The following is a 142,482-nucleotide window of genomic DNA, read 5'->3' as shown; positions in this document are numbered from 1 at the left end:
GTTTCTGAGACAAATTCTTATTTTGACTCAGGTGTCCCTGGTATCCTACACTTTCAAAATTCCCCTAAAAAATGATTGTAAAACCTCACAGTTTTGGACTTAAGCATTTGAGTCATGTAGTTGACTATCCAGTGGAGTCACAGTAAAGGATTTGCATATGGAGCATTCCTTCTGTCTTCCAGACCATAATAGGAGGAATAGTTTATTGTGTACACTGCAGGGGAAACAGTGGAGGCAATCAACTATTGAAGCCACCATTATAAAAAAGGGTGTGATTGTTGTAGGTTCAGTGAATTTGTAATTTCCCAGCATGTGTTATTAAATTAATGCCATGTGAATGAATGCAGATCATTTGTGTGGGTGTACAGATTGGGAAGGTCATCTGAGCCAATGAACATTGAATTTACAATTAGGCCACTGTCCTCTGCAGATGTGATTGATTTTGCTTGACACAGTTATGTCAACTCAGAGATTTGAGAAACAGGCCATTGACTAACTCTTATGCGTCAGGTTACAGATCTCAGCAGCCAGCATATGTATATGGGCATCATCAATCTATCTCTTATTAACGACATCTCCTTTCTTATAGAAAGAGAAGACTCTTTCAAAGTCAATATAGAAAGTTTTTATTTAATCTTAAAAGTGCAGTATTTTTTGTCATTTAAAAAATCACTTATTGGTGTCATTTTCAGATGTTTTCTTTGAGTGTATTGCTGCTCTTGTTTATGTTTCTGTTCTCCAAACATTTCAAAGTCAATAATAGTGGGATTTTATTCTTTCAAGTGATGTTGACTATTGATTTCTGTGTAGAACAATGTACCCTATAGTTTAGGCTTGCCTCATGCTGTGTAATTGAGAATCATGTTGAACTCCCTAATCAATCTTCCTCTGCTTCCTAGTGCTGGGAAAACAGTCCTGTAACTCCTTACAGGTTGGACCTTGATTTGTCAATGAGAAAGAAAAATAGAGTAGTTAATGATTCTGCTAATCATTCTGGCTTTTATTGGGGGACTTAGACGCAGAGGAACCTGTGCAAGTTGAGCTCACTGACAACTTGAAGCTGGTGGAGACACAGGGCAGAAACAAAAAGGTTGGACTGAGGGTGAGAGTTTTGGTCCTTCAATAGAAGTTGAGATTAGCTATGTAGAATCAGGGAGTCAATTGTAGTTGCTCTATGATTGTCCTGATTGACCACTGTTTGCAGTCCACAGGACCAGAGCAGTGAAGAATCTTGGAAAGGGACTGACCATATCTTTAAACCTAATTGCTCCATTTATAGAAGTTCATCTAAAATAGAAGATCTAGGTAAAAATGTTGTGCCCCTGCTTAAAAGCACTGCTACATTCGTGCATTAAGCATTCATCTTTAGATAAAATATATGAGAAATATTTAATGTGCATGAATACAAAACCCTAGTCTCTAAAGCACATGGCCATAAAGTGTGTTTCAAGTTTTCAAAATAATTTTTGAGATGAAAACTATGTCATATTTACATTCTCTTTGCTGCCTTCAAGTCCTAATATGCCTGGATTGTTTTCTAATTCATGGTCTGTCATTTTGACAACAGTTACAAAGTAACCACAGTTACACAGTAACAGTAATTACTTTATGAATGTGACCTGAATTTCTCCAAAATTTCACATCTCTCAGACAAGGTGATGGCTGCACTGGAAAGTGAGTGTGTAATGGAATGAGCACCCAAAAACCCTGCACTTTTTTTTTCAAGACAGAGGTTTCTCTGTGGCTTTGGAGCCTGTCCTGTAACTAGCTCTGTAGACCAGGCTGGTCTCGAACTCACAGAGATCCGCCTGCCTCTGCTTCCCTAGTGCTGGAATTAAAGGCATGCGTCACCATCACCCGGCAGCCCTACACTTTGATTGGAGGAACAGGATGTGTGTGCTCTAGGAGAGTGGAATAATGTGTGCTAAACATAAAGTTTTTAAACTGGGGCCGTGTCTGCTGGTCTTGGAGGGCAGAAATGGAAGGGCTGTGCTGACTGAGTCATTTGATCTCTGATCCTCCAGTAGAGGAGCTGCTAATATTGTGAGTCCCAGCTGGGAGGTCCGTAGCCAATGAGGGAATTCTGGGAAGCCTTGGCAACTAAGAGTACTAGGGCCATGATGGAGGAAGGTCATTGGCTAATAAAGGAACTGCCCTGGCCCATTTTATTGGTTAGAGGATAGGTGGGAGGAGTAAACAGAACAGAAAGCTGGGAGGAAGAGGAAGTGAGCTCAGAGACTCCACAGCTCTCTCGGGAGCAGACCCTCAGAGAGAGACGCCATGCCCCGCTCCCGGTATGAAGCTCCGACCCAGGATGGACTAGGCTAGAATCTCCCCGGTAAGCGCACCTTGGGGTGCTACACACAGATGATTAGAAATGGGCTAAATTAATATGTGAGAATTAGCCTAGAAGAGAATGGGCCAAGCAGTGTTTAAATGAATACAGTTTGTGTGTTGTTATTTCGGGGCATAAGCTAGCCGAGCAGGCAGCCGGGGTGCTGGGGACGCAGCCCCGCCACCCTTTATTACTACAGGGCCAGATAGTTTGTGAGTTCTTTCCCTGACTCTCCTCTGCCTCTGTAGTAGGTAGCCTTAAGGAAGACCACAAGCTATCCCATACTGAGTGGGGGTGGTGTATAGAGCAGGTAGGTTGAACTGTTATTTCTGCTGTGACTTGGAAGGACCATGAGCCAGACTGTAGTTATGTTGGTTTATGTGGTTCATGCTGGCAGTGGCCCTTGTTCTCTGAGCTTCCTTGTGTGTAGGTTTAGTGGGGAAGGGGAGACTCTGCAGCCCTGGAATGGAAAGATATGGTGCTGGTTATATCTATGTCCAGAGTATACACATGGGCACTACTTTTGTTGTGTAGTGGGAAGAGAGATTAGAAAACTGAAGTTCTAATTTCTAGAATATTGACTATCTGAATACTGCTTTCCAATTTCAGGTTTCTGTTCTAAAGATTACAAACTGTTTAGGAACTGGTTGAGCAATACTTGAGTAGAATTCTGTTAATGTGATTCTACCACTTGCCACAATGGTGTGATCCAGTGAAGCTTAAAAGGGGGACCAAAAGGAGTTTCTGATGTGCAGAGATTTCTCAGGTGTGCATTGTGATAGTCAGGTAGATAGGGCACAATCCACCAATTCTGCCATAATACATGTAGCAGGAAGCAGATTTTAAATATCTTTTAGGTTATTTTGGGATTGGACATCGGTAGGACTGTGTTTACCTTCACCCAGAAGATAGCACAAGGATCTGGAGAGCTGTAACAAGAGATCTTCTCTATTTGCAAAGAGAACATCTATATCATGTGGTTGCATCTCAGAAGACAGATCAGTAACTGGGGGTCAGAAACAACAGTTTAAGGGTCACTTTGAGATATCTTTGTGAAAGTTGTACAGTTTATGCTTATTTAATTTCTGTACACATATAATCAAAGATAGCTGGGTAGCAATACCCAAGATCACACTTTTCCTTGCGTAAGTTTACTTTGGTCTTTGGATTCAAAATTGACTACTTATTCCTGCTTTTGTTCACAGCTCTTCCTCTTTAACACCTTTATTCTTTCACAAACATTGTTCACATTCTTGATTGATGGATCTTTGTGAAAAACGCAGAAAGCATATTATGTGAATCTGTAAACTTACAACTGATATCTAATTTATTATTCACTTTCTTGAAAATGGTGGACCTTCACCAATTTTATTCAGAAAATTTGTTACATCATCAGTTCCTTAAGTTTGAGGTTTAGGGGATGTTTCTGTGCAGATTGTTTTTTCATCTTAGATGCCTACCTCGTTCCATTTCCTAGCTTATCTGTGTGTTCCAGTTGTTGCTATCTTCACATTTGAGTCTTTGCTACTTAAATGTTGATGTGATTAACACACAAACCCAATGAGCATTCTGAGTGTTTCCACTGTGAATGTTACTTTATGATTAGCTTTCCTCTTATAGATTGTTAGATGAAGATATTGAGTTGTATTCATTTAATGCTACAGATTTACCTTACATATCATCTTAATTCTGATGCCACATATTCCCAAAAATCATTTCTTTACTTTTTTTTTTTGTTTTGGTATTTCAGACAGGGTTTCTCTGTGGTTTTGGAGCCTGTCCTGGAACTAGCTCTTGTAGACCAGGCTGGTCTCAAATTTACTGAGATCTGCCTGCCTCTGACTCCTGAGTGCTGGGATTAAAGGCGTGTGCCACCACCGCCTGGCTTTACTTCTTTCTTTATGTTTTGTTTTTCCTGTTTTTTATTAATCTGAGAAAGACTTGGATTATTTGATAAAATTTATTATGCATCTTGGCAGGTGATTCAGCACATATTTTTTTCCCTGTGGATGACCCGAGTTTAAACCTACATTCAAGTTTGCAGGTTAACAAATCTCTACTATTCCCAATCCAAGAGATCTGACAATCATTTTTTTGTATATCACAGGCATTTTGTCTCATGCACAAACATTCTCAAAAAATAAAAATAACCTTGTTTTCAAAATTGTGATTTATAAAGCAGTCAGAGTAAAGCAAGTTACTTCATATGTACAGTGATTCTTTAAAAATCTGTTCTCTTGAAATTTCATTTTAAAAGTTTATACTTCCTCATTCTGATACAGACTTAGAGGCAATAACCAATTGTAGGAAATAAAATGGTGTCTAAGTGATCCTAACAGACATCATTTTCTTTATCATAATTGAATGAAATCCTTTTAATAATCAAAACTATTGCCACAAAGCAAAAATATCAGATGGCGTCAAGTGAATCTTTTTTTTGTTTTTGTTTTTATTTCGAGACTGGGTTTCTCTGGAGCTTTTTTATTTTTTTTCTTTTTCTTTTTTTTTTTTTTTTGTGTTTTTTGAGACAGGGTTTCTCCGTAGCTTCTCGGTTCCTGTCCTGGAACTAGCTCTTGTAGACCAGGTTGGCCTCGAACTCACAGAGATCTGCCTGCCTCTGCCTCCTGAGTGCTGGGATTAAAGGCATGCACCACCACCGCCCAGCCTCTGTAGCTTTTTTAGTTCCTGTCCTGGAACTAGCTCTTCTAAATCTTTCTGGCCTCGAACTCGCAGAGATCCGCTTGCCTCCCCCTCCGAGTGCTGGGATTAAAGGTGTGTGCCACCACTGCCCAGCTGTCAAGTGAATCTTGTGAATTTTGGAGGAAGAGCCCATCTTACCAACCCTTTTTCCGTTATCGGTAAAGGGAGAACTGGAGTGTACGGGATGAATGATGGCCAGTGATTTTTTGGAATTTGATTTTGACTAAAACCTTGTAGTTCTTGTTTAAGGGACCATAATATATATTCATAGATCTGTCTTTGAGTCTTGTTTTGGAAATTGCCTTATTTTCTGTTTCTGATAAAGATATAATAATTCTGATTGCTCTCATAACCTCATATTGTTCTGGTCCCTCCAGCCCAAGCCTGGCTTTATTCCTTGTGGCCCTATTGGTTTATTTTGGCCTGGTAAGTAAGTACAGGAGCTTAGAAAACTTCATAAAAAGTTGGCTGGATATCAGTTGTGTGACACTTTGGCCCCCAATCTATGTCCCAAGAAAGTGACTAAGGCAGGATTAAAAATTAATGGACTGATATCTTAGACAAAATATTACTTCTGCTGAATGGTTATTACCTCTGACTCCTTCAAATCTACAGTGCAAAAGAAACACATAAAACGAAAGAAAAAAATCTATGTTTTTGTTTGGAAACAAGCACTAGGTTGTTTCAGATGGCTGTCCAGTAGTGAAAGCAAGAGGGATTTTCAAGGATTTTACACAGCTAAAGAGAAGGCCCTTGCTTTACATTTAAATCTTAACAAGGTGCCCTAAAGTGTAAGGCTGTATCCAGCTAAGCTCTTAATTTATGGACCGAATATGCAAAGTAGTGGGCTGGAGAGATGGCTCAGAGGTTAAGAGCATTGCCTGCTCTTCCAAAGGTCCTGAGTTCAATTCCCAGCAACCAAATGTGGCTCACAACCATCTGGAATGGGGTCTGGTGCCCTCTTCTGGCCTGCAGGCATAGACACAGACAGAGTATTGTATACATAATAAATAAATAAATATTAAAAAAATAATATGCAAAGTAATTCTTTGTATCAAAAGCAGCATCATACAGAAACTGCAGTAAATTTTTTTCAAGCATAGTTGGATACCCCATCTGGTCTGTCCAACAGAATTCAGCTGGGGGATCTCTGGGAGGGGATGCCAATACTGAGGAAATGTTAGATTAAAAGAAATGAAGACAGAACCATAAAACAGACTGAGAGGACTGAAAGTCAATATGAAAGAGCCCCAAGTTATTTCTCAGCCAGTATAAATAGTGGATATTTTATGAGTTATTCTATTTTATTTTATATGTGTTGGTATGTAGGTATCAGATCTTGGGAAACTGGATTTACAGATATTTAGGAGCTGTCACGTGGGTACTGGGAATTGAATCTAGGTCCTCTCAAAGAGCAGTCAATACTGTTAACCGCTGAGCCATCTCTCCAGCCCAAATCTATTCTTCTTAGGAAATTTACTTGACATGAGACATAGCTTGTGCAAGACTTCCCTAACCTGTTTTTATCTTTTCTGCCTTATACTTTTCCTATTCTTCACATCCCCTGGAATCTCCATCTTGTAACTCTGCATAGAAATGTGCCAAAATCGAGGTCATCAACTCATTTAAGAGGCTAATGAAAAGCTTGTAAAAATGGAAGAAAAGTCTGACATCTCATGATCCTGTCACTGAAGATGGTCTTACTGTTTAAAGTCACTGGTTTATGTAAGAAATAATGCTGGGAAGACTTTACTGTGTAAGTCTTCCATCTGTCCAGGTGTGTAGACTTGTAGCCTTCCACCCCTATTTAAATTGTTCAGAGTGTGGAGCCTGAACCTGAAAGACATAAGGATAAGAAAATATGTGAAATGCAAAAAATTATTCTGGCCTGGGTCCTCTTTGAGCATTAGTCAGAAATGTATGTGAATATTATTAAATGATTTTTCTTTATTAATCTCGCAAACATGTGGAGTGATTTCTCTCTAGGGAGTCATATTAATTCTAGAACTGCTGTACTTCTAGTATTTCAGAATTTTTTTAAATTTATTTATTTATTATATTATGTGTATAGCATTCCTTCCACGTGTGCCTGCAAGCCAGAAGGGGGCACCAGGTCTCATTATATATGGCTGTAAGTCACCATGTGGTTGCTGGGAATTGAACTCAGGACATCTGGAAGAGCAGTCAGTGCTCTTAACCTCTGAGCCATCTCTCCAGCCCCCTTCAGAAAATTTTTTTGACACTATCTATCTTATCTTGACATAAAAGGATTTGGTTCCTCTCTTCTCCTCTCCTGAGCAATGACCTTGTCCTACATTACAGCTTTAAAATTTTAAATTAAATGATTCTATCACCAGTTTCAAAGTAATAAATTTGAGTTATGAGACTGTATATCCATTGCAGGTAAAGGAAAAGGATTTGCATGTGGAGAGTGTTTTCTACCTCAGTCCAGAATAGAAGCAACAGTTTTGAGTGTACACTACACAGGAAAATAGGACTGCTGGAGTCACAATTATGAAAAAGGACCTGATTGTAGTTGGAGAGCAATTTCATTACTTTCCAGCATTCATTACTTGGGTTTTTTTTTTTTTAAATGAAGACAGACGAGACTGGTAGGTGCACTATTTGGGAAGATCAAAGAGATGCCATGTATTCACTGAAGGTGAAATATCCCAAAACATTATGTGGTGATACACTGATTAATAGAGATGGATGAATTGAACATGTAAAATCTAACTAGGAATATGCCTGAGGCATTTTTAAAATGCTGATGTAATTATATAGTTCGTGTGATGGAGGAAGGTCATTGGCTAATAAAGGAACTACCTTGGCCCATTTTATTGGTTAGAAGATAGGTGGGAGGAGCAAACAGAACAGAACGCTGGGAGGAAGAGGAAGTGGGCTCAGACTCCACAACTCTCCTCTCGGGAGCAGACGCCTCAGAGAGATGCCATGCCCCGCTCCCAGGCAAACGCATGCTATGAAGCTCTGACCCAGGATGGACATAGGCTAGAATCTTCCCAGTAAGACTGGTGCTACAGTTTATTAGAAATGGGTTGTTCAGAATATCAGAATTAGCCAGTAAGGGCTAGATAGAAATGGGCCATGCAGTGATTAAATGAATACAGTTTGTGTGTTGTTATTTCAGGCATAAGCTAGCCAGGAAGCCGGGGTGCTGGGGATGCAGCCCCGCCGCCCTTATTACTACATTTGTGTGTGATTATTTGGGTCTAGGCAGCCAGAAGATGAAAGTGTAGTCCCCATTTACATGAGGACACCAAATGTTAAGCAACCAAGTCTACATAAACCCTAAGAAAGTTAAAAATGAGGGGTTGTAAAAGCACAAAAATGGAAGTCAAATGCATCTTTCAATTACAAAAACACTCCTCATCAAAAAAGGATTACAGATACACAGTAAAAAACTTCCCGATAAAAAGGCCTCTGAGTGTGTGTGATAGTTTATTTGATAAATGTCCATGGGCTTAAGACAGAGAGGATAAATATAGACAGAGTCATAGATTAGAAATAGATTTTTAAGGAATTTACACTGAGGTACTTAAAGAAAAAGTGAGTAAAACAATTAATGGGATTCAAAAGATAGAAAATACACAGAGAGTCTGGGTTACACATTGTGCTTTCTTTGAATTTTGGACTGCAGAGAAAGACACTTGATTTGGGGGCTGCAATGGTAACACCACACATACTTTAAAGGTATCTTGACTTCAAAATTTGTTACTTTGGAAAAGAGGCTCTGCTTTTGCTGCCACAGACCTTCCAGGCTAATGTTATGCCCTGGGTTTTATGATTGAGTTGAAAATGATTATATCGTTAACATTTTCCTTAGTTATGGTGTGTGTAAATTATATATAAAAGTTTAGACTCACAAAGATAGGATAGACTTCATGTTAATTTCCCAGTTTTTCCTTTTCATTTATCTAGTTTTTTATCTCCAGAATCCTTCAGCTTGCATTTTTTACATGCTTCTATTTCAATTTTCAATTCTTGAAATGATATATTCATTTCTGTTTACTGTTTGCTTGTTTGACTTTCTTTAAGGGGTTTATTATTATTCTCCAAGATTTCATTTATCTTTCCCCTGCTTTTTTAAAGAATTCATTCACTTCCTTCTTAAGTACATAAAACATCTTCATAGTTGATCTAACTTAATTGTACTTTGACTGTGTTTGAATATTCAGGGTGTACTGTAGTAGGAGAGTTTGAATATGGTAGTGACACATTGTTCTGTCTGTTGTTGATCATATTATTGTGCTGTTGTCAGGTATCTGTCTGGGTCTGAGGTGACTGCAGGTTTAGGTGCCAGTATCTCTGTTTGTCTTTGTTGGATGCACGTTTATTCCTTGGTTTCTACCTGCTCTTTGGTATTCTGGTCTGTGCTGCCTATGATAGAAGTAGATTTTTCCCCCATTTTGGGGTCTGGAAGTCATTCATTAGGCATGACATTAGTACTTCCTAAGCATTTGGAGTCATTGAATTGTAGGTGCATGAACTTCTTCCTGCTTGTTATGCTTTCTTTACATTTTTAAAATTAATAACACTATTTGATGCATCGGCATGGCTATGGATGACATGGGTACCTGGTTCTCAACATGATCAAAGGATCTCAGAGTTTGTGAACTTGGAATATATGATCCACAAATAAGTACTGGCAATTCTGCCACATCTATTCAAGACCATCAAAAGCTAGGTACTACTCAGTCATCTCTCTCCCAGCTTGTGTTTATTACTTATGCCCAAGATTTATATTGCTAATTTTTTCATCTGTCCATTTGTAACTGTTTAAACATAAAGGTCCGTTTGTAAAATGTTATTGGTATTACAGTTTAAATAGGGCACTTGGGATGTTTGGAAGATAAATAGAGAAGTGGAGTGAATGCATACTTCTTTGTAGGCAATTCAGTAAAAACTTCTGAGTTCTTCTATTCTTCTTGCTTGATTCACTGATCTTTGCAATGGAGACAGTGCCTTTTTGTTTTTTTTGTTGTTTTTTTATTGGATTTTTGAGACAAGGTTTCTCTGTAGCTTTGAAGCCTGTCCTGGAACTAGCTCTCATAGAACAGGCTGGCCTCAAACTCACAGAGACCCACCTGACTCTGCTTCCTGATTGCTGGGATTAAAGGCATGCATCACCCCTTTTTGGATGATAGAGTCTTACTATCCTGTCCTGGACCTGGTTGCATAGACATGTCTGGCATTTAACTCAGAGAAAAATATACCTGCCTCTGCTTTTGAAGGTCTGAGCTTAAAGGCATGAGTCAATACACCCAGTTTGTCCAACTTATTTTTTTTAAATATTTATTTATTTATCATGTATACAATATTCTGTTTTGAGTGTATGCCTGCAGGCCAGAAGAGGGCACCAGACCTCATTACAGATGGCTGTGAGCCACCATGTGGTTGCTGGGAATTGAACTCAGGACCTTTGGAAGAGCAGGCAATGCTCTTAACCACTGAGCCATCTCTCCAGCCCTCCAACTCATTTTTCTATTTGTAGTTAGTTAATCTTCATAAAAGTTTCTCATTTGTACTATGAACTGTTGATCTCTTTCGCTGTTTCTCTCTGTTACGGGAGGTCCTGGCTAGCTCAGTTGGTAGAGCATGAGACTCTTAATCTCAGGGTCGTGGGTTCAAACCCCAAGTGGGGCAACAGATGAAGGCATAAGTCACAAACAATGCCACACCAGTTTGGAATTATGATTAATAAGGTGGTATTTATTTAAAGGGGAAAAAATTTACAGATCACCATCCCAGACAACAGCCCTCTGTGCAATCAGGAAGGGAGTCTAGTCGCTGGCAGAGCAGGAAGTGAAGAGAGAGAGGAGAGGGAAGTGGCTGCTTTTTTAAAGGGAGAGAGTCCACACCCCAATGGGCTGGTATCTCAGAGGCTGTAGGCTGGAGGAGAAGGACCTCCCGCAACACCTCTCTGCTAATAGATATTTCTCTTGTAAGGTGATATCTCATTCAAAGGGTACAGAAATGACAGAGAAGACTCTCCTTTTCAATTTCCTTCTAAAATGATTGCCTATGTCTTGGAATATTATTAGGGAACACCAGAATTATATGACTATACTATCAAAGAAGTGTACATTTACAATGTTTTCACTACATGTCACTATTATTTATGGCATATTTTAGAGGGCAGTGACCTATGATGATGTGCATATCAACTTTACTCGGGAAGAGTGGAATTTGCTGGATCCTTCCCAGAAGAATCTCTACAAAGATGTGATGCTGGAGACCTACAGGAACCTCACTACTATAGGTAAAAATGAATTTCCTTCATGTTTCAAAATAAAGGGACAACTTTTCCTTGGATAATGATGTTCTTCAATAATTTGATTTAGAAAATATAAGAAGAATGAGGTGAATAACGCAGGCATGGTTCTAAGGTTTACTTAAAATAGCTACTTAAATGTTGCACAGTATTCAATTTTATAACATACATTTCTGGTACTGCATTTTAGGATACATTTGGGAAGAACATAATAGTAAAGGACATTGTCAACGTTCTAGAAGACAGGAAAGGTAATTTTCTTGTGTATGCTGAAAACAATGAACCTCTGATGAAATGATAATGTGTCCTAGAAGATTTAAATAAAGACAACAGTGTGAATAAGCACAGGTTTAAGTGCATTTATGATTATTAACTTTTGAAAAATCCTTATAAAACTTCATGTAAGTGAATTGCATTTTCAAGGCATTCTTTTAATTAAAAAGACAAGTTAGACATGGCTAAACAGAAATCACCATTTGAATCATAGCACCAGGAGAGCTATGCTGTAGAACTGCCAATCCATTAATTTTTTTGCTACTCATAATACAAAATGTGTACACATTGAAGTGATGATAAGTATATCTGTAAGACTTTTTACAAAACCAAGAGCACATCATAAATCTTGTATTACTCATATACATCTTATTACTATGTTAAGATTGGTGACAGAAGCAGTCAGAGTTAAGTGGCAGTTGTTGTGAAGAAACTTTATTACCTCTATCACACATCTACAAGGAACAGAAAGTAACACTGTGATAATTCAGTGTGGAAATTGTTTGTTTGTGATTTTTCCCTTACTGTGTATACCACATATTCCTCTCAATATAAGCCTATGAGCATAGGAATATGGGAAAATGCATCATACCTCTCTCTGTAAACAATTAGAAGAAAGCATTAGTCCCCATGTTGAGTACCCTTGCTGAAATTGATTCAACTATATAAATAATTGGTTTTCACATGTCACTTTTAGTACATAAGCAAACTCACAGTGCAGAGAAGCCACATGAGTTCTAGAATTGTGCAAATACTTCTGATTGTCCTAGTTCAGTTAGCAAATGTAGTATAATTCATAGTATAGGACAGTTTGTGATTGTAATAAAGTTGTTCTGAGGTTATCCAGTTCTCTTCAAATATGAGAAATATGACAAATAGAAAAATGTTTCTTGGGGGCCGGGGAGATGGCTCAGTGGTTAAGAGCATTGCCTGCTCTTCCAAAGTTCCTGAGTTCAATTCCCAGCAACCACATGGTGGCTTACAACCATCTGTAATAAGGTCTGGTGCCAATTTCTGGCCTGGAGACATACACACAGACAGAACACTGTATACATAATACATCAATAAATGTTAAAAAAATATTTCTGTCAATGTGAAAAGTTAAACCACATAATAAAGGGAATTACCATGACAGGTGTCTTAAAAATGCAAAACAACACTTAATAAGAGAAGAAAGCATGAGTTTAAACAGTTGTAAAACCTTAATATCTGATTTCTATTTACAATTGGACTAAATTATAAAAGTAATGCATAGAAATATGTAGGTTCAAGAGTGTATTGAATGTGGTAACATTCTTATATGTTCCAATTATGCTTGCAGGATTGAAAGAAATAATTCTGGAAAAAAACTTTCCGTGCATCCTCAATGTGTTAAAGCCTTGGCATATGACAGTCAGCTTCAGAGGAATAAAAGAACACATGATATTGAGAATGAATCTAATCTGTGTCATAAAACCTTTGTTCATCACAATGCTCTTCAAATGCACAAAAGAACACATACTGAAGAGAAACCCTGTGAATGTAATCAGTGTGGTAAACCCTTTGCACAGCCCTGTAATATTCAATTGCATAAAAGAACACATACTGGAGAGAAACCCTTTGAATGTAATCAGTGTGGAAAGGCCTTTGCTCAACACGGTGCTCTTCAATTGCATAAAAGAACACATTCTGGAGAGAAACCTTATGAATGTAATCAGTGTGGTAAGGCCTTTACTCAACACGGTCATCTTCAAAAGCATAAAAAAACACATACTGGAGAGAAACCCTATGCATGTAGTCAGTGTGGTAAGGCCTTTGCTAAAAACAGTACTCTTCAAAACCATAAAAGAACACATACTGGAGAGAAACCCTTTGAATGTAATCAGTGTGGGAACGCCTTTGCTCAACAGGGTGCTCTTCAATTGCATAAAAGAACATATTCTGGAGAGAAACCCTATGAATGTAGTCAGTGTGGTAAGGCCTTTGCTGAACACGGTCATCTTCAAAGGCATAAAAAAAACACATACTGGAGAGAAACCCTATGAATGTAATCAGTGTGGTAAAACCTTTGCTCAATACAGTACTCTTCAAAATCATAAAAGAACACATACTGGAGAGAAACCCTATGAGTGTAATCAGTGTGGTAAGGCCTTTGCATATTATACTCAAGTTCAAAGGCATAAAAGGACACATACTGGAAAGAAACTCTATGAATGTAATCAGTGTGGTAAGGCCTTTGCTCAACATGGCCATCTTCAAAAGCATGAAAAAACACATACTGGAGAGAAACCCTATGCATGTAGTCAGTGTGGTAAGGCCTTTGCTGAAAACAGTACTCTTCAAAACCATAAAAGAGCACATACTGGAGAGAAACCCTGTGAATGTAATCAGTGTGGGAAGGCCTTTGCTCAACAGGGTGCTCTTCAATTACATAAAAGAACACATTCTGGATTGAAACCCTATGAATGTAAACAGTGTTGTAAGGCCTTTGCTTATCACAGTCATCTGCAGTTGCATAAAAGAACACACACGGGTGTGAAACAGTATGCATGAAATGAGTTTGGAAAAGTCTTTTCATGTCTTATTCATCTTCAAAAGCAGAAAAGAACACAGATTGGAGAGAAACTTGTGAATGGAATTTATTTGGCAAATCCTTTGGCACAATAATTTCTAAATACATGAAACAAATCATCCTGAAGAGAAACTGTAAACTTAAGGAGTGTACTCTTTAAAAACATGAGAATAATCATACTGTAGTGAAAAAATAAACTTAATGCGGTATATGTTTTGCAGTTTTTACAGGAGTAAAACTTTTTGTGTTTAATCAATCTGATAATTTTAGGTACCTGAAGCCATCACACTTAGAGTCTATTAACCAACAGTATTCATTCTGTAAAAAATGATAGTGTCAACAATCTGTTCAGGCATTATGGTACCAGCTTTTACTTTATTAGCACCAGGAAACTGATGGACAAACCTTATTTGTGATTTTATGAAGTCTTATGGGAAGGAGGTAGAGCCAGGATAAGAATCGCAACCTGGTACTGAAATGAGATACAAAGGAAAACACTTTGCCCCTAAATCCAGAACTACTGAAAGATACAATATCACTGAGAAAACACAGACAAACATCAAAACAGACAGCGAAAGAAATCTGCTTTGGCTTTCAAACCAGAGCCAAAGAAATACAATCTACCCTTGTCTTTCTGAGCTCAAAACCAAACATCCCAGAGCACAAAATCCAGCTCATCTCTGATCTTGTTCAAAGCCAGGCATTTAAATCTGAGCAATTCCCACCTTCTAAATCTCCTTAGAAGCTCTCTGGCTCCAAGAAGCCCTATATGAGTCATATGCTCCTTCAGTTGGCAGCTGCCCCTTTCCAGCCTTGCAGAAGAAGTCACACTATGGATTCTTCCCTCCCAAATAAATCTCTTGACTGAGATTTATATGAACACCTTCTTTCACTGGAATGGATCAGGAAATCCCTAGTGGAGTTGACATCACTGTTTGGAAACTCACTTTGCCCAGAAGAGCACAGAAGCAATGGACACCTCTTATGGGAGACTCCCTTAGGAGAGTGGAGCAGATCAGCAACAGACATTACTGCTGGGAAGCTTTCACAGAAGAATGGAGCAGAGCCCAGCTGTAATGACTGTCTCAGAGAGGAACAGAACTGCTACATCTAGTGGGACAAACTTCTTTTCACAGCTGTTGGTATTGCATAATTTTTGGGAGTGAGTATATCCTTCCTTTCAGAGTTTTAAGACTTGCAGGATGAATTTGAACAAGAATGTAACCTTTAGATTTTATACTTCTCTTCAACTGCATGGAATATGTAACAAGTGTAAATATTTATGGATGTGTACTGCCTCCTTTTTGTTTGTGATATGATGTCTATTTCACATATAAAAGCATCTTAGGGGCGGTGGTGGTGCACGCCTTTAATCCCAGCACTCGGGAGGCAGAGGCAGGCAGATCTCTGTGAGTTTGAGACCAGCCTGGTCTACAGAGCTAGTTCCAGGACAGGCTCCAAAGCAACAGAGAAACCCTGTCTCAAAAAAGAAAAAAAAAGCATCTTATTCAGGCCATGGTTCTAGAGGATAACAGGATCACCATGAAAGAGCCATGACAAAAAGTGTCAGACATGGCACTAAAGTTGGAACTTAAGAATTCACAGCTGTACTCTTCCACATAAAGCAGAGTATTGGAACTGGAAGTGTGTATGGATGTAAATTCTCATAGCCTAAATCTTCCCAAATGATACCATCAACTTACAAGGATTAGTTTCTCTTACTTCTAGTTTTAATTTGCTTTCTCTTTACATGAACCAATACTTCATGAAGAAAAAATCTGTAAGTGAACTGAAGATGCCTGGTTTCCTATTTTACATTAATAAATGCTTACAGAAGAAAAATTTTCATTAGTGAAAAATTGTTTAAAAATTTGTTTTTATTGTAATGATGTGATGTGTGGGTGGTGGGGATTGTAAATGTTCATTCTGCATCCTGGAAAAGTTAAACACCTTAGATCTTCTTGTAGCAGAAATTACAGATAGCTGTCAAAAATCTGACCTGAGTTCTTGGAATGAAGATTTCTTAGTCACCTAGCCATGATCGATCTAGTGCTATAAATATTTTAATGTCTATTTATATCTCATTGAATTTTGGAAATAGGAACAAACTCAAAGCAAAAAGCCCTATTCATGAAAACAATTTTTAATGACTTTAGCCATCAAAGTTGTCTTCAGCTTGAAGAAAAATTACTTTTCATCATAATCTTGGAGGAAGTAAATTATGTAACAAGTTCATTCAGGATTGATTCTGGAAATCATTGCATTTTGGTTTCTATTTTGAAACATTTGAGGTAGGTACTAATGTTTTATATTGCGGCAACTTCATTTAGTAAAATTTATTTTGTAGTCATTTTATTCCTTCTTTGGCTTTTGTTCAGCTTCTATTGTGCCTTTACCTAGTAATAGGCATTTTTCTGATGTAATATATAAAATGCCCTTCCCATCATTTAAGTGTCCCATTGGTTATTAAAATATTAGAACATGTTTGATCATACTTTTCAAGTAAGGGTGTCAGTGAAAGGGTGGTCAGTTTTGTTCATGGTTTTGATTTTCATCGTTTCACAAAATCCCTTGTTGTTTTGTTGTTTGTTATTCATCCTGGCTTGGATGTCAGTAATGATTCAGAGATACATTTGAACTCATGATGCTCATATGTCTGCCACCTGAGCACAAGTTCAGGGTAGATGATGAACTCCCAATGTGTTCTGTTTTCTCAACACAATTTAACAATGTTAATGTTAAAATGACTGAAAATGTAATTATAAGAAACATTAAATACCTCATGTGTGTATTCAAAAAATATTTTCATTTATGTGATATTAATATAATAAAGTAAGATAATCAGCAATCAGTTGTGTGTTTCATGCCATAACTTGATGTTTTACCCTGATTAAGGTTAGGTTTCTTGCCTAGTATACAACAGTTTCTTCCCACAGAACTACATCAATGGTGACCAAATTTGATTTAATGAAATAGTACATCAGTAAATTATAGTCTTTTTCAGATTGTAAACATAATTTTTTTTCAAAGTATAAGGACCCAGGACATCTTGAATAATAAATCTTCTTTGCATAGAAAAATATTTACACCATCATACATAACTAATTAGTTTTTTCTGTGGGCTAAATATTTATTTCTAACACTTTCTTAAAATATAAGAATTGTGGGCTGGAGAGATGGGTCAGTGGTTAAGAGCATTGCCTGCTCTTCCAGAGGTCCTGAGTTCAATTCCTGGCAACCACTTTGTGGCTCACAACCATCTGTAATCAGGTCTGGTGCCCTCTTCTTGCCTGCAGACATACACACAGACAGAATATTGTATCCATAATAAATATATATTTTTAAAAAACCATAAGAATTGGATTCTTCAGGGAATTGTCTCATTAGTAATGTTCATGGCTGTTAATTCTGAGAACCTGAGTTCTATCTCTGGGTTACCGATAAGACTTCTACAGGTGTTTCTCATATTTTCACTTGGGTGGTTCCATGTGCACGCTTCTATGTGAGCTCATTGGTGAATAATTTAGAAATACAAAAAAGTGCCATTGAGGTCACTTGCAGCCAAATGGTTCCCCAGGTATCATCACTAGAACTCACAAAGTGGAAGTAGATCATAGACCCCTGCTAGTTTTCCTGTCAGTGCTACATACACATCTTGGCACAGGTGTATTCACACAGTCACGCTTTATTTTTAAATGGATGGAATTAACAATGCAAAGAAAATAACCCATTATTGAGAACATATGAAATGATTTGGCTGTTCATATTATGGAATATCAAGAAACCTTGCTATTCATGAAAACAATGGTGCTCCCTCTAAATCTTATTTTATTTCTTTCTCTGATTCAATGATAAGTCCTTTTAAAACACCTATTTCAGCTGGACTTAGAGGTGCATGACTTTATCATAGCACATAGGAGTATGCGTGGGGCCCACCTCAGTAAGTTTGAGGTCAACTTGTTCCCCATCATGAATTCTTGAAATCCCTCACCATGTGGACTTTTCCTAATAAAATCCCCATTGTGACATGGGGATACTGTGATTGGTGGAGGACAATGTCCATAGTTGTCTCTGAGGCTGCACAACTTCAAGGGCATGACACCAGGAAGTGTTGGCTCTTCCAAGTTTCCTATTCTTACTAATGTTTTCTGTCAAAGGCAGTCTAGATAACATAAAGCTCAAACTCATGTTGCTCAATAAAGATAAGAATTCTACGGCAAGTGGATGATTTAGCCACATGCATGGATGACCTCTCTTTTTGTGTATTCAAAACAGGCTCTTTAGTCTTGAAACTATAACACACAGCCAACAGAAATGGTCCCAGCAGATTTTACTCACTTTTTTAAACCTACTATTCACTCACACGTAACAAGGAAGAAATTGAAAGAAGAATTTGGAAAGGCATGTAGATAGGACAAGGAAGGGGTAAAGAAATTGAATATATTTTACTTAAAATGTATAAGAATAATTTTTTTAATAAAAATGTGGTTTGAGATAGCTTAGCAATTATGAGCAATGGGTGTTTTTTGAAGAAGACAGAGGTTGTAATTGTATAACTTTAGAAACTTTGTCAAAAATCCAGTGTCCATTCTCTTTGGATGGATGCCTAGCTCAGCCTTGATATAGTAGGGAGAACCTTAGATCTTCTACAACAAAGCAATGTGCCTACTCTCTCTGTGGAATGAATATGGGATTGGGTGGGAGGCTAACTGGAGAAAATGAGAGGAGGGGATGGAGTGGAAACTTTTATTGATATGTATAATGGATAAAGATAGTTTTTCTTTTTAAAAAATAAAAATAAAGAAATCATTATTCAAATAAAATGATGATTGTTTGGAGTGTGATTTTAATTAATATTACTAATAAAATTCCAGAGTCAGAATTTGGGGTAAACATGAGAGAACAGATAAGCCACACAGCAGCCACATTTACTTCTTACCTCCCCAAATCCTCTAACCAAATGGGGGATTAGATTCTTTTTTTCATCTCCCAAATGCTGGGATTAAAGTCATGATTCACTTCTTGCCAGATCCTGTGGTCCACTAGTGATTGTTAGCTCTGCCCTGTAATATCCAGGCAAGATTTATTTGTCCGAACAAGAACAAAATGTCATATTAAAAATTGGTAAGCCTAGTGAGTGAACATTTGTAGCATCAACAGACTAGGGACTCAAGAACTGGGAAAAAAAAGAACTTATTATGGAACCAAAATAAGACTGTGGAGACCATGTTAGAGATATAGCCCTTTGTGATCATGGGTTTCATGTACATGAACATGAAGATGCTACTAAAAAAAATAGGACCACAGCAAGGTGCTCCAAGCAGGTGAAAAAGCATTTGCAGGGCCTGCTACCTGAGGGCATCTTTAGGAATGTGACCAGGATTGGCATGTTGGAAAGGCAAATGAGGTACTTGAGTAGAGGCAGCAGAAGCATGGCACAAAAAAGGACAAAGTCATTGCTGACTGATGTGTCACCACAGGCCAGCTTCAGCACATCCAGGACCTTACAGGTGAACTGTCTGAATACTTTTTGGCCATACAAGGGCAGTCTCATGGCAATGACTGTTTCTGTCAACAACCCAAAGAGGTAGAGTACCCAGAAGGCTCTTGGAGGCATGAAGAAAAAGCTGTGGCTCATGTGCACGGGTACCTGAGTTGCTGACAAATAGCAAGGTAGTGATCACAGGCCATGATGACAAGCAGCAGGCATTCTGTGGAGCCTGTGGAATGTCTCAGATGCATCTGGATGTCACAGCCATTAGAGAAGATGGTCTTCTGGGATTAGAGAAGGTGGAATAGCATCAGAGGCAAAAAAAGTAGATGTGTAGCAGATTTTCTAAATGGAAATATTACTCAGAAATTGTAAATGAGTGTGTGTAGGCAGGGATTCAACTTGCACATGGCCGTGAAGGCAGAGTTCCAAGCAGGGTCACCAGGTACATAACTGAGCACAGAAGGAAGAGTAGGTGTTCCAGGGATGAGTAGTCAGAAAATTCCTTCAAGATAAATGCAGAGACTTTTGTACTGCTTCTGAGCTACATAACACAGAGCTATGCCTGGATACACAGTAGAGTAAAGAGACAGAGGATGCAGGATATTGAAATCAGAAAAATTGTTAAGGTCTTTTCCAACATAAAAACATGTTCTATGACTTGGAACAATCTCCGAATTTTCTGTAGGTTACAGCGCATCCATGTGAATAGTGAGGATGATATCCCTAAGAGGGTATATAGGGAAGTATGAATAGGCAGACGGAAGAATCAGAGAGCCAATGCTGAATGAGTAATAAAGGTCTTTACTGTAGGACTTCTTGAAACCTTCAAATGGCTAATGTTTATTGGTGGCTTTCCAAAAGCAATGTACATTATGCACTTCCAATCTTATCTGAACTTACATCCACTTCACCTCTGGTCCTACCCCCAAGAAGAGCCCTGCAAACAGCATCTGAGAGTTGATAGCCTGGATCAGAGGTCCTAAAACTTACACACATACTGGAATTATTTGGAAGACTGTCAAAACACAGTGTGTTTATCTTCCAGAGATTCTGGCTTAGTTCAGGTGTGTGCTGTTGCTGCTCTCTTAGCACAGGGATGAATCTCTAAAGGTCCTGCTGACTCTGCTGCAGCCTCTAAGCCATGGCTTGCCCTGTTCTCACTGTCTGGAATATTTTTCATTTTCCCCTCACCTGTAGTAGCTGATCTGTCTCTTGGTTCTGTTTGTCACACTGTGTACTTTGTATCTCGGAAGTGGACAGCTACTGACCTGTAAACCCATGAGTAGACAAACCCCAGTGAGATAATCTGTTAGGTGCTTTGTATGGGCTACAGCTTTAGAAGATGTCTCTTTGTGTTTACATCTCTATTTCAGAATCAGAAATGATTTTAGATTTAGATAATGACTATCCTTCTCTAAATCCAAGCATGATGTTAAAGGAAAAATTTCGAGTTTCTGTCTCTTAACAGCTTTCTGTTTTGGGACAGAAAGAAGATCAATTTTAAAGGAATATTTTACATTCCTTCATGCCCATTTTCTCTATAACTTATCTTTCAATGAATATATATTTACATGAACAATGTTTAGATTTTCAACAAAGAACAGCTTCCAAGAGGAAGATATAGGGGCCCCACAATGTCTCTACCTGGTTGATATGACGGCATGATGCTGATAGCTCTGAGACTGAGTTATGGGTACAAGCTGCAGATATGGTGCACCTTCTTACAACGTTATGACCAGAACTCCAAATAAGAAATTCAGAACAACCCTATCAATACTCAGAAATCATTTGCAATTATTCAAAATAGCAATCTTGAAATTTAACCATCATTTTACTTTTATAAAATCCTGTAGAAAGGACATCGCCCCCATGACATCTGGAAGCAATTCTAGAAGATGCCATCCTCTCTCCCAACGTTTGTCTTCACAGTCAGGGACAACATTTAAGAGTTGATTATTACTCATATAGGGTGGTTGGTTGGTTGAAGTTATGTATACCCAGAGATCTCAAAAAAGAGGACAAATTGAATGGGATAATAGGTAGATCACTTATTCACACTCATAGTAGTGAGTAAAGAATAATTGTGAGCTATTATTTATGAATAATTTACATTGGTATAGATTTTGTATATTGATACAAATTCAAATTAAACTTTTATAGAATATATGGCGATTTTTGTTTAGAATATTTGTAATACCTATGCAGTTATTTTGTCAGACTTCACAACCCATCTACTCAAGTAATATTGTTCTTCTCAGGCCTTTGATGGGGTTGAAGATCAGATAAGCATAGTGACCATCCTCTTATGGTCTAATCAAGCCATTCCTACTACAAGTCTTAGACGCCTTAGGATAGAATGTTTATCAAAACATTAGAATGTATTCTTTGTGTAATATGGTTTATGCTGGTTGTCATTCTAACTTTATACTTGATATCTGTTTCTTGTATACATAGTTTTGTATTGAGTTTGGAATTTCTTATTTAAGCAAAAGGGGTAGGTGCTGTGAGAGCTCCTTCAGGCACAAACCTTAAGATACCAATTCATTTGGACATGGTCTCTTACATTATAAATGAATCTGTAAAGTGTGCGGTCACTTTCTTGATTGCAACTCTTGATTCTGGCTGCTAGATTTATTGTATACATGATCCATTCTCTTGTAGGTACTCATTGGACCTCTAAATGGCCCGAGATATTCTTACACTCTAACTTGGTATTTTCAAAAGTTAAAGATTCAATTAGTACTCACATCGTTCAGGATTTGTCACTCTGACTTGTACAGCCTTCAAAATACAACATATAAACATTAACTCAGTGTTTAATGCTGAATTTAGAATGAATGCAGCTACATTAAGTAAAATCAAACACGTCTCTCTCATGCGTTTGTGTGTATGTATGATTATAGATTTAGGAACATGGGGAGATATGGTACAAATCTTTAATTTTCTTTTGGAAAATATGTGTGGGTTGTTTTTAATTAAATCAGTTTGGCTTAGCAAGAGGAATTATTTTATTCAGGTACAAAATTAAGCAAAGTTCCAAATTTCAGCTATTCATTTCTTACTATCGCCTTGTTTATTTCACCCAATAACTACTATGTTTAACAGTAGTTAAACTGTTTTTTTATTCAACTACACATTTATCCCCTCCTCTCCCTTTCTCTCCCCTCCCCTTCTCTCATGATACACATGCTCCAAATTTACTAAGATCTTGTCTTTCTCTATGTCCTATATAGAACAGATTTATGTATGTCTGTCTTTGTTTCCTCTTTGTTGTCTATGTTCTCTGGCATTGTGAATTGTAGGCTGGCTGTCCTCTATTACATCTAAAAGTCACTTAGGAGTGAGTACATATTATATTTTTCTTTTTGGGTCTGACTTTACTCACTCTTTTATGATGCGTTAGATCCATATATTTGCACAAAAATTTCATAATGTAATTGATTTTATCCACTGTGTAGTACTCCATTGTGTAAATATACCAACATTTCTTTGTCCATTCTTCAGTGGAGGGGATGTTTTCAGGTCCTGGTTCTGAACAAGGAACGGTGCTGTGAATACAGTTGAGCACTTGTCCTTGTGGTATGATTGAGCATCCATTGGGTAAATATGCAAAGTATTGTTGCTGGGTTTTAAGATAAAATGTTTCCTAATTTTCTTTCATTCTTTTTTTTTTTAATTTTTGACTTTCCAAGACATGGTTTCTCTTTAGCTTTGGAGCCTGCCCTGGAACTAGCTGTTGTAGAACAGGCTGACCTTGATGTCACAGAGATCTGTCTCTGCCTCCCAAGTGCAGGGATTAAAGGCACGCCTCACAACCAGGCAATTGGCTTTCTAATTTTCTGAGGAATAACCATACTGATATCCAATGTAGCTGACTCAGTTTGTAACCCCACCAACATTTGAGCCACCATATCCCCTCCAGCTTAAGTTGTCATCAGTGTTTTGATCTTGCCTATTGTTACAGCTGTAAGAGGGAATCTCAGAGTTGTTTTGATTTTCATTTCTCTAATGACTAAGGAGTTTGGAAATTTCCTTAAGTGTCTATCAGCCGTTTTAGATTCATATGTTGAAAGTTTTTTATTTAGGTCTGTACTCCATTTTTTATTGGATTATTTGTTCTTTGATGACCTTTTTTTTAGTTCTTTGTATGTTTTGAAGATCAGTCCTCTGTCCAATGTGGGGTAGGTGAATATATTTTCCCATACTATAGGCTGCCTGTTTTGTATTGTTGATCATGTCCTTTGGTTTACAAAAACTTTTGCTTCAGGAGATCTCATGTATCACTTTTCTCAGTGTCTGTGCTTCTGCAATTATAATTTGAAAGTGGTCTTCTTTACCAATGTGTTCACGTGTACTTCCAATATTCTGTTTTATGTGGTTCAGTGTTTTTGCCTTTATGTTATGGCATTTGATCCACTTGGGCTTGAGTTTTGTTAAATGATGATAGATGTGGATCTACTTTCACTCTTCCCCACATTGATATTCAGTTATGCCAGCACCATTTGTTAAATATGCTTTCTTTCTCCATTTTATATTTTTCATGTTTTGTCAAAAATCAGGTGTAGTAGGTGAGTGGAGTGATGTCTGGGTCTGAGCATCAGTTCCATTGGTCCTCCTATCTGTTTTTGTGCCAACACCAGGCTCTCGTCAGTACTGGAGCTCTATAGTAGATTGAAGTCACGGAATGTGATGCCTTCAGAAATTACTTGTTATGTATGATTGTTTTGGCTATCCTATATTTTTTTGGCTTTTCTATATGAAGTTGAGTGTTTGTATTTTGAGGTCTGTGAAGAATTTTTATGATATTTACATGGGGATGTTATTGAGCCTGTAGATGGTTTTTGGATAGGTTTTCATTTTTACTATGTTGATTTCTATACAACAAGTTCAAGAGACATCTTCCCATGCTCTGGTGTCTTCTTCAAAGATTTAATGTTATTTTCCTACAGTCCTTTCACTTCCTTAGTTAGTTATTGCATAATATTTTATATGATTTGTGGCTATTGCTAGGGGTGGCATTTCCATCATATTAATTCTCGCCATCTTTCTTTTTCCAAAAATATTCCTTATAACCACCTTCTATCTACCTTCCTGATGACCACTCCCAATCTCCTGATAACATAATTATACTCCAACTTCTAAAGGCACTTTTATACAAAACATAAAAGTAAACGTATGAGAGATTTGACTCTTCATGCCTCTCATATTTCACTTCATGCTATCCTTGGAGCTTAAATACATTGTTGAAACTGTTAGTAGTTTATGGTTCTGGTTTGAGAGCCAAATTGTGTTTCTTTCACAGGCCTTTTTAATGTTTTGGCTGTTTTCAGGGAGATGTTCTTTCTTTATTTAGTTCTAGATTCAGAGACAATTTTTTTTTTCCTTTGGCTCTGGTTTGAGAACCAAGGTTGGAATACCATTTCTGTAACCAATAAGGTTTTATCCATTACTTTGCTGGTTCAAACTAAAATAAAAAGAGGTATCCTGATGCTTAAACAGATTGTTGACACTATCAAACATTCTTCTACACAATAACTGATTTTGGTTAACTGACTGTAAGTGGCTTAACATATTAAAGAACAATTTAAAATAAGCTCCCAGGGACTGGAGAGATGGCTCAGTGGTTAAGAGCATTGCCTGCTCTTCCAAAGGTCCTGAGTTCAATTCCCAGCAACCACATGGTGGCTCACAACCATCTGTAAAGAGGTCTGGCGCCCTCTTCTGGCCTTCAGGCATACACACAGAATATTGTATACATAATAAATAAATAAATATTTAGAAAAAAAATAAGCTCCCAGTTTTTTCCTCAGGTCCAAAAGACTATGATAATATGCACAAGCTTTCTCAGATGATTACACACAAAGCCTTACTCCTATATGAAGCACAAAACATTGTGACACTGAATTAATTTATAGAATTTCACTACTGTTGAGGGAGCTGCAGGCTGCATTCCTGCCATCTGGCTCCTGGCCCTCTGGATAGCTTATGCTCCGAAATAACAACACACAAACTGTATTCATATAAACACTGCCTGGCCCCTTATATCTAGCCTCTTCTGGCTAACTCTCAATTCTTGCCTTAACCCATATTTAGTAATCTGTGTAGCCTCAGTTTTACCGGGAAAGATTCAGCATGTCTGACCTGACGGCTTGCATCATCGTGTCTGCTCTGGAGAGAAGTGGCATAGCATCTGAGCTCACTTCCCTTCTTCCCAGCATTCTGTTCTGTCTACTCCACCTACCTAATTTTCTGTCCTACCAGGTCCAAGGCACTTTCTTTATTTAAGCAATGACCTTCCTCCATCACACTACAGTATGATTTTTTTCTCATCTTCTTGAAGAATATACAAATTAACTTTAGAGTTTCTCTACAGGAGGGCTCATATTATGTATTTGGAAATGATTGTAAAAAAGGATTTACCACAGATTCCACTCACAGGTATCTCTAGAGTATGTTTCCTTTTAAGCCTTTAAGAGTACATGGGTTTGCAAAAGCCTTATGGAACTGATTTTGTTCATATGGTTTCTTTTAAGTATGTGTTCTTCTATGGATTTGAAGAGAACCATGTTGTGCAAAGGCCTTACCACATTGATAACATTCATAGAGTTTCCTTCTCTCCAGTATGTTGTCTTTTATGCCAGAGAAGACTATTTTGATATGCAAAGGCCTTACCACATTGACTACATTCATAGAGTTTCTCTACAGTGTGTGTTCTTTTATGCTATTGAAGGTGATTATGACGTGCAAAGGCCTTACCACACTGATGACATTCATAGGGTTTCTCTCCAGTATGTGTTCTTTTATGGTATTGAAGGTGACTGTGAAGCGCAAAGGCCTTACCACACTGATTACATTCATAGGGTTTCTCTCCAGTGTGTGTTCTTTTATGACTTTGAAGAGTACCATGTTGAGCAAAGGCCTTACCACACTGATTACATTCATAGGGTTTCTCTCCAGTGTGTGTTCTTTTATGACTTTGAGGAGTACCACGTTGAGCAAAGGCCTTACCACACTGATTACATTCATAGGGTTTCTCTCCAGTATGTGTTCTTTTATGGTATTGAAGGTGACTATGACGTGCAAAGGCCTTACCACACTGATTACATTCGTAGTGTTTCTCTCCAGTTGGTGTTATTTTATGCTTTTCAAGATGATTTTGATAAGAAAAGACTTCATCACATTGCTTAATTTCACTTTTTTCTCCGCTATGTGTTTCTTCTTTCCTATGCAGATGAATGTTATAAAACAAGGCTTTAGCACAATGAGAATATACTGAAACATTTTCCACAGTTTTATTCAATCCTGCAAGGATAATTTACACATGTAATAGCTTTACCACATTCAATACACTGTTGAACCTCATATCTATATGAATTAACTTCATATTTTTCCAATGATAAAAATGAATCTGGGCTGGAGAGATGGCTCAGTGGTTAAGAGCACTGCCTGCTCTTCCAAAAGTCCTGAGTTCAATTGCCAGCAACCACATGGTGTCTCACAACCATCTGTAATGAGATCTGCTGCCCTCTTCTGGCCTGTAGACAGAATGCTGAGAATACTGTATACATAATAAATAAATAAATCTTTTTAAAAAATGAATCAAATATCAAGGTTTTTTAACTTGTTTAAAATCAAGTTTTGTTCTCTCATTAGGTGTCATTTTCCATCAAGAAAAATATTTGTGGGGCTGAAGAGATGGCTCAGTGTTTAAGAGCATTGCCTGCTCTTCCAAAGTTCCTGAGGTCAATCCCCGGCAACCACATGGTGGCTCAAAACCACCTGTAATGAGGTCTGGTGCCCTCTTCTGGCCTGCAGACATACACACAGACAGAATATTGTATATATAACAAATAAATAAATGTTTTTTTAAAAAAAATAAAAATATTTGTGCTATAAATTACATTGTGCCATGGTTTATCTTTTTATCTATAACTATACCTGTATTTCTTCTAGGATATTTTTTTACATTTTTGAAAAGAACTGCACACACGGAGTGCTTCACCAACTTTACTGCTTCATAATTCTACTATACTATAAATCATTATACATATAGTAAGTGAACTTAGACATCTGGAAGTATTTGCATAGACCTAGAACTCATTTTTTTGTAATGTAAGTTTGTATTTATGTATTAGCCATGATGGTAGAAAATAAATTAACTTTGTATTTTTGGATGAAATTCAATATGTATACTCTACATGAGAACTACAGTTTTTCTTCTTAATTGTTTTTAAGGAGAGGTATGCTAAATCTTTCCATAACCCTATGCTCATACACTTGTGTCAGGAGTGATATATATATATATATATGTATATATATGTATATATGAAAAGAATAATAGTGAATAGAAGATTTCCACAAAGAATCCTCAAGGTTTGACTTTCACAGACTTGTGGTACAGATCTTAAGGTTTCTCCACAACAACTGCCCCTTGACCCCTGACTCACCTTCTCTCATTAAACTTAGCATAATCACCAAAAGTATATGAGTAATAAAAGGCTTACCATGGGCTACTGAATTAGTAGAAAGTTTTGTGGCTATACTCATCATCACTGAAATGTGTATACATTTTCTGTCATAAAACAAATGAACCAGCAGTTCTACAACATAGCTCTCATGGTGCTATGAATCAAATGGTGATATCTGGTTAGGCATTGCTTCCTAGACTTTTTCTTAAATGAAGGCTTTGCAGATGCAATTCACATACATGAAATTGAGGTATATGGATTTGTGAGAATTTTATAACCATCAATGCATTTAAAGCTGTGCTTATTTACACTGCTGCTTTTGTTTAAAAGTTCCAGAACACATTACAAACTATTCAAGGGAAATTGTTAGGAACTTGCACAAGAAAATTACCTTGCATGTCTTTTAGAACATTGACAATGTTCTTTGGTGTTCAGGTCTTCCCAAATGTATCCTAAAATACGGTATCAGAATATATATGTTATATTATATAAAATTGTACAACAATTAGCTCATTATCTTAAGTGCACCTAAGAACTATGACTGTGTTGTTCACCTATTCTTCTTCATCTAAAACAAATTACAGAACAAAATCATTAACTAAAGAACAGTTGTCTGTCATATTTTGAAACATGAAGGAAATTCATTTTCACCTATAGCTGTGAGGTTCATGTAGGTCTCCAGTATCACATCTTTGTAGAGAGTTTTCTGGGAAGGATTCAGTAAATCCCACTCTTCTTGAGTGAAGTTGATATGCACATCATCGTAGGTCACTGTCTTCAAAAATATACCATACATGTACACAATGTAAGCATGACAGTGAAATTCATACTTCTTTGAAAGTATAGTTTTATGATTCTGGTGTTCCCCATTATTATTCCATAACATAGACAGCCACTTTAGAAGGAAATTGAAAAGGTGAATCAATTCTGTTATTTCATATACCCTTTGTATAGGATACTAACTTATAAGAGCAATATCTATTCACAGGGAGAGAAAAAAAGAAAAGATCAACAGTACATTGTATGCATAAGAAATTATATAGAAAATTAATGACTACAGAAAGAAAAAATAGATGGACAAACAGGGTGAATTGATGGATTTTGCCTATAACCACAACACTCAGAAAACAGAGGTGGGTATATTTGTGTCTGAGATGAATGACAGTCAAGTCTATGCAGTCACGTCCAGAAGTGGTAGAAGTATACATTAAGACCATTCTCCATTGCAAACCTCAATGAAACAAACAAAGCCATAGAAAAAATAAAAGGCTTTTATTGAAGTCCCTACAAAGAATTGTTTTCACTTCAGGTCTGTATTCATCTTCCTGACACCTGAATTACCCTAACATAAACTGCAATACCAATAACATTTTGTAGAAAAAGAACTGCCTGGGCTGAAGAGATGGCTCAGCGGTTAAGAGCATTGCCTGCTCTTCCAAAGGTCCTAAGTTCAATTCCCAGCAACCACATGATGACTCACAACCATCTGTAATGGGGTCTGGTGCCCTCTTCTGGCCTGCAGGAAAACACATAGACACAATATTATATACATAATAAATAAATAAATATTTTTTAAAAAAGAAAAAGAACTGCCTGTATAAAACAGTTACAAGTGGACAGATGAAAGCACTAGAAATATAAATGTTGGTCATAAATAATCAACACAGAGCTGGAGAGAGGGCAGAGTAATACAGTGCTCTTGCTCATCTTCAATGGAGGTGGACACATTTGCCAGTACTTGTGGGGATTACAACTTTCCATTTTTCCAGGGTCAAGATTTCTGATATCTATTGATCACTCTCATGACCAGATATCCCTATAGTACATATCTATGCAGACATATAAAACCATCAAATTGATTTTACAAAAATCAAAGCAAGCACAACAAGCAAAAAGATGTTCATATAGCTGCAATTTAATGACTCAAAATACTCAGGCAGTATTAATGTTATCATTCCATGGAATGGAACCCTAGCAATCTGAGTGATACTCTCTGTCAAATTTTAAAATTCAAGATAAGAATGAAGCTCAGCACAGCAGCATATACTTGACATAAAAAAATACCTGCATTCCAGGGCCATCATCCAATAACATAACAACAAATAGAGCCAGGAATGATGCCTCCCTTTACTTTCAGGAATTTAGAGCCACACAATGACTCAGATAAGCAAACAAAACAATTAAAACACTAGGTTACCAAACTCCTGAGCACTGAACAACAACTGTTTCTGCTATATCTTCTGTGATTTAGAGATTGAGCCTATAATGATGGTAAAAGCATTTCAGTTTAAGTAGAAAGTTGGCTGATTAATGTCAAGCACAACACGGTAGATTTAAATGTCAGGAAATTACTTGAGGGTATTGAGACTCATAATATACAATGAGGAATTTCATCTAGAAAGGCTTCTCCTACTAAAGATCCATAGAAAATTGAAAACAAACCACTAAGGAAAGAAATTTGTTCAAATACATGATCATTTCTGGGAGGTTGTTCATTCAGTCAAGTACATTCTGAACCCAGTCACTATTGGCTCATGGTAAACAATGGAAAAAATGCATTTAGTCATTGCAATGATTCACATTTAATGATGCTTGAAGAAGGATGCTTAAAAGAAACCCAACACCTGCTCAGAATTAAGAAATAGATGTTTATTTATTTAGTAGTAGACTCACAAATAAGAATCATGTGCTTGAACAGAGATCAAAAACCGAGTAGACTCACAAATAAGAATCATGTGCTTGAACAGAGATCAAAAACCGAATCACACAGCCAGAAAAGAGGCCAGACTCATGCTCTACGTTGGCATATATAGTGTATGAAGCCATGCACCAATGGGTGGGAAACCACTGGCTGTAAGGCTTCCTACAGCACCCCCCCCTTTTGGTTAAAGACGAGTTCTAAGCCCAATACACAATTATATACAATAAGAACAATATAGTCAATAATTATCCTATCCTAACTAGTTTAAGTCTTGTATAATAAATAACTTGGCCATGTCATGAGAGGAAATTAACTGTAACTATCTAGTCTTCAACCCCATCAAAGATCTGAGAAAGGACATAATATTACTTGAGTAAGCAGAAAGTTCAATCAAGCAACTTTCAAAATGTGCAACAAATTACAGAGACAACTGGCTACCTGGGCAATCATGCAAATTCTCATTTGCAACATTGAAGCAACCAACTTTGGCTAAGACCTAGAATAACTGACACACCATTTTCAGAGGTAGGAAAATTTTCAAAACCATCTTACCTCGTCTTGTCAAGATTTCACAGATTTACTTATCTATTTTCGGATACCATGTATCTTTTTTTTTTTTGGATTTTTGAGACAAGGTTTTCCCATAGCTTTTGGTTCCTGTCTTGGAACTAGCTCTTGTATACCAAGCTGGCCTCAAACTCTCATAGATCCACCTGCCTCTGCCTCCCGAGTGCTGGAATTAAAGGCATGTGCCACAACAGCCCGGCGCTGGATTCCATGTATCTTGTCAGTGGTGGAGACATGACCATGCCTTTGCCCAAAGTCAGTTTTGACAACAAGAAAACAAGTTCTCCATGCAAGAAAAGAGCCCATATCTTCCCTCAAGTCTGCCTTAATAATTCTGACTCCTACCTGGCCAAAGTCCTTTAAACCTCTAGGGTAATTCTCAGTCAGGTTGTTGTTAGCTGTGTCCTGACTCCAAGCAAGCTTTATTATGAGAACATGATCAAAATGTCATACCTTTTCCCCCTTCTTACTAAATAAAAAGTGAAGAATTTAACTAACACAGTAAAGCGATATACAAAACATACAACAACTATATACAAATATATATAGAAAAGAATGAACAATCAATTTGTATTTGGTAAATTTAGAAAAAATACTTTATTATCTATCCTATTTGGTAAGTCCAAAGTGTTGTACCTAAATCATTTTTTATCCCAACCTAAAATAAACTTTTTATTTCTCTTAAGCTTACATATTTCGTGCTAGTTACTAAGTTGTTTCAATTTGGTAACAAGAGAGAGAACCACAATTATCTAGTATTTAACTCCATTAGAGACCTGAGAAGGATATAATACTACCTGAGTAAACAGAAAGTATAGTGTTTATCTATCTCCATGCAGAAATCTCAAGTTCAAATAGATCAAAACATAAAACCAACCACACTGAACTTCAGAGAAGTGAAAGTGGGAAGTACGCTTACTTGAACACATTGATACAGGAGACCACTTTCTAAATATAACCCCCGCAGCAGAAACACTAATAGCAATATTTAATAGATGGGACCACCTAAAACTGAGAACATTCTGAAAAGCAGAAGAAATGTTTAATAAAATGGCAGCCTACAGGATAGAAAAAGGTCTTCTTCAACCCCACTTCAAACAGACGGCTGATATCCTAAATATATAAAAAGCTCAAGGAACTGGTAATCAGAAGAACAAATAAGCCAATGGGGAAAAATTGTACAGGCTTAAACAGAGAACTCTCAACAGATGACTATAAAATGACTGAAAGACACTTAAGGAAATGCTCAACATCCTTAGCCAGTAAAGAAATGTAAAAACATCTCTGAGATATCACCTTACACCTGTAAGAATAGCCAAGATCAAAAACACTGAGGACAGTTTATGCTGGAGAGGATGTGGGGTGAAAGGAAAACTTCTACATTGCTGGTGAGAATGCAAACTGGTATAATCACTGTAGAAATCAGAATGGTGATTTCTCTGAAAATTAGGACACAACCTACCTCAAGACCTAGCAATAGCACTTATGGGTATAACAAATGATTCTCAATCATATCACAAGGGCATGTGTGCAGCTATATCCTTATCAGCACTATTTGTATTAGCCTGGTAACAACCTAAACACTCCCTGACCAAAGAATGGATGAGGAAAATGTGCTGCATTTACACAATGGAGGACCACACAGCAGAAAAAAAAATAATGACATCTTGAAATTGTAGGCAAATTTATGGATCAAGAACACATCATACTGAGTGAGGTAACCCAGACCCAGAAAGACAAACATACAATGTCCTCACTCATAAGTGTCTTTTAGACCTAAAGCAAAGAAAACCAGACTACAATTCTCCACCCAAGAGAACCTAGATAACTAAGAGGAATCTAAGACAGACATACATGGATCTAATCTACATGGAAAGTAGAAAAAGACAGAATCTTTTGAACTAATTGCAGGCATGGAGATCATAGGAGAAGGTAGAAGAGGGGAGGAAGGGAAGAGAGCAGAGAAAAATATATACCTCAATAAAAACAATTTTAAACAACCAAGAAATGACAAAAACAACTGACAGCCTGGACAGTCACCCAAGATTCCACTGTACTGTTGGACTTTTAACTTTAGCCTGTAAACCTAGAAGATATGACCAAGTTTCTGTAAAGCAGGAATTTTGAAGGATTGTCCTGCTTTGCCATGGCAATGCTCAGCTGTCACTTTCTTCCGTGTCCTGCCTATCTAACTTGGACAGTATACTGTCAGTAGTTAACTCAAAGGGCAGTTTCTTGCCAGTGCCTAACTCTTGCCCGCAAGAAAGTTAACTACATTTAGTCATTTCTATGATAGCCATCATTTCTCTGAAGTAGACTGGTGTTGTCAGGAACAGACATGTCTTGCCGTAAAAGCCTTATATAATCATGACATCTTAAATGCCATATTTTGAATATGAAATGTTTGATGACTTATTTAAATGTATTTTTGGTCAGGGAGTAATGGTCATGCCTTTAATCCCAGTACTTGTGTGGCAGAAGAAGGTTGATCTCAGTGTGCTCCAGGCCAGGCTGGTCTACAAAGTGATTTCCAGGAAAACCAGAGAAATACAAAGGAACCCTATAATGAAAAAAAAAATGGAAATGAAATGTCTTTTTGTTTCACCTTGAAAGACTCCCTAACATGACCATAAGTATGATTATAATATGTAACTATTAACCTGTAATTTTATAATAGCTTATAATAGTAATTTTAAGGACAAGAGATTTGTTTAACATTGTAAAGTGACTTGTTGGGCACACAATACATAAGAGTAGAAATAGATTTACAGAATGTTTTATCAAAAATAATTTTGAATTTGCATGAATATACACAAATATGTTATTAAGATTAGAAATATCTATAATATAACAAAAATAATCTCAAATATGTATTAATATACAAAAGCCATACTAATGTAAAATATATATATATATTATTTTTTTTTTTTTGGTTTTTCGAGACAGGGTTTCTCTGTGGTTTTGGAGCCTGTCCTGGAACTAGCTCTTGTAGACCAGGCTGGTCTCGAACTCACAGAGATCCACCTGCCTCTGCCTCGCGAGTGCTGGGATTAAAGGCGTGCGCCACCACCGCCCGGCTAATGTAAAATATTTAATAAAAATAATTGTTTTTATTTAAAGTGAATTGAGTAATCTATCATTTATCCTATAATTTATACATCTTCCCATTTTCTTTTCAGAACAAGATACCTGAATATAAGCTCCTTTGTTTATATTTGTTTATATGTTTTACCATTACCCCGAGTCACTTGTTACCACCTCCACCTCAAGGATGACATAAATCATGACCTAATGCATGACCAAACTGCTTCCCCCAACTCTTGGAAATATGGGAACCATGTGTTAAAAATTATTTTTTGATGTCTATGGGCAATGGCATCTATAAGGGTTTCTGAAATAAACTTAGGATAATTTCAAGTCATGGGAGCATTGCCTGTATTATCTCTTGTCCAGTCTTTGTGTAATGGGAAAGTGGAGGAATTATCTCAAGTTCTGGCTAGTGTAGTACATGAGTACCATCTTAGATAGTAATCTTGGACTTGTCCTGAATAATACATAGCCCAAAGCTGACTTTTGGAGGGTAATCAGTTTAGTGGCATACCACACTCTAGGAGGAATCAATGGCATGGGGCCCTAAGCCCCTGTTTAAGATTTTAATGGTCACTGCTAAGAATGATCATGGTTTACAAGAAATATTCTGTCTGTGTGTATGTCTGCAGGACAGAAGAGGGCACCAGACCTCATTACAGATGGTTGTGAGCCACCATGTGGTTTCCGGGAATTGAACTCAGGACCTTTGGAAGAGCAGGCAATGCTCTTAACCACTGAGCCATCTCTCCAGCCCCTAGAAAACCTTTTAAGTGCTGTATCTAGTAAAGCTCAAAGAGGTTAAAGGAGCATAGTTTTTTATTGATATACAGAATTCAAAAACTAAATTTTAAGTTACTTGATAAAGATTTAGACCGAACATCATGAACAGTAATTAAGAAGAACCCTTTTATAAAATTAGATTTTAGATGTAGTGCAAATTGATCTTATTCATAAAATCTGTAGTCAGATAGTAGGGCTGAAGGCTGAAAGATTAGAGAAGCACAGCATCCAGCCACTAGTTCTTAACTTTATGAAATTCGCAGTCCAATATGGGAGCCCACGTGTGACTCAGTTTCCATCTGGAGTCATTTCAGACTTAAAGATTCCATTTGTGTTCAAGCATGTCTGCTGTTCTTCCAGTAACCTTGGGGGCTGTGAGTAACATCTGTGTTTCTCAACAGAAAAAGCATTTTGCTCAGCTGAAAATGACTATTTTTTCTATTAAGCTATGGGCTAGTGTAGGCCAGCCAGGGGCACTCCTTGTTAGTGATTAGAAGCTTAGAAGCTGCCGAGCTGAACCAGTTAATTCACAGGTTTGAGTTGCCTCAAAGCACAGTGCAGGGAGATGGGGAGCTGACTGTACTGCTTTTTTTTTTTTTTTTTTTTTTTTGGTTTTTCGAGACAGGGTTTCTCTGTGGTTTTGGAGCCTGTCCTGGAACTAGCTCTCGTAGACCAGGCTGGTCTCGAACTCACAAACCGCCTGCCTCTGCCTCCCGAGTGCTGGGATTAAAGGCGTGCGCCACCAATGCCCGACGACTGTACTGCTTTTTGATCTGCCTTTTGACTGTGTTTAGTATATATGCTGGCTGAGAAATAAACTCAGGCTGCTTTCTATTGACCTTTCATCCTCTAGGTCTAACCTATGATTTTGTCTTCATTTCTCTTAATCTAACTTTTCCTTTGCCTCAGCATCCCCTCCAAGGGAAGCCCTAGATAAATGTTGTTGGACTCACCAAATGGGGTATCCTGTCTCTGTAAGTCCTCAGACTGAATGCTGTTTCTACAAAACACTCAGCTCCTCTCTCGTACCAACTTATATTCCTCTCTCTGCCCAGGCATGCCACTTCCTATCTGCAACTCCTTGATGGAAGCATGAAGCATGTAAAAGAATGCAAGCTGAAGGAATTCTGGAGATAAAAAAACTAGATAAATGAAAAAAATAAACTGGAAAATTAAGGTGACGTCTATCCATCTGTTGCTTCTATTCTGTTTGTTTGTTTGTTTGTTTGTTTGTTTTTTCGAGACAGGGTTTCTCTGCGGCTTTGGAGCCTGTCCTGGAACTAGCTCTGTAGACCAGGCTGGTCTCAAACTCACAAAGATCCGCCTGCCTCTGCCTCCCAAGTGCTGGGATTAAAGGCGTGCACCACCACAGCCCGGCTCTGTTGCTTCTATTCTGGACTGAGGTAGAAACCACTGTCCACATGCAAATCCTTTTCCTTTACCTGCAATGGATATTCAGTTTCATAACTCAAATTTATAACTTTGAAACTAATGGTAGAATCATTTATTTTAAGATTTTAAAGGTGTAATGTAGGACAAGTCCTACAGAGAAACACTGTTTCTAAAAATTTTAATAAAATGAGTTAAAGAAAAATAGCATCTTGGATACAGCCAGAGGGGAAATGGAAGGAAATGGGAGAAGTACAAGAAGTCAGTAAACAATATCATGTGAATTTGGAAGGAGGTTACTCCGACAATTCTACTTAATTGGAACACAGTTTATCTCAAGAATTTTACTGCCGGGCGGTGGTGGCGCACGCCTTTAATCCCAGCACTTGGAAGGCAGAGGCAGGCGGATCTCTGTGAGTTTGAGGCCAGCCTGGTCTACAAGAGGTACTTCCAGGACAGGAACCAAAAAGCTATGGTGAAACCCTGTCTCAAAAACCAAAAAAAAAAACTTTACTAAGAGCACAGTGGCCTGGGAACTGATAACCATAGCTCCATATGGTGAAAGGGCTGAGTTCTTGGGCCTGAAGCAACCCCTCCACAAAGGCCTTGGCACCAGACCATTACCAGCTCTCTAAAGCATATTCCTGGTTTTAGAGAAGAAGCTCTGTTTTATTATCAATACTTGAGGTCTTAGGGAAACTCACATGGCTTAGCCCCCAGGCTGTTACTAGATCTCCTAGAAATGTCCCTTATCCCTCCCTGCCTGAGGGAGTAAATAAAACCCTTGCCTGATCAGGTAACTCCTCACAACTATGTTTTTCATTACAAATATATGTCACCTGGTGTCCTATAGCCCATCTGGAAGAACTGTGCTTTTCTTAAGAAGAAAACTGGAACTTTAAGGCACATTAGACCTTATGGTTGTTTAGGAACCTGTAAAGCCTCCTTGAAAAGCTTGATAGAGGCTTTTTTTATATGGGGATGTGCCTGGTGTCTGGGTTTAAATCAGTGGTGGCTTCTTTGTAGTAGTTTGGAGCTAAATATCTGGACAATCCAGTTGAACAAAGTGTGCCCTAGCATCCTAATATCTAACAGCACTGATTAAAACACATTTATCATCTGGGTGATTTAGAGGCAGTCCTCCCTCAGCGAATTCTACTTTGTGAGACTGAACTATTTCCAAGGCATTGGAAAATCCTTTATATCAGCAATTCAACTCTTCTATGTGGCAGCTTAGAAGTGCACCACTACCCAACAGGTGAGATGCCTTGATACCGTTCACAAGTTAAACACAAATGGATATTGTGTGTAAATTGAAATGCAAAGTGCTCAATTTGGAGAAGATACTGGAGAAACTAGGCCTATCTGAGTATGACGTATTGAAGTTGAGAAGAAAGATGTTTGTACACACAGCACCCTGCTCCCAATTCGCTAAGCAGATTAAGCCCACAGCATTAGGTCTACGAATTAACAGGACCACATGGGACTTCACTAGGCAGGGAATATGGCAGCAGGTTTCCACACCAATGCGCAAGGATGCACCTGGCTGTCTCCCGCACCTCACATTCTGCTCCTCCCCATCTGGAGACAGCATTCCCTCACTCAACATGTTGTGGTTCCCCAGATCGCCAAAGCTCTCAGATAGTCATCTCCCTGCAACAGCAACTTCACCGCAGCACAGGAAACAACTGGCACAAGCTCCTCCACAAAGCCGAGTCTGAAGGCGGGTGCCCGGATGAGCCCTGCACTGTTTCTGACTGGCAGGTGACCTGGAGGGTCTGATTGGCTGGTGTGGTCTGAGTGGCAAGAACACTGTCCACAGGGCTACAGTGTGCTTAAAGAGACAGTACAGTGATTCCTGGCCATTCCTTCCACCCCAGTCAAAGATCTTTTCTAGATTGGCCAAGCTTTGCATTTCAATAGCACTTGCCCCTTGCTCCAAAAGGAGACACTGTCACAATCTTGCACCCTTTTCCTCCAGGATACAATGTGGTTAGCTAGCTTGTAGTGTGAACTGTGCTGTGCTAGGTGGATGCAGTGATTTCTTGTCCTACAGGGGGACGGGTGCACAGAATATTAACAGCTAAAGATAACTTTAAGGTCACAAAAGATGATTGTTCTCTGGCTTCCTGCAGAGGTCACATGAACTGAAGGTACTTTTTACGTGGTTTTCACAGGGATTTCACACAACAGCAAAGAGAAAAGGAGGAACCACATCTTAAAAACCATATAAAAAGTACCTTCAGTTCATCTGACGTCAGAATGAAGCCACAGAACAAATCTTTCATTTTGTAATTTTAAAACTCTCTTTAGTTCTTATTATTCCAGGCATCCTTACCTCTGTGGGACAGGAATTACTCCACCCACCTAGCACAGTGCACTGTACAAGTCACACAGTGTGCTGGAAGAAAAAGGGAAAGTTCCTAGGAGTGCAAGAAGACATTGACTGCTTTAGGAGCCAGGGGCAAGTACTATTAAATGCATATGTTCTCAGATCTGGAAAAGTTCTCTGTTGGGGTGAATGGATTGGACAGGAACCAGTATTCTGTCTCTTTAAGCACACTGTACCCCCCTATGGGTGGTGCTCTAGCCACTCCGGAATCACTAGCCAATCAGCACTCCAGATGACCTGCCAGTCAGAAGCAGTGCAGGTCTCTTCCTGGCAGCCGCCTTCAGTCTTGGCTTTGAAGAGGAGCTGGTGACAGGGGATTCCTGTTCTCGGGTACAGTTGCTGTTGCAGGGAGACGATGAGCTGAGAACTTTGGGAAAATGGAGAAGCACAACATGGTGAGTGAGGGAATGCCGTCTCCTGATGGGATGAGCAGAAGGCGAGGTGCGGAAAACACTATGTTGTTACCTCCATGGGTCTGGGTGGGAACCCGCCGCCATATTCCCTGTATTGTGAAGTCCCTCATGGTCCCTGGTAACTCATGGGCCTAGGGGCAGGCCTCTGAATAACTTTGCTCTGTGGCTTCATCTGCTTAGAGTATTGGGAGCAGGAATCTCCCAAACTCCTCCGTAGTCATCTTCAACAGGGTTCATGCATTTATGGATACAAGTTGCAAAACTCAGAGAAGCCTCATTTCTCCAGTATCTTCTCGATATCGAGCACTTTGCATTTAAGATTTAAATATAATCTGAATTTATATATAAATAATATATATAAATTTATATATAAATAATATATGTAATGGAGGTTATGAAAGGCATCTCACATGTCGTGTAGCTCTCCACTACTGAGTCATAATGTTGAAGAGTAGAATTGGTGATACAATAGATTGACCAATGCTTAAAAAATAATTAAGTCTGGGGCTGGAGAGATGGCTCAGAGGGTAAGAGCATTACCTGCTCTTCCAAAGGTCCTGAGTTCAATTCCCAGCAACCACATGGTGGCTCACAACCATCTGTAATGAGGTCTGGTGCCCTCTTCTGCTCTGCAGGCATACACACAGACAGAATATTGTATACATAATAAATAAATATTAAAAAAAATAATTAAGTCCCACAAAGTAGAATTTATCAGAGGGAGAACTGCATCTAAAACACCCAGTATGTAAGTATATGCTAATTAGGGCTGTAAGAGATTAGAATGCCTGTTAGAATGACTGTTCACCAGGATTGTCCAGATATTTGACCCCAAACCATTTTAAAGAAGCCATCACTGATTTAAAGGCGGTGATTGTGCACACCTTTAATTCCAGCACTCTTGAGGCAGAGGCTGGTGGATTTCTTTGAGTTCAAGGCCAGAGTACCAGGACGGGCTCCTCAGGTACTGAGAAACCCTGTCTTGAAAAATCCCCGAGTTCAGGGATTAAAGGCGTGCACCACCACCGCCCAGCAAAGATGCTATTTTTCTTCAGAAGCTTACTAGGCATGGGATGTGTCTTCTGCAACAACTCCCCACCCTATCTTTTTTATCTTTTACTTGTCCAGTCCAGACTTTCCCCTCCCTTGTGATCTTCACCTTAGAACCCTGTCAGCCTGCCATGCTGTGGTGGCACAAACCTTTAATCCCAGCACTCAGGAGGCAGAGGCAGGAGGATCTCTGTGAGTTCGAGGCCAGCCTGTTCTACAAGAGCTAGTTCCGGGACAGGCACCAAAAACTACAGACAAACCCTGTCTCAAAAATCAAAAAACAAAAGAACCCTGTCAGTGAAGAATGACCTGCTGTAACAGGTCATGGGCATACTTGAGAAAGTAGTCTGTGAATATTTTGCCTAAATATTTAGACTGGCAAGTTGCCTGTTTCTGTTTCAATTGTTCAGAGTATAATCTGGACCATATCCTAAGGGATACTTATGGATAACAGCATATATTGAATACAAAATCTGTCTAACCTAGCTCCCCTTGAGCATTGGACACAGATCAATGCATAACATCATTAAAGAGACTTTTCTTTATTAATCTTCTACGTGTGTGATGTGATTTCTCAGTGGGAAGGCGTATTAATTCTAGAAGAGCTGCATTTCCATCCTGACAGAAATATTGTTTCTGATGAAACTTCTGTTAGGTTGACTCAGGTGGCCTTGGTCCTTGTCTGTCGCTTTCCTGGACAGTGACCTTGAGTGTCCTCTATATTACACCCTCAAAGTTCTTTTTTTTTTTTGGTTTTTGAGATGGGTTTCTTGTGGCTTTGGAGCCTGTCCTGTAACTCACTCTGGTAGATCATGCTGTCCTCGAACTCACAGAGATCCACCTGCCTCTTCCTCCCGAGTGCTGGGATTAAAGGCGTGCGCCACCACCACCTGGCTCACCATCGAAGTTCTTAAATGACTGTACCAGTTCACAGTTTTAAAATTATGTATTTGCCGGGCAGTGGTGGTGCATGCCTTTAATCCAAGCACTCATGAGGCAGAGGCAGGTAGATCTTGGTGAGATTGAAGCTAGTGTAGTCTACAAGAGCTAGTTCCCAGACAGGCACCAAAGTTACAAAGATACCCTGACTCAAACAAAACCAAAATAATAATATAACGCATTTGAGCCATGTAGTTGACTGCCAACACAGTCACAGGAAAAGGATTTGCATATGGAGCATTTCTTCTGTCCTCAGACCACAATAGGAAGAATAGATTATTGTGTGCACTGCGGGGGCACAGCATAGGCTATCAGCTGTTGCAGCCACCACTATGAAAAAGGGCCTGACTGTGGTAGCAGGAGTGGTTTGTAATTGCCCAGCATGTGTAAATTAATGTCATGTGAATGAACACAGAGCAGATTGTGTGGGTGTCCAGATTAGGAAGGTTATCTTGAGTCAAGGAACATTGAATTTGCAATTAGGCAACTATCCTCTGCAGATATGCTCGATCTTTGTTTATTGATATTTATTGAGCTCTACAATTTTCTTTGCTTCACTCCCTGCCTCTCCACTCCCACATTCAACCCTCTCCCAAGGTCGCCATGTACCAAATTTACTCAGGAGATCTTGTCTTTTTCTACTTCATACTTCCCATATAGATTAGATGTATGTAAGTCTCTCTTAGCATCTTCATTTTTGTCTAAGATCTGGGATTGTTGTTTGCAGGCTGGCTTTCTTTGCTTTATGCTTAAAAACCACCTATGAGTGAGTACATGTGATAATTATCTTTCTGTGTCTGGGTTACCACACTCAAAATAATGTTTTATAGATCCATCTATTTTCCTGCAAAATTTAAGATGTCATTATATTTTTCTGCTGTGTAGCACTCCTTTGTGTAAATGTTCCACATATTTCTTTCTTTTTTTTTTTTTTTTTGGTTTTTCGAGACAGGGTTTCTCTGTATCTTTGTAGCCTGTCCTGGAGCTAGCTCTTGTAGACCTGGATGTAATACATTTTTCTTATCCATTCTTCTATGGAGGGGCATTTAGGTTGTTTCCACATTCTGGCTATGACAAACCAAGATTCTATGAAGATAGTTTAGCACATGTCCTTGTGTTATGATTGAGCATCCTATGGTTACATACCCAAAAGTGGTATTACTGGGTCTTGAGAAAGGTTGTTTCCTAATTTTCTGAGGAATTGCCACACTGACATCCAAAGGGACTATACCAGCTTGCATTCCCACCAGCAATGCAGAAGTGTTTCCATTTCCTCACAATCTCTCCAGCATAAGATTTCATCGGTGTTTTTAATCCTGGCCATTCTTTCAGGTGTTAGATGGAATCTCAGAGTTTTGATTTGCATTTCTCTGATTAACGATATTGAACATTTTCTTAAGTTTCTTTCACCTACTTTAGATTCCTCTGTTGAGAGTTCACTGTTTAGGTCTGTACTCCATTTTTTTTGTTGGATTATGAGTTCTTCTGGTGTCCAATATCTTTTTTTTTTTTTTTTTTTTGGTTTTTCGAGACAGGGTTTCTCTGTGGCTTTGGAGCCTGTCCTGGAACTCGCTCTGTAGACCAGGCTGGTCTCGAACTCACAGAGATCAGCCTGCCTCTGCCTCCCGAGTGCTGGGATTAAAGGCGTGCGCCACCACCGCCCGGCTGGTGTCCAATATCTTGAGTTCTTTGTATATTTTGAAGATCAGACCTCTGTCTGATGTGGGGTTAGTGATGATCTTTTCCCATCCTGTAGGCTCTCGTTTTGCCTTGTTGACCATGTCCTTTGCTTTACAGAAGCTTTTCAGTTTCAGGACGTCCCATTTAATTGTTTCTCTCAGTGTCTGTGCTACTGCGGTTATATTGAGGAAGTGGTTCCCTGTGCCAATGCCTTCAAGTGTACTTCTCAATTTTTCTTCTATAATTTTCAGTGTGGCTGGCTTTATGTTGAGGTCTTTTATCCATTTGTACTTGAGGTTTGTGCATGGTGATAGATGTGGGTCTATTTTCATTTTTCTACATGCTGATATCCAGTTATGCCAGCACCACTAGTTAAATATGCTTTCTTTTTTCCACTTGATATTTTTTGCTTTTTGGTCAAATATCAGGTGTTCAGAAATATGTGGATTGATATCCGTGTCTTCTATTCAGCTCCATTGGTCTTCCTGTCTGTTCTTATGACAATACCAGGCTGTTTTCAGTACTGATTGAAGTCAGGGATTGTGAGGCTTTCAGAAGTTCTTTTATTGTATAGAATTTTTTTGGCTATCCTGGGTTTTTTGTTTTTCATATGAATTTGAGCGCTGTTCTTTCAAAGTCTTTGAAGAATTTTGCTGGGATTTTCATGGGCATTGTATTCAATCTGTAGATTGATTTTGGTAAGAAATATGATGGATCTTGCTTGACAGAGTTATGTCGACTCAAAGATTTGAAAAACAGGCCATTGACTAACTCTATTTGTCAGGTTACAGAGCTCAGCAGTCAACATATGTAAGGGAACCATCAATTTGTCTCTTGTTAGTGACATCCCCTCTCCTAAGAAAGGGCCTACTCTTTTTTAAAGTCCATACAGAAAATTTTATTTAATCCTAAAAGTGCATTTTTTGGTGTATTGAGACAGGGTTTCTCTGTAGCTTTGGAGCCTGTCCTGGAGCTAGCTCTTGTAGACAAGGCTGGCCTCAAATTCACAAAGATCTGCCTTCTTTTGCCTCCTGAGTGCTGGGATTAAAGGTATGCGCCACCTCCGCCCGGCTAAAAGTGCATTATTATCATCACTTTAAAGATCACTTTTTGGTATCAGTTTCAAATACTTTATTTAAGTGTATTGCTGCTCTTATCTCTGTTTCTGTTCTCCAGTGTTTCTAAGTCATTGATAGTTTCATTTGATTTCTTTCAAGTTATGTTGATTTCTATGTAGAGAGAGCAATGTCTCCTATACATTAGGCTTGCCTCATGCTATGTAATTGAGAATTGTTTTGAACACCTACCTAATCCCACCTCTGCTGTCCTGTTCTGGGGAGACAGTACTGCAACTCCTTCCAGGTTTGTCCCTCACTAGTCAGTGAGAAAGAAAAATAGAGCAGTTAATGAGTGTCTGCTAGTCATTCTGGCTTTTATTGGGGACTTAGAAATGAAGAGGGATTGGTATAAGAATTGAACTCAATGGTCAACTTTGAAGCTGGTGGAGACACAGTGCAGGAAGTGAGAGGTTGCACTGTGGTTAAGGGCTTTCCTCCTTCAACTGAGATTACTTATGTGGAATCAGTCAATTGTGATGATGTATGATTGTCCTGATTGACCATTGTGTGCAGTCCACAGACAATGGCAATCTGGGTATGGGACTGACCTTATCTTGAAATCTAATTGTGATATATACAATATTTCATCAAAAATAGATGATCTGTGTAAAATGTTGTGTCCCTGCTTAACAGGACTGTTACTTTTCTGGATAAGATCTTCATCTTTAGGGAAAATACATGAGAAATATTTATTGTGCTCTAATACAAATCCTTAGTCTCTGGAGCACATGACCATATAGTGTGTTTCAAGTTTTCAAAATAATTTTTGAGATTAAAACTTCATCATGTCCACATTGTCTTTGCTCCCTCCAAGCCGTAACATATCCTGATTGTTTTCTAATTCATGGTCTGTTTTTGTGTAACAATGGTTACAAAGTAACCACAGTCACACAGGAACAGTGATTCCTTTATGACTGTGACCTGTGTTTGTCTTTAGGATTTCCCATCTCTGAGGGAATGGAATGGCTGCACTGGAAAGTGAGTGTGCAAGCAATGTGCACACAAAGGACCCTGTGCTTTGGATGAAGAATAGGATGTGCTGTAGGGGAGTGGAATAATGTGTACTAAATACAAACGTTCTAATCTAGGCCCCTGTCTTCTGGGCTGGGAGGGCAGAACTGGAAGGACTGTGCTGTCCGAGTCTTTTGATATCTGATCCTTCTACAGAGGAGCGGCTAATATTTTGAGGCCCAGCGACGTGGCCCTAACCATTAAGGAATTCTGGGAAGGGTTAGAAATGGGGAGTACTAGTAGCAGACAGTTTGTGGGTTCTTTCCATGATTCTATTCTGCATCTACAGTAGGAGTTGAAAGGAAGATCACAAGCTATACCATGGTGAGTGTTGGGTGTTCAGGTCTGTTGAACTGTCATTTCTGCTGTGACTTGGACTGATCATGAGCCAGCATGTAGTTATGTTGGTCTATGTGGTTCATGTTGGCAGTGGGCCTTATTCTCTGAGCCTCCCTGTATATGAATTTATTGGGGCAGGGGGGTCTCTGGAAATTCAGGATGTGATCGTGATTGTCTAGAGTACACACATGGGCACTGCTCTTGGTGTGCAGTGGGTAGAGAGATTAGAAAACTGAAGGTCTAGATTTCAGAATTTCTCAATATTGCATTCCAATTTCAGGTTTGTGTTATAAGGATTACAAATAGTTTAAGAACTGGTAGGAAATGATGATATTGACCTTCTAGCAATGCATCATCAGAATGCTTTTAATGTGATCCTGCCACTTGCTGCAATGGTGTGATCCAGTGAAGCTTACTTCCAGGGGAAAAATGAGTTTCTGATCTGCAGAGATTTCTCAGGTGTGCATTGTATTGGACAGGTAGATAGAGCATAATCCACATCTTGGACCATAATCCATGTAGCAGAAAATAAATTAATTCATTTTTCTTTGTTTTCCATAAACAACATTCTCCATGACACATTATTTTAAAAAGCCCCATCCCTTTTAAATGAGTTTAAGAAAATAAACAAAATCCAGCTCCCACCTCCTTATTTCCACTTCTTCCCATTCCTTCCAAATAAAAGGGAAAAATGTAAAGATAAAACCAAACAAGAACACCTGATAAATAAATAAAAAAAAACACTGCAAAACTTCCCAAAAGAAAGTACTGTATTTCTCTAAGGTAAGTAGAATTCACACTGAATCCACTGGGAGTGAGTTCTTTCTGGTACAAAAACCTGCAAAGTAAGACACTCAAGATAGAAAAATAAACAAAAAAGCAAACAAAATAGTTCACCAAAAAAACCTGGAGAGGCTGGAGCCCTGAGGAAAGAAGGGTAGCGTGTGCCTAGACCTGGTAAATCAGAAGCAGGCAGGGACTGCAAAAGACAGAGAGAAGATGAGGGAAGAAAATAAGCTGAACAGATTGGTGCCCTTCCAGAACTCTGTGTAAAAGAAGTTCTTCTACCACCCGTACCCACCTACCCTTGAGCAGTCCCAAAGAGAGTGAAGTGGAGCAGAGAACAGGAAACAGTTTGCACATTTGAGAAGTGTCTGTTGAATCTCCATAGGAAATATGTCACACCTGCCCCATTCCCTGGGCCTCCCCTACTGCCCAAAGCAGGTCCCTACAGTTAATTTTGGGATTCTCCCCCTTCCACAGTATAACTTTTTTTTAAAGATTTATTTATTTATTTATTTATTTATTTATTTATTTATTTATTTATCCCTGCAGGCCAGCAGAGGGTACCAGATCTCATTATAATTGGTTGTGAGCCACCATGTGTTTCCTGGGAATTGAACTCATGATCGCTGGAAGAACAGTCATTACTCTTAACCTCTGAGCCATCTCTCAGCCCCCCAGTATATCTTTTTTAAAAAACATTTTTTTCCCATCGAGGTCATCGTTTGTTTTCTATCTTTTTAAATTCTTTTTTCCCTTCTTTCCTCTTTTTCCCCCTCTCTCCTTCTAATACTTTTTTTTAGTAAGGGGAATACCATGATGTCACTCTAGCCTGGCCCTTTTAGACTTGATCCCAGGGCCTGCTGTTAAAACCACTGTAGAATTGAGACAGGGAGATGTTGTAATTGGTAGTCTGGGCATGGTATTGGATTTGTGGGAAACCCCTGTCTGTTGTAGTGATGAGAATCATCTTGATTTGTCTCACTCTAAACAGGGACTCACCTAAAGCCAGGGAAGTTCTCACTGCCTCTTTGTCTAAGAATTCTACATCTTCAAACCCTTTGCCAAGGCCACTGAATTTGTCACAGACTGACAAATTAGTAACATGGTTGACTGAACCACAGCCACGAAAGTGAGCTTCCAGCTCTTCTGCTGTTGCACCATAGTCCACATTGCCAACATAGATGGAACTGGCATCAGGCTCCATCTTCTCAAGAGATGATCACTGAGCCAGCATTGTCTGGGGTTGTACTCTTATTTTGGGGTTGTATTCTTATTCATCTGCTTCTCTACCTCATTTTGTAGCTCCTTTAATTTCTCATCCTCTTCCTCTATCTCCCTGACTCCCTAAAGCTTTGATCACCTTCTACTCTGGGTCCTCAATGATGCTGTCATTGAAGTGCTCCTTCTGGCTTCTGGGGACTCCCCAGCTGGTCCCAGAACCTGTAGCTGAAGGATCCTCATTCCCAGCCTCCCCAAAGGCCCCAGGCCCACTTCTCAGGCAGGGATCCTCAACCACCTGCTTCCCCCACTACTCCTTAAATCATTTCTCTAGGTTGTTTGGGATTGGGTATCAGTGGAGCAGCATTTATCTAAACCAGAAGAAAGCACGAGGGCCGGAGAGCCATCACAAGAGATGTCTTTTGTTTGCTAAGAGAACATCCATATCATGAGACTTCTGTCATTGGAAGATAGATCAGAAATTAGAGGTCACAAACAACAGTTTAAGGGTCACTTTGAGATAACTGCTTTTTCTGTTGGCTAACACAGATGTTATTCACCAACATCAAGGTTCCTGAAAAAAGAACAACAGGCATAATAAAATTCTGTATAATGTTAAAACATACCTAACATGATTATACTTTCAACTTTAATAAGTAAGAAACTACTAATATGCAGTACTTTAATAATAATAACTTTCAAGGACTAAACATTTTCTTTTTTTTCTTTTTTTTTTTTTTGCTTTTTCGAGGAGGGTTTCTCTCTGATTTTGGAGCCTGTCCTGAAACTAGCTCTTGTAGACCAGGCTGGTCTCGAACTCACAGAGATCCACCTGACTCTGCCTCCCAAGTGCTGGGATTAAAGGCGTGCATCACCACTGCCTGGCAACCATTTTCACTACATGTTTAAGTTAGCTGTTTTAGGTAAAATACCTTGAGTAAAAATATAACATCATAGACAGTATGTTTGAACAAAAATAATATCAAATTACTATCAAAAGGAAGCATACATATCTATATCAATGTAAAATATTTAAATAAGTAATTACTTTTTAAATTAATTTTAATGATCTACCCTTTTATCTCATCATACATATATATGCCTCTTGATTTTTTTTTAAGAGTAGATTCAATAATCTACACTTTTATCCTATCATTACCTTGGGTGCCTTTTCTAGGCGGATAAATGCTTATGAATATATAGATTTGGCTTTGGAGTTGGACACTGGCTCTGTCCCTCTATAAATCCAAACATGTTAAAAGAAAAATTCAGAGTTTCTGTCTCATGCCAGGAGCATGTGACAGAAAGAAAAAAGAATTTAGAAAAAAATTACTTTTCTTTATATCTATTTTTGTCTCTATTGTACATGTCACTGAATATATTTGTCTGTATATGCCTATATAATTAATGTTGAAGGTTTGCACAATGAACAATAAATTTTCCTGCAGTAAATTTTGTAATTTCCAGGAAGAAGATGTGGCCCCAGAACATCAACTCAACCTGGTTGATATTACGTCATGATGATGATAGCACTACTACAAGATCTCTTTTGAGTACCAGTTACTCAAGATGGTTCCAACTTGGTTAGCTGAAATGGTGCACTTTTTACAATGTTCTGGACAGACCTCCTAATAGGAAGCTCAGAAAATCCTTACCAAATACGGAGAGATTATTTGCAATTATTCTAGGCAGTAAGCTTGGAACTTAACCATCATTTTACTTTCACAGGATCCCATAGAAAGAAAATTCCCCCCGATGATAGCTGGAAGTAATTCTAAAAGACAACATCTCCTCTCCCAACAAAGTTTGTTCTCAGAATTAGGGATATCATTTAGGGGTTGATTATAATTGGAATAGGGTTGCAAGATGGAGGGAAAATTTTAGAGGCTGAAGGATCACTTTGAAAAAATATGGGAAAATTGAATGGGATAATAGATTAGTGTGAGCTTACTCACACTAATAATAATAGTGAGTAAATAGAGTGAATATTGTGAGTTGTTATTGCCAGGGAATTGCATTGGTATAGATTATTGTATATTGATATAATGTAAAATTATATTCAATATTGTATGCATTCATGCTTCTACCTCTGCTTAAAAACATTTTTATGGATTGATATATATTTATCATATTGCAACATACATTTCTACCTCTGATCAAGATACTTATACATTGTTTACATTTTGAAGTCATTGTACTCATTTGTTTCAGTTGTTTATTGTATAATATTCCAATATTTATTTATTTATTATGTATACAATATTCTGTCTGTGTGCATGTCTGCAGGCCAGATGAGGGCACCAGACCTCTTTACAGATGGTTGTGAACCACCATGTGATTGCCTGGAATTGAACTCAGGACCTTTGGAAGAACAGGCAATGCTCTTAACCACCGAACTGACTCTCCAGCCCCCTTGTATAATATTCTAATCTGAGCCTTAGTTTTTAAGTTTATAGGTATTAAGAATTATAGATCAATAGTCATTTATTGTTTTTATAGTTGGAATAATCAGGTTCTTTAGATACGTAGAGATTATATACTTCATATATAGGTAATCTTCAACCACTTCAAAGAGCTGTAGATTATGGCATTTAAATAACTTTGAGTCATGTTTAAGTGAGTCACAATTGCTCCTAGTAGCATCATTCTATTTCCGAGAGAATGTTGAACACTGGTCACTTCACTTGGAGCTTGTTTTCTTCTTGGCAAAACTGGCCTTTAGGCAAAGACATGTTCGTGTCTCAACTACTGACAAGATAAATGATATCCAAAAATGGATAAGCAGGATTGTTAAATCTAGCCAAGATAGGATAAGATAGTTTTAAAAATTTTTCCTACCTCTTTAAGTGGTCGGTCCGTTATTCTAGGTCTTTGCCAAAGTGGGTTGCTTCAACATTGCAAATGAGACTTTGGATGATTGCCCAGGGAGCCAGTTGTCTCTGTAATTTGTTACACATTTTGAAAGTTGCTTGATTGCACTTCCTGCTTACTCAAGTAATATTATTTCCCTTCTTGGATCTTCGATGGGGTTGAAGACTAGATAGTTGAAGTTCCTTTCCTCTCATGATTTGGCCAAGTTATTATACAAGACAAAAACTATTTAGGATAGGATAATTAATGAATATATTATTCTTATTTATAGTATAGAATTGTGTATTGGGCTTAGAACTCTCTTATTTAAACAAAAGGAGAAGGTGCTGTAGGAAATCTTACAGCCAGTGGTTTCCTGACCACTAAGGCATGGCCTCTTATATTATATATACCAGTATAGAGCATGAGTCCAGCCTCTTCATGGCTGCATGATTCGGTTTCTGATCTCAGTTCGAGCATAGGATTCTGATTTGTGAGTCTATCCCTAATAAATAAACATCTATTTCTCAATTCTGAGCTAGTATTTCACTTCTTCTAAGAGTCCTTCTTTAAGGATCATTAAATGTGAATCTTTTAAGTGATGAGATGATTTCTTTCATTTGTTGACCATGGACCAATAGTGACTGGGTTCAGAATGTACTTGATTAAATAAACAACCCACCAGAAAATATCATGTATTTGAAGAACTTTCTCTCCTTATTGGTTTTATTTCAATTTTCTGTGGATCCTTAGTAGGAGAAGCCTTTCTAGATGAAATTCCTCATTGTATGCTATGAGTTTCAATACCCTAAAGTAATTTCCTGACATTTATATCTACTGTGTCGGTCTTGACATTAATCAGCCAAATTCCTATTTATACTGAAATGCATTTACCATCATTATAGGCACAATCTCTAAATCACATAAGATATAGCAGAAACAGTTGTTATTCAGTGCTCAAGAGTTTGGTAACCTGCTGTTTTAATTGTTTTGTTTGCTTATCTGAGTCATTGTGTGGCTCTAAATTCCTGAAAGTTAAGGGAGGCATCATTCCTGGCTCTATTTGTTGTTATGTTATTGGATGATGGCCCTGGAATGCACGTATTTTTTATGTCAAGTATATGCTGCTGTGCTGAGCTTCATGCTTATCTTGAATTTTAAAATTTGATAGAGGGTATCTCTCTGATTCGCAGGATGCCATCCCATGGATTGATAGCGTTTATACTGCCTGAGTATTTTGAGTCATTAAATTACAGTTGTATGAACATCTTTGAAGGCATAAGTCACAAGCAATGCCACACCAGTTTGGAATTATGATTAATAGGTTGGTATTTATTTAAAGGGGTAAAAACTTACAGATCACCGTCCCAGACAACAGCCCTCTGCGCAACCAGGAAGGCAGGAAGTGAAGAGAGCAAGGAGAGGGAAGGGGCCGCTTTTTTAAAGGGAGAAAGACCACGCCCCAATGGGCTGATATCTCAGCGGCTATAGGCTGGAGGAGCGGGAGGACCTCCCGCAACACTTCCCCCTTTTGTTTAAATAAGAGAGTTTTAAACCTCCTATGAAATTGTATACAATAAGTACAAATATCCTATTCTAACGAGCTTAGGTCTTTTAAATAACTTGGCCAAGTCATGAGAGAAAGTAACTACATTTATATAGTCTTCAACCCCATCAAAGATCTGAGAAGGGAAATAATGTTACATGGGTAATTAGGAAGTTCAGTAAAACAACTTCCAAAACATGCAACAAATCACAGAGACAACTAGCTACCTGGGCAATCACCCAAAGTCATGTTAGCAGCATTGAAGCGACCAACTTTGCCTAAGGCCTAACATAACTGACATACCATTTTTAAAGGCAAGCAACTTTTCAAAACTATCTTACCCTGTCTTGGCAGGATATGACAGTCCTGTTTTATCCATTGATGCATGCTCTGTATCTCTGTCAGTGGTTGAGGTATGGGCATTTCTTTGCCCAAAGGCCAGTTCTGCCAAAAAGAAAGGCTCCAGGTGGAGTGTCTTTGGTGCTCAACATTCTCTCAGGAATAGAGCGGTGTTGCCAGGAGAAATTGTGTCCCACTACCACAAAACTCTGAGTTAGATTAAAGGCCATTTTCTACAGCTCATTGAAGAAGTTGAAGATTATCTATCTATATTGAGTATAATCTCTATATATCTAAAGAACCTGATTTGTCTAATTATAAATGACAAACTTAGATGACTATTAATTTATATAATTCTCAATATCTATCTAACTTAAAGACTAAGAAAATAAACGACTGTGAAACAAATGAGGACAATGACCTCCAAATATAAACAATGTACAAATATACATTGCAGTAGGTAAATATATATCAATACACAAACATTATATAAGTATCTTAATCAGAGGTAGAAATGTACACTGCAATATGGTAAATATATACTATATATATATATATAAATTCAATATGTCAATACATAAAAAATGTTTTAAACAGAGGTAGAAACATGCATGCATACAATAGTCAATATAATTTAACTTTGTATCAATATACAAGAATCTATACCAATATATTTGTCTAAAAACAGCAACTCACAATTACAAATCTATTATCCCATCATCCCTCTTTTTTTTTTTTTGAAAATGATCCCTGAGCTTATAAAATTCCTCCCCCAACCCTCAATCGTATACTAATTATAATCAACCCCTAAATGATGTCCCTAAACCCAAGGGCAAACTTTACTGGGAGAGGGGGCGCTTATGCCTCCACATGACAGATACACCCTGAGGAGTTGCAGCTTTCAGCAACTGGCAACTGCGTGCTCTGGTTTGCACCACGTAAGAGCTGTGCTTGCAAGGGAGATTTAAAGATGACTCAGAAAAGAGCAAACCACGCTGGCAGAGACTACGCAGGCCTGTTGAGTTTAATTCCACGTGGGGAGGCAGATGATAGGGTGCATGGGGACTGGAAGTCAATCTGTGGTGTCCAAAGGGAAAATATAAAGAACTGCAGCAAGAAAAGCCAGTGCGTGATGATTTATGTTAAACTGCTGGCTCCACGCACAAGACACAGGCCACAAGGCCGCCACAAGGTCGCCGCCGAGGAAGGGAGGCTCACGCCAAGCTGAACGGCAGCCGAGAGGGGGAAGGAGGGGTCCTAACACCAAACTTTGAGTGCCAACTGAAGGTGTAAGTCACAAACAATGCCACACCAATTTGGTTATGATTGATAGGGTGGTATTTATTTAAAGGGGAAAAAACTTACAGATCACCATCCCAGACTACAGCCCTCTGAGCAACCAGGAAGGGAGTCTAGGAAGTGAAGAGAACTAGGAGAGGGAAGTGGCCACTTTTTTAAAGGGAGAGACCATGCCCCAATGGGCTGGTGTCTCAGCGGCTATAGGCTGAAGGAGTGGGAGGACCTCCCGCAACACATCTTGCTTGTTATACTTGCTTTGATTTTTTTTTAAATCAATATGACTGTTTTATATGCCTGCATGGATATGTACCATGAAAGTGATCAAAGGATATCAGAAATCCTTACTCTGGAAAATGGATAGTTATAATCCCCATGCAAGTACAGGCAAATTTGTCCATCTCCATTCAAAATCAGCAAGAGTGCTGACTTAATCTGCCCTCTCTCCAGGTCTGTGTTGATTATTTATGACCAACATTTATATTTCTACTGTTTTCATCGGTCCACTTTTAACTGTTTTATACAGGAAGTTCTTTTTGTTCAAAATGTTATTGGTATTGCAGTTTATATTAGGATACTTCAGGGTCTGGAAGAAGACTACAGAACTGGAGTGAAAACAACTCTTTGTAGAAACTTCAATAAAAGCCTGTTAGTTTTTCTATCCCATTGTTTGTGTTATTGAGGTTTGCAATGGAGACAGAGTCTTAATGTGTACTGCCACCTCTCCTGGACCTGATTATATTGACTTGCATGACATTTAACTCAGAGACAAATATACCCACCTCTGTTTTCTGAGTGTTGTGGTCAAAGGCACAATACACCAATACACCCATTTGTGTATCTTTTTTCCTTTCTTTGATGAGGAAATTTTCATACAATTTTTCTCATGCATACAATTTACTGTTGATCTTTTTTCTCATCTCACCCTGTTAATAGATATTGTTCTTATAAGGTGAAATCCCATTCAAAGTGTATAGAAATGACAGAATTGACTCTCCTTTTCAATTTATTTCTAAAGTAACTGACTATATCAGAGAATAAGAATGGGGAGCACCAGAATCATACAACGGTACTGTCAAAGAAGTATGCATTTCCAATGATGTCACTGTCATGCTTACATTGTATACATGTGTGGTATATTTTTGAAGGCAGTGACCTATGATGATGTGCATATCAACTTCACTCAGGAAGAGTGGGATTTGCTGAATCCTTTCCAGAAGAATCTCTACAAAGATGTGATGCTGGAGACCTTCAGGAACCTCACTACTATAGGTAAAAATGAATTTCCTTCATGTTTCAAAATATGGAGACAACCTTTCCTTGTCTTATAATGTTGTTCTGTAATTTGATTTAGAAAGAAGAAAATGAGATGAATAACACAATCATAGTTGTTAGGTGCACTTAAGATAATGAGCTAATTGTTGTACAATATTAAATAATATAATATACATATTCTGGTACTGTATTTCAGGGTACATTTTGGAGGACTGTAACACTGAAGAACATAGTCAATGTTCTGGAAGACCTGCAAGGTAATTTTCCTGTGCAAGTTTATAAAAATGTGCCTCTGATGAGTTTGTAATATGTCCTGGAACAATGAATCAAAAGCAGTAGCATAAATAAGCACAGCTTTAAATGCATTGATGGTTATTAAATTCTCACAAATCCATATTCCTCAATTTCTCATATGTGAATTGCATTTGCAAGGCATTCGTTAAAGAAAAAGTCAAGGAAGCAATGACTAAACAGAAATCACCATTTGAATCATAGCAACGTGAGAGCTATGTAGTAGATCTGTCAGTCCATTTCTTTCTTGCTACTCATGACAAAAACTGTATACACATTTCAGTGATGAGTGTAGCTGCAAACTTTCTCCTAAATCAATAGCTCATGGTAAGACTTGGATTACTCATATACTTTTTGTGACTTGTTAAGTTTAGTGAAAGTGGCAGTTAGAGTCAAGGGTCAAGGGGCAGTTGTTGTGGAGAAACCTTAATATCTATACCACAAGTCTATGAGGAACAGCAAGTCAAACCATGAGGATTCAATGTGGAAATCTTTTATTCACTATTCTTCCTTGACTATGTATATCATATGTTAACTCTTGATACAAGCATATGAGAATATGGATATGGAAAGATGTAGCATACGTCTCATTAAGAACAATTAGAAGATAAACTGTAGTTCCCATGGAGAATATACTTGTTCAATTAAGTCCAAGTATACAGTAATTGGTTTTCTACCATCATTGTTAATACATAAACAACTTCACATTACAAAAAAGCCCCATGAGTTCTAAGTCTGTCCTTCTTGGTGTCTTAGTTCACTTAGCCAATGCATAAGGATTCATAGTAAAATTTATGAATGCGGTAAAGTTCGTAAGGCACTCAGTGTATGCAGTTCCTTAAAAAACATGAAAAATATCATAGAAAAAATATAGGGACAGGTATAGATGAAATGATAAACCATGACACAATAGAACTTATTATCACAAATATTTTTCCAGATGCAAAATGACCCCTAATGAAAGAAGAAAACATGATTTTAAATGAAGTTATAAGACATTAATATTTGATTCATTTTTATAATTGGAACAAATTATGAAATTAATTCATACAGATCTGAGGTTCAACAGTATATTGAATGTGGTAAAGCTTTTACATGTGTAAATTATCCTTGCAGGATTAAAAGAAATCAAATTGGAGAGAAATTTTCAGGATGTTCTCACTGTGATAAAGCCTTGTCTTATGACACTCACCTTCTAAGGAATGAAAAAACATATACCAGAGAAAAATGCTGTGAAATTAACCAATGTGGTAAAGCCTTTGATTATCACAGTCATCATCAAATGCATGAAAGAACACACACTGGAGAGAAAGCCTATGAATATAGTCAAGATGATAAAGACTTAGTTCTTTATGAAACTCATCAAAGTCATAAAAGAACACATGATGAAGAAAAATCATATGAATTTAATCTGCTTGGTAAGGCCTTTGCTGATCACAGTCATCTTCAAAAGCATAAAAGAACACATACTGGAGAGAAACCCTATGAAAGTAATCAGTGTGGCAAGGCCTTTGCATGTCATAGTCACCTTCAATACCATAAAAGAGCACATACTGGAGAGAAACCCAATGAATGTAATCAGTGTGGTAAGGCCTTTGCTCAACGTGGTACTCTTCAAATGCATAAAAGAATACATACTGGAGAGAAACCCTATGAATGTAATCAGTGTGGTAAGGCCTTTGCACGTCACAGTCACCTTCAATACCATAAAAGAACACATACTGGAGAGAAACCCTATGAATGTAATCAGTGTGGTAAGGCCTTTGCTCAACGTGGTACTCTTCAAAATCATAAAAGAACACATACTGGAGAGAAACCCTTTGAATGTAATCAGTGTGGTAAGGTCTTTGCTCACAACTGTTCTCTTCAAAATCATAAAAGAACACACACTGGAGAGAAACCCTATGAATGTAATCAGTGTGGTAAGGCCTTTTCACGTCATAGTTACCTTCAATACCACAAAAGAGCACATACTGGAAAGAAACCCTATGAATGTAATCAGTGTGGTAAGGCCTTTGCTCAACGTGGTACTCTTCAAATGCATAAAAGAACACATACTGGAGAGAAACCCTATCAATGTAATCAGTGTGGTAAGGCCTTTGCTGACAACAGTAGTCTACGACAGCATAAAAGAACACACACTGGAGAGAAACCCTATGAATGTAATCAGTGTGGTAAGGCCTTTGCTCAACGTGGTACACTTCAAAGGCATAAAAGAACACATACTGGAGAGAAACCCTATGAATGTAATCAGTGTGGTAAGGCATTTGCTCAACGTGGTACACTTCAAATGCATAAAAGAACACATACTGGAGAGAAACCCTATCAATGTAATCAGTGTGGTAAGGCCTTTGTTGAAAATAGTACTCTTCAAACGCATAAAAGAACACACACTGGAGAGAAACCCTATGAATGTAATCAGTGTGGCAAGGCCTTTGCACGTCATAGTCAGCTTCAATACCATAAAAGAGCACATACTGGAGAGAAACCCTATGAATGTCATCACTGTGGTAAGGCCTTTGCTCAATGTGGTACTCTTCAAATGCATAAAAGAATACATACTGGAGAGAAACCCTATGAATGTAATCAGTGTGGTAAGGCCTTTGCACGTCACAGTCATCTTCAAAGGCATAAAAGAACACATACTGGTGAGAGACCTTATGAATGTAATCAATGATGTAAGGTCTTTGCTCACAACTGTTCTCTTCAAAATCATAAAAGAACACATACTGGAGAGAAACCCTATGAATGCCATCAATGTGGTAAGGACTTTGCATGTCACAATCATCTTCAATTGCATAAAAGAACACATACTGGAGAAACATATGTGAATGGAATCTGTCCTGAATCCTTTTTCCCAATCATTTTCAAATATGTAAAATAAGACATCCTATAGCGAAACTCTGAGTTTAATATGTGTGTTCTTTAAAAACATGAGAAAAATCATACTGTAGTGATACTCAATGAAAATCAGTGTCAGAATGTTTGGTGCTTCATATAGGCGTAAGACTTTTTGTGTGTAATCAATCTGATTAAGTTTGTGGTGCATATTACCATAATCTTTGGACCTGAGGAAAAAACTGAGGGCTTATTGTAAATTATTCTTTAAACAAACACAGTTATTGTATAGAAAAGAATTTTATAGTGTCAAAAATTTGTTCAAGCATCATGATACCTCTTATTACTTTAGTTTGAAGTAGCAAACTAATGGACAAACATTTTATGAAGCATTAATGGTTGGAGAAAGGGTATTCAAAGAAACATATATTGGTCCTGAAACCAGAGCCAAAAAAAGTACCTTGTCTCTGAATCTAGAAGTAGTTTATGAAACAACATCTCTCTGAAAAGAGCCAACATTAAAAGGGGCCAGTAAAGTTGACACACAATTTGGCTCTCAAATCAGATCCATAAAAACAAACTCTATCCTTGTCCAACTGAGCACAAAAGCAACGAATCGCTCGGCATAAAATCAAGCCCATCCCTGAGCTTTTTCAGGATCAGGGATTGAAATCCAGCAAATTCCCACCATCAAAATCTCCTTTGCTCTCTGTTATTAAGAAGTCCTATTTGAGCCATATGCTCATTCAGTATACAGCTGTCCCTTTCCACACTTTGCAGAGGTATTCATACTCATGTTTTCTTCCTTCTCAAATAAATCTGATTCAAGATTTATGTGAATACCTCTTTTACTGGAATGTTTCAGAAACTCCTGGAGTTGAGCCAAGGTACAATTGATGCCTCTGTTTGGGAACTAGTTCAGAAGATGACAGAGGAATTCGACATATATTATGAAATATTCCCTTGGGAGTAGAGGAGATCAGCACCAGATATTTCTACTGGGAAACTTTCTTTTTTTTGGTTTTTGTTTTTTTTTCTTCTGTTTTTTGAGACTGGGTTTCTCTGTAGCTTTGGGGCCTGTCCTGGAACTACCTCTTGTAGACCAGGCTGGTCTCTAACTCACAGAGATAGATCCACCTGCCTCTGCCTCCCAAGTGCTGGGATTAAAGTTGTACACCACCACTGCCCAGCCTGGAAAACTTTCTTAGAAGAATTAATTTCTTTTACTTCAAGTCTAAGTTTGCTTTTTTTTACATGAACAAATTCATTGGGTAAGTAAGCTGTACAATGACTCTCAGCTCCTCTTTTACAGAAATGAATGAATGTTTACAGGAGAAAAGTGTTCATGAGTGAAAAACTGTCTTAAAAGTTGTGTTCATTTTAGTTATGTAATGTATGTGTGTGTGTCTTGTGTGTATTTGAATGTGCATTCTGTATCCACATAAAGATAATACCTTGGATATTATTGCAGAAGAAATTACAGGAAGCTGTCAAACATCTGACATTAGTTCTCACATAGGCATGACTCTAGTGCCTCATATATTTTAAGTCTATTTATATCTTTTTGAAATCTGGAAATAGGAACACACTCTTAAAAAAAGAAAGTTCAATTCATGACAACAATTGGTTAATTTCTTTCACAGTTTTCTTTAGCTTTAAGTAAAAATTTTTATCATAACCTTGAAGGAAGTAAATTACATACCATGGTTAATCAAGACTGGTGGAGATCATTGCATTGTGGTTTCTACATTGAAATATTTGAAGTATGTACTAAAGTGAGCTATATGTGTGGCAAATCCATTTAGTGAATTCTATTTTGTAGTCTTTATATTACTTCTATGGATTTTGTTTATCTTTTATTGTGCCTTTACCAAGTGATGGGTATTTTTCTGCTATAATGTATAGAATGGTAAACCCATCATACTTGTTTCCCATTGGTTATTGAAGTGTCAGGCCATGTGGGAACATACTTTTTGAGTAAATGTTTTGGGTTGTTTCTGGTTTTGATTTTTATCTTTTCAGAAATTCCCTTCAGCTTTTGTTTGTTATTAATCCTAGCTTGGATATCAGTAAAAATTTAGGGATAATTTGAACTCATGGTGCTCATATGTCTGCCCCCTGTATACAAGTCCAAGGGTCGATGATGAACTCCAAATGTGTGTGGTTTTTCAACAGAATTTGATAATATTCACATTAAATGACTGATAAAATAAATAATAAGAAACATTAAATATCTTATGTGTATTCAAAGAAGTATTCTCATTCATGTTTTATAGATGTAATAAAGAAGTATAATCAGCAATCAACTGTTTATCTGACACCATAGCTTAATGTTCTTTTCTTTTAAAATTTTTTGATCTTTATTGAGCTCTACATTTTTTTTTGCTGCTCCCCTCCTGCGTCCTCCCTTCCCTTCAATACTATCACAAGGCCCCATCCTCCCAATTTACTCTGGAGATCTTGTCTTTTTCTATTCGCATGTATATTAGAACTTTGTATGCCTCTTTAGTGTCCTCATGTTGTCTAAGTTCTCTGGTGCTGTGATTTGTAGGCTGGTTTTCTTTGCTTTATGATTAAAACCCACTTAATGACTGAGTACATGTGATAATTGTCTTCTGTGTCTGGGTCACCTCACTCAAAATGATGTTTTTTAGCTCCATCCATTTGCCTGGAAAGTTCAAGATGTAATCGAGGTTGGGATTCTAGTCTTGCCCATAAGAGTCCTTTCCCACTGAGTCATCTCATTGGTGCTCAAATTCAATTAGAAGAAATATTACAACAGTAGAGTCTTATTTTCTTTTCAAATTGTAAATGCAATTTCATACAATAATAGAGGACCATGGGAAAATTTGAATAGTCAATCCGCTATGCATGTGAAAATATTCTTACCAGCACAGATTTTTTTAATTTCTTCATTCTGAGAACAAGACATGTATTTATACTTGCTCAAAACCAAAATTACATGCCAGAAAGTTGCATCATTTATTAAAGTTCATTGCCTCTAAGTCTGATAACCTGGCTTCCATATCTTGTTTACCCTAAAACTCTTACAAATTTTTTCATATTTGCTGACTTCATCAGTTACTTATACACACTCCTACATCATCTCATTCACAAATAATTTTTAAATGAAAGGAAGTGTCTTTCAGTGTATTTGCAGTCAAATGACTCCCTAAGTTTAAGGACTAAAACTCACAAAATGGAAGTAGATCATAGACCCCTGTTAATTTTCCTATCTGTGCTACATGCACATCATGGTGCAGGTGTATTCACAAAAGCACACTTCAAACATTTTTAAATGGATGGAATTGACAATGCAATAACAATGACTCATTATTTTGAACATATGAAATTATTTGGCCATTTAAATTATACAATTTGAAGAAATATTGTTATTTATCAAAACAATGATGTTCCTTTTTAAGTCTTTCATTATGTTTTCTTTTACTCAATAAGTCCTTTACAAACATTTCAGCTCAACATAGAGGTGCATGGCTCTAATCACAGAACACGGAGTGTGGGTGGGTCCAATTTCAGTGAGTTTGATGCCAGCTTGTTCCACATAATGCATACCTGGCATCAACGGCCACATGGACATATCCTATCTCAAAAAGATCACAAAAGACAAAGACTCCCAAATTATGGAAGTTTTCCTAATAAAATCTGCCTGGAGTCAGACTGATTTCAACCAACATTTTAAATATTCCCTCACATAAAGAGAACTGTCTTAACAATGAAAATAAGAAGCAATATACAAATTCCATTCACATTCCATCCATTGAATCTTTGACAACCATCTAGAGTGGACTTTATTCTTCAAATGATGAGAGACAGAAGGAACAGTGTGACTTCTCTCCCTTAAGAATTATGACACATGTGGGACCTGGAGAGTTGTCTCAGGAGTACTGCTCCTCTTGGGTACCCAGGTTTGACTCATAGTACCATATCTGATTGGACAGAACTCCCTGTAATTGGAGGTCCTGGAGATGGGTGCATTCTTCTGGGCTCTTAGGGTACAAAATGGGCAAATACTGAAAAGACAGATCTGTATTTGATTCTATATTTTAAATAGGTTTTCTTCATGTGTCTGTTAACTTAAAAAGGAATGAAATTCAATCTAGATGTAGGAGTTTGACCAGTGAGTGTAGCAAGTGTATCTCAGGTACTAGTGATAACCAGAAGACAGTTTCTACTCTCCTGTGACTGGAGGTACAGGCAGTTGTGAGCTGTCTTGTGGGTGCTGGGTATCAAAGATTCTCTGGATGAGTCACCAATGTTCTAAGAGCTGAGCCTTCTTTTCAGCCTCATGAACATGAAGCTGCATTTAACTATGTAGTTTTGTGTTTAGATTCCTTTTCCAAGGTATTTCAGATTTTATCTGAAAATTTTGGCCACACATTGGAATGCCATTTTTATTTTTTTTACTTTAAAATTATACCTTTAATTATAGAATATTGTTAGGATAATACAGCCATAGACAAGACACTAGGATAACTGACCAATACCAACGGGATCCGCTCTCCACAACCACAGAACACAGGCACAGAGTGTCTGGGTATGTGCAGGAGCAGCCAGGGGCCTGCAAACAGCAGTCATGCAAACAGCATTGGTGAAGTGTGACAGAGGCATGACTTCCACAGAGCTCAGCACTGGGAGTGGGCCGCGGATGACTGCAGGAGGAGGGCACTCAGCTGGCGCAGACAGGTATGGGGAGATGGGAAGGCAATCAGAGACCCTCCCTGAGCCTTTCTTTTACAAGGCAAAAGCAGCAAATGGCACACTAGCAAAACCTTTAGGCTGGAGGTGGTGTTGCAGGGCTGGGGGGATGGGGACCAGGTAGAGAAAGGGGTAAAATGAAGTTGGATCAGAGGTGCTGTCTTCTACAAGCTACTCCCAAGCAGACACTTACAATGACTCAACGAAGTCATTGGCTACATACAGATGCCATATCTGAGTTTAGTTACCAAGGATACATAAGTCACCTAATGGGTAAAATGTGAATACCCACAGCAGGCTAGATGCCGTACAGAATAGAAACCACATGCCTGCCCCAAGTTCATGCTCAAATGGGAGGGGCCACTCGGAGTGCTTTTCATTTGGTTGCTTTTGAGGCTGTCACTAGTGAATGACACGGTAGGTGTCACCCAGCTGCGCTCACAGTGACTCTGTAGTGAAAGCACTAAATGCCAAATCCCAAAGAACTTCAACAAAAAAAAAATTTGTTTTTTCAAGACAAGGACTCTCTGTGTAGCCCTGGCTGTCCTGGAACTCTATCCTGTAAACCAGGCTGGCCTTGAACTCACAGAGATCTGCCAGCCTCTACCTTCCAAGTGCTGGGATTAAAGGCATGTGCCACCCCCAATCCCCACCCCTGCAAAAAAAAAAAAGGTTTCTTGAAAAAAAAAACATGTTAACATTTGCAAGTCTGCACTAAGCACCATAAAATGCACTGGGCCCCATCCCCTTCCATCCCCACGGGATGAAGTAAGCACCAATATCCGGGCTACTCATAATTCCTGCCTGGGCTGAGATAAAGAGAACTGAGATACTGGGCGACACTGGGCAACTCTCACTGTAACTCTTTGTACCTGGAGGCGGGAAACACACTCCTCTTTAGGCTTATACATTTCTTCTGATGAGGCCAAAGAGGTTTCGTCAGAGGAGAAGATAACTCAGTCTGAGAAAGGGCAAAGGACCTAACTGTCCAGTCATTGTCTCACAACTGATGGACACATATGAGCAAGAGTTTAGTTCTGTACAAAACCAAGCCTTACAGGAGAGTGCATGCCTGCGCACTAGTGTTCAAATTCTTTCCCATAACACAAGAAAAATAAGGAATTCTCTCACATGGAGTATGCCTACAGTTCTATCTTATGGTCTACATCACGTAAGAACATGCTGATTCTTAGGAATTCGGTCTCTGCTATTAGAATACACACTTCACTATACATACACATTCCTTTAAGCGAGCTATGATAAAGACTGGGGCGTGGCCCTATCAAACCCTAGAGTTAGCAGTACAAGGGCGAGTGACCTAACTGTTAAAGTTAGATGGCAAAGGACACAGAAATGACTGTCGCTCCCTGGGAAGGGCTCGGTGCTCCCTTCCCTGAAGGAGTCAACCCACTTCTACTCCTTCCATCATCACCTGCCGTCCTGTCCTTTCCTAAAGGCAGTTTCCACACTGCCATCTCTAAAGTGATTTCTGAAGACAATTCATAAACCTGATTAATGACAGCATCAATGGGTATCTCTTGCTAAGGTCACCACCACCCAAGGGCCCTTGGTCCTCAACCTTGTACCCTTCTCCTTTCACACTGTGTCTTCGGGTAGCTTTCAAAAGCATGCAAGCTATATACAAGTGAGAAACAAGGGAAATGATTCAGTCACTGCCTTCAGCGTGCAGAATCCTGTGCGCAAGATGGCAAGGTACCAATATGAGCTACTCAAGGAAAAAGCCCTTTGGAAGGGAAGTGCATGAGCCTGGCCACTTCGGTGTGTGAACAGTGGCTACCCAGGACAAGTCTGCCTGCCTTCTGCCAGAGCAGCTGCATCCACCCTAGTCCAGTTCTACATTCCCACTACAGTCTTTTGGGGCCAAAGATACGAGAGGAAAAAACAACTTTTGAAAAACCTACTCCATTTCCAGGACTAAGCATCCACCAGCATCTTGTCCTCTGGTCTTCAGCTTTCAAGTTACTAGGAATGGGGGCTGCTTCTGATGGAAGCAATTCATGTAATAAAATCGGTGAAGAAAACAATTTTGGAGAAGGAGAAAATTTCCCCAACGCTGTGGGTCGGAATTTCAAAGGGGTCATATTCTTCCATGTTTGAAAATGTGGCCAACAATAAGGAAAGTCAGTCTAAACGAAGCTCACTGATATCAAATCAAATATAACTGTACCTCCACAAGTCATTTCTTACTCAGGAATACAGGACTTAGTCGGTATGGACTCTCTTGTGTTTAATAAGAGCTGAGCTCCGGCTGAAACTCTTGTCACACTTGGTACATTCGTAAGGCTTCGCTCCCGTGTGAACTCTTTGATGGGTGATGAGGTTGGAGCTTTGTGTAAACCCCTTTCCACACTGCACACACTCGTAGGGCTTTTCTCCCGTGTGAGTCCTCTGGTGCTTAATCAGATCTGACCTCTCCCTGAAGCTTCGCCAGCACTCGTTACACTCATAAGGCTTCTCCCCGGTGTGAATTTTCTGGTGTGTGATCAGATGGGAGCTGCAGCTGAAGCTTTTCCCACAGGCCGTGCACTCGTAAGGCTTCTCTCCCGTGTGCATCCGCTGGTGCTGGACCAAGTGCGAGATGCGGCTGAAGTTCTCCCCGCACTCGTTGCACTGGTATGGCTTTTCCCCGGTGTGGATTGTCTGGTGCTGAATGAGGTGAGAGCTCCTTCCAAAGCTCTTCCTGCACTCGTTGCAGTCGTAGGGCCGCTCGCCCGTGTGTGTTCTCTGATGCTGGATAAGGTGGGAGCTGCGGCTGAAGCCCTTGCCGCATTTGTAACACTTGTAGGGTCTGTGTCCCGTGTGCGTTTTTTGGTGTCGATTGAGGTCTGAAATCTGACTGAAGGCCTCCCCACACTGAGAACATATGTGATAGCGGATGCCTGTGTGAACTTCTTTGTGGGCCAGCAGGTCAGTGACCTGCTGGAGAGGGTAGCTGACCCACTCCTCTGCGGTCAGCTCTCCCCACTGTCTTTCGCACCTGTCCCCACTTTCAAAGACGTCTTCGCTTTCCAGGTTCTTCTCAGCATCCCCAATAGGCTCTTCGGACATGGTCACAAACTCCACATCTTCACTAAGCTCTTCTTTCAGATTTGTTTCGTTCTCGCTCCTGATCTCAAAGTCCAGTGAGACAACATTTCCGTAATTCTCCTGCATCGCGTCCCTGTAAAGGTCTCTTTGTGTAGGATCCAGAGGTCTCCATTCTTCCTGAGTGAGGTACATGGCCATATCTTCAAATGTCACAGGGGCCTGAAATCACACAATGCTTCCTCACTACTTAGCATCTAGGAGTTTAGTCCCAGCCTTTCTTCTTGAAATTAGAGACATGGTTAGAAATGTCGAGAAGGCATTGGCATTAAGTATGATCTGGGACCCAGCCATGAGCAGGGTGGCTGCCATCTCAGGCTCAAACGTTCGTCTCCTGGGAGAGAGAGCAGGAAAAGTAGCTAGTAGACAACGCTGAAGGAGAGGAAAGCAGGGAGAGAGGCGGCTAGAGGCCCTGCCCACTCCCTAGGGCTGGAGTTCTGGTGGCCGCCGGGTATGCAGGAACAGCCCAGGACCGGTCACTCTCCTCCTTCTCTGACCCCTGAGTGAGACTCGCTCTCCGCGTCTCGGTTAATACCAAGTACATGCAAGGCTAGAGTAAGGGAGGACAGCCCCTGGCTAGGTGCCCCCCGAACTGGGGGTCAGGCGGATGCTATTAGACAGAGGCTTTCAACCCAGCCCTACATAACGCCTCTGTGTAGAGATAAGTCCCGCCCCTTGGGGGGCGTGTTCGCCTTGGACTAATGTCTGCCTATAAATTTGGTGAGCGAGCTCCAAGCTGTCGCTTCTGCTTTCCTGGTCTCTGCTGGAACGGTGGTTCTGTAAGTCTATTTTGACATTAAAGCTATATATATATATATATATAGTTATATTGTTATAATCTGTCTGCATTCGTTTAAGCCGTTACATTTTGGCGTCCAACGTGGGCTATTTTTGCCCCGACTCAAGCGGGTTGCCCGCTAGCTAACACAGCACCCTCCCGGGTGCTGTTTTTTAGTTCGTGACTCCGGCCCCAGTGCCGAGTCCGAGACATACTCGGCCACACAGGTCCATTCTGCCTGCCTTGGCTAAGTTTGCAGCGGAACCCCACTGCTTGAATTAGCAGAAACTCAAGTACCTGCGGTTTTGCAACAAAAGCTGCCACAGCGGCAGATTTGGTCTGATAAAAAGTGACTTGGCTGGGCAGTGGTGGCGCAAGCCTTTGATACCAGCACTTGGGAGGCAAAGGCAGGTGGATCTCTGTGAGTTTGAGGCCGGCCGGGCGATGGTGGCGCACGCCTTTAATCCCAGCACTCGGGAAGCAGAGGCAGGCGGATCTCTGTTTTTTTTTATACATAATATTTTTTTGATTTATTTATTATGTATACAATATTCTGCCTCCATATATGCCCACATGCCAGAAGAGGGCGCCAGATCTCATTACAGATGGTTGTGAGCAATCATGTGGTTTCTGGGAATTGAACTCAGGACCTTTGGAAGAGCAGGCAATGCTTTTAACCACTGAGCCATCTCTCCAGCCCCCTTTACAGAGAATCTCTTACTTTAAAACAGTTGATCCGACCAAGGACATTCTTAGTGCCAAAGCCAACACACTTGGTAGTCTCAGCCTCTTGTGAACAGTTGGCTGTGGGTATTCCATCAGTCCTTGAGTTGACGGGCCTGGTTCTTGGGCACAACTATTTTAGTTTTGTTTTTTGTTTTTCGAGACATGGTTTCTCTGTGGCTTTGGTACCTGACCAGGGTGAGTTCGAGGCCACCCTGCTCTACAGAGCTAGTTCTAGGACAGGCTCCAAAAACACAGAGACCACCACTGGCAGTAACCGATCATTGCAGGTAAAAAAATTTTCTTTTATAAATAAAATGTCTGAACACATTAGTATTCAAGAATTTAACAGTTTTTTTTAATTGTAGCATGTGGGAGTTTTTACAAGAGGTGTCTATCACCCCACATCTATGGATCCTTCTGGGATTCGTAGTTTTCATTGGCACCAAATGGTTTGATAATAGAAATATGATAAAGTCTTTATGAGATGAATCCAGGATTCTTTTTTTTAAATATTTATTTATTATGTATACAATATTCTGTGTGCATGCATGTCTGCAGGCCAGAAGAGGGCACCAGACCTCTTTACAGATGGTTGTGAGCCACCATGTGGTGACTGGGAATTGAACTCAGGACCTTTGGAAGAGCAGGCAATGCTCTTAACCACTGAGCCATCTCTCCAGCCCTGAATCCATGATTCTTAAGGCAGAGATTGAATGCTTAAAAACAATTGAGAATGACAACAATCTTCTCAAGAATCAGTTTGAAGTTCTCCAGGCTGATAACAATCTTCTGAAGAATCAGTTTGAAGTTCTCCAGGCTGATGTTAAGGAGAAATTCATTACTATGGAAGAGGGAACAGCTGATCTGGATTGTAAGTTTCAGTCCCTTTCTGTAGGAACTGAAACATTAGTGGCTGATATTAAGGAGAAATTCATTACTATGGAAGAGGGAACAGCTGATCTGGATCATAAGCTTCAGTCCCTTTCTGTAGGAACTGAACCATTAGTGGCTGATATTAAGGAGAAATTCATTACTATGGAAGAGGGAACAGCTGATTTGGACCATAAGATTCAGTCCCTTTCTGTAGGAAATGAAACATTAACTGAGAGAATCAAAACTGCTGAATGTGACAATCGGATTTTGTCTAAAGCTTATGACAGATTGGCGGAAAGCTTGTCAATACAAGAAGGCACGGTTTATGCCATAAAAATTATGTCCAAAGATGACATGTTGTCTCTAAAAGACAAACTTCATACTTTAGAATCCTCAATGAAGGCTTTGGAACATAATTCTGGACAGGAGATTCAGACATTGCAGAAGGCAATGGTGAATAGAATTGAAAAGATTGAGGAATTTCTAAATTCTGATGAAGAAGAGCAAAGGGTAGAAAGGCAAATTTTAACTACATCTATGGGTAAATCTCTCCGGAACAATTTCCACAAAGCTCTACCTACAGCTCTACCTGCCTTTCCAGTAATAACAACAGAGAAGGTGATTGGTTCCAAAAACCCTATAGTCATCAAGGAGGATACATGGGAGCCTGTCCGTATGAATGACCTCAAGGAAATAAAACAGGCTGTCATGACTTTTGGGATGCAAGCCTCTTTTGTTAAAGAGATGCTAAGATCTTGGGCCATAACAAGCAGAGCAACCCCCTCGGACTGGCTCCAGCTGAGCTCTGCGGTACTTGAGAGTGGACCACAATTGAAATGGAAATGCTTATTCAGGCAAGAGGCTAGAATTTTAGAACAGCAGGAAAAGACGAAGGGAATTGACATTTCCCTAGATAAAATTCTAGGTGAAGGGTTCTTTTCTGACCCTCAGGAACAAGCTAATTTGGATGAAAACACACTCTCCATGTGTACTACAGCAGCCTTAAGGGCTTGGGACAGGGTACAAGACCCAGGACAGAGAATGGAATCAATTGTCAGAGTTAAACAGGGTCAGAGAGAACCCTTTAGTGACTTTTTACAAAGATTAACTAAGGCTGTAAAATAGGAATATCTGACCCAGAAGCAAGACGTATAATGATTGAGTCTTTGGCTTATGAAAATGCAAATGTGGAATGCAAAAGGATTTTGGAAGAATGGGTCTTGCATACACTCAATGTTGATACATTTGATTATGGCACTGAAGCATGGGTAGAAGAAGCAATTTCCAATGGTAAAAGGAGACACCAGAATACCAAATGTTTTAATTGTGTCAAAATGGGTCATAGGAAAAGGAATTGCAGACAACGGATTTTCGGAAATAATAATAATAATAATAAAAATAATAATAATAATGCATCTTTCAGAAATAATAATATTAATAATGCATCTTCTAGAAATAACAGAAATAGGAGGACTCAGCCTTCAGGTTTATGTAGAAGATGTGGAAAGGGCAGACATTGGACGAATGAATGCAGGTCTACAAGAGATAGACAAGGCAACCCGATACAGTCAGGAAATGTGAAAGGGGGGGCTTCAGAGGCCCCCATGGCAAACATGGTTCAGTCATTCACAGTTTCTGCAGAGAATGTGCCTCTTCAAGACAATTAGGAAGCCCCATGCCTACTGTTACAAGCAATAATGATCAGAAAGATAAGTTACGTGTGTTTTGGCAAACTTCTATAAATGATCAATGACCTAAACTGAGAGTGTGTGTAAATGGCATTTTTATTACTGGCCTGCTGGACACAGGTGCTGATGTAAGTATCATTACCCCAGAATCTTGGCATCCGTATTGGCCTCTTGAGAATGTAAATGTTCAGCTCCTGGGAATTGGAACCCTATCTCGAGTAAGGCAGAGCACGAGATGGGTTGAATGTATAGGGCCAGAGGGACAAATAGGAAAATTAAAGCCATATGTAGCCAATATTGCAATGAATTTATGGGGTCGTGACCTATTACAACAATGGAATACTGAAATTAACATTCCCGCTACTTCTAGAGCCTATATTTCTGAGAATATTAAAAGATATGATAACGGAGAAAACCGGCCATTCGGGCTGTACAAGAACAAGCAATTGATGTCCCTTCAGAGATACCAACAGCCTTGCCTCTAAAATGGTTGACTGAGAAACCAATATGGACAAAGCAATGGCCTTTAGCTGAGGAAAAGTTACAGGCTTTAGAACAGCTGGTACAAGAACAATTAGATGCTGAACATATAGAAGAATCTACCAGCCCTTGGAATTCTCCTGTATTTGTGCTTAAGAAAAAATTAGGTAAATGGAGAATGGTGACATATCTCAGGGCCATCAAAAGGTTATATAACCTATGGGCCCTCTGCAATCTGGAATTCCTTTACCGTCTTTATTAGCAAAAGGATGGCCTCTCATAGTTATTGATTTAAATGATTGTTTTTTCACTATACCTTTGCAAAAAGAAGATAGAGAAAAATTTGCCTTCACAGTGCCTACTTATAACAGTTCTCAAACTTCGAGGAGGTACCACTGGACCCCAGGGTATGTTAAATAGCCCCTCCCTGTGCCAATATTTTGTGAACCAACCATTGCAAATAATACACAAGAAATTTCCCAAATCTATAGTATACCATTACTTGGACGACATCTTGTTATCCGATTCAAACATGGATACCTTGAACAGACTGTTTGAAGAAATAAAGATACTTTTACCTAAGTGGGGATTGCAAATAGCTCCTGAAAAGATTCAGAAGGGAGATTCTGTTAATTTTTTAGGTTATAAAATAGGTTTGCAAAAAATTAAGACACAAAAAGCACAAATTAGGAGAGATCGCCTACGGACTCTTAATGACTTTCAAAGACTGTTAGGAGACATTTCCAGTCTATGACCAGCTATTGGAATAACACCTGATCTAATAATTCATTTGAACAAAACCTTGGATGGTGATAAAGATTTAAACAGTCCTAGAAAATTAACAGCTGAAGCAGAAAAGGAACTGACAATGATTGAGGAAAAATTACAACAGGCACATGAGGACAGGGTGAATCCAGAGCTCGATTGTATTCTCGTCATACTACCATCAAAAATTTCTCCTACAGGAATTTTAATGCAGAGAGATGATATTATTTTGGAATGGATCTTTTTACCACATAAACCAAGTAAGAAACTGAAAACTTATGTGGAAAAAGTCTCTGAGTTAATTATAAAAGGCAAGCTGAGACTTCGTCAACTAGCAGGCATAGACCCAGCAGAAATTATAGTGCCTTTCACTGCTGATGAACTAAAGAAATTATGGGAATATAACGGACCATAGCAAAGAGCTTGTGCAAATTTTTTGGGAGACATTAATAACAACTATCCAAAAAGCAAGCGGCTTAACTTCATAAAGAGAACTTCTTGGATCCTTCCTCGAATCGTCCGTGATGCTCCAATAACTGGAGCCCGTACATTCTATACTGATGCCGATAAATCAAGGAAGGCAAGTTACAAATCAGAAGACTTGGATAAGGTGGAACAAAGTCCGTATAATTCTGTCCAGAAGGTGGAATTATATTCCATTCTTATGGTTTTAAGGGATTTTAAAGAACCTGTTAATATAGTCACTGATTCACAATACACAGAAAGAGTTATTTTACATATTGAAACTGCTGAATTTATACCTGATGATACAGAACTAACCTCATTGTTTCTACAGGTTCAAGATTTGATCAGGAACAGGCTTTGCCTATGTACATAACACACATCCGATCCCATACGGGTCTGCCAGGTCCTCTAGCACAAGGTAATGCAGAAATTGATCAATTATTGATTGGTAGTGTGCTACAAGCCTCTGAATTTCATAAAAAACATCATGTTAATAGCAAAGGTTTGAAGAAAGAATTTTCAATTACATGGCAACAAGCTAGGGAGATTGTAAAGAAATGCCCTACTTGCTCTTTCTATAACCAAATGCCACTGCCAGCAGGGGCTAATCCAAAGGGCACCCAAAGGAATGAAATCTGGCAGATGGATGTGTTCCACTTTGCAGAATTTGGCAAATTAAAATATGTTCATCACACCATTGACACTTATTCAGGCTTTCAGTGGGCAACTGCTTTAAGTTCAGAAAAAGCTGATTCAGTAACCACTCATTTATTAGAAGTCATGGCTATCATGGGTATACCTACACAAATAAAGACGGATAATGGTCCTGCTTATGTTTCTAGGAAAATGAAACGTTTTTTTGATTATTACACTATCAAGCATGTTACAGGTATACCATACAATCCTACAGGTCAAGCAGTCATAGAACGATCAAATCAAACTATAAAGGATATGTTGAGCAAACAGAAAGGGGTGAAAAACACCCCCAGAAATAGGTTACATAACACTTTGTTAACCTTGAATTTTCTCAACGCTAATGAGAAGGAAACAACAGCAGCAGAAAGACATTGGATAATGGAAAAGTCTACTGAACTACATCAACCAGTTTATTTCAAGGATGTGCTGACCTCACAATGGAAGCCAGGATATGTGCTACGTTGGGGAAGGGGTTTTGCTCTTATCTCCACAGGTGAGGAAAAATTTTGGATACCGTCAAAATTAATAAAGGTTCGGTTTGAAGAAGAGAAGCCACTTGGAAAAGATAAATAACAATTCTTTCCTAAGGATGTCGAGCATACTGATGGTAAGAAATACAGATAGGTTGGAGGCAGGGTTCTTTTCTTATCTCCACAGGAAAATACTCATCTTCAAAGAAATTAAGCGACCCTGAATATTTAATTACTGATGGATGGACACATTTTGTAAGTATTAATATATATATATATATCATATATATCATATAGACATATATATTGTAAGTATTAATATATATATCATATATATCATATAGACATATATATATATGTCTATATGATTAATGTTTAAGTTTTTCATAATGAACAATGAGTTTTTCCTGAAGTGACATTTGATGTTTCCAGGAAGAAGATGGGGCCCCACAACAACAACTCTACCTGGTTGATATGACGTCATGATACTGATATCGCTACTACAAGACCTGTTTTGGATACCAGCTGCACAAGATGATCCCAATTTGGTTAGCTGAAATGGTGCACATCTTGTACAACATTCTGGCCAGACCTCCACAAAATACTCAGAGACTATTTGCGATTTTAAAAGACATTGATCTTGAAATTTAACCATCATTTTACTTTCACAGGATCCCCCAGAAAGAACGTCGCCCCCATGACAGCTGGAAGTAATTCTAGAGGACGACGTCCCCTCTCCCAGTAAAATTTACCCCTGGGTTTAGGGACATCATTTAGGGGTTGGGAGGTTGGGGGAGGAATTTTAAAAGCTCAGGGGTCATTTTGAAAAAACAAAGAGAGGGAATGATGGGATAATAGATTTATAATTGTGAGTTACTGCTTTTAGACAAATATATTGGTATCGATTCTTGTATATTGATACAAAGTTAAGTTATATTGACTATTGTAGGCATGCATGTTTCTATCTCTGTTTAAAACATTTTTTATGTATTGATATATATTTATTGATATATATATATATATATAGTATATATTTACCATATTGCAGTGTACATTTTTACCTCTGATTAAGATACTTATATAATGTTTGTGTATTGATATATATTTACCATATTGCAATGTATATTTGTACAGTGTTTATATTTGGAGGTCATTATCCTCATTTGTTACACAGTTGTTTATTGTCTTAGTCTTTAAGTGAGATAGATATTGAGAATTATATAGATAAATAGTCATCTAAGTTTGTCATTTATAATTAGACTAATCAGGTTCTCTAGATATATTGAGATTATACTCAGTATAGATAGATAATCTTCGACCTCTTCAAAGAGCTGTAGAAAATGGTCTTTAATCTAACTCAGAGTTTCGTGATAGTGAGACCCAATTGCTCCTGACAACACCACTCTATTCCCAAGAGAATGTTGAGCATCAAAGACACTCCACCTGGAGCCTTTCTTTTTGGCAGAACTGGCCTTTGGGCAAAGAAATGCCCATACCTCAACCACTGACAGAGATACAGAGCGTGCATCAGTGGATAAAACAGGACTGTCATATCCTGCCAAGACAGGGTAAGATAGTTTTGAAAAGTTCCTTGTCTTTAAAAATGGTATGTCAGTTATGTTAGGCCTTAGCCAAAGTTGGTTGACTCAACATTGCAAACGAGACTTTGGGTGATTGCCCAGGTAGTCAGTTGTCTCTGTCAATTGTTGCACATTTTGGATATATCTCGTTTGTTGAGTAGTGTTTATTCCCTTCTCAGATCTTTGACTGAGTTGAAAATTATATAATTGTAGTTACTGTCTACATTATTTGGACTCCTTGAGATAGAATGTTTAGCAAAGATTTTGTTCTAAATATTGTTTGTTATATTTATTATTTGTTGTTATTGTATATAGTTCTAATTTGTTTGGTTCTGTCTTATTTAGACAAAAAGGGGAGATGTAGGGATAAGCCCCGCCCCTTGGGGGGGCGTGTTCACCTCAGGCTAATGTCTGCCTATAAATTTGGCGAGCGAGCTCCCAGCTGTTGCTTCTGCTTTCCTGGTCTCCCCTGGAATGGTGGTTCTGTAAGTCTATTTTGACATTAAAGATATATAATTATATATTTAAAATCTGTCTGCATTCGTTTACACACCTCTGCTCTTCTGGAATGCCATTTTTAAACAGTCATTTCTTTCCTACATATCAGTTCAAAGTAACTACATAGAGGATTTTAATAATTGAAAATACTTGACCAATATATCAGGCTTATTACTAACTACCTGTGACATTTTTAAGTTAACACATATTCTCTACATAGTAGAACATTTATTAACATGACACAATCTAGACATGCTCCCTCTGTCTCATGCCTATCTTGCTGGACAGTCATTGTTTTATTAAACCAAGTTGAGTGACAAATCTTCAGAGTATACAACAGAATAATCACTCCACCACAGATGTTCCTTGTACATGGGATTTGCTTTGCAAAATATTCAAAACCTGTCACAAAGTTGATATCTTTTTTACATCAAACCTACTCAATAGCTGAGAATGTGTGTGTTACAAATATAAACCAGCATAAATAATCATAGAAAGACACAATCAAAGCTAGCAATGAATTGTATGTACTATTGTATGAATTTCTATGTGCTATTGTACAACTGTGTGTGTATGTTTGGGCATTCTGTATGTATATACTTGTGGAAATATAAGTATGTGATTTTATATATATATATATATATATATATATATATATATATGTGTGTGTGTGTATATATTTGGAAGACAGAAGTGAATCTCTGGTTTCAGGACTTTGATTTGACCAAACTTTTATTTTCTATTTCTTTTCAGATAGGGTCTCTGATTGCTTTGTAACTTTCCAAGTAGACTAGGCTAGCTGACCAACAAGCCCCAGGTTCTCATTTGTCTCCATGTCCCTTTCCCATTACTAGTGTTAAAAGTCCTTGTGACTTTTTTCGTTTTCTCTTCAGCATGGATTCTTGGGCTCAAACTGAGTTCCTTCTTCTTACAAAAAAATCTCACCTGTCCTCTCAGGCCTTCTCAACTACAGATATTCTGTCAGTATTGTTTAGTTTTGGTTTAGTTTGTCAGATAGTTCCATGTAGCCTTGAGATTGGACCCCAAGTGCTTTATCTCTCTACCTAACTATGTACCTATCAATCTGTCTTTCTAATTTTTTTTGAGATAGTATCTTAAAGTGGAGCACTCAAATTCTCCTACTCTAGCTAATCAATAAATCCCAGGAATCTTCTTGTCTGCTTCTTCCCCTGACCTGGAATTACAGGCATAGGCATCCAGAACCTGACATTTTATGTGGGTGCTGGGAACCCAAAATCAGGTATCTAATTCTTGCACTAAGGACTTTAACATCACCCCCCCCCCCATGCCCCACTGTCATCTCCTAGAAAGCAGGTTATGAAAACAGTGTGAACAGATGGATAGATGTTAGATATACAGATGACACAGAATGGCTAGCAATTGTGAAGTCTAGCTTTAGTGTTTAGGAGTTCATTGCCATGGTTAGAGTTTGAAAATGAAATGAGCCCATAGTTCATATGCCTATTGACTTGTTTCCCAGATGGTGGTACCATTTGGGGTTAGTGTGATCTTTAGAGTATAGTTGGAGGAAGTAGGTCACTGGAGATGTGCCGTGCAAGTTATATATTTCCCTGGCCTTTCCTGTATTCCTTCTCTCTGCTTTCTAGTCCCCATGTCATAAAGAAACTTCTCAGTAACCTTTCCAGTCATTGTGAATTTCTGCCTAATGGCACAGGACTAAACAACTGTGAACAGTTGTTCCCAGAAGAACGCCACACCTACACTGGGCCTTCTGCAAGAATAATCAATTGATTAGAATTTTGTGATTCTGGAGAGGTTTGGATGATGTAGGTTTAGAGCATAATTATAGTTTATCTTAGATTATCTTTAGTCCCTTTAATAGTTATTTGTCTTAGTGTTCTATTTTCTGTACTAAGAGATTTTAAAGGACCTCTCTGGTGGTCTCTGTATGGGGGTCATGATATGGGCACAACAAGAGGCACTGGGATTTTCTGAGTTTGATACCAGTTCAGCCTACTTAATGATTTCCATACCTACACAAAAAAAATCCTGTCTTGAAATCACCAAAACAAGAAAATGTGAATCAAACAAGACTATGATCTAACTTTAACCTTCTCACCTTCTGGTAGCAGCAGTTACATAGAAAGTATATTGAAGTAGAAAAGTCTCTTTGTTGTCACCTTGCTCTGCCTACCAAGCTCATTCCTTTACTAGTACTAGAGACTACTTCTTTGAATTTTGGTGAATACTTAAAACCAGCTGAGACATCAAGCCTCATGGGCTGGAAAACCACTGGATTCTTCACTTGATCTTTGGGAAAAGGCTGAGACGCAATCTACTGGATTCTTTAATTGTCATTTATAAGTAGCTATTTTTAGACAACCTGAAACACAGCTTGTGAGACATTCTAATAAGCCCACTTTTTACATATACACACATGGTGAAATTCATTCTACCTGCCCTGTTCATGTGGAGAATCTTGAATACTGCAGTTGTATATTTTATTCACCTACCATGGAGGAAGATGTGCTGGCTAACTTAGTGCTCATGAAGTCATTCCTTCTAGCTCCATTATTCTCTGTGTATTCACATTTCCATGAACACTACCCTTTTTATTATTATTCATTTTCCTGGAGTTTGCTTCAAATTTCAGTAATAAAACCATCATCCAGCCCTCTGATGGGGAAAAGACCTATCATCTTGTTTGATATCTGGTTCCTGCTTTTCTCTTTTCTGTTGTGTGAAATATCTGTGAAAACCATGTAAAAAGGACCTTCAGTTCATCTGACCTCAGCATGAAGCCACAGCATAAGCATCTACTTTTATGACCTTAAAACTCTCTTTAATTGTTAATATTCTGGGCATTCTTTCTCCTGTGGGACAGGGAATTCCTGCACCCACCTAGCACAGTGCACTGTATAAGCTAGCTAGCCACAGTGTGTCCTTGGAGGAAAAAGGGAAAGTTCCTATGGAGTGCAAGATTATGACAGTTTCTACTTTTGGAGCCAGGGAAAGTAATATTGAAATGCATACCTTAGTTAGTCTAGAAAAGATGTTTGACTGGGGTGGAAGAAATGACCAGAAACCTCTGTGCTGTGTCTTTAAGCACACTACAGCTCTGTGGGAGGTGTTCTTGTCACTCAGACCTCACTAGCCAATCAGGCCCTCCAGGTGACCTGCCAGTCAGGAGTAGTGCCGGGTTTTTCAGGGCGTCCGCTTTCAGAATGGACTTTGCAGAGGACCTGGCGCCAGTGGCTTCTGTGCTGCAGTGAATCTGCTGTTGCAGGGAGATGATGAACAGAGCTTTGGCGAGCTGAGAAACCACAACATGGTGAGTGAGGGAATGCTGTCTCCAGATGGGGAGGAGCAGAGGGTGAGGGGTGGGAGACAGCATGGTGCGTCCTCCCGGGATCCGTGTGGGAACCTGCCGCCAGATTCCCTGTGTTGTGAAGTCCCATGCGGTCCTGTTAATTCCTAAATCTAGGGACAGAACTCTGAATAACTTGCGCTTTGGGCTTAATTACCTTAGAGAATTGGGAGCAGGGCGCTGAGTGTACAAACATCTTTCTTGTCAATTTCAATATGCCAAACTCGGAGAAGCCTAATTTCTCCTGTATTTTCTCAATATTGAGAACTTTGCCTTTAACTTTTACATAAATCTCCATTTATATTTAACTATGTGGAGGATATCAAGGGATATCACCTGTTGGGTAGCGCTGCACTTCTAAGCCGCAATGTAGAAGAGGAGAATTGCTGATATAAAGGATTTTCCAATGCCTTGGAAATAGTTCAGTTTCACAAAGTAGAATTAGCTGAGGGAGGACTGCCTCTACATCACCCAGAAGATAAATGTGTTTTAAGCAGGGCTGTTAGAGGTTAGGATGCTAGGGTACACATTCTTCAACTGGATTGTCCAGATATTTGGCGCCAACCCATGACAAAGAAGCCACCACCGATTTAAACCAGACACCAGGCACATCGCTGAAGGACTCTAAATGCATTTCTGAGGCCTCTCAGCTCTAAAGACATTTTCTGAAGCCTCTCAGCATTTGGAAACCCGACAGTCTCCCACACACATCCTGACTACTCATCCTCCAGTGTCCTTGTGAATAATCTTCAAACAGAACTCCATTCTGGGAATTGAGGCAAAGACAACCCACAGATGTTGACTCAGTTCCTGATGTGTTGATTTAGTCACTGGGACAAGGTCAGGATGGCTCACAGATGCTCCTCCTTATCTCGCCTGATCAGGAAGCTATTCTCCTGCCCTGGAATAGACCAGTCACTGTTAGTAACCCTTTGAATAAGCCAATCCAATAACTTGGAAAACAACCTTCATGTTCCCCCCCTTGTGTCAATGGCTTTTCGCTTTAAAAGATGGGCTGTAGCAGCTATCGGATGTCCTTTATATCCCGAACCTGAAGGACCCTGTCATAACAGCATAAATTCCTCTTGCTTTTGCATCAATTATGGTTATGTGAGTGGTGTCTGGAGCAACTCCTCCCTGATGTTTGGACTTCTAGTCCAACATTTTGGTGCATTGGCCGAGAAGTGAGTTGCTTCCAGACCCATTCCAGGCCCATATGGAGGTTGGAGCGCTCATATTGTCTTTGTCTGCCTGTCTGCTTTTTTTGTTTCTGTGACTATTGTAGTTTGCGTTCGTTGGTATTCTGAGAAATTGTACCTATGTAGGGCCAGTATCTCAATGAAATCTGGAGGATGCTCCAGTAATCTGAAGGGGCTAAGAGTGACCAGGTCACTCCTCTAGTTCCCAGGAGGCATGAATTTTTGTCGCTTACCTCCATCTGAATCTGTAGTGGTGCGCAGCTTCTGATTTTGAGTTTGGTTTTGACTTTTCATGTCTTTTTCATGGAGCATCTCTGCTTTTGTGTATCTGTTTGTACTTGAGTCTAAATCTGGTACCATGGGGCAGCAAGTGACCACCCCATCGACCCTGACTTTAGTTCATTGGAAGGAGGTTAAACATAGAGTCTTTGGAAATACCAAAGTAACGCTGGGAAGCGGTCTGTTCCTTGGAATGGCCCACTTTTAAACTGGACTGGCCACAGGGCGGGGCCTTCAATCTAGATACTGTTTTGCAGGTTAAAGAAAAAAATCTTCCAGCCTGACCCTTATGGCCAACTGGATCAGGTTCCCTCTATTGTCACCTGGGAGAGCTTATCCAGAGAACCCCCCCCCCCCTCCTCTGGGTCAAACCATTACATCACAGAGCACAGGGCAGGCACTGTCTCCAGCTTCCCTCTGACTTTGATAAAGGCAGTCTGCCCCTCCCCTGTCTGACACCCAGTCCTACCGCCTGCTCTTTGACCCTCCTTCTGGGGAGCGCCCCCAGGCCAGGGTCGATGTGGGGGGGGGGGGGGAGCGCGTGAGTCCTGCACCTCACGGCAGGCCCTGGCTGTCCTTGTCTTGCCGGGGCTGCATTGCTGAACCGCACTGCTCTCTGTTGCGACTGCCGGCCCTGCTGCCTCCGCTGTCACCATAGGCGAAAAGACAGGCCCTGGAAGGCTCGCCAAGGGCTCCAGCTATGCTGCCTGGCCAAGCAGCCTCCGCTATTGTCGCCGGCGCGCTGATGCTCGAACTCCGAGCATCATCTCCCGAGCCCAGGGCGCATTACTCTTCCCTCAGTGCCCGGTCTTGGGGCGGCACTGAGCCTCCTCCGCACCCCACTCCACAGGGGAGCTCACTAACGGGAGAGCCATCTTAGCTGTATTAAAACCAAACAAAGGCTTTGGCTCCCTTAGTCGCTGCTCAGGAATAAGCCCAGCTGATGGCTCATCCCTCCTCTTGGGCTGTGTAATCCTGCCCACCTCTGCTCACAGCTCCCTGCTACAGCAGGTAGAGACTGGGGCCAGAGTATCCACGAGAGGGGAATGCTTGCCCCTGAAGTCCCTGTGCTGGCCTGGAGTCCACCAGCACCGTGCAGGAGGACTCGGGGGAGGAGGGCTTCCTTAGACAGTCCGGGGTGTTCCCTCCCCCTATAGCAGCCAATGCCAAGGTCTTCCCAGCTCTTACAGGCAGGAGTGTCTTCAAGGGCCTTCCTCTTCCACTTCTGCCCACTGCCTATGTGAAAAAGCTAGCATTTCCCAGCGCCACCTCAGCCAGGCCTGGTGCTCCCCAATCCTTGGGCTTAGTGTGAGGGCTCAAGAGGAGTCTCCCATGGTGAAGGATGTGGCCTTGCCAAGGAACTAAGTTGAGTCTTCCAGATGGCCCACCAATCCTGACCTGAAAAGTTCCCTAGAATGGATTCCTCATGGGGCCTCTGATGGTTTACTAGCTTTCCTCCCAGCCCACCAGTCAAGTCAGCCATTGATCATCCCCTCCCCAGTCTCTCTTTGGGGGTCTTTGGGAATGTGCCAGTTTGGCACAACTGTGATTCCCTTCATCCACTTCTGTTCCAAGTGGGGCCTCTGGAATCCCATTCAGAGAAAAGCTGCTAGGTTGCTGTGAGTACTGAGGTGGGGGTGTGGGAAGCTTGTGCTATACAGCTAGGAGCTCACTGCGGATGGAGCTGAGGCTGGAGCCAGGTCCTGGGGGGATCCCCAATGAGGTTCCCGGAGTGGGGAAGGGTCTCCTTTCCAAAGAGAAGGCTTGTTCTCCCTGGAAACTAAGGTGCTAGGGACTGAATGGCAGCCTCCCCTCTGCAGGTGCCATGTGAAGCCTCGTGCCAAAGATCTGTGGCCCTTGCCCAGGGGAGGTAGCCTGTGCTAGTGCCAGGGTCACGGAACTAAGGCCTCCCGTGGAGGCACACATGCCAGCGGGGTCCAAGCTGGTGCTAATTCCTCCCCATAGGACCCGGTAAGCCTGGGAACCTGCAGTAGGCTGTTTTTCTGGGCTCAGATACCCTCTTAGAAAGAGCCTGGACCTCTTTATTTGGCAACAGGGCTAGAGATTTATTTTACATCGTTAAGTGACTTGTTGGGCACAAAACGTTACACAAGAGTAGAAATATATGTACAGTATGTTTTTATCAAAAATAACCTTGAATTTGCATAAATATATAAAAATATGTTAAACAAGATTAGAAACATATACAGTATAACAAAAATATCCTCAAATATGTATTAATATACAAAAACCCATAATAATGTAAAATATTTAATAAAAATGGTTGGTTTTGATTTAAAGCCAATTTAGTAATCTATCATTTATCCTATAATTTCTATATCTTCTTTTTTTCTTCTCAGAACAAGATAACTGAATATAATCTTCTTTGTTTATATTTTTTACCATAACACGTAGTAACTTGTTACCACTGCCACCTCAATGATGACATAAACTGGCCTTTGGGCAAAGACATGTTCATGTCTCAACCACTGACAAGATAGATGGTATCCGAAAATGAATAAGCAGGACTGTTAATTTCCTACCTCTGAAATTGGTCTGTCAGTTATTCTAGGTCTTAGCCAAAGTTGGTTGCTTCAACATTGCAAATGAGAATTTGGATGATTGCCCAGGTAGCCAGTTGTCTCTGTAATTTGTTGCACATTTTGAAAGTTGCTTGATTGCACTTCCTGCTTACTCAAGTAATATTATTTCCCTTCTTGGATCTTCAATGGGGTTGAAGACTAGATAGTTGTAGTTAATTTCCACTCATGACTTGGTTAGGTTATTTATTATACAAAACTTAATCTAGTTAGGTGATAGGATAATTATTGAATATATTGTTCTTATTGTATATAATTTTGTATTGGGCTTAGAACTCTTATTTAAACAAAAGGGGGAGGTGCTGTAGAGAGACTTACAGCCAGTGGTTTCCTGCCCAGTAGAGTGTGGCCTCTTATAGTATATATGCCAATGTAGAGCATGAGTCTGGTCACTTTCTGGATGCACAATTCGGTTTTTGATCTTTGTTCAAGCATAGACTTGAGATTTGTGAGTCTACCCCCAAATAAATAACAATCTATTTTTCAATTCTGAGCTAGTGTTTAATTTCTTTTAAGTGTCCTTCAAAGATCTTTAAATGTGAGTCATTGAAATGACTAAATGCAGTTTTTTCATTGTTGACCATGAGCCAATAGTGACTGGATTCAGAATGTACTTGATGTATGAACAACCTCCCAGAAAATACCATGTATGTGAACAAGTTTTTCTCTTTGGTGGGTTTTCTTTCATCTTTTTGTGAATCTTTAGTAGGAGAAGCCTTTCTAGATGAAATTCCTGATTATATGCTATGAGTCTCAATACTCATGAATTTCCTGACATTCATATCTGCTCTGTTGCGTTTGATATTAATCAACCAACTTCATACTTATACTGAAATGCTTTTATCATCATTATAGGCTCAATCTCTAAATTACATAAGATATAGAAGAAACAGTTACTATTCAGTGCTCAGGAGTTTTGTAACCTGCTGTTTTAGTTGTTGTGTTTTCTTATCTGAGTCATTGTGTGGCTCTAAATTTCTGAAAGTAAAGGGAGGCATCATTCCTGGCTCTATTTTTTTTTTTTGTTATTGGATGATGGCCCTGGAATGTAGGATTTTTTCATATCAAGTATATGCTACTATGCTTAGCTTCATGTCCATTTTGAATTTTAAAATTTGGCAGAGGGTATCACTTTGATTCCCAGGATGCCATGTATTCATAACATTAATACTGCCTGAGTATTCTGAGTTATTAAATTGTAGTTGCATGAACTGTTTCCTGCTTGTTATGCTTGCTTTGATTTTTTAAAATCACTATGAGTATTTTATATGTCTGCCTGGATATGCACCATATAGATACCTGGTCATCAGAGTGACCAAAGGATCTCAAAAATCCTGACCATGGAAAAATGGAGAGTTGTGATTCCCATGTAACTACTGGCAAATGTGTCCACTTCCATTCAAGATCAGCAAGAGCGCTGTATTACTCTGCCCTCTCTCCAGCTCTGTGTTGATTATTTATGACCAACATTTATATTTCTACTGTTTTCATCTGTCCACTTGTAACTGTTTTATACAGGAAGTTGTTTTGCTTCAAAATATTATTGGTATTTCAGTTTATATTAGGGTACTTCAGGGGTCTGGAAGAAGACTACAGAACTGGAGTGAAAACAGTTCTTTGTAGGAACTTAAATAAAAAGCCTTTCAGTTTTTCTATCCCATTGTTTGTTACATTGAGCTTTGCAATGGAGACAGAGTCTTAATGTGTACTGCCACCTCTCCTGGGCCTGATTGCATAGACTTGACTGGCATTCAACTCAGAGACAAATATACCCACCTCTGTTTTCTGAGTGTTGTGGTTAAAGGCACATTGCATCAATACACCCAGTTTGTCCATTTTTCTTTTCCCTTCTGTCGTCAGTAATTTTTCATACAATTGTCTCATGCATATGATATACTGTTGATTTTTTTCTTGTCTCTCCCTGTTAATAGACATTGCTCTCAAAAGGTGAAATTCCATTCAAAGTGTAGAGAAATGACAGAATTGTCTCTCCTTTAAATGTTCTTCTAAAGTGACTGTCTACATCTTAGAATATGAGTAAGGAGGGGCTGGAGAGATGGCTCAGAGGTTAAGAGCATTGCCTGCTCTTCCAAAGGTCCTGAGTTCAATTCCCGGCAACCACATGGTGGCTCACAACCATCTGTAATGAGGTCTGGTGCCCTCTTCTGGCCTACAGACATACACACAGACAGAATATTGTATACATAACAAATAAATAAATAAATATTTAAAAAAAAAGAGTAAGAAACACCAGAATCATACAACTATACTTTCTTTTTTATATTTATTTATTTATTTATTTATTATGCATACAATATTATCTTGTATATATGCCTGAAGGCCAGAAGAGGGCACCAGACCTCATTACAGATGGTTGTGAGCCAACATGTGGTTGCTGGGAATTGAAATCAGGACCTTTGGAAGAGCAGGCAATGCTCTTAACCTCTGAGCCATCTCTCCAGCCCACAACTATACTTTCAAAGAAGTATGCATTTCCAATGTTGTCACTGTCATGCTTACAATGTACACTTGTATGGCATATTTTTGAAGGCAGTGACTTATGATGATGTGCATATAAACTTCACTCAGGAAGAGTGGGATTTGCTGGATCCTTCCCAGAAGAATCTCTACAAAGATGTGATGCTGGAGACCTACAGGAACCTCACTACTATAGGTAAAAATGAATTTCCTTCATGTTTCATAATAGGAGACAACTTTTCCTTAGTTTATTATGTTGTTCTGTAATTTGATTTAGAAAAAAGAAAATGGGGTGAATAATGCAGTCATAATTCTTAGGTGCACTTAAGATAATAAGCTAATTGTTGCACAATGTTAAATAATATCACTTACATATTCTGGTACTGTATTTTAGGATACATTTGGGGAGACTGTAACAATGAAGAACATAGTCAATGTTCTAGAAGAGATGCAAGGTAATTTTCTTGTGCAAATTCATAACAATGTGTCTCTGATGAGTTTATAATGTCCTAGGACACATTATAAACTCATAAACAAAAGCAACAGTGTAAATAAGAACAGCTTTAAAGCATTGATGGTTATTAAATTCTCACAAATCCATATACCTCAATTTCATGTATGTGAATTGCATTTGCAAGGCTTTCATTTAAGAAAAAGTCAAGAAAGCAATATTTATACAGATATCACCATTTGATTCATAGCATCACGAGAGCTATGTTATAGATCTGCCGGTCCATTGGTTTCTTGCTACTCATGACAAAAAATGTGTACACATTTTAGGGATAATGAGTAGAGCTGCAAAACTTTCTACTAAATCAATAACCCATGGTAAGTCTTGTATTACTCATATTCTTTTTGTGACTATGCTAATTTTAGTGAAAGCAGCTGTTAGAGTCAAGGGTCAAGGGGCAGATGTTGTGGAGAAACCTTAATATCTATACCACAAGTCCGTGAAGAACAGAAAGTCAAATTGTGAGAATTCAGTGTGGAAATCTTCCACTATTCTTTCTTTCCTATGTATATCATGTTATTCTTGACACAAGCATATGAACATAGGGATATGGAAAGATTTATCATATCTCTCCTATAGAACAGTTAGAAGATAAATTGTATTTCTCATGTAGAGTATACTTGTTGAGTTTAGTCCAATTATACAAGTAATTAGTTTTCTACCATCATTGTTAATACATAAACCAACTCACATCACAAAAACCCCCATGAGTTCTTGGTCTGTGCAAATACTTCTGGGTGTCTTAGTTCATTGGGAATGTATAATTCACAATATAGTAAAATTTATGAATGCAGAAAAGTTGAGTTGGTAAAGCAATCAAAGTATGTAGTTCTCTTCAAAAATGTGAAAAATATCATAGAAAAAATATAGGGATAAGTATAGATGAAATGGTAAACCATGACACAAAGGAATTTATCACAAATATGTTTCCAGATGCAAAATGGCCCCTAAGGAAAGAACAAAACATGATTTCAAACAAAGTTATAAAACCTTAATATTTAATCCCTTTTTACAATTGGAAAGAATATGAAATTCATTTATATAGATATGAGGTTTAAGAGTGCATTGAATGTGGTAAAGTTTTTACATTTGCCAATTATCCTTTCAGGATTGAAAGAAATCAAACTGGAGAGAAGTTTTCAGTATATTCTCACTGTGCTAAAGCCTTGTCTTATAACACTCATCCTCCAAAACCACAGAGAAACCCTGTCTCGAAAAACCAAAAAAAAAAAAAAAAAAAAAAAAAAAAAAAAAAAAACCACTCATCCTTTAAGGAATGAAAAAACACATACTGAAGAAAAATGCTGTGAAATTAAGCAATGTGATAAAGCCTTTGCTTATCACAGTCATCTTCAAATGCATAAAAGAACACATACTGGAGAGAAACCCTATGGATATAGTCAAGATGATAAAGACTTTGTTCTTTATGAAACTCATCAAAGTCATAAAAGAACACATAGTGGAGAGAAATCATATGATTGTAATCTGAATGGTAAGGCCTTTGCTGATCACAGTCATCTTCAAAAGAATAAAAGAACACGTACTAGAGAGAAACTGGATGAATGTAATCAGTATGATAAAGCCTTTGCTCAACACAGTGTTCTTCAAACACATAAAAGACCACAAACTGAAGAAAAACTCTATGAATGTAATCACTGTGGTAAGGACTTTGCACGTCATGGTCATCTTCAATTGCATAAAAGAACACATACTGGAGAGAAACCATATGAATGTAATCAGTGTGGTAAGGCCTTTGCTTATCACAGTGTTCTTTAAAGTCATAAAAGAACATATTCCAGAGAGAAACCCTATGAATGTAATCAGTGTGGTAAGGCTTTTGCTCATCACAGTATTCTTCGAAGTCATAAAAGAACACATACTAGAGAGAAACCCTTTGAATGTAATCAGTGTGGTCAGGCCCTTGCTCAAAACCGTGCTTTTCAAAATCATAAAAGAATGCATACTGGAGAAAAACCCTATGAATGTAATCAGTGTTGTAAGGTCTTTGCACGAAAGGATCATCTTCAAATGCATAAAAGAACACATACTGGAGAGAAACCCTATGAATGTAATCAGTGTGTTAAGGCCTTTGTTCAAAACTGTAATTTTCAAATTCATAAAAGAACACATACTGGAAAGAAACCATATGAATGTAATCAGTGTGATATGGCATTTGCACGTAAAGATCATCTTCAAATGCATAAAAGAACACATACTGGAGAGAAACCCTACGAATGTAATCAGTGTGGTAAGGCCTTTGCAGCTAAGAGTAATCTTCAAAAGCATAATAGAACACACACTGGAGAGAAACCCTATGAATGTAATCTGTGTGGTAAGGCCTTTGCTCAACACAGTCATCTTCAAAAGCATAAAAGAACACATACTGGGGAGAAACAATATGAATTTAGCCATTCTGTAGAGAAACTCTGAATTTAATGTGTGTATTCTTCAAAAACATGAGGAAAACCATACTGTAGTGAAACTCTATAAATGAATTCAGTGTCATAATATTTTGTGCTTCATATATTAGTAAGACTTTTTGTGTGTAATCAATCTGATAAAGCTTGTATGTGCATATTACCATAATCTTGTGGACCTGAGGAAAACACTCAGGGTTATTTTAAACTATCCCTTAAAATCTAAAGCCACTTATAGTCAGTTAACTATTGTATTGTATAGAAATAATTTGATAGTGTCAACAATCTGTTCAAGCATCATGATACCTCTTCTTATTTTAGTTTGAACCAGCAATCTAATGGACAAACCCTTTTATGAAGCATTATAGTTTGGAGAAAGGGTATTCAAAGAAACACACATTGGTCCTGAAACCAGAGTCAACAGTAAGCACTTTGTCTCTGAATCTGAACTAGGTAAAGAAACATCCTCCTGAAAACAGCCAAAACATTACAAAGGGCCACTGAAAGACACACACTTTGGATCTCCAACCAGAATCAAAAAAAACAAACTCTACCCTTGTCCAAATGAGCACAAAAGCAACCAATCCCTTAGCATAAAATCAAGCCCATCTCTGAGTTTTTCAGGTTCAGGGATTGAAATCCAGCAAATTCTCACCTTCAAAATCTTCTTTGATGCTATCTGGTCCTAGAAATCCTATGCTCATTCAGTGTGCAGCTGCCGCTTTCCACACTGGCTGAGGTGTTCATACTCATGTTTTCTTTCCTCTCAAATAAATCTCTGGTTTTCCATGATGCCACAATAAAGGTCCTACCTGCTCCTCATTCTGGCACACTCATCTTTAGTGATAACAATTGATTTTCTAAAGCCAGGCGATGGTGGCGCACGCCTTTAATCCCAGCACTTGGGAGGCAGAGGCAGGCAGATCTCTGTGAGTTTGAGACCAGCTTGGTCAACAAGAGCTAGTTCCAGGACAGGCTCCAAAACCACAGAGAAACCCTGTCTCAAAAAACCAAAATATATATATATATATATATATATATATATATATATATATTTCCTAGATACCTTCCTTCTCATCTCCCCCAAGGAACAGATACCTGCTGTTTGCCTTTCCAGCCACACCTCTCACTGAACGGACACCTAGCTTTCTCCTTTCCCACATCACCCCGTGCCCATAGGAAGTAGCCAGATTTGAGTATATGCTCTTTTTTCCAAAGAGAGCCTAAATGTTTGTCATAATTACCACTCCAATTTTCTGTCACCCCTATATGCAAAAAGTCTAGAATGTTAAGTTGGGAGCTGAATCCCCAGCCACTTGCATCTGTCCTAGGCCCCTGCCTCTTAGAGTTAGCACTCTGGACTCCAAATTCCAGCAGGCCAAATCCTGATCCCTCCCTGGAGGGAGGTCAGGACCACACCCAAGAGTATTTAAGTGATCTCCCAAAAGAGGAACACATGGTCTCCTTTTTTCCCTCCCAGTGGTCTCATTTGTGCAGCTTCCCAGTTCCCCCTAGGGGCCACCCAAGAGACCAAACTCCCATTCAACCTGGGTACTTCTTAATTTGGCTTGTTTTGATTTGGCTTGATTAGAAATTTGTGTCAGCTGTCAGCGGAGAGCTCACATTAGGAAAATATTCCTAACAATGTGAATACCTTCTTTCACTGGAATAGTTGAGAAATTCCTGGAGTTGAGCCAAGAGACAATTGATACCTCTGTTTGGAAACAGCCCAGAAGAGCACAGAAGCAATGGACATATCTTACCTAACATTCCTTTAGGGGAGTGGAGGAGATCAGCACCAGATATTTTTACTGGGAAACTTTCTTAGAAAAATTGATTTCTCTTACTTCAAATCTAACTTTGGTTTTTCTTCACATGAACCAATTCGTTGTGCAAGTAAGCTGTAAAATGCCTCTCAGCTCCTCTTTTACAGGAATGAATGTTTACATGAGAAAAGTGTTCATGAGTGAAAAATCATTTATCTTAAAAGTTGTTTTAATTGTAATTATGTGATGTATGTGTATGTCTCTGTATTTGAATATGCATTCTGTATCCACAGAAAGTTAATACCTTGGATCTTCTTGTGGAAGGAATTATAGGAAGCTGTCAGACATCTGACCTTAGTCCTGTGAATGAACATATTTTACTCACCTAGCCATAACTCTAGTGCCTTAAATATTTAAGTCTATTTATATCACTTTGAAGTCTGGAAATAGGAACAAACTCAAAAAAAGAAGGTTCTATTTATGAAAACAATTGGTTAATGTCTTTGGACATCACAGTTTTGTTTAGCTATAAGTAAAATTATTTTTATTATAGCCATGAAGGAAGTAAATTACATGCCATGCTCACTCAAGACTGATGGAAATCATGGCATTTTGGTTTCTATTTTGAAATATTTGAGGTAGGTATTAAAGTGTGCTATATGTGGCAAATCCATTTAGTAAATTTTATTTTGTAGTCCTTATATTCCTTCAATGGAGTTTCTTTTATTTAGTCTTTTATTGTGCCTTTACCAAATGTATTATTCTGCTCTAATGTATAGAATGGTAAACCCATCATACTTGTGTCTCATTGGTTATTGAAGTGGCAGGCCATGTGGGAACATACTTTTCAAGTAAATGTGGTGGGTTGTTGTTTCTGGTTTCGAATTTTATCTTTTCACCAATTCTGTTTAGATTTTTTTGTTTGTTATACAATCTAGCTTGGATGTCAGAAAAGAATCAGGGATAAATTTGAACTCTTGATGCCCATGTGTCTGCCTCCTGAATACAAGTCCAAGGGTAGATGATGAACTCCAAATGTGTGTGTGTTTTTGTTCAACAGAATTTGACAATATTTATGTTAAATGACTGATAAAATAAATTATATGGAGCTGGAGAGATGGCTCAGAGGTTAAGAGCACTGACTGCTCTTCCAGAGGCCCTGAGTTCAATTCCCAGCAACCACATGGTAGCTCACAGCCATCTATTGTGAGATCTGGTGCCCTCTTCTGGCAAGCATACATGGAAGGAATATTGTATACATAATAAATGAATAAATCTTTTAAAAAAATAAATAAATTATATGAAACATTAAATACCTTGTGTGTATACAAAGAAACATTTTAATTTATCCTTTATAGATGTAATAAAGTAGGATAATCAGCAATCAACTGTGTATCTGACACTATAACTTGATATTATTTTTTTATTTTTTTAATTGATCTTTCTTGAGCCCTACACTTTTCTGTGCTCCCCTCCCTGCCTCTCCTCTCCCCTTCAATCCTCCCCCAAGGTCCCTATGCTCCTAATTCACTTAGGAGATCTTGTGTGTTTCTACTTGCCATGTATATTAGAAGTATGTATGTCTCCTTAGTATCCTCATTGTTGTCTAAGTTCTCTGGGACTGTGAGTTGTAGGCTGGTTTTCTTTGTTTTATGATTAAAACCTACTTATGACTGAGTACGTGTGATAATTGTCTTTCTGTGTCTGGGTTACCTCACTCAAAAGGATGTTTTCTAACTCCATCTATTTTGCTGCAAAATTCAAGATGCCATCGAGGTTGGGATTCTAGTCTTGCACAAAACAGTCCTTTCCCACTGAGTCATATCATTGGTGCTCAAATTCAATTAGAAGAAATATTACAACAGTAAATTATTCTTTTCTTTTCAAATTGGAAATGTAACTTCATACAGGAATAGAGGAACATGGGATAATTTGAATAGTCAATCTTCTGGGCATGTAAAAATATTCTTACCAGCACAGATTTTTTAAAGTTTTACATTCATAGAACAAAACATATATTTGTAATACAGTCTCAGAACCAAAACTGTATGCCACAGAATTCTGTCATTTAGTAAAATTCATTGCTGCTAAGTCTGATAACCTGGGTTCTATGTCTTGTTTACCCTAATACTCTTACAAATTTTTTCATATTTGTTGACTTCATCAGTTACTTACACACTCCTACATCAGCTCATTCACAAATAATTTTTAAACCCAAAGAAGTGTCTTTGAGGTTATTTGCAACCAAATGACTCCTTAGGTTTAAGGACTAAAACTCACAAAGTGGAAGTAGATCATAGACACCTGTTAGTTTTCCTATCTGTGTTACATGCACAACATGGCTCATGTGTATTCACAAAAACACACTTCAAACATTTTTAAATGGATGGAATTGACAATGCAATAAAAATGACTCATGATTGTGAACATACGAAATGACTTGGTGATTTAAATTATAGAATTTCAAGAAATATTGTTATTTATCAAAGTCATGATGTTTCCTTTTAAGTCTTTCATTATGTTTTTATGACTCAATGATAAGTCCCTTAAAAACACACATTTCAACTCAACTTAGAGGTACATGGCTATAATCACAGAACATGGGAGTGTGGGTGGGTTCAATCTCAGTGAGTTTGAGGCCATATAGCCTTGAGACTGGCCCCAAGTGAAATATGTGTATGTGAAGGCCAGAGGTTGATATGAAGAGTCTTTCTCAATCTCCCTCTGCTATTTATCTACCTGCCTATCTATGTACCTATCAATCTATCTTTCTGTTTTGGTTTTTTTTTTTTTTTTGAGACAGTATCTCAGAGTGGAGCTCTCTAATTCTCCTACTCTAGCTAATCAACAAATCCCAGGAATCTTCATGTCTACTGCTTCCCCTTACATGGGATCACAGGCATAGGCATCCAGAACCTGACATTTTATGTGGGTGCTGGGAATCCAAAATCAGGTATCTAATTCTTGCACACAGGACTTTAACATCCCCCCATGTCCCACTGCCATTTCCTAAAAAGCAGGTTATGAAAACAGTGTGAACAGATGGATAGATGTTAGATAAACAGATTGATATATGATGAGACAGAATGGCTATCAATTGTGAAGTCTTGGTTTGGTGTTTAGGAGTTCATTGGCATGGTTAGAGTTTGAAAATGAAATGAGCCCATAGTTCATATGCTTATTGACTTGTTTCCCAGATGGTGGCACCATTTGGGATTAGTGTGATCTTTTGAGTATAATTGGAGGAAATAGGTCACTGGAGATGTGCCTTGCAAGTTATATATTTCCCTGGCCTTTCCTGTATTCCTTCTCTCTGCTTTCTAGTCCCCATGTCATAAAGAAACTTCTCAGTAACCTTTCCAGTCACTGTGATTTTCTGCCTAAAAGCACAGGACTAAACAACTGTGAACAGTTGTTCCCAGAAGAACGCCACACCTACACTGGGTCTTCTGCAAGAACAATCAATTGATTATTTTTCTGCGATTGTGGAGAGGTTTGGATAATGTAGGTTCAGAGAATAATTATAGTTTATCTTAGATTATCTTTAACCCCTTTAATAGACATTTGTCTTAGGGTTCTATTTTCTGTAGAGACACCATGTCCTTGGTAACTCTCAAAAAAGGAATCATTTAATTTCAGAGGTTTAGTCTATTATTGTCATAGAGGGAAGAATGACAGCACCCTGGGAGACATGGTGCATCATAAAAAGTTGAGATTTCTATGTCAAGATCTGTAGACAGCAGGAAAATAGAAACACTGGCCCTGGCTTGGGCTCTTAAACCATAAATCCTCTTTTTGCAACAAATTGGTGCCCACATAGCCAACTAAATCCATGTAAAACCTGAGAGGGCTTGAAAAGGAATTCCAGCGGGGGGAAAAAACATACAGAGTTTTAACACAGCTTCTTGCTGTTTGCTAGTGGCATGCCACACCTCCTTTAAGAGAGGTTTTCCTGACTCAGCAGCAGCAACAGAAAAGAAGCTGCACTGTTCTGAAATGCAAGCTTTCTGGGCCATGCTGCCAGTATGAGCTCTGGCTTTTTCAGGAGACCAGGTATTTGGATGGGGTTTGTGAGTAGCATGCTGCAGCTTGCTTAATGGTGGCATGCACTGGCTGTGTCCCTGAAATTAGGACAGTGCGTGCAGCTTATATGTGGCAAGCAGCTCTGCCATGCTGGACTAGGTGGGGAAAGCAGGCTCTGCTGTTTTTTTTTTATTTTATTTATTTATTATGTATACAACATTCTGTCTGTGTGTATGCCTGCAGGCCAGAAGAGGGCACCAGACCTCATTACAGATGGTTGTGAGCCACCATGTGGTTGCTGGGAATTGAACTCAGGACCTTTGGAAGAACAGGCAATGCTCTAAACCTCTGAGCCATCTCTCCAGCCCTCCGCTGTATTTTCCTTAGCAATGATGCAGCTTAAGTTTTTAAGAAGTGCTTAGCATTTGAAAAAGCACCCCTGGACAGTAAATAATTATAGGTATGCAATAAAGACAAATGCAGACAAGTCATAGTGTTAAATAATGTGTGTAGGATTGAGAGAGAGAAGAAAAAAAGTAAAGAGAGTCATAAAATAAAGTTAATGCTTTTTAAAAAGGTAAAGTTTTTAAAGAGAAAGAATAAAAATAGGGGGCTGGAGTGATGGCTCAGTGGTTAAGAGCACTGATTGCTCTTCCAGAGGACCTGGGTTCAATTCCTAGCACTCACATGGCATCTCACAACTGTCTGAAGATCCAGTTGCAAGGGATCTGACACATCACACCTATGCACATATAATAAAGTTAAATAAATTATTTAAAAAAAAGGAAAGAAAGAATAAAAATAAATAAGTCACATAAAGATGGAATATACACAGAGTCTGGATCATATATATTATTGTGTTTTCTTTGAATTTTTGACTGAGAGAAAGCTAAGAAATCCTGGGCCTTGGGGTAGCTGCCCTAATACAGGCCCCTCGGACTGAATGAATTACTTTAATGAATTAAAACTAATTACCTTCATAAGAGAAGTAAGTGCTGTTCAGATTTTGATGTTATGCCACCAATATAGTGCTTTACAAGGTCAAGAAGATACTAAAATCTAGTTCTATGATTAGAACTAGGTACTAGCAGAAGTGGGGAGATGAAAGACCTGGATAAATCCAGACACCCCCCCCCCCCAGCAGGAAGAAAATAGCTGAAAATCTAAGCAGGAAGAGAAGAATCAGGAATCTAGCATTAGCCAGTTCATGACTGTGTTTCAGGAACTAGCTGAAGATAAAGTTCAATTGTAATCTTGAGAATAATCTTGAGAAACAGGGAGTTTTCCCCTTGTGATTATCATTAGGTATTTTTGGAATACTGTGTTTCAGGAACTAGCTGATTATGACTTTGAGTGATCTTGAGAGGCAGGGAGTTGTCCCCTTGTGACTTTTTGTGACACCTTCCCTGCCCCTTTCGGATTACTGGGCTGTGGTTTCTTCCTATAAAAACCCCTTCTCCAGGTCATTCGGGGTCAAACTCTTCCCCTGCGTGGGTTATGAGTCTCGGCCCCAGTGCACTGGTTCCCATCTCATCAATTGATTGCAGCAAGGACAGTCTCTAGTGAGTTACTAGGGAGGTCGTGTTAGGGAGATTGAGTGAGAGTCCTCCCCAGCACTGGGGGTCTTTCATTGACTTAACAGAATGGGAGGGAGCAAAAGTCCTTGTACCCATGCCAAAGCAGCTTCAAAGAATCTCTTTGTAGTTATATCTTTAAAAGCTTACCCCACAGAGGAGATACAACTCCTCCCTACCTTGCTGTAAAGGGGATGGAGATGAGCTCCAAACATGTTTGTATTATGCTGATTAAACCTTGCTTATTAAAGTCTGGACCTCTCTGGTGGTCTTTCTCTGGGGGTCATAATCTGGGCACAACATTTGGTGCATTGGCCTGGAACCCCAGGGATTCCACTGGGATGATGAAAGTCTGGAGGTTTATTAGCATCTACTGATGACAGAGCTCTCTTTGTCTTTTGTCTCTTGTCTCTTTGTCTCTTGTCTTGTCTGTCTGACTATGGTTGCTTTGGTTTTGTACCGGTCAGCTGATTTGGGATTTTGGTATTGACAGGTGTTCTCTGAAGCGGACACACTTGTACAGAGACCCTGGATCAGCAAGGGATGCCTTGTCTTCCATTTCCAGACAGGGGCCTTTCTGGCCCCAGGTCTTTTTTAGACTGGGAGTTTTGCTCCTGGATGGGAATTCTCCCAGTTCCGGGTCAATAGACAGGGGCCAACATTCTCCCATCCCTGGGTCATTTGCAGCTACCTCAAAGAAAGCTGTTTGGGTTTCTCCCACTGTGGGAAAATGTGTCACTGTGTCTTGTCCCAGGAATTTGTCAAATTCTCTTTGTGTTATGTTATGGTAATTGTTGCTTTGTTTTCTATCTCTCTCAACTTCTATCCTAGAGGGTTTTTCAGCTCCTCTGGAGCCCCAGCCCCCTCCCCTGCAGCCCTTAGGGATGGAGAAGAGAGAGGTAAAAATCTTGCAGAGCATCAGAAAGAAACTGGGTGTGGAGAGGGTAGGGGGTGCATGCCTATGACTTGGAATGTCTTTGAGGCCACTACATCCGGTTAATGATGATCCCCTGGAGTTCCGGAAAACTGTTGTCTCTTTGCTAATTATGTTTAAGACTGGACTGATGAGGACTAAAAAGAAAAAATAAGACAAAACTTAAATGTAAAAATACAGCTGACTGGGCTGGAGAGATGGCTCAATGGTTAAGAGGACTGACTACTCTTCCAGAGGACCCAGGTTCAATTCCCAGCACCCACATGGCAGCTCACAACTGTCTGAAGATCAGTTCCAGGGGATCTGACACTTCACACCAATGCACATAAAATAAAATTAAATAAACCATAAAAATTAAAAATAAAAATACAGCTTACTTGACAGCAGCCCATCTAGCGTCTGTATCCCTAGCCCTGAGCCAGGTCTGATGGCAGAGAATACACTGCCTGGATGCTGAGAGCTAAGCCTTGTGACTGGAAAATGCAACGTGGCAGAGGATCTTTGGGGCCTGTGGGGCTCCAAGGCCAGGGAGCAGCAGAACCTGGGATAGAGCAGGAGGCAAAGTCTCAAGCACCCTGCTGAGGGCAGAGGAATGCCTCTTCAGAAGGCAGGAGGTGGATCTAGTGCCAGAGAGGCTGGCTGCAGCAGAACAGGGCAGCCCCCTCTCCCTTTTTCTTTCTCGGAATCTTGAGGGACTTTGCCTTAGACAGGAGAGAGGGGCATGCACGCGGGTGGCAGGGAATTGACTGCTGGCAATTAAAAACCTGGGTAAATGTAAAACAGAGAATCTGAGTTCATGGTCAATAAAACGTTTAAAAAACTCTTTTTAAAAAGCTTTGGCAGCCAAGGACACTCTCTGGGCCTCTTTTCTTGTCTGAGCCAAGTTCTTCAGTATGATAACACTCAAGGTTCTTCTGCTGCCCAGCAGTTTCTCGTCTTAACCCTTTCCTGTCCTGATATTGCTTATAAGATGTTTTAAATTATACTAACCTGTAACTTTAAAAAAATGTTGATTTAAAAATAAATGTCAAAGATACATTATGTCTAAAAATGCTTTTGTTTCCACAGGAAAAAAATATGGATTATAAAAAATTACAAAAGGTATATAAAAAGTCACAAAAGGTATAAAATTTTTTTAAAGGCCAAAAGATGTTTGCTGTAATTTCTTGTACCTAAATGTTTTTTTAATATTTATTTATTATGTGTAGAGTTAAGCCAGCCCCTTTAGGAGGCGGGTTTGCCTCGGGCGAATGCATACAGATAAATGGGTGCACAGGAGGCAGCCCCTCCCTTTCTTTCCTACCTCCTGTGCTACGCCAGAACCTCGTATCATTAAATTTGTATATATTCTTTAATATTTACCTGCGTTTATTCGCGCCGATACATTTGGCGCCCAGACGTGATGGACTAAATCAACTTAAAAACCTGAGAAGGCTTAAAAATAAGGAAGAGAGAGTTTAACACAGATTTTTGCTGTTTGTTGGTGACGTGCTGTAGAGAGATTTCCTGATTCGGCAAGAGCAGCATAAAAATCGCTGCGTCATTTTAAATCGCGACTTCCTGGGTCTGTGCTGCCAGCGTGAACTCAGCTTTAAAGCATTTCAAAGGCTTTTTATGGGACTGGATGTTTATGTTCCCCCTTGGGATCAGAAGGAGAGTGCTCTGAGACCATGTCTGGGCAGACTGCTGAATCAGGCTTAGGCAGGCGGAAGGGCATGGCGTGTTTTCAGACTGCGCAGTGCTCTGCGTGTCAGATTTGGCTGTAACTTGGATGAAAAGAATTTCTGTGCTGCATGCTCAGTCTCAGAATTAAAGTGCTGAGTGCCACTCCTACCTGGCGGCCCCAGAGCTAGCACAAAATAGTATGTCCTCCATTTTGAAATTTTCCTGACTCAGCAGCAGGAAAAAACTGGCTGTTTTAAAATGCTGGCTTTCTGGGCTGTGCCGCCATTGCGATCTGTCTCCTGTGGGAGACAGAGCTTTTGAATGGAGCATTTGGAGTAAAGTGCTATGATTTGTTTGATGGCAACTAGACTGCTGTATGCCTAAAAGGGGGACATTGCGTGCCGCAGCTCAGAGGCACAAGCAGCTTGGCCATGCTAGTGGTGTAATGTGCAAGGATCAGAGGCACGAGCGGCTCCGCCATGTTGGACTGGGCAGGGCCAGCAGGCAGTACCTGTTTTTGACCTAGGAATGTCACAGCTTAGATTCTTAAGCGCCTAGTGATTTAAAGGCGCAAATAAAAGGTGCTCCTGGATAGTAAAAAATTGCAGATTCTCAATAGGACAGATTCAGACCACTAAATGAGTCACACTGTTGGATGAATGTACATAGGCTTGAGAGAGAGAAGAAAAAGAATATAGAAAATAAAATTAATGGTTTAAAAAAAAGGTAAAGTCTTTAAAGAGACAGAGTACAGATAGTTGTAGATTAAAAGAAATAAAGAAAAATAAGCCATGTAAAAATGGGAAATTCGCCGGGCAGTGGTGGTGCACGCCTTTAATCCCAGCAATTGGGAGGCAGAGGGAGGTGGATCTTTGTGAGTTCGAGGCCAGCCTGGTCTACAAGAGCTAGTTCCAGGACAGGAACCAAAAGCTACGGAGAAACCCTGTCTCAAAAATAAAAAAAAAAAAAAAGGGAAATTCACAGAGAATCTGGATTATGTACATTGTGTTTTCTTTAAAATTTTCGACTGTGAAGGAGCTAAGTACAGAGAGACATTTCATTACATGGGCTGCCAAGCTAAACCAGAATGGATATAGGGTATTATAATTTCAAAATTTGGGTCTAAGGATATGATGCTTTGGAGAGGGTCTTCTTTTGTTTTCACAGAGGACCAGACCCTGTGGATTGCATCTATCCTGATATGGTATGATGGACCACGACTTCCTGAAAAGTTTCTGTGAACATCTTCAGAAAATTGCTTCTCTCAACTGACAACTGAGATGAAACTAGAACACAGGTTATACCATGAAACACCTAATTAACGCTGCCACCATTCAGCAGGAAGCAGTTTGGAGAGAAAAAACTGCGCCCATGTTCCCAAAATATTGTTTATAAATGTTCTTTTACATTTAAAGGGGGATATGATATAGATATGAATAATTTGTATTAGTATAGATTTTGCTTATTGATAGAGATTTAAAGTCAATTTTGTTATATGTACATGCATATTTCTGCTATTGATTAAGATATTGTGATTGTGTAGTTCATTAAAAAATGTAATGTAAGCCGGGCAGTGGTGGTGCACGCCTTTAATCCCAGCACTCGGGAGGCAGAGGAATGCGGATCTCTGTGAGTTCGAGACCAGCCTGATCTACAAGAGCTAGTTCTAGGACAGGCTCCAAAACCACAGAGAAACCCTGTCTTGAAAAACCAAAAAAAATAAAAAAATAAATAAATAAATGTAATGTATAATTAAGAAATATAGGTTAATGGATAATCATCAGTAATAGTCAAGCTTGTAGTCATGTTAGTTAGATTTTCTAGATATATAGAGATACATTTCAGTTAGATAGACATTCTTCATATCTTTCAAAGACTGCAGAATATGGCATTTTATTCTTTTTTTTTTTTTTTTTTGGTATTTTTTTGGTATTTTTCGAGATAGGGTTTCTCTGTGGCTTTGGAGCCTGTCCTGGAACTAGCTCTGTAGACCAGGCTGGTCTCGAACTCACAGAGATCCGCCTGCCTCTGCCTCCCGAGTGCTGGGATTAAAGGCGTGCGCCACCACCGCCCGGCAGAATATGGCATTTTAAATGTTTTAATAACTTAGGACTTTTCATGACAAAGAGACACGTCTGCTCCTGGCAGCACCAGCTACTTCAAGAGGAAGATGGGCATCGAAGAGGATTCTTATGGAGCTTGAGAGCCATTTGGGCAAGAAACTGCTCTTGCCTGGACTGATGCATAAACTGGACACAAAGAACCCACAGAGAGAGGACTGCTGAACTTGCCTAAAGGTGAGATGGTCTTTCAGGGTTCCTGACACTTGAAAAAGTCTGCGAGACATTCTGCAGGATACAGCAGAAAGTTTCTGAACTGTCTTTAGAATTTCCTGCTTGATGAAAATGTCTGCTGGATACTTTGGGCCGGAAGGCTGAAGATGGATGCCCCAACGGTACAAAAGAACTTTGGGTGACTGACTGTCCAGGCAGCGAGATGTCTCTGTTATTTCTAACGTTTTGGACTTCGTGTTTGTTAGGTAATATTATATCCTTCTGGAGTCTTTGATGGAGTTGAAGAATGGATAGATAGTTATAGTTTTCCATTGTTATGATAAAAGAAAATAGATATAAATATTGTAACTGTAATTCTTGCTTGATAACTGTTTTGTTATATGTAATCTTACTATGTTAAAGTTAAAGCCTTCCTTTTTTTGTTTAAACAGAAAAAGGGGAAGTGATGTGGGAGTGTCATATATCAATCTGTTGATTTCATTGGTTAAGCAATAAAGAAACTTCTAGGCCCATTTGATAGGCCCACCGTTAGGTGGGTGGAGTAAACAGAACGGAAGGCTTGGAGAAAGAAGCTGAATCAGAGAGACGCCATGCTCCCGGCTCCTGGGAAGACACACGCGATGAAGCTCCGACCCAGGATGGATGTAGGCTAGAATCTTCCCGGTAAGTGCACCTAGCTGTGCTACATAGAATATTAGAAATGGGCTAGTCCAGGAGTGAGAGTTAGCCTAGAAGTGGCTAGATAGAAATCGGCCAAGCAGTGTTTAAAAGAATATAGTTTCTGTGTAATTATTTTGGGTAAAGTTAGCCGTGGGGGCGGCCGGGTGCCATAGACGCAGCACGCCGCTCCTTATTATTACAGATGGTGCCCAACATGGTATGTAGCCAATATTGCAATGAATTTATGGGGTCGTGACCTATTACAACAACGGAATACCCAAATTAACATTCCTGCTACTTCTAGAGCCTATATTTCTGAGAATAATATTATAAGATATTACAAACAGAGAAAACCAGCCATTAGGGCTGTGCAAGAACAAGCAATTGATGTCCCTTCAGAGATACCAACAGCCTTGCCTCTAAAATGGTTGACTGAGAAACCAATATGGACAAAGCAATGGCCTTTAGCTGAGGAAAAGTTACAGGCTTTAGAACAGCTGGTACAAGAACAACTAGATGCTGGACATATAGAAGAATCTACCAGCCCTTGGAATTCTCCTGTATTTGTGGTTAAGAAAAAATCAGGTAAATGGTGAATGGTGACAGATCTCAGGGCCATCAACAAGGTTATTCAACCTATGGGCCCTCTGCAATCTGGAATTCCTTTGCCCTCTTTATTAACAAAAGGATGTCCTCTCATAGTTATTGATTTAAAGGATTGTTTTTTCACTATACCTTTGCAAAAAGAAGATAGAGAAAAATTTGCCTTCACAGTGCCTACTTATAACAATTCTCAACCTTCAAGTAGGTACCACTGGACCGTCCTACCCCAGGGTATGTTAAATAGCCCCTCCCTGTGCCAATATTTTGTGAACCAACCATTGCAAATAATACGCAAGAAATTTCCCAAATCTATAATATACCATTACATGGACGACATTTTGTTATCCGATTCAAACATGGATACCTTGAACAGACTGTTTGAAGAACTAAAGAGACTTTTACCTAAATAAGGATTGCAAATAGCTCCTGAAAAGATTCAGAATGGAGATTCTGTTAATTATTTAGGTTATAAAATAGGTTTGCAAAAAATTAAGACGCAAAAAGCACAAATTAGGAGAGATCGCCTACGGACTCTTAATGACTTTCAAAGACTGTTAGGAGACATTTCCAGTCTACGACCAGCTATTGGAATAACACCTGATCTAATAATTCATTTGAACAAAACCTTGGATGGTGATAAAGATTTAAACAGTCCCAGAAGAATTAACAGCTGAAGCAGAAAAGGAATTGACAATGATCGAGGAAAAATTACAACAGGCACATGTGGACAGGGTGAATCCAGAGCTCGATTGTATTCTCGTCATACTACCATCAAAATATAATGTAATATAATATATAAAAACACTTCATCAGGAGAGAAACCACAACCTAATCATAGCGAGTGAACTACAGTGCACTTCTGTGTACTCAAGGACTGACTATTGGCCGGGCATTCTACTGATAGAGGAGGTATGCTCCCTCCTTACTTGGCCTGCCAAGCATGTCAGCAAGAGTGCCACCTCAAGTCACCCCTGCACAGAGTTTCTATGAAGTTCCAAACAGCCCTCCACAGTGAAGTTGTGTTTCTGCATTAGCATAATCTTTGACTGGACTTACTGAACCTCTGATTTCTTTCTGTCCTTGAGTTGTTCTCATGGGTACCTTTGTCACAGTCACTGGAATCTTTGTACCACTACAGCTATTTATTGTAGATTTATCTCATTTTTTTCTGTATTTGAAAATTTTTCATACCTACACACCAAAGGAAGAAATGAAAGAGGAATTAAGGGGCTGGAGAGATGTCTCAGAGGTTAAGAACATTGCCTCCTCTTCCAAAGGTCCTGAGTTCAATTCCCAGCAACCACATGGTGGCTCACAACCATCTGTAGAGGGGTCTGGTACCCTCTTCTGGCCTGCAGGCATACACACAGACAGAATATTGTATACATAATAAATAAATAAATAAATAAATAAATAAATATTTTAAAAAAAAGAAAGAAAGGAATTAAAAAAGAAAGTAAGAGAGAGTCAGCAAACCTGGAAGAAAACTAGGTAGCTGGAAGAGTGGATAGATAAGGAGAACCTTCAAATATTGTCCAATATTACAACAATTAATAACATGACCAGTGAAGAGGCAGCTTGATTCAACTGAGATACTTAGAGTACTATATACTTTCTCTACTCCAAAATTTAGTAATCAGAGCCAGGCGATGCTGGTGCACGCCTCTAATCCCAGCACTCGGGAGGCAGAGGCAGGCAGATCTCTGTGAGTCCGAGACCAGCCTGGTCTACAGAGCTAGTTCCAGGACAGGTTCCAAAGCCACGGAGAAACCCTGTCTTGAAAAACAAAAAAAAAAAATAGTAATCAAAGTGAATACACTTAGTAAACAAAGTATGACTGTACTCACACATTGAAATTACTCATTTTTCCTCTTTCTGCATTTCTGTTATGATTGCCAAATTGCTTGAAACATGACTTTGATTTCACTTTTACTTGTGCCAGTTTGTTTTCTATTGTGACATCAATCACAATGTTCTTATCATCTTGAGGAGGAAAGGGCTTATTTAACTTATGTTTCCCAATTGCAACCTGTCAATGAGGAAGTCACAGCAGGAACTAAAGAAGAGGAATGTTGACTGGTGTTTTGTTCCACATTTCTTGCTTAGCCTGCCCAGGGGTGTCATAATGCACCGTGGTCTGGGTGCTCCCACTTAAATCATTAATCACAAAACATTCCTTATAGGTCAGATCTGATAGAGACATTTCTCTGTTGAGATTCACTATTTCCGGATGTCAATAAGTTATATCACAGTGGTGAAAAACTATATGACACATTACTGGGCAGAACCACTGTTCACTTTTTTTTTGTTTTTGTTTTTTTTGTTTTTCGAGACAGGGTTTCTCTGTGGTTTTGGAGCCTATCCTGGAACTAGCTCTTGTAGACCAGGCTGGTCTGGAACTCACAGAGATCCGCCTGCCTCTGCCTCCCGAGTGCTGGGATTAAAGGCGTGCGCCACCACCGCCCGGCCACTGTTCACTTTTAGTGCTTCAAGCTGTGTTCTGATTTGGAGCAATCATAGATGAATCCAACACTGTCAGTGAAGTCAAAATGCTATTAATCCAGGACCAAGACGAGGTGGACAAGAGAAGTCCTTGTGATTTCTGCTGTTGTGAATCACAGTGACTGCCTTGCTGAAGAAATGGTTTGATGCTTTTCTATCGGGCATAGACACTTTCCTGGACAACATATTGAAATGTCAGTACTTTTGAACATGTCAGTATAATAGAGTACACAGTGTTCAAGGATCACAGCTACAGAGAATCACAGATAGCTGTGTATTCTATAAAGGTGCGACTGTGCAGAAGAAGGTGGATAGTCCTCTCCAAAGTAACACTGGTTGAGCTTCTGAGAAACTAGAAGGTAGAGGAAAGCTAACACCCTCACTACTGCCTTCTATCATGGATGCTGAATCCTGTTCTACGTCCTATACTGACCAACAAGCTTTTATTTATTTTTGGTAAGGTCAGGAAATTGCCTGGAATTCAAATCACATGAGGCTTCCTATTCCTATGAGAAACACTGATGACTGTCAGGGAGCTTGCCTATTAGCAGGACATCTGCATGATTACGAAGGTTACCAAAAGCAATGTTAAATTACCACAGTCTAATTGAGCTCTTGGAAGGGAAAGTGATGTGGCCTTCCAGTTGAATCTCTGGGAAGAGAGCTATGGGAACTGAGGAGTATTAGCTGGCCATCCTAAATATTTTGGTTTATCTGCTTGGATGTCCCCAAACTCATCAGACCATTGCAAGCCTTGTCTAAAGCACAGGTAAGGGTGTGAGCTCTGAGAGGCACAGGAGGAATCACAGACTGCAGAAAAGACCTGAAGATGGGCTGGAGAGATGGCTCAGAGGTTAAGAGCACTGGCTGCTCTCCCAGAGGATCCAGGTTCAATTCCCAGCAACCACATGGTGGCTCACAACCACCTATGATCTGGTGCCCTCTTCTGGCAGGCAGGCATACATGCAGACAGAACATTGTATACATAATAAATAAATTAATTAATTAAAAAAAAGGCCGGGCAATGGTGGTGCATGCCTTTAATCCCAGCACTCGGGAGACAGAGGCAGGCATATCTCTGTGAGTTCAAGACCAGCAGACTGGTCTACAGAGCTAGTTCCAGGACAGGCTCCAAAGCCACAGAGAAACCCTGTCTCAAAAAAAAAAAAAGACATGAAGATGGACCTAGGAACTCATTTCATGGCAATGACAGGAAAGAGAATTGGATCGGATGCAGGGATGATTTATAAATCTAGTGACATGGAACTCATGAGGTACTTTGTATTTCTTAATGTGGAAAAGTATGGAGGAAGCAAGTATAACACCTCTGCTGGCTGAACCTGCCATGGATGGTTCTACAACAGGAAGGAAAAAGATTGGCACAGAAATTAATGATATAATACTGAAAATGAATGAGAAATGCAATGAAGTCATAATATGATTCTTTAGAAAATGGTAATCAAATCCTAAACTTTTAGAAAATAAGACTCATGATTTTAGAATCAGAAAAGGAATGGGAGAAAATACTCCATATTTGCAGAATAACAATCATAAAGTAATACTGAAACATGTTGTAAAAGATGAAAACCTAAAAATGTTAACAATATTTTTACCATGCAGTGAAATATGACAGGCATGAAGAGTCAAATCTCTCATGTGTTCACTTGTATGTTTTGCTTAAAATTTCCCTTAGAAGTTGGTGGTATAATATGGCTAGCAAAAGATTGTGAGTGGTCCTCAAGAAGGCAGATAGAAGGTGGTTACAAGGAATATTTTTTTGAAATAGAAAGATAGCTACAATTAATATATCATGGAAACAACACACTTAACAATAGCCACAAATAATATAAAATATTGTGGAATAACTCTAAAAATGGAAGGCATGTATGATAAGAACTTTACACTTTGGAAGAAAGAAAATAGATGGAGAGATCAGAGAATGGGAATATCTCCCATGCCCTTTGGTAGGTTGATATTAATGTAGTAAAAATGAAAATCTTTCCAAAAGCAATTCAACTGGTTCAATACCATTCCCATGTAAATCTCAGCAAAATTATTCACAAACCTTAAAAAAATACTCACCTTCATATAGAAAAGCAAAAAACCCACAGCATAAATCCAACCACAGTGAATCATAAAATAAGAGAATGTGGGAAGTATTTTGAGTTCATTCACACAGGAGACTATTTTCTAAATATAACCCCAGTAGCACAGACAAAGAGAGTAATAATTAATAAATGGGCCCTCCTGATACTGAGAAATTTCTGTGAACCAAAGGACATGATCAACAGTACAAAAAAAGGCAGCCTATAGTATGGAAAAAGATCTTCACCTACCCCACGATGGACAGTGGAATGATCTCCAAAACATACAAAGAACTAAAAAAAAAAAAAGTCACCAAAAGAACAAATAATCCAATAAAAATGGGGTACAGACCTAAACAGAGAACTCTCAATGCATGAATCTAAATTTCCTGAGAGACACATAGGGAAATTTCCAACATCCTTAGCCATTAGAGAAATGAACATTGAAACAACTCTGAGATTCCATCTTACATCTGTTAACAATAGCCAAGATCAAAAACACTGATGACAACTTAAGCTAGAGAGGATGTAGGGGTTAAGGGAATATTCCTCCATTGCTTATGGGAGTGCAAACTTGTACAGCCACTTTGGATATCAGTATGGTGATTTCTCATAAAATTAAGAAGTAAACCACCTGGTGATGGGGCATACCTTTAATCCCTGCACTTGGGAGGCAGAGACAGGCAGATCTCTGTGATTTTGAAGCCAGCCTGGTTTACAAGGCTTAGTTCCAGGACAAGCTCCAAAGCTACAGAGAAATTGTGTCCTAAAAAAACAAGCAACAAAAACAAAAAGACAGAAAATAAGGTAACAACCTATCTCAAAACACAGCAGTACCAGTTTTGGGTATGGCCCCAACGGATGCTCAACCATACTACAAGGACAAGTGCTCAACTATGTTCACAGCATCATTATTTGTCACAGCCAGAACCTGAAAACAACACCTCCACTGAAGAGCTGATAAAGAAATTATGGTACATTTACAAAATGGAGTACTACACAGTGGATAAGAATAATGAATCTTGAAATTCGTGGGCAAATTACTGGATCAGAAATCATATGAGAGTGAGTTAACCCAGACCCAGAAAGACAAAATAAAATATGTTCTCGCTCCTAAGTGTCTTTTAAATATAAAACAAAGGACAAACATCTTACAATTCACAAAGACAGAGAACATAGACAACAAAAAGGAAAATAAGAAATACATACATGGGTCTATTCTACATAGGACATAGAGAAAAACTATATCTGAGTAAAGATGGAGCATGTGGATCATGGGAGAAGGGGAGTGGAGAGGAAAGGAGAGTAGTGGAAAAATATATAGTTGAAAAAAACAGTTAAAAAATCCTTGCTACACAGAAAATCACGGGTGAATTATCCAAAGTGATAGTCATAAATGAATATCAGAAATATGGAACTTTGCTTAATTATGTAGCTGAATAAAATAACTCCTCATGCTAAGGGAAACTGATTTATGACACCTGATTAAAAATAATCCACACATATTTTGCAAGAGAAAATTGAAGATTCTGGGCTATAGAGATGGCTCAGTGGTTAAGAGCATTGCCTGCTCTTCCAAAGGTTCTGAGTTCTGTCTGAGTGTATGTCTGCTGCCCTCTTCTGGCCTGCAGACACACACGCAGACAGAATATTGTATATATAATAAATAAATAAATGTAAAAAAAAAGATTAAAAAGAAGAAAATAGATTCTGCTTTTGTTGCCACAAACTTTCCAGGTTAATATTATGTCCTTCTGGGTTCTTTGATTGACTTCAAAACTATATATAGTTATAGTTTTCTTTAGTTATGGTGTGTGTAAATTAGATATAAAAGTTGAGACTCACAAAGGTAGGATAGATGATATACATTAATTTGCTAAATGTAAGTTGACTAAATATTGTAATTATAATTAAACCAATTAAAATGCCCATGTTTTATTAAGCACAGCACTCTTGGGTGGCTGAGACAGAAAACCTGGGTGCACATGCAAACCTGGGACTATGGATTCCTCCTCCAGAAGCTCACTTAAATACCCTGTTGGAGTGGTCTTGACCCTCCCTTTAGGAGGGTTCAGGACCTGGCATGCTGGGATTTGGAGTCCAAACCAATGAAACTCCCAGGCTGTGGTCTGTGTTGGATGCCAGGGGCTAGGGTGATGCTCCCAACTTAACATTCCAGACTCTTTGGATATAGGGGTTACAGAAAGTTGAGATGATAATTTAGGATCTCTTTGGAAAATGGGTGTAAACTCAAGTCTGGCTAATTCCTGTGGGCATGGGATGACATGGGAGGGGCAGAGGTGAAAGTTGGTGGCTGTAGAAAGGCATTCTGTTCACTATCATCCCAGAAATGGCAGGCACCTGCTTCTTGAGGGAGGTAAGAAGGCAAGTGTCTAGGAGAAAAAATATTGTTATTCCTGGCCCTATAAAATTGAGCTATCCATGGGATTTGACACAATAGCAGGTGAAACCAGATTTTAGTTGGCAGGTATTCTTAATCCAGAAGAGTTGTAGGTGTCCTTGATCTAAGAAAGCTGGTACCAATGGTAAAGTCCTAGGATCTGGTATAGTTGCTTACAGAATGCCCTGTAAGTTGGTCTCTAGTTAGGCGGCAGGAATTACCTACACAATATGCTTAAAACTGGCTGGGGTGCTGGGCGGTGGTGGTGCACACCTTTAATCCCAGCACTCGGGAGGCAGAGGCAGGCAGATCTCTGTGAGTTTGAGACCAGCCTGGTCTACAAGAGCTAGTTCCAGGACAGGCTCCAAAACCACAGAGAAACCCTGTCTTGAAAAACCAAAAAACAAAACAAATAAACAAAAAAAAAAACAAAAAACAAAAAACTGGCTGGGGTTAGTGTAACAGTAAAACAATTAAAAATTAAAAACCCTGGGGGGTGGCCCTTTGTTCGCGAGCTAACCAGGCAGCGCGGAGTTTCGATCTGGGCACCGAGTGAAACATCATTGTGGTGAGTGAGTGCTGCGGCAGCTGGGAACATACCTCAGCCCGCCCACACTTCCAGGCCATCCTACAGGGGCTATACTGCCCAAACCGCCTCTCTATTTCTATCCCATTCAGCTTACATCCAGATCCCCACACCCCCTGTCTCCCTCCTTCTCTCCCTCCTTTGGGGCATAGCGCCTCCCTACCCAGCCTGCTAGGACGCTGGGACCAAACCGGGAGGACAAAGGGGTGGCCGGTAGCTCCTTTGTTCCCATAGCCTGCCCGCAGTGAGCGGGGTGGGCCCTTTGTTCGCGAGCTAACCAGGCAGCGTGGAGTTTCGATCTGGGCACCGAGTGAAACATCATTGTGGAGAATCATCTCTGGGGAGTGACATCACTGGGAAGGTACATCAGTGGGCAAGAAGACCTGATCCTGTAAAAGAAGATCCAAAAGGGAGTATTGGGAGGAAGAGATGGGAAGACGCCAATGCAGGAATTCTCCCAACAATCTGAAAAACAACACAAAACCACCAGAAGCCAGTGACCCCACAACAGGAGGACATGAACACCTTAATCAAGAAGAAGTAGAAAAAACTGACTTCATGAAAGTGATTGACACCCTTAAACAGCATATAAAAAACGCCCTTACAGAAATGGATGAGAAGTATAATAGAAAGTTCGAGGAATTGAGTAAATCAGTGAATGATACCCTAGGAAACCAAGGAAAAACAATCAAGCAGATAAAGGAAACAGTTCATGACTTGAAAACTGAAATGGAGGCAAAGAAGAAAACACAAACAGAGGGCTGGCTGGACATGGAAAATCTAGGTAAACGAATAGAGACTACAGAATCAAGTATAACCAGCAGAATACAAGAGATAGAAGAAAGAATCTCAGATTCTGAGGATAACATAGAGAAAATAAACACTCTGATCAAAGAAAACAGCAAGTCCAACAAACTCTCATCACAAAACATTCAGGAAATATGGGACACAATAAAAAGACCAAACCTAAGAATAATTGGAGTAGAAGAAGGAGAAGAAGTGCAGCTCAACGGTACAGAAAATATACTTAATAAAATTATAGAAGAAAACTTTCCCAAACTGAAGACAGATGTACCTATGAAGGTTCAAGAAGCATACAGAACACCAAATAGGCTGGATCAAAAGAAAACATCCCCTCGCCATATAATAATCAAAACACAAAATATACAGAATAAAGAAAGAATTTTAAGAGCCGCAAAGGAAAAAGGCCAAGTTACTTATAAAGGTAAACCTATCAGACTTACACCTGACTTCTCTATGGAAACCATGAAAGCCAGAAGGTCCTGGATAGATGTTCTCCAAAAACTAAGAGACGGGGGCTGGAGAGATGGCTCAGTGGTTAAGAGCATTGCCTGTTCTTCCAAAGGTCCTGAGTTCAATTCCCAGCAACCACATGGTGGCTCACAACCATCTGTAAAGAGGTCTGGTGCCCTCTTCTGGCCTGCAGACATGCACACAGACAGAATATTGTATGCATAATAAATAAATAAATATTTAAAAAAAAAAAAAAAAAAAAAAAAAAAAAAAAAAACAAAAACTAAGAGACTACGGATGCAAGCCCAGACTACTATATCCAGCCAAACTTTCATTCACTATAAATGGAGAAAACAAAATTTTCCAGGATAAAAACAAATTTAAACAATACGTAGCCACAAATCCAGCCTTACAGAAAATAATAGAAGGAAAATCACTAACCAAGGAGTCCAACAATGACCACAATAACTCAGACATCTAGAGACTCTTCACCAGCGCAAATCAAAGAAGGAAAACACACAAACCCTACTACTAAAAAAGTGACCGGAGTTAACAACCACTGGTCATTAATATCACTTAATGTCAATGGGCTCAACTCACCTATAAAAAAGCACAGGCTAAGAGTTTGGATAAGAAAACAGGATCCAACATTCTGCTGTCTACAAGAAACACACCTCAACCACAAAGACAGGCACCTACTCAGAGTAAAGGGCTGGGAAAAGGCTTATCAAGCAAATGGACCTAAGAAACAAGCAGGTGTGGCCATACTAATTTCTAACAAAGTTGACTTCAAACTTAAATCAATCAGAAGAGATGGAGAGGGACATTTTATACTCATAACAGGAACAATTCATCAGGAAGAAGTCTCAATCCTGAATATCTATGCCCCTAATATAAAAGCACCCACGTACGTAAAAGAAACATTACTAAAACTCAAGGCAGACATCAAACCGCACACACTAATAGTAGGAGACTTCAACACTCCTCTCTCACCAATGGACAGGTCAATCAGACAGAAACCTAACAGAGAAATTAGAGAATTAATGGAGGTAATGAATCAAATGGACTTAACAGACATCTATAGATTATGCCACCCAAAGAGGAAAGAATATACCTTCTTCTCGGCAGCTCATGGAACCTTCTCAAAAATTGACCATATACTTGGTAACAAAGCTAACTTACACAGTTACAAAAAAATATTAGTAACCACCTGTGTCTTATCAGATCACCATGGATTAAAGTTAGAATTCAACAACAATGCTACCCCCAGAAAGCCTACAAACTCATGGAAACTGAACAGTCAACTTCTGAACCATACCTGGATTAAGGAAGAAATAAAGAAAGAAATTAAAGTCTTCCTTGAATTCAATGAAAATAAAGAAACAACATACTCGAACTTATGGGACACTATGAAAGCAGTCCTGAGAGGAAAGTTCATAGCACTAAGTGCCCACCTAAAGAAAACAGAGAAAGCACATACTGGAGACTTAACAGCCCACTTGAAAGCTCTAGAAAAAAAAGAAGCAGACTCACCTAGGAGGAGTAGAAGACTGGAAATAATCAAATTGAGGGCTGAAATCAACAAAATAGAAACACAGAAAACAATCCAAAGAATCAATGAAACAAAAAGCTGGTTCCTGGAGAAAATCAACAAGATTGATAAACCCCTATCCAAACTAATCAAACGACAGAGAGAGAACACGCAAATTAATAAGATCAGAAATGAAAAGGGGGACATAACCACAGACACAGAGGAAATTCAGAGAGTCATTAGATCTTACTACAAAAGCCTGTATGCCACAAAACTGGAAAATGTAAAAGAAATGGACGCTTTTTTAGATAAATACCATCTACCAAAACTAAACCAGGACCAGGTGAACAATCTAAACAGACCTGTAAGTCGCCAAGAATTAGAAGCTGTTATCAAAAACCTCCCTACCAAAAAAAGTCCAGGACCAGATGGTTTCAATGCAGAATTCTACCAGAACTTCCAAGAAGACCTAATACCTATACTCCTTAATGTATTCCACAATATAGAAACAAAAGGGTCATTACCAAATTCCTTTTATGAAGCCACAATTACTCTGATACCAAAACCACTCAAAGACTCAACCAGGAAAGAGAACTACAGGCCAATCTCACTCATGAATATCGACGCAAAAATCCTCAACAAAATACTGGCAAATCGAATCCAAGAACACATCCGAAAAATTATCCATTATGATCAAGTAGGCTTCATTCCTCAGATGCAGGGCTGGTTCAACATACGAAAATCTATCAATGTAATCCAGCATATAAATAAACTGAAATAAAAAAAACATATGATCATTTCATTAGATGCTGAAAAAGCATTTGACAAAATTCAACATCCATTTATGTTAAAAGTCTTGGAGAGATTAGGGATACAAGGGTCATACCTAAATATAATAAAAGCTATATACAGCAAGCCGACAGCTAACATCAAATTAAACGGAGAGAAACTCAAAGCCATCCCACTTAACTCAGGAACACGGCAAAGCTGTCCACTCTCGCCATACCTCTTCAATATAGTGCTTGAAGTTCTAGCAATAGCAATAAGACAACATAATGGGATCAAGGGGATTCGAATTGGAAAGGAAGAAGTTAAACTTTCGTTATTTGCAGATGATATGATAGTGTACATAAGCGACCCCCAAAACTCCACCAAAGAACTTATTCACCTGAAAAACAGCTTTAGTAATGTGGCAGGATACAAGATCAACTCCAAAAAATCAGTCGCCCTCTTATACACAAAGGATATGGAAGCAGAGAGGGAAATCAGAGAAGCTTCACCATTCACGATAGCCACAAACAGCATAAAATATCTTGGGGTAAATCTAACCAAGGAAGTGAAAGATCTATTTGACAAGAACTTTAAGGCATTGAAGAAAGAAATTGAAGAGGATACCAAAAAATGGAGGGACCTCCCTTGCTCTTGGATTGGGAGGATCAACATAGTAAAAATGGCAATTCTACCTAAGGCAATTTATAGATTCAATGCAATCCCCATCAAGATCCCATCAAAATTCTTCACAGATCTGGAGAAGACACTAATCAACTTTATATGGAAAAACAAAAAACCCAGGATAGCCAAAACAATCCTATACAATAAAGGATCTTCTGGAGGCATTACCGTCCCTGACTTCAAACTTCAAATTACAGAGCTACAGTAATGAAAACAGTGTGGTACTGGCATAAAAACAGAGAAGTCGACCAATGGAATCGTATAGAAGACCCGGATTTTATCCCACAAACCTATGAACACCTCATTTTCGATAAAGGAGCTAAAAGTATACAATGGAAGAAAGAAAGCATCTTCAACAAATGGTGCTGGCACAACTGGATGTCAACCTGTAGAAGAATGAAAATAGACCCATATCTCTCACCGTGCACAAAACTCAAGTCCAAATGGATTAAAGACCTCAATATCAACCCGAACACACTGAACCTGATAGAAGAGAAAGGGGGAAATACCCTACAACAGATGGGCACAGGAGATTGCTTCCTATGTATAACCCCAGAAGCACAGACATTAAGGGCAACATTGAATAAATGGGACCTACTTAAACTGAGAAGCTTCTGTAAAGCAAAGGACATGGTCACTAAGACACAAAGGCAACCTACTGACTAGGAGAAGATTTTCACCAACCCCACAACAGACAAAGGTCTGATCTCCAAAATATATAGAGAACTCAAGAAACTAGACTTTAAAATGCTAATTAACCTAATTAAAAAATGGGGCACTGAACTGAACAGAGAATTCTCAACAGAAGAAGTTCAAATGGCCAAAAGACACTTAAGGTCGTGCTCAACTTCCTTAGCAATCAGGGAAATGCAAATCAAAACAACTTTGAGATATCATCTTACACCTGTCAGAATGGCTAAAGTCAAAAACACCAAGGATAACCTTTGCTGGAGAGGCTGTGGAGGAAGGGGTACCCCCATCCATTGCTGGTTGGAATGCAATCTTGTGCAACCACTGTGGAAGTCATTGTTTCGGTTTCTCAGAAAATTCGGGATCAACTTACCCCTGGACCCAGCAATACCACTCTTGGGAATATACCCAAGAGATGCCTTATCAAATGACAAAAGCATTTGTTCAACTATGTTCATAGCAGTATTATTTGTAATAGCCAGAACCTGGAAACAACCTAGATGCCCTTCAATGGAAGAATGGATGAAGAAAGTATGGAATATATACACGCTAGAGTACTACGCTGCGGTAAAAAACAATGACTTCTCGAATTTTGCATGCAAATGGATGGAAATAGAAAACACTATCCTGAGTGAGGTGTCCCAGACCCAAAAAGATGAATATGGGATGTACTCACTCATAATTGGTTTCTAGCCATAAATAAGGACCACGGAGTCTACAAGAGGTGAACCTAAAGAAGCTAAGTAAGAAGGTGAACCCAAGGAAAAACATATAGTTGTCCTCTTGGCTAAGGGAAGTAGACCAAATTTCCGGGGAGAAAATGGGATCTTGGGGATGGGGTGGGATGGGGGTAAAGGGAGATGGGGAGAGAAAAGGTAGAAGGGAAGGAGGGGGGACCTGGGAAACAGGAGAATTGGGATAAAGGAAAGGTGGATAGGGGAGCACGGAACCACAATTCTTGGTTAAGGGAGCCAGTTTAGGGTGGGCAAGAGACTTGACCCTAGAGGGGCTCCCTAGTGCCCAAGATGAGGTTCCCAGTTAGTTCCTTGGGCAGCTGAGGATTGGGAACCTGAAATGACCCTATCCTAGAGCAATACTGACGAATATCTTGCATATCATCATAGAATCTTCATCTGGTGATGGATAGAGATAGAGACAGAGACCCACACAGGAGCACTGGACTGAGCTCCCAAGGTCCCAAGGAGGAGCAGAAGGAGGGAGAACATGAGCAAAGAATTCGGGACCACGAGGCGTGCATCCACCCACTGAGACAGTGGAGCTGATCTACGGGGAGCTCACCAAGGCCAGCTGGACTGTGACCGAAAAAGCATGAGATAAAACTGGTCTCTCTGAACATGGCGAACAATGAGGGCTGATGAGACGCCAAGGACAATGGCAGGGGGTTTTGATCCTACTTAATGTGCTGGCTTTGTGGGAGCCTAGCCAGTTTGGATGTTCACCTTCCTAGATATGTACGGAGGGGTGAGGACCTAGGACTTACCACAGGGCAGGGAACCCGGACTGCTCTGTGGACTGGAGAGGGGGGGGGGAGAGAAGTGCGGGGAGGGGGAGAAGGGTGGGAGGAGGGGGAGAAGGGTGGGAGGAGGGGGAGGGAAATGGGAGGCTGGGAGGAGGTGGAAACTTGTTTTTTTTATGTTTTTTTTTCTTCTTTTCGCAATAAAAAAAATTAAAAACCCTGGATTTTACCAGACATTATTCTGATGTAGCAATAGAACCTTTCCAGGAACCTGTAAGAGAACTGGAACAGATTTTATGTCTTGGTGTAATAGCAACAGGCTAGTGCTTCCGGTTAGAAGGCAATTAAAGGAAATTGGGAACTATGAACCTCTGAAGATTGAAACCTGTTAAACCTGGACTCTGAAGCCTGTTAAAGAAGAGTACCTCGAGTTGTCAAATGCCTTTCGACAGATCTGGGAGGAATTAATGAGCAAAAATGAGATAGCTTTTTGCTAGCAGGGAATCCCAAATCTTCTCCTTGTCCTTAGAGAACATCAGTCTTAGAAGCAGTGCTTGCTATTAGCTGCTGTGTGTGAGAGGCCCAAAGATTTTCCTCTGAGGGAGAAGATTTACTGTAAGTGTCTTGCCAAGATGAGGGGATCGATTCCCTGGGTGAAGCATCCAGGAGACTGGAGTAGTAAAAGGTCTCTTTTGCTTCTGTGTGGGTGATGTCGCCACACCCCGAGCAAGTCTGGAGACAGCAGGTCTTCTGTCTTCTTGAAGAAGCCATAGGGTGCTGCAAAACTGGCATGTCTGTGTGTGAGAAGCTCTTGTTGTTCAAATGCCATGAACCAGATCTCTAAAGACACTTGAGAGCTAGGTATTTTAAACTGGGCATATAAGCTAAATGTTTAGAGCTGCTATAATTTGGAAGCACACATGTCCATAAAACTTATGTTTTGAGCCCTTGTTATTCATGCCACAGCTGTGGCTGACAAGGCTGAGTGTCTGGCTATGCTGTGGCTTAGGGGACAGGGCGCATCAGAGTCATGCCAGAACCCATCCGCTGGGCTTATGGGGTGGCATGAGAGTGCTGTCTGTGAACAAGCAGGAGAGGGAAACGGAAGTTGGGGCAGGACAGAAAGGCACTGGAGAACCAGATCCCAAGTGCGAGGAGGCAGCCAAGTGGGAGGGTGCTAAATGGAAGTTAGGGCAGAACAAGAGATCTGTCCTTGACTAAGCACACGGAGAGAGATGGAAGTGGAGGCAGGATGAGAGAACTGTTTACAGACAAGGCCAAACACAGAGCCTGAGCATCCGAACATAGGACAAGAGAGTCTTCTGGGAATGAGCAGATTTCAAAGAAAGGTGGAAATAGGGGTGGGCCCAACTGCTTGGTTGCATGGTTGCAAATAAACAGAGAAAGAAAAGCAGAAGGGGGGGTAAGAATGAGGGTGCACTTAGAAAAACTTGCATTGTGGGCGTAATTGCTTTAAGTTGGATAGTCTCAATTAAAAAATTTGTAAACGCCTGCTTAACAGCATTTTGAAATTGGCTAGGGATCACAAGAAACCCACTTTATATGCAGGACTGTGACTCCAGGCCATTATAGTGCATCCACTGGAATGGCGTTGAGTCAGGAAACAGGGGTACATGAGAAATTGGCCAGGGACATCTTCCCAAATCGCATCTCAGCAAGAGGCTGAAATGTGTGTTTGAAATGTAAAATACTGTTGTGTGAAGGATTGGCCTGATCAATCAAAAGTTTTATTTTGGACCTCAGGCAGGGAAGAGGTATAATCTTGGGAGACCTAGTATAATTTGGGACCTAAGCCTTGTGAGTTTCACTAAGGACCTGATGTATTGATAATAAAACAGAGCTCCTTCAGTAAAACTAGGAATATACTTTGGAAACCTGGTAATGTCCTGGTGTCAAGGCCTTTGTGGAGGAGTTGCTTCAGATCTTGAGAAAACAGTTCTTCCCCCTATATGGAGCTATGGTTATCAGCTCAGGGCAACTATGCACTTAGTAAATATTTCAAAATACCCTGTGTACCTCTTGTGTAGAGTTGTTGGACTAGCCTCCTCCTAAACTTGTCTCATTGTGTGATAGTTTCTACTGACTTCATATAATTCATATAATTAATTCTTCCATTTCCTTCTTGGAAGTAGTATGCAAATATGATATTTTCTTTCTTTCCTTCTTCTTCTTCTTCTTCTTCTTCTTCTTCTTCTTCTTCTACTTTATTTTTGTTTTTTCAAGATAACTTTTCTCTGGGACAGTCCTGACTATTCTGGAACTCACTCTGTAAACCAGCCTGGCCTTGAACTCACTGACAACCACATGGTTCTTCACCCTGAGTCTTGAGATTAAATGTGTGTGCCACCAATGCCAAGCAAGATGCTTTTTTTCTTAAGAAGGTTAATAGGTGTGGGATGTATCTTCTGCAATACCTCCCCACCATATCTTTTTACTTTTTACTTTTCCTGTCTTTCTCATCCATTGTGATCTTAACATTAAAACCCTGTCAGTGAATCTTGAATTTTGCATGCAAATGGATGGAAATACAAAACACTTTACTGAGTGAGGTAACCCAGACCCAAAAAGAGGAAAATGGTATGTACTCACTCATAAGTGGATTCTAGCCATGAATAAAGGACATTGAGCCTATAATTCATGATCCTAGAGAAGTTAAATAAGAAGGTGAACCCAAAGAAAAACATATAGTTATCCTTCTGGATATTGGAAGTGGACAAGATTTCTGGGCAGGGGTTGGAAGCATGGGGGTGGGGTGGGGATAAGGGGAGATGGGGAGAAAGAAGAGAGACGGGAAGGATGGGGAGAGCTTGAGGGAATGGGATGGTTGGGATGGAGGAGGGGTGGATGTGGGAGCAGGGAAGTAGATAGTTTAATTAAGGAAGCAATTTTAGGGTTGGCAAGAGACTTGACTCTAGAGGGGTTCCCATGTATCCAAGGACATGTGCCCAACTTGTTCCTAGGGCAGCAGAGAGGGTACCTGAATTGGCCTTGTCCTATAGCCACACTAATGAATATCTTGCATATTATCATAGAACCTACATCTGGCAATGGATGGAGATAGAGACAGAGACCCACATTGGAGCACTGGACTGAGCTCCCAAGGTCCAAATGAGGAGCAGAAGGAGGGAGAACATGAGCAAAGAAGTCAGGGCTGTGAGGGGTGCGTCCACCCACTGAGACAGTGGGACTGATCTAATGGGAGATCACCAAGGCCAGTTGGAATGGAACTGATGGAGCATGTGATCAAACTGGACTCTCTGAATGTGGCTGATGGTGGAGGCTGACTGAGAAGCCAAGGGCAATGGCACTGGGTTTTGATTCTACTACATGGATGGGCTTTGTGGGAGCCTAGTCTGTTTGGATGCACACCTTCCTGGAGTTTGAGTCTCTATCTCTTTTCTCTAGTGAACCATGTCTATGCGTAACAGCAGCCTTTGAAGTCTTCAAAAGAATGATGACTTCCCACAAGGAAGATTCCACCAGAACTATGATAACAGCACAAAGCTGAAAAACACTACCTAAAGACCTTATTTGGAATATAAACTGCTCAGGAAGATTTTGAGGTACCTAGCTGAGATGACCCAGCCTCTCAGGTTACTTTAGCCAGGGCTTGAGACAAGTCCTACACTGTCCCCTTACACAGAGACTGGACATTCAGTGATATAGCTACCTCTCCCAAAATGTGATGATTAACCCACATTTTTAAGGATCCCATGAAAATGCCATCACCCCCAGGCAGCAGGAAATAAATTTAAGAACAAAACAGTCACATTCCCAAGTAGATGAGTGATGTGGAATGTCCTTTTGTATATGTGTTGCTTTAATTAGTTGATGAATAATTCTCTTTTAGCCAATGGTCGAGCAGAGTAAAACCAGGCAGGAAATCTGAACAGAAATATATAGAGAGAGTAGGTCGGGTCAAGCGGACACCAGTCAGGTGCCAAGGAAAGAAGACATGTAGAAAATGAGGTATTGGGACTGGAGAAATGGCTCAGGGGTTAAGAGTACTAACTGTTCTTCCAGAGGTTCTGAATTCAATTCCAAGCAACCACATGGTGGCTCACAGCCATCTATAATGAGACCTGGCACCCCCTTTCTGGCCTGCGGGCACACATGGAAGGAATGCTGTACATATAATAAATAAATAAATCTTAAAAAAAAAGAAAATGAGGTATTGCGATGTCTATATGACTATACATAGACTAATAGAAATGGGCTAATTTAAGATGTGAGAGTTAACAGAAATATACCTGAGTTCTTGACCAAACTGTGTTGAAATTAATATAGTCACTGTGATTATTCAGTCTTAGGTGTCCTGAAATTGAAAGTGCAGTGCTGTTTATAGTGGGGCAGGTGGTTTTTGGTGTCCAATGAATTATATATTATTAAAGTGGGAGGGAAATGGAACCCACAGCATTCAGTCTGAGGATTCATGAAGACAGGTCTGTCCCATTTGAATGTAAGAATTCTATAGAGGTAAAAGAGCTTTATAGTGATTGGCTCCTTTATTTCTCTCATCTTTCTCAATATCTGACTATGGCTTTTATTTTTGGGAACAATTGGAATTTGTGCTACAGTGATATGTAAATTAAATTTTATTAAATTTATTAAATTTTGACTAAAATTTTATCAATCCATTAACTTCCAAAAAGTCAAAAAACTCTCTTGTTCTTGTTGTTTTTTGGAGTCGAACATCATTATTAACCCATCCTTTAAAAGCTTTTTTTTTTTTGGTTTTTCAAGACAGGGTTTCTCTGTGGCTTTGGAGCCTGTCCTGGAACTAGCTCTGTAGACCAGGCTGGTCTCGAACTCACAGAGATCGCCTGCCTCTGCCTCCCGAGTGCTGGGATTAAAGGCGTGCGCCACCATCGCCCAGCAAAAGTTTTTTTTTTTTTAAATCTACCAAGACAGCTTTCTTTATTAAAGGGGAAATTGAGACAACTGTTATTGCTGAATTATTTGGATATCTGATAGAAACGCGCCCTAAAATCTGATTGGAAAATCTTTGGTACCTCCTATGGTCAACTCTGGTTCTAATTTTATCTTCAGCTTTAGCAACTAAAGCATACACACATACCTCTAAAACTCACTTTAGTTGAGATGATACTAGAATAAGATACTTGCATTTAGCAAGTGATGTTGATTTCCATTCAGTATGTTTATTCAGTTGATTTATTTATTTATTTATTTATTTTGGTTTTTCGAGACAGGGTTTCTCTGTGGTTTTGGAGCCTGTCCTGGAACTAGCTCTTGTAGACCAGGCTGGTCTCGAATTCACAGAGATCCGCCTACCTCTGCCTCCTGAGTGCTGGAATTAAAGGCGTGCACCACCACCGCCTGGCCAGTTGATTTATTTTTATTTTATGTGCATTCGTGTTACATGTGCATGTATGTCTGTGTGATGGTGTCATGTCCCCTAGAACTGGAGCTAAACACAGTTGTGAGGTTCCAGGTGGGTGCTGACAATTGAACTTGGGTCCTCTAGAAGAACAGTCAGTATTCTTACCCACAGTGTCATCTCTCCAGCCCCATCAATCAACTACAATTCTAAATGTGGCTTTAGAAATGGGGACAGAAGTTACTTTCTCATTCCTAGGTGGTTGGAGCTTTAATGATGGTATTTCCCTTTTAAGCATCGATTTGCTTAATTTTGAATTTTAATAGACTTGAACAAATGGCTGCAAGATTAAATTAATTGGTAAATAGCTTTCCACCAACAAGTACCAATTACCTTGATCAAAACAATTAACCAAATCTTGTCAAGGATCTAATGGTTCTTACTGTTTAATAAAGTTTTCATTAGAAATAACACTCACGCTATGCTTCATGGTTTCCTGTATTCTTTAACGTATTGCAATACAAAAGGTCATTTTACGACTGAGTGGTGATTGAGTTAATCTAAAGTTTAGTTGGTTTAATCATGAGAGCAAGGTCATTTCCCTGGGGAACAATGGAGTGGGATCAAGGGTACTTGATCCAAAATGAGAACTTTTGATTCAGAAACATTTTTTTTTATAAATTGGAGATACTGATGTTCTAGAATTAATATGCCTTCCTCTGAATAAATTATTCCACAAAATTAAGTTTAATAAAAAAATCTCTTTAAAAACTGGTTAATTTTTAAAAGAGGAGCCAGCCTGGAAAAAATTTTGCATACCATATAAAATGTCATTTTTAAGTCTCTTTTGTGTTCAGGCCCAAGGTTATACTGTGAACAATAAAAAGGAACATGAGAACTTAGGCAGTGGTTGCACATGCCTTTACTCCCAGCACTTTGGAAGCAGAGGCAGGTGGATCTCTGTGACTTCAAGGCCAGCCTGGTCTATAAGAGCTAGTTCCAGGAGAAGATTTAAAGCTACAGAGAAATCCTGTCTTGAAAAACAAAACAAAACAAAAAACTAACAACAACAAAGAAAAAGGCACATCTAACCACTTAGGCAGATGGAGATTTACAGAGCAAAACTATCTTTTTGATCATGCATAATGATCAGAAATTCTAAAAGAACCAAGTCTAAGTTAGATTCTGGTGCTGTCAATCTTTAGTTCTTCTGGGTCATGAAGGGTGATGAAAAGATAAACTTATTATATCAGCCTTTTCCATCTCACTATTATTAATGACATGCTCATGAGGCTGAAGACTCAGCACTTAGAACACTGGATACTCATCCACAGGGCCTAACATTGATACTACGTATCCACAGCTGTCTGTAACTCCAGACAAAGAGCATTAGACACCATCTTTTGATCACCACTGGTACCTGGGTTTTGGGGCTATAAACCAAACTTGGGTACCAAGAGGTGTAGTACTTTGAGACAACTCTCCAGTTCCCACATATGTCATTATAATGCGGAAGGTGAAGGTGTCCCACTGTTCCTTCTGTCTCTTAGCACATAAATGCCCTCTAGATGGTTGTCAAATGATTCAACGGATTGAATGTGAATGGAATATCTATAATGCTTATGTTATTGTTATCACAGTTTTTCTTGTGTAAGTAAAGATAAGAAAAAGTTGGTTGAAATCAATCTGAGTCCAGCCAGATTTTATTAGCAAAAAGTTACATAATTTTACATAGACTCTGTTAGAATTTCTGAGACAGGATACTTTCTCATAGCCATGGATGCCATGAATTTATTATGGGGAAGAAGCTGGCCACACTATGATCAGGCCCAACCACACTCTCATGTGCTTTATTTATAGCCATACACCTGTAAGTCTAGTTGAAATATGTGTTTTTAAAGGACGTATCATTGAATCAGAGAAAGAACAATAATAAAATAAAATTTAAAGTGGAGCATTACTGTTTTGATGAAGAGTAACGATTCTTGAAATTCTATACTTTAAATGGCCAAATCATTTCATATGTGTCATTCGCTTTGCATTGTTAATTCCATCTGTTTAAAAATATTGAAGTGTGACTGTGTGAATACATCTGTGCCATGATGTGTATGTAGCACTGACAGGAAAACCAGCAGGGGTCTATGACCTACTTCTGCTTTGTGAGTTCTAGTGATTAAACCTTTGGAGTTATTTGACTGCACATGACCTCAATGGCACTTCTTGTGAAGTGAATAAATATGAGAAAATTTGTAGAAGTATGGTGCATAACCCAGAGATAAAACCCAGTTCTGACTTAGCAGCAATGAACTTTACTAAATGAGGCAATTTTCTGGTGTATAATTTTGGTCCTAAGAAAGTGTTATAAATAAATGCATAGTCCTCAAAGTGAACAAATTTTCCTGTTGTAATATTTCTTCAAATTGAGTTTGAGCACCAATGTATTGGCTCAGGTGGAAAGGACTGTTGTGCGTAAGACTAGAAACTTATCCTCAATTTCTATAGAACATCAAGCTGTGGTATTAGATACACAGATGTTTGCTGATTCTCATACATTAGCACATCCATATCAGATAAATGAAAATCTTTGATACACACATGAATTATTTAATGTTTCTTATAATCTCTTTTATTAGTCATTTTAACATTTACATTGTTAAATTCCCTTGAAAACCCAGCACAGTGGAAGTTCATCATCTACCCTTGGACTTGTACTCAAGAGTAAGACAAACGAGCATCATGAGTTCAAATGTATCCCTGAATCACTACTGACATCCAAGGTAAGACGAATAACAAATAACAAAATCTCAAGGGAATTTGTGAAAAGATGAAAATCAAAACCAGGAACACACACCACCACCCTATGTGTAAAGCATCATCAAAAATGGCCTGATATTTCAATAACCAATGGGAAAATTATATGATGGAGGTTCCATTATATACGTTACAGTAGAAAAATACCTATCACTAGGTACAGACAGAATAGAAGATAAACAAAAGTTATCGAAGAAATACAAGATCTACAAAATAAACTTCACTAAATGGATTTGAATACAGCACACTTTAGTGACTCCCTCAAATATTTTAAAATAGAAACCACAATACAATAATATCCATCAGACTTGACTGAATATGGTATGTAATTTACTTCCTTAAATGCTATGATGAAAAATAATTATTCTTGAAGGTAAAGAAATCTGTGATGCTTAATGTTATTAACAAAATTTTTTCATGAATAGGAATGTCTTCTTTATGAGTTTGTTCCTTTTTTTTTTTTTTTGGTTTTTCAAGACAGGGTTTCTCTGTGGTTTTGGAGCCTGTCCTGGAACTAGCTCTTGTAGACCAGGCTGGTCTCGAACTCACAGAGATCCGCCTGCCTCTGCCTCCCGAGTGCTGGGATTAAAGGCGTGCGCCACCACCACCCGGCATGAGTTTGTTCCTATTGCAGACTGAAAAGTGACCCAAGTAGAATTTAAAACATTTATAGCACTAGAGCCATGGTGAGGTGACTAAGAAATGTTCACTCCCATGACTAAAATCAAATTTTTAACAGCTTTCTGTAAGTCTTGCTACAAGAAGTGTTAATTTTCTCAAGATACAGATTGCACATTCAAATAGACACACACACACACACAACACCCCATAATTACAATTAAAACAACTTTTTAATCAGTTTTTCACTCATGAACATATTTCTCCTGTAAGCATTCATTATACTAAATGAGGAGTTGGGGCATTTTACTGCTCACTTACAGAGTTTTTCTTCATGAATTGGTTCATGAAAGAGAAAGCATGTTTAAGCTTGAAGTAAGAGAAATTAGTCCTTCTAAATGGTGGTATCATTTGGGAAGATTTAGGACATGCTGTCCTGCTGAAGGAAATATGCCACTAAGTGTAGGCTATGAGAATTTACATCCGTACACCAGTTCCAATTCCATTCTCTGCTTCATGTGGGAGATTAAGGTCGTGAGTTCTTAAGCTCCTGCTTCAGGTGCCCTGTCTTACAATTTTTGTCATGGAACTTTCATGGTGATTCTCTTATCTTCTAGGACCAAGGGCCAAATAAAATGCATTTATAATTTGAAATAAAGATGATATCACAACAAAAGGAGTGAGTACACATCCTTAAATATTTATACCTGAATTACTTATGTCTTGCAATTGAAGAGAAGTATAAAATCTAATAGGGTTTCATTATGATTCAAATTCATAGTGCAAGAGGGAATGGTATCCTTACTGTCTGAAGTCAGGAAACACCTACAGTTGTGAAGAGAAGGGTGCCACACTAGTTGAGGCAATGATGTTCCTCTCTGAGAGAGAACCATCACAGCTGGGATCTGCTCCATTCTTCTAAGAGTTTCCCAGCAGAAATGTCTGTTACTGATCTGCTCCACTCCCCTAATAGAGTGTCCCATAAGAGGTGTCCATTGCTGCTGTGCTCCTCTGGGTTAAATGACTTTCCAAGTAGAAGTATCAATTATGTCTCAATTCAACTCCACTAGGGAGTTTCTGATCCATTCCAGTGCAAGAAGGTCTTCACAGAAATCGCAATCAAGAGATTTATTTGGGAGGGAAGAGAGTGACTGCCTCTGCCACGGTGGACAGGGGCAGCTGCCAATTGAATGAGCATATGGCACATACAGGGCTTCTTAAAACCAGATCTCTTCCAGGGAGATTTTGAAGGTGGAAACTGATCAGATCTCAATCCCTGAGTTGAACAAGCTGAGACATGGGCTGGATTTTGTGCTCAGTTGAACAAGGGTAGAGTGTGTTTCTTTGGCTCTAGTTTGAGAGCCAAAGTGTTTTTCCTTCACTGGCTTTTAGCTCTGTCTTCAGGGTGAGGTTGTCTCTATTACTAGCTCTAGATTCAGGGACAAAGCGTTTTCCTTTGGATCTCATTTCAGTAATAGGGTGTGATTCTTTGACTGGCTCTTTCTCCTGCCCATAGGTCTTCATAAATAGACTTTCACTGCAGTATAATTTTTGTCATGCTTTTGAAGACTACTTTTATTAAATTTAGTTTCCTTCCTTGATGGTTTATTTAATGTATTTGTAAATTTTTGTGACAAAGAATTTACCGCATAGATTCTATCCATGGTTTTTCTCTTATATGTGTACATTTATGCACTTGAAGATGAATAAGACATGAAAGGTTTTATCACACTGACTTCATTCATACTGTTTTTAAGCCTTTGAAGATTACTGTGATCGTCAAAGGCTTTACCACACTGAATACAGCCATGGGGTTTCTCTGTTCTTTTATGCATTTGAAGATCGCTGTGCTGTGCAAACCTCATACCACACTGATTACATTCAAAGAAGTTCTATCTATGGTGAGATCTTTTTTGCACTTTAAGATTACCAGAAGTTGCAAATGCCTTACCACACTCATTACATTCATATGGTTTCTCTTCAGTCTGTGTTCTTTTATGCACTTGAAAAGAACTGTTCACTGCAAAGGCCTTACCACACTGATTACATTCATAGGGCTTCTCTCCAGTATGTGTTCTTTTATGATGTTGAAGACCACTGTACTGTGCAAAGTCCTTCCCACACTGATTACATTCATAGTGTTTCTCTCCAGTATGTGACTTTTTATGGTCTTGAAGATTATTGTGAGTTGCAAAGGCCTTACCACACTGATTACACTCATATGGTTTTTCTCCAGTGTGTGTTCTTTTATGGCATTGAAGAGCACAATACTGTGAAAAAGCCTTACCACACTGATTACATCCGTAGGGTTTCTCTCCAGTATGTACTCTTTTATGCTTTTGAAGATTGCTATGGGGGCTGGAGAGATGGCTCAGCGGTTAAGAGCACCGCCTGCTCTTCCAAAGGTCCTGAGTTCAATTCCCGGCAACCACATGGTGGCTCACAACCATCTGTAAAGAGGTCTGGCGCCCTCTTCTGGCCTGCAGGCATACACACAGACAGAATATTGTATACATAATAAATAAATAAAATAAATATTTAAAAAAAAAAAAAAAAGAAGATTGCTATGAGTTGTAAAGGCCTTACCACACTGATCACAATCATATGGTTTCTCTCCACTATGTGATCTTTTATGCGTTTGGAGATTACTAGAAGATGCAAAGGTCTTACCACACTGATTACACTCATATGGTTTTTCTCCAGTGTGTGTTCTTTTATGGTATTGAAGAGCACCATTCTGTGCAAAGGCCTTACCACACTGATTACATCCATAGGGTTTCTCTCCAGTATGTGTTCTTTTATGATCTTGAAGATGACTCTGAGCTGCAAAGGCCTTACCACACTGATTACACTCATATGGTTTTTCTCCAGTGTGTGTTCTTTTATGGCATTGAAGAGCACAATACCGTGAAAAGGCCTTACCACACTGATTACATCCGTAGGGTTTCTCTCCAGTATGTATTCTTTTATGGGTTTGAAGATTACTATGAACTGAAAAGGCCTTACCACAGTGATTACATTTATAGGGTTTCTCTCCAGTATGTACTCTTTTATGCTTTTGAAGATTACTATGAGTTGTAAAGGCCTTACCACACTGATCACAATCATATGGTTTCTCTCCACTATGTGTTCTTTTATGCGTTTGGAGATTACTAGAAGATGCAAAGGTCTTACCACACTGATTACACTCATATGGTTTTTCTCCAGTGTGTGTTCTTTTATGGTATTGAAGAGCACCATTCTGTGCAAAGGCCTTACCACACTGATTACATCCATAGGATTTCTCTCCAGTATGTGTTCTTTTATGAATTTGAAGATGACTCTGAGCTGCAAAGGCCTTACCACACTGATTACATTTGTAGGGCTTCTCTCCAGTATGTGTTCTTTCATTCCCTTTTAGGTGACTGTCATATGTCAAGAGTTTACCACATTGAATATATATTGAATGTTTCTCTCCAGTTTGAATTTTTTCAATCCTGCAAGAATAATTGGCACATTTAAAAGCTATACCACATTTAATACACTGTTGTATGAATTAATTCATTTGTATGAATTAATTTTATAATATTATCCAATTATAAAGAGGAATCAGATACTAAGTTTTTTTTAAATATTTGTTTATTTATTATGTATACAATATTCTGTCTGTGTGTATGCCTGCAGGCCAGAAGAGGGCACCAGACCTCATTACAGATGGTTGTGAGCCACCACGTGGTTGCTGGGAATCGAACTCAGGACCTCTGGAAGAGCTGTCAGTGCTCTTAACCTCTGAGCCATCTCTCCAGCCCAGATACTAAGTTTTTATAGCTGTGTCTAAACTCATCTTTTGCTCTTTAATTAGGCACTGTTTTGCCACTTAGAAGATACCTCCAATGGTCAATTCCTTTCTTTTATGGCTTACCTTTTAACCTTCACAGAAACTTTTTTTCTATATGATGTTTGATACATGTGTGAAGAGAACTGGAGAGCTTTAACATACATGAATTCTCCTTTACTGTGAATCATATTGCATATGCTATGTGAACTAGGACACCCAGAATTATTTGCACAGTTCTAGAACTCATAGAGCATTTTTACAGTCTGAGTTTATTCATGTATTAACAATGATGGTGGAAAACCAAGTATTTGTATACTTGACTCAAATTCTACAAATTTACTCAACTTGGGGACTACTGGTTATCTAATTGTTCTTAGAGAGTGGTATGCTATATCTGTCTATATCCATATGCTAATACACTTATATCAAGAATAACATATGGTATACATAGTAAAGAAGAATAACAAATAAAAGATTTCCACATTGAATTCTCAGCATTTTCTTGCTGTTCCTCACAGACTTGTGGTATAGATGTCAAGGTTTCTGCAGAACACCTGCCACTTGACTCAACTCTAACTGCTTCTCTCACTAAACTTAGCACAGTCACAAGAAGTGTACAAGGAATACAAGATTTACTATGGGCTATTGGTTTAGTACATAATTTTGCAGATATACTTATCATCTCTTCATATACATTTTGTATTATGAGTAGCAAGAAAGAAATTTATTTGCAGATCTACAACAAAGCTCTCATGCTACTATGCCTCACAAGGTGATATCTTTCTAGCCATTGCTTTCTTGACTTCTTTCTTAAAAGAATGTCATTCAAATGCAACTCACATATATGAAATATGGATTTGTAAAAATTTGATAACCATTAGTGCACTTAAAACTGTGCTTATCTATTTTGCTTTTGACCAAAACTTTCAGGACACAAAAGTTTCATCAGAGGCACATTGTTATCAGCTTGCACATGAAAATTACCTTTCAGTTCTTCTAGAAAATGGAGAGTGTTCTGTAGTATTATGGTCTTCCCAAATGCATCCTAAAATATAATACCAGAAAATGTATGTTATATTATTGAAAATTGTGCAGTAGTTAAAGTGTTATCTTAAGGGACCCTTAGAACTATGACTGCTTTATTCAACTCATTCTTATTATTTTTAAATCAAATTACAGAAGACCATCATTAACCAAGAAAAAGTTGCCCCCCCCTTTTTTTTCGAGACAGGGTTTCTCTGTGGCTTTGGAGCCTGTCCTGGAACTAGCTCTTGTAGACCAGGCTGGCCTTGAACTCACAGAGATCCACCTGCCTCTGCCTCCTGAGTGCTGGGATTAGAGGCGTGTGCCACCACTGCCCGGCTGCCCCCCTTATTTTGATTCATGAAGGAAATTTACTTTTACCTATAGTAGCAAGGTTCCTGTTGGTCTCCAGCATGACATCTTTGTAGAGATTCTTCTGGGACAGATCCAGCAAATCCCACTCTTCCTGAGTGAAGCTGATATGCACATCATCATAGGTCACTGCCGTCTAAAATATTTCATTCATGTGTATAATAGAAGCATGATGGTGACAATATTGTAAATGTATACTTCTTTGACAGTATAGTCATCAAATTCTGGCGTTCAACACTAATATTTCATGACACAGTCAGTCTTGAAGGAAACTGAATATGAGGGTCACCTCTGTCATTTCTGTACCCTTTGAATGGGATATCGCCTTACAGCCAAACTGTCTATTAATAGAGACAGCCAAGGAAACAGATCAATGGGACATTAGACTGAGAAAATTGTATAAAGAAATACTAATTACAAAGTAGAAAAACCCAGTGGACAAACTAGGTGTATTGACTCATGCCTTTAAGCACAGCACTCAGAAAGCACAGGTGTGTATATTTGTCTCTGAGTTGAATGCCAGCCAAAATATAAAAACAGTCCATGACAGGTGGAAGTACACATTAAGCCCCAGTCTCCATAGCAAAAATCAGTGAAACAAACAAAGCAGATCGAAAAAAATTCAGAGCTGTTTACTGAAGTTCCTACAGAGAATTATGCATTCACTCCAGTTCTGTGTTCATCTTCCAGACAGCTGAAGTGTCCTATTTTATACTACAATCCCAAAAACATTTTATAAAAAGGTACTTTATGTTTAAAATAATTACAAATGGACAGAAAAAAAACATTAGCAATATAAATGTTGGTCATAACAAATTAACACAGGTCTGGAAATATGGCTGAGTACTACTGAGGCCTTCCTGGTCTTGAAAAGAGGTGGGCACAAATGCCAGTACTTACATGGGGATCACAACTATTTATTATTCTAAGTTCAGGATTTCTGAGAAGCTTTGATCACTCTGATGACCAAGTGCCCATATGGTATATATCCATGCAGACCCATAAAATAGGCAAATTGAGTGAAAAATTAAAAGCAAGCTAATCAAGCAGAAAGAAGTTCATGCACCTGCAATTCAATGACTCAGATTGCAGCCGGGCGGTGGTGGCGCATGCCTTTAATCCCAGCACTTGGGAGGCAGAGGCAGGTGGATCTCTGTGAGTTCGAGACCAGCCTGGTCTACAAGAGCTAGTTCCAGGACAGGCTCCAAAGCCACAGAGAAACCCTGTCTTGAAAAACCAAAAAAAAAAAAAAAAGACTCAGATTGCTCAGGTAGTATTAATGTCATGAATAAATGGCCTCCTGGGAATCAGAATGAATCCCTCTGTCAAATTTAAAATTCAAGATATGTGTGAAGCTGCATATGCTTGATATGTTAAAAGCCTACATTCAGGGTCATCATCCAACAACATAAAAACAAAGCCATGAATGAAGCCCCCCTCACTTTACTTTGAGGAATTTGGAGCCACACATCAAAGGTTACTCAGACAAGCAAACAAAACAATTAAAACTAAAGGCTACAAAACACCTTTGCCCTGAACAGCAACTGTTTCTTCTATATTTTCTGTGATTTACAGATCAAGCCTATAACGATGATAAAAGCATTTCAGTGTAAGTGGGAAGTTGGCTGAATAATTCCAACCACAACACAGTAGACATAAAAGTCAGAAAATTAGTTAACGATATTGAGACTCATCACATACAATGAGGAATTTCATCTTGAAAGCCTTTTTTACTGAAGGTTCATAGGAAATTGAAAGGCCACCAAGGAGAGAAACATGATCTTTTCTGGGAGGTTGTTCAGTCAGTGAACTGCACAGACTGGACAAAGAGAGCGACCCAGGAGAGCAGACCAAAAGAGCAGGCCAAGAGGGAGGGCAAAGATAGTCTTTAGGGGTGTTGCTCTCTCAAACACAGAGTAGGCCAAAAACAGGTCTCAAAAACAAAAACAGCTACTTTAAGGATTGGGCCAAGAGGCGAAGACACTGCTGGTACCAACTGAAGGATGAGATGGGTAGGTGCCAATGCAAGATTTCATCCAACAACATAGAAAGCAACATGGTAACACCAGAACCCAGTGGTCATACAACAAGAAGATTCGATCATCCTAACCCAGAAGAAGTAAAAGAAAATGATTTTCAATGTAACTTTGTGAGTATGATGAGGAAATTAAAATTCCCTTAAAGAAATTGATGAAAACACAAACTAAAACTTGGATGACATCAATAAATCTATCAAAGAAACCCAAGAAACCAAGAAAAAAAAACCAATAAACCAGGTGAAGCGAACAACTTAAGACTTGAAGACTGGGGTGGGCAGTGGTGGTGCACATGCCTTTAATCCCAGCACTTGGGAGGTATAGGTACGTGGATCTCTGTGAGTTCAAGTACAGCCTGGTCTTCAAGAGCTAGTTCTAGGACAGGCTTCAGTACTACAGAGAAACCCTGTCTTAAAAAATCAAAAAAAAAAAAAGACTTGAAGACTGAAAGAGAGGCAATAAAGAAAACACAAATGAAGGGAATTCTGTATATGGAAAATCTGGTTAAACAAATGGGAAGTATAGCAGGAAGTGTAACCAACATAATACAAGAGATAGAAGAGAGAATCTCAGGTGCTGAAGATACTATATAGGAAATAGATTTATTGGTCAAGGAAAACAATAACTCCAACAAATTCCTTACACAAAATATCCTGGATATCTGGGACACCATGAAAAAATCCAAATCTAAGAATAATAGGGATAGAAGAAAGAGAAGAACACCAACTCAAAGGCACAGAAAATATATTCAACAAAAAAAAATATCATAGAAGAAAACTTTTCCAACCCAAAGAAGGATATAGTTATGAAGGTACAAGAATGAAAGTACCATCAATGGAGAAAACAAGGTATTCCATGACAAAACCAGATTTAAACAATACTTGTCCACACAAATCCAGTCATGCAGAAAGTACTAGAGGGGAAACTCCAACCCAAGGAAGCTAACTGTAAACACAGAAAACAAATAACCTGACATCTGCAAACACCAAAGAAGAGAAACACACAAACACTACTACTGAAACAAAACAGGAACCAGCAATCACTGATCATTTATATCTCTTACTATCAACAGACCCAATTTGCCTATAAAAAGGCACAAGCTTAGAGAATGAATCCAAAAGCAGGATCCATCCTTTTGCTTTATAAAAGAAACAAACCTAAACCTCAAAGACAAACACTGCCTAAGAGTAAAGTGTTGGGAAAAGGTTTTCAAATCACATGGACCTAAGCAACACACTAAGATAGGTATCCTAGACATGCACGGTTCAGGGTTTAGTAGTATATTTCATGTTTCATACAGATAATCCATATTCAAAATGACAAGACATTTTCTCTTTGAACTATTTGGTATTCCCTGTTAACTTACACTGCAAACCTAAAAATGTGGGAAGCATGACTGGAGAGGCCTAATTTTTATAAACAAATAATAGTTATAAAAATGCAAAGCTAGCTGGGCGATGGTGGTGCACGCCTTTAATCCCAGCACTCAGGAGGCAGAGGCAGGTGGGTCTCTGTGAGTTCAAGGCCAGCCTGGTCTACAAAGGGAGTTCCAGGACAGGCTCCAAAGCTACAGAGAAACCCTGTGTCGAAAAACCAAAAAAAAAAAAAAAACCCTGTCTCGAAAAACCAAAAAAATAAAAATGCAAAGCTGCTGCTACATGCAGCCTTGTTGAATCAGTATATCATTCCTGTGGCAATTTCTGTCTCATTATATTGTGAATAAAATTGTTCTATAGAAATTAAATGATTTAAAACTCATATGAAATGTTTAATGCTTTCAGCCTGCTTTATGGCTGGTTTTGTTATTTGATGTGCTTATTTGGAAACTTAATTCACATTCAAGCAGTCTATAGATAACTACAGCCCAGTTAAGTATTTTGTAATTTCAGGCTGCTATGCCATGCTTGGGATGTGGTTTGAAAGAAAGAAAAAAAATACACGTAACATATTTCACATTTCTGAACCTTCATCTTCTAAGTAAATCATTGGAATATTTGGTGAGGAGGGAATGAAACTGTTTCTTGTACTCACATGCCAAGGACACACTTGTGATTAAAGTAGGTTGATATTGTGGTGTAAAGGATGGTTGTCACCAACTCATTTCTTTATGATCTCTAATGAAAAATACATTTTGTATACAGTTAATTCTGTAAACAGATGCAGGTTCATAATATCTATTATGGTCTTGTAATCTAGTATATTTTAGATATTTTACTTTTTCCCTCTTGGGAAATACATTTAGTATAGTGTAGAAAAATACTTCATGACATTTTCATATAGGGTTAGATAACTTTTCATACATAAACAGAAATTTGCTGTAGAAAATTCTTTAAATGAAACATTTAATCTAGGATGTCATTTTAATCTGTTCCTTGAATCTATTTTTATGTGGCTCTTGAGAATATATCCCAAGAAATCCATTGTACTAAAAATAATTTGAGTACTGACAAACTTCTTGGAGTACGTACATATAAAATCACAAAACTTGTATTCATTCTCTTCTGTGATATGTTGTTCTATAATCCAGAATGGCTTTTGCACCATTTTTTAAATCAGTTTTCCCCTTTGATGTTGGTACCATAGTTGCTATAAATGACTGCTGCTTTAGGGGTTAAATATTTTGGGTTTTTTGTTTTGTTTTGTTTTGTTTTTTGTTTTTCGAAACAGGGTTTCTCTGTGGTTTTGGAGCCTGTCCTGGAACCAGCTTTTGTAGACCAGGCTGGTCTTGAACTCACAGACAGACACCTGCCTCTGCCTCCCGAGTGCTGGGATTAAAGGTGTGTGCCACCACCCCCCAGCGGGGTTAAATATTTTGTTAGTGGAGATAGAACCAATACACTAAATTATGATAAAACTTTCTGACTGGATAATAGGTAAATATAGTTGGGCTAAATTCAAAATTATTCTATTACCAAAACCATATCATTTGTTTTACTGGAAAAAAAAGGAAAATGGCTTGTTTTTACTACTGGGTCATGTTTTGTGTAGTAAAGAAAAAATTCTTTGGTCAATATTGTTATCTTTGTATTTCAATGTTAAGGTTTCCTCATGCGTATTATAGTAAATCAATGATTTTCAAAAAAAGAAGTGGACAATTTTCTGAATAGGTATCACATACCAAAATTAAATCAAGACCAGGTGAATAATTTAAATCAACATATAACCTGCAAGGAAAGAGAAGCCATTCAACCAAAAAAAGCCCAGGGCCAGAGAGTGTCAGTGTAGAATTCCATCAGAACTAAGACCTAATAACAATACTCCTCAAGGGGGTCCACATAATAGAAACAGTGGGAACATTGCCAAACACCTTTTATGATGATACAGTTACCCCAATACCAAAATCGTGCAAAGATTCAACCATGAATGAGAATTACAGACCCATCTCACTGATGAACATAGATGCAAAAATACTCAATAAAATACTAACAAATAAAACCCAAGAACACAGCAAAAAATCATCTACCATGATGAAGTCAGCTTCATCTCAGAGATGCAAAAATTGTTCAACATACAAAAATCCATTAAGAATCCTGCCCTCAGCCAGGCAATGGTGGCACAAGCTGGGCGATGGTGGCGAACGCCTTTAATCCCAGCATTCGGGAGGCAGAGGCAGGCGGATCTCTGTGAGTTCGAGACCAGCCTGGTCTACAGAGCTAGTTCCAGGACAGGCTCCAAAGCCACAGAGAAACCCTGTCTCGAAAAACCAAAGGAAAAAAAAAAAGAAAGAAAGATGCCCTCTTTATGTTCCTTTCCTGACATCCTTTAATACTGAACAAAAATATGACAATATAAGCCACGTTACCGCTTTTCTCCCACTAGTACTCTCGATTGCTAAGATTTCCCAGAATCCCTCACTGGCTAGTCCCACCCAGCTGGGACTCACAATATTAGCAGATCCTCTACTGGAGGATCAGGGATCAAATTACTCAGACAGCATAGTTCTTCCATATCCGCCCTTTCAGCCCAGCAGACAGGGCCCAGGTTTACAAAGTTTGTATTTAGTACACATTATTCCACTCCCCTAGAGCACATCCTCTTCCTCATCCAAAGCACAGGGTCCTTTGTGTGCACATTCCATTGCACACTCACATTACAGTGCATCCATCCCATTGCCTCAGAAGTGGGAAGTCCTGCAGACAAACACCAGTCACATTCATAAAGTAACTTCTGTTACTGTGTAACTGTGGTTACTTTGTAACTGTTGTTAAAGAAAAACACACCATGAATTAGAAAACAATCCGGGCATATTTGGGTTTGGAGGCAACAAGGAGAATGTAAATATAATGTGGATTTCATCTCAAAAATTATTTTGAAAACTTGAAATAGATGTTATGGCCATGTGCTCCAGAGATTAGGGATTTGTATTAAAGCATGTTAAAGATTTCTCATGTATTTTCTCTAAAGATGAACATCTTAATGAAGAAATGTAACAGTCCTGTTAAGCAGGGCCACACTACTCCACATTTCTTCTTCATTGACAATTCAAGGCCAAACCTGTAAGAAGTTGCAGAACTGTTTTCTCAGCACTGGGCAACAGAGGCAAGATTAGGTGTTCAAAATGATTCTTAATTATATAGCATGAGGCAAGCCTAAACATTAGGAGACAATGTTCTACACAGAAATCAAAATCAACATCACCTGAGAGAAATAAAATGCCACTATTAATAACTTTGAGACATTGGAGAACAAAAACAGAAATAAGAGCAGATACACGAAAATATCTGAAAATGACACCAATAAGTGACTTTCAAATGATAAACATACTGCACTCTTGAGATTAAATAAAACTTTCTATGTTGACTTTGAAACAGAGTAGGCCTTTCTATAAGAGAGGGGATGTCATTAATAAGAGATAGATTAATGGTTTCCATATACATATGTTGGCTACTGAGATCAGTAACCTGACACATAGAGTTAGTCAATGGTCTGTTTCTCAAATCTCTAAGCAGACATAACTGTGTCAAGCAAGATCAACCATATATATTTTTTTTTTGGATTTTTTTCGAGACAGGTTTTCTCCATAGCTTTTTGGTTCCTGTCCTGGAACTAGCTCTTGTAGACCAGGCTGGCCTCAAACTCACAGAGATCCGCCTGCCTCTGCCTCCACAGTGCTGGGATTAAAGGTGTGCGCCAACACCGCCTGGCAAGATCAACCATATTTACAAAGAATTATTGCCTAATTGCCTATCCTTAGCTAGCTCTTGTGGACCAGGCTGGCCTTGAACTCACAGCCAGCCTTTGCCTCCCGAGTGCCGGGATTAAAGGCCTGTGCCACCTCTGCCCAGCCAGGAACTTTTTCATAATGGTGGCTCTAATAGTTGATTGCCTCCACTCTTGCCCCTGCAGTATACACAATAAACTATTCCTCCTGCTGTGGTCTGAAGACAGAAGGAATGCTCAATATACAAATCCTTTCCCTGCAACTGCAATGCATAGTCAACTACATGACTGAAATGCATAATTTTATTTCATTTGTTATTATTATTTTCATTATTATTATTTTCTTTTTGGTTTTTAGAGACAGGGTTTCTCTGTGGCTTTGGAGCCTGTACTGGAACTAGCCCTGTAGACCAGGCTGGTCTCGAACTCACAGAGATCCACCTGCCTCTGCCTCCCAAGTGCTGGGATTAAAGGCATGCACCACCACCGCCCGGCCATCAAATGCATAATTTTAAAACTGTGAGGTGGTACAGTATTTTTTTTAGGAAGTTTGAAAGTCTAATGTACAGGACAGCAAGGTCATTGCCCTGGACAGCAGAAGACCAAGGCCACCTGAGTCAACATAAGAGCACTTGTCTCAGAAACTATTTTCCTAACAGGATGGAAATGCAGCTGTTCTAGAACTAATATGCCTTTCCGTTGAGAAATCACTTCACACACCTAAGAGATTAATAAAGAAAAACCTCTTTAAAGATGGTAGACATCAATCTGGCTAGAGCTCAAAGAGGAGCCAGCTAGACAGATTCCACATTTGCTGTTGTCCTTAAGCCTCCTTTAGGCTCTAGATTACACTTTGAACAATTGAAATAGAAACAGGCACCTTGCCAGGCTAGACATTTAGGCAGATAGCAGAGTTACAGAGCAAAGGTATTCCCAGGGTAATTTCTTCATTACACTGGTAACAGGAATCCACAGGTCATGCTTCAGTGACAGGGTCCTGAGGTGAAGGTCACAGGGGATGAGAAAAATAGGAAAACTAAAATGTAAAAAAGATAAAAATTGCTGGGCAGTGGTGGCGCACGCCTTTAATCCCAGCACTAGGGGGGCAGAGGCAGGCAGATCTCTGCAAGATTGAGGCCAGCCTGGTCTACAAGAGCTAGTTCCAGTAAAGGAACCAAAAAGCTGTGGAGAAACCCTGTCTCAAAAATAAAAAAAAAAAAAAAAGCCGGGCGGTGGCGGCACACGCCTTTAATCCCAGTATTCCGGAGGCAGAGGCAGGCGGATCTCTGTGAGTTCGAGACCAGCCTGGTCTACAAGAGCTAGTTCCAGGACATGTTCCAAAACCACAGAGAAACCCTGTCTTGAAAAACAAAACAAAACAAAACAAAAAAAAAAAAGATAAAAAGCTAGGGTGAGAAGGTCTTACAGATTCCTAGTAAGCATCTTGCTGGCCATTGGTAGCACACACCCTTGCTGAGTCAGGTGATCTCTGTGAGTTCAAGGACAGCCTGATCTATCCAGTGAGTTCCAGAATCGTCAAGACACTCATACAGAGAAACTTTTTCTCAAAAAAAAAATTTAAAAAAAGGAAAAGAGGAGCGAGAGAGATGGCTCAGTGGTTAAGAACATTGTCTCATCTTCCAAAGATCCTGAGTTCAATTCCCAGCAACCACATGATGGCTCACACCATCTTTAATGAGGTCTGGTGCCCTCTTCTGGTCTGTAGGCATACATGCAGGCATAATAAATAAATAAATAAATACATAAATAAATAAGAGTACAGTTTAGGCTAGGCAGTGGTGGCGCACGCCTTTAATCCCAGCACTCGGGAGGCAGAGGCAGGCGAATCTCTGTGAGTTCGTGGCCAGCCTGGTCTACAAGAGCTAGTTCCAGGACAGGCACCAAAGCTACAGAGAAACCCTGTCTCGAAAAACCAAAAAAGGAGAATAGCATCTTGTATACTTCCAGGGGAGAAATGGAGAGAAATGGGAGAATTATAAGAAGTCAGTACAAACTATCACATGAATTTAGGAGGAGGCTACTCAAACAATTCTATACAAGGGGAAAACAGGGTATCTCAAGAACTTTACTAAGAGCAGAGTGGCCATGGGACTGATAACTATAGTCCCATATTTTGGGAAGAATTGGATTCTTAGAATATGAAGCAACCCTTCCAGAAAGGCCTTGGCACCAGACCATTAGCAGCTCCCCAAAGCATATTCCTGGTTTTAGAGGAGCTCTGTTTTATTATCAATACATCAGGTACTTAGAGAAACTCACAAGGCTTAGGCCCTAGGCAGTTACTAGATCTCCCACGATTGTTCCTTCTTCCTGAAGAGGGCATAAAAGAAAAGCATTGATTGGGCTGGAGAGATGGCTCAGTGGTTAAGAGCATTGCCTGCTCTTCCAAAGGTCCTGAGTTCAATTCCCAGCAACGACATGGTGGCTCACAACCATCTGTAATGAGGTCTGGTGCCCTCTTCTGGCCTGCAGACATACACGCAGACAGAATATGTATACATAATAAATAAATTTTAATAGAAAAAGAAAAGCATTGATTGATCGGGTAACTCCTCCACACAACACTGTTTTGCATTTCAATTAAATATCACCTGGTGTCCTATTGTCCATCTGGAAGAACTGTGATTTTCTCAAAAGGAAAACTGGAACTTTAAACCACATCAGGCCTTAAAGTAGGTTAGAAACCTGGAAAGCCTCCTTTAAAAACTTGTTTTTTTTTTGGTATGGGGATGTGCCTGGTGTCTGGTTTTAAATCAGTGGTGGCTTCTTTGTTTGTAATGGTTTGGAGCCAAATATCTGGACAATCCAGTTGAGCAATGTGTACCCTAGCAACCTAAACTCTAAGAGCCCTGTTTAAAACACATTTATCTTCTGGGTGATTTAAGAGGCAGCCCTCCCTCAGCTAATTCTACTTTGTGAGACTGAACTATTTCCAAGGCAGTGGAAAATCATTTATATGAGCAATTCTCCTCTTCTACATTGCGGCTTAGAAGTGCAGTGCTACCCAACAGGTGAGATGCCTTGATACCGTCCACATAGTTAAACACAAATGGAGATTGTGTGCAAAGCTTACATGCAAAGTGCTCAATTTCAAGAAGATACTGGAGAATCTAGGCCTCTCTGAGTATGGCATATTAAAGTTGACAAGAAAAATGTTTGTACACACAGCACCCTGCTCCCAATTCTCTAAGCAGATTAAGGCCACTGCACAAATTTATTCAGAGGTCTGTCCCTAGGTCTAGGAATTAACAGGGCCACGTGGGACTTCACAGCACAGGGAATCTGGCGGCAGGTTCCCACACGGATCCCGGGAGGATGCACCATGCTGTCTCCCACACCTCACCCTCGGCTCCTCCCCATCTGGAGACAGCATTGCCCCGCTCACCATGTTGGGGTTTCTCAGCTCGCCAAAGCTCTCAGTTCATCAACTTCCTGCAGAGGCAACTTCACCACAGCAGAGGAAACAACTGAAAACAGCGCCTCCGCAAAGCCAAATCTGAAGGAGGCTGCCCGGAAGAGCCCTGCACTCCTTATGACTCCTTATACCTGGAGGGCCTGATTGGCTCGTGCAGTCTGAGTGACAAGCACACTGTCCACAGGGCTGTAGTGTGCTTAAATACTCAGCAGAGTGGTTCCCGACCATTTCTCCCACCCCATTCAAAGATCTTTTCTAGGTAGGCCAAGGTGAGCATTTCAATAGCACTTGCCCTTGGCAACAAAAGCAGACACGGTCAAGAACTTGTACTCCACAGGAACTTCCGCTTTTTCTTCCAGGACGCGACGTGGCTAGCTGGCTTGTGCAGTGCACTGTGCTTATCTAGGTGGGTGCAGTGATTTCCTGTCCCAGAGGGAAAAAGATGTCCAGAATATTAACAGCTAAAGAGAATTTTCAGGTAACAACAAAAAAAAAAAAATGATTGTCATGGTGTTAAAAGTGTGCACTGCCACCAAGCAGTTAAAGGTGGTCCTATCATCTCAAATTATATGTTAATGGAGTTTTTTTCCCATTTAAAACCCTTTAAGTGCATATCAACCAACCCCAAGGAAAAGAAGTAAGGGTGTCGTGTCAAGGAGATACTTCCTGTCCCATCTTTATTGCAGAACTGCCGACCGACAAGAGACAAGACACAGTGACAACCTCGGCTTTGAACAGACGACTGGGGAGAGCAAGTGTGGTATCCGCACACAATGGGACGTTAGCTGGACACAAAAGTGAACAAGAATGAAGTCTTTATCACGTGTGGAAGCATGGAGGTTTATTAACTGGGTCAGGACAGGAAGACAAATGTTCACACTTATACATGGAAGTTTAAAAACAGCGAATCACGAAGTAGAAATCTAAGAGCTGTAGAGGGGATTTCCAACTGTTCTCAGCACAGGAGGCTGGAGCGATGGCTCAGCAGGGAGAAGGCTGCTCTTCCAGAGGACCTGAGTTCGGATCTTAGTGCCACATCAGGCGGCTTACCTAGAACTCTGATCTGGGAGATACAGCGCTCTTTTCTGACCTCTGTAGGCACAAGCACTCGCACACACACACACACACGTAGTGTTTAAAAATGAAATAAACTCAGTGTTCCCAACATAGCCAAGTGATAAACGTTGGAGGTGATGTATATGACAGTCACCATGATCTGATCATTACATATTATATACATGTACTGGAATGTCATACTGTATCCTATAAACAATCATTGTGTATTTTTTAATTATTAAAGCAGATATAGTTCAAATTATATATTTAAAAAAAAATAAAACCCTTTAAGTAAAATCTCTCTCAGGTATAATCAATTTTTAGGTAATCCCAGAGGTAGTATGACTACCCAAAATCAACATCTCAACAGTCAAGAGAGAAGAAATAAGAAATACTTGCCTGCAGGAGGCACAAAGTGCATGGGAGTTATTTTCAAAACAGTGTTTCTCCTCAACAAAGGAAGCATGGGGATTTTATTAGGGAGTCTGAACATGCTCATGTATCTTCTACTTTTTTAAGCATGCTCAGTTAACAAATCCACTTCTGAAACAGTATCACAAGGTAAAAAACAGAGATATTTAGGGGCATTCTTACCTCAAAGTCATGTAGGAACATAAGTTATCATTGGTGCTTTTAATCTTAGCCATTCTGACTATTGTAAGATGCTATCTCAGAGTCACTTTGATTTACATTGTCATGATTACTAAGAATGTTGAACATTTCCTTAAGTGACCTTTAGACATTTGAGATTCTGTTGAAATTTCTCTATTGAGATCTGTATCCCATTTTTATTTGGAATATTTGGAATTTGATGTCTAATATCTTGAGTAGTTTATGTATTTTGGAGATCAGTCCTTTGTCTGATCTGGGGTTGTGAAGATTTTTATCCATTCAGTGGGATGCCTTTTTATCTCGTTGACTGAGTCCTTTGCTTTACAGAATATTCTCAGTTTCAGAAGGTCTCATTTATTTATCAGTGCTCTCAGTATCTGTGCTACTGAAGTTATATATGCCCATGCACTGAAGGCTACATTCCACTTTGCCTCTACTATGTTCAATGTGGCCAGATTTGTATTGAGGTATTTAATCCATTTGGACTTGAATTTGTGCATGGTGATAGATATGGATCTACTTGCATTTCTCTTCATTTTGATTTCCAGTTATGCCAGCACCATTTGCTCAAGATGCTTTCATTTTTCCATTGTATAATTTTAGCTTCTTTGTCAAAAATTAGGTGTTGAGAGGTCTATGGATTCATATCTGAGTTTTTGTTTGATTCCTTGGTCAACCTGTCTACATTTATGCCAATACCAATCTGTTTTCATTACTGTAGCCCTATAATCCAGGTTTATGTTAGGCATGGGGATACCTCCAGAAGTTCCATTACTGTACAGGATACTTTGGATATCCTGGGTGTTTTGTTTTCCACTGTTTTTTTCTTTTTTTTAAATATTTATTTATTATTTATTATGTATACAATATTCTTTCTGTGTGTATGCTTGCAGGCCAGAAGAGGACACTGGACCTCATTACAGATGGTTGTGAGCCACCATGTGGTTGCTGGGAATTGAACTCAGGACCTTTGGAAGAGCAGGCAATGCTCT

General features: G+C 39.2%; 2 protein-coding genes and 3 pseudogenes across 2 annotated transcripts; 2 read left to right on the top strand and 3 right to left on the bottom strand.

Moving 5' to 3' along the window:
- The first annotated feature begins 11,188 nt into the window (after positions 1–11,188).
- On the top strand, positions 11,189–13,949 carry LOC121434599 (annotated as a pseudogene).
- Positions 13,950–26,432: 12,483 nt separating this feature from the next.
- On the bottom strand, positions 26,433–28,909 carry LOC121434598 (zinc finger protein 431-like; the record flags this gene model as incomplete). Its single annotated transcript, XM_041633519.1, has 3 exons — positions 28,765–28,909; positions 28,505–28,565; positions 26,433–26,868 (listed from the first exon to the last, which is right to left on the bottom strand). Coding segments are annotated over exons 1-3 (642 nt in total), but the record flags the coding sequence as incomplete, so codon positions are not given.
- An 18,255-nt stretch (positions 28,910–47,164) lies between these two features.
- On the bottom strand, positions 47,165–51,336 carry LOC121434597 (annotated as a pseudogene).
- A 1,845-nt stretch (positions 51,337–53,181) lies between these two features.
- On the top strand, positions 53,182–87,707 carry LOC121434596 (annotated as a pseudogene).
- A 38,163-nt stretch (positions 87,708–125,870) lies between these two features.
- On the bottom strand, positions 125,871–127,983 carry LOC121434595 (zinc finger protein 665-like). The gene is made up of 3 exons (XM_041633518.1): positions 127,880–127,983; positions 126,531–127,454; positions 125,871–126,315 (listed from the first exon to the last, which is right to left on the bottom strand). The coding sequence occupies exons 1-3, from the start codon at positions 127,981–127,983 to the stop codon at positions 125,871–125,873; spliced, it is 1,473 nt and encodes a 490-aa protein (XP_041489452.1).
- Between the last annotated feature and the right edge of the window lie 14,499 nt (positions 127,984–142,482).

Source organism: Microtus oregoni, unplaced genomic scaffold (genome assembly GCF_018167655.1).
Source record: "Microtus oregoni isolate MIOR12 unplaced genomic scaffold, Mior012 000044F_000, whole genome shotgun sequence".
Lineage (NCBI taxonomy): Eukaryota > Metazoa > Chordata > Mammalia > Rodentia > Cricetidae > Microtus > Microtus oregoni.
The sequence above is the reverse complement of the archived record's forward strand: the minus strand, read 5'-3'. Positions and strand labels throughout refer to the sequence as shown.

Bases quoted from the DNA above. Each gene is read 5' to 3' on its own strand.
- LOC121434595 (XM_041633518.1), bottom strand. From the start codon at position 127,983: ATGATTCACAGTAAAGGAGAATTCATGTATGTTAAAGCTCTCCAGTTC. The intron at 127,455-127,879 runs GTAAGCCATAAA...TTATTCTTGCAG, and splicing joins GTTTCTGTGAAGGTTAAAAG to GATTGAAAAAATTCAAACTG. The intron at 126,316-126,530 runs TTTTTTTTTTTT...CAATCTTCAAAA, and splicing joins ACTCATAGCAATCTTCTTTT to GCATAAAAGAGTACATACTG.